Below are 144,179 nucleotides of genomic sequence, written 5' to 3'. Positions count from 1 at the left end.
TTGCAAACCGTCCACCATTCATTTCTATCTGACTTCCTTGTATTCAGATATGAAGTATAATAAACTTGTTGAGCTTGTGATGCTAATATGAATGGTTCATATATTCCAAACCTTGATTTATGATTCACCTCCACAATGTTTGAGGCTTTGTCGACTCTTGCTGTTGTGGGATCAAACCAATGACACTTGAATAAAGTTACCTGTTATTTAAGCCTAAGTAAGTCAACTCCATTATTTTTTCTATAACACTGTAGTAGTCAAGTTTATTTTCACCGTAACTGCTATCCTTGACACACACGCCACTATTCATCATTGACTTATTTACACTGTAGTTTTTTGTATGGAATCGATAACCATTTACGATGTATCTGTTGTAACATTGCACAACTTTGGTCGAACTATTTTGTAAATCACATATTCCTTGGTCATTAACATCACCATGGCAGACCTACATGCATAAACAATGACTATAAACATGACCATCTAAGTAACATATTGTTGTTTACATAGAAAGAATGCATGTCATCGTCCTTACCAACTCTTTCAACCATGCTACAAACTTATTTTCATGTTTTTTTTGTAATTCTGAATCAGTGAGATGAGAAAGTTCTCTTCGTAAATCCAGATCAAATCATCTGTACTTAACAAATAATTATATTACTGAACCATGTATGTAGAGAACTTAGTGTAACCTATTATGTATACTTACTCGATGTAGGGGTTGATCTCTGAATAGTTAAAAAGGATATAGATTTGTGTTGCATCTTGCTCTCGATCTTCCAAGAGTCTTGACCAGCAACTGCCAAAGGCATTCTCAAGTGGTTTAAATATATATAGTTTGTTAGCCACAATAACTTGGAGGAAGGTTGTATGGGGTGACAAATACTGGCCAACACGAGTATGGGGTTGATCTACCCCCAAATGGATTAAATTCATCTGTACATAAATTGAGCCTAACATTTCTCACTTCCGTTGCAAAGGTCGATCAAAGTGCTTCCAAGCTTCTGCATCAACAGGATGCATGATCTTGTCTTCATCATGTCGAACTTTATTTGCATGTCATCTCATGTGTGTAGTTGTCCTCAAAGACATATACAATCGTTGCAATCTAGGGGTGAGAGGGAAGTAGCGGAGCGACTTGTATGGCACTTCGTTTGACCTCATGCTACCATTGTTCATTGTCTTTGATTTGAATCGAGGATGCCCACATGACAGACATGATCTGCTATTTTATTGATCTTTGAAATACAATATACAGTTATTTGAATAAGCATCTATTTTTTGATACCCCATACCTAAAGCGTTGACCATAACCTTCGTACGTAGAAATTTCTCACAAAACCCTTCTTGTATAGGTGATATCTAACGTCATGAGGTTCTACAAATCGATTGTTCTTATAGATCGTGCAAGGGCCCCTGATCCGACCTTTTGATCAACTGTACTGACACTTGCCATTGCAAATTTAATAAAATTGTCAACACCATCCATATATTCAAGCGATTCTTTCTTGTCAACTATCATATGGTACATCCATTCACGGTTTGCAGTTATTTTGTCTTATGATGTTACAGATATTATCTGAACTAGTTAAAAGATAATCGTAAGAATGCTATGATGAAAAAATATCTAATTTATCATATATTTATGGTGAATGTAATGATTTGATATATATATATATATATATATATGATGTCATTTAATCACAAGAACTATGATGCATGCATTGATAACTTAATATTTTCATGTACAAAACCATTCATTTGAAGCATGTTTGAAGCATCAATAACTTATCATTCATTTTCATATGCAAACTCATTCATAACACGATACATTCATTTGAAGCATGTTTTCATAATACAATTTCACATGGACGGCATAATCAAATTAAAAATAACTTCATGCAAGCATGAATACAGTCACATCAAACATTGTAATACATTCTAATCATTCATATCAAAATAATGTCCAACATGTACCTGCAGAAAATACACTCTAATATCCCGCTAACTACAACCATGACTAGTATGGTCTCTGAACTACAAAAATAAGATAACTATTCTCATATATTCAAATCATGCTCATCATGATTTTTGAACTCCATCAAAGTAGTCTTAGATATCCACAACTAAGTGAGTGTGTGAATAGAAAAGTGTTGCATTCAAGAAATTAAATAACCTGTGATGCGCTTGCATCACTTAGTCACCACGAGTATTTACTCGATTTACATTGCTTTTGCCTTTGTATTTTTTTCTTATTTCTTTTTGCATTGCATTTTTAACCGCATGCGATGCTTAGCACTAAAACATCGCGTAATTAGCTCAGCTATGTACCTGCAAAGCACAAATATACAAAATAATACAATACAAAATAATCTACTCCTTCGCATCCTGTAAGACAAGGAGGGGGTTCGACCCTCTTTGGCAAGAAAAGAACAGGGAGGGGGTCGAGCCCCTCCCTCACATCCCGTAAGACAGGGAGACAGGGAGAGGGCTCCACCCCTCCCCAGCGAAAAAAAGAACATAGAGGGGGGCAAACCCCTCCCTCTTATTCTATAAGACAGAGAGACAGGGAGAGGGCTTGACTCCTCCCTAGCAAAAATAGAACAGGGAGGGGGTCAAGCCCCTCCCTCGCATTCCGTAAGACAGGGAGACAGGGAGGGGGCTCGGTCCCTCCCTAGCAAAAAAAGAATAGGGAGGGGGCTGAGCCCCTCCCTCGCATCCTGTAAGACCGAGAGACAGGGAGGGGGCTCGACCCCTCCCTGGCGAAAAAGGAAACGGAGGGAAAGAAAGGGGTTCACCGATCGACGAAAAAGGAAAGAGAGAGGGGAGTCAGGGGTTACCTAAAAGGAGCCGACGTTGGTGTCGGCAGACGAGAGAGACCAGAGTCGGGAGAGGAAGACAGGGTGAGGTCGGAAGGGAGTTGCCGGACGGGGCTTGCCGGCAAGAAAAATGATGAGAGCGAAAGAGAGGGGAGCGGAGGTGAGAGAGAGACTGAGTCAAAGGGGGAGGTTGACCGGCGGTGGGCGACAAGCGATGGACGACAGGCGACTAACGATGGGCGATGGGTGGCGAGTGACGGGTGACGGGCGAGGGATGAAACAGAAAAGGAAAGAAAGGAGCTCGCATTAGGGTTTTACGGGGGAAATTAGCGACAAATTTTTTTTTGTTGCGAATCTGTTGCTAATTAGCGACATAAAATTTCTATCGCTTATCTGTCACTAAGTTGTGACAGAGTTTGAGACGAGATTTTTTTATCGTGAATCTGTCGCTAATTAGCGACAGATTCATGACAGAATTTTTTTCATCGCTAATTCTGCAAATAATTCGAATGTTAGCGACAGCTAATTTTCTCTAGCTAATCCATCACAAATTTACGATAAAAAAAATCCCTCACAAATTTCTGTCACTAATTAGAGTTTTTCTTATAGTGAGACAACAGTAGGGAGGCAAAGCCTATGCCAATCGAAGAAACAAAGTGGACAGGAGGCGAAGGGGCTCCGTCCCTTGCCGACTAAAAGAACCAAGGACAGGAGGCTCCGCTCCCTACCGACCGAATGAAAACAAAGAAGGAACAGGGGAGGGGCCGAACCCCTTCTTCATAACCCAAGCAACAGAGAGGGGGTCTCGGCCTCTCCCTTACGAAGAAGGAGAAACGGGAGGGGGATGAGCCCCTCCCTCAAAACCCAAGAAAAAGAAGACAGAGATGGAACTTGACCCCTCCCTGATGAAAAAGAAGGAATGGGTGGGGCAAGGGCCTTGCCCCTGTATGCCGGAAACACCCAGGCAGTAGGGGCAAAGCCCCTGCCGGCCGAAAGGAATAAGGTAGGGACACAAACCCTCTGTTGAAAACTGTCACAGGTGGCAGAGGGTGTCTCCCCTACCGACCTGTAGAAAAAACTGGCAGGGGCTTTAGCCATTGTCGGCCGGCCATGGTTTGCCAAAAAAGAACGACAGGCCCCTGTCGGTCGACAGAAAAGAAAGAGAAGGAGAAGAAAGTAGAAGAAGACACAGAAGAAAGAGAGAGGGGGTGAGAGGTTATCTAAAAAGGGGTCTGCGAGAGGGAGAGCACCGACGTCAGGTGCAGGCAACAAGCGAGGTGAGTGAGGGTTTGACTATGAGAGTCAAACGAGGGAAAGGGTTCGGGGGTCCAATCGAAGAGGGGGTGCCCGACGGTCGGTGGTCGTCGGTGGCAGCAGGGAAGAAGGAGACATTGGTGGTGTTCGGAGGGGTGGTCAGCGGCTTCGGTCACTGGCATCTGCTCAAAGGATGGGAGGCGACAGAGGTGGAATGAGCGAGGGAGGAGAAAGGGAGGTGGATCGGTGGAAGATGGGAGAGAGAGAGTAGGAGGAGAGAGAATTTTGTGCCCTAGATGGGCCATTTTACATCGCAAAGTTGCGACGAAGTTTGAGACAGAATATTTTCATTGCTAATCTATCGCTAATTAGTGACAGGTTTTGAGATAAAAAAAATTTGTCGCTAATTTCATAACTAATTCTAAATTTAGGAATGACTAGTTTTCTCTAGCTAATCCATCGCAAATTTATGATGAATTATTTTCGTCGCTAATTAATGTTTTTCTTGTAGTGAATGGCATGTGTAAATACTTATGTAAGCATGCCATGCATGCGATGTACAGGTTGGCAAAACCTCTATTGATTCCCTTTTATCATTCTAAAAGACGTCTATGACAATGGCACGCGTGCATACTTGTGTGAGTATACCATGCATCCATGTTAATTTTCAATGTTGGAAATAGTCCTCCACCTCTCTCAAATTTCCTTTTAGTTTCCAGCAAAATAATGGAAGAAATACAATATTTAACTCTATTTATAACCGTTGGATCTTAACTGATCCAATGGTTGTAATCAGGTGCTCTGGGAGCACCCTATATATATATATATATATATATATATATATATATATATATAGAGAGAGAGAGAGAGAGAGAGAGAGAGAGAGAGAGAGAGAGAGATTGGCTCTTTCTTACATGGTTTATTAATAATTGGAAAGCAAATAAATAATAAAACGCAAGTTGTATAAAGATGAATCAGTAATGCAAAATATTAAAACATTGTTACCATGTGGCCAAGTTGGTATGAAATGAACAGTTCTTTGATGACATGTTTCGCATTTCACAATAATCGCATCTTAGGCATAATGGATATAATTATTGGTATGAGAGCACCACCACCATTCTACAAGTATCCAACCTACAAAAATAGGCTTAGCAACCGATAATGAAATGAGACCCACCTCCCAATTTAAAATGTTGACCTTATTGACCTGGTCAAGTTTTTGTTTTTCCTTTTAAACTATGTAGCAAAAAAAATATGTACCTTGAAGCCAATGCGTTGACTTCATGGCACCACTGGGTCTGGCTGGCAACTTCCATTTGCTTTCATCTGGCTCTTGTTTATCCCATGTAGTCTATAATAATTGAAATTGTTTTCAAAACCCTTATTGCAATTGTTTCAGATATGATTAGGGCTGGTAAATGAACCGAGCAGCTCGAGGCTCAGCTTGGTTTGGTTTGGCTTGCCTGAAACTCCTTAGTGATCTTCAAGTTGGTTCTATGAGCCAAGTCATGAGTAGCTCCTATAATGTATCAAAAGGTTGAGCAAGAACAATGGGTGTTCATCTTAGTTTGACTCATTTAGGCTTATGTAGATGACCTTATACAGGATTTATGTTATCATACATTTTAAAAAATAACTATGGTATTTCATTTGATTGGATGGGTATCCTTGCAACCAATAGGCAGAGGTTCCATTCTCACTATGACATAAAAAAATGTAAATTTTTATTTAATGAGCTAGCCTGTGGCTCGGGTTATCTGGCTCGTGCTTATATGAGCCGAGCTCGAATAATCCATGTTCAGTTTCTTGGGCTCATTTACCAGCCTAACATGTGACGATTCAAGACATTGTTTCTATGATTTAATATTTTTATCAAATGGTCGCTTGAATAGCATTTAAAATGGAACTGTTTTTTTTTATAAGAAAGCTGAGGCTAATTAGGCAAACCCCTACCAGTTACAAGCCAAAAAATAATAACAAATCTGATAACAAGGGAAACCACTCAGGTGGTTTGTCCTTACAAATCCTATGTACACCAATGATTCCTAATTGAACCAACCTTCTAGCAAGAAAATTGTTTGTTTTAGGAATCCAAACACAGTTACAACTTGCAAACTTTTTGCAATGCTTCAATACATGCTTTGCTGCTTGAAAAAACTTAACTGACGTAAAGACTAGCTTAATGGCATATAGAACATCTTTTCATGAAGATTCCACAATAATTCTAGAGTGTTGAGGTATGTTGTTTAGAATTTCTTTCCAACCAGGCCACTCTCTAGGATAGGCGTCCTTGTTTCTAACTATCCATCCCATCATATGAAACCAGTCAGCATGGTTCCAAATTGTGAATTCGATGATCTATCTTCGAATACATGTGCTGAAAATGGAATCATTGGTGTACCATGATCTCTTACTGCATTGATAACTAATGAGATCACTTTATCTTCCTGAATTATAGCATTCTGTACCATGATCATGTGTCTGATTTCCCACAATTTCTTGACAACTACCTGAAAGGAAATAATCCAACTATGTTAGATATACTTATTATGAAGTGGTGGAATCTTACCCCAATAAAATAATGATGCACTGAGATTGTGTCTAGGATAACACCAAACATCAAATTGATAACATGCTTTCAAATTTCTTTAGCCACTTGACATTCCAAAAATATATGATTAACAGTTCCTAAATTTTTGAAGCAAAAACAATACTGACTAGGAAGATTGTACCCAAAGCTTTGCAATATTCTCTGAGTTAATAAACGATCTGAGACTGTCAATCTCAAAACTATAGCAGATCGTGGACTGTGGGATTTCACACATGAGTTTGCTCAAAGAAAAATTATTCACATGCTCATAAATTAAACCCCATGCAACTTTAGAACTAAAGGAAGAGGTACCTGTCCCGATGGGGTGGTCTTCATTGCAATTTAATATAGCACGATCAATAATGGATTACTCGAATTGTTTAGGTAGCTGCAAATCATAAGCAGATATATAAAGCATAACATTACTGTATTCATTAATTTGCTGGAGGGTCAAACGTTGAAGACTTTTATAAATATTTTTTATGATTTTATCTTTCAATAAGCTAATGAGTAAAAAAATGCCCGACCCAGGGGTCAAACCAGAACTCAATAGTTTCACCATTCCCTACCTGCCACATAGCTTCTTGTTCTATGACAGAAACTCCATCTTTCAAACTTTTCTAACCCCAAGATCCTCGTGATTTATTCAAATCAAACCATATAGACTCTGATCTCAAATATTTAATGTGTACGAGTTCACTCCATGGGGTGATTGCTTTAGCTCCAATATTCCATTCCATTTTAACCAGAAAGGCTACGTTCATCTCTCCAAGGCATCTTAGTGCAAACCCTCTTTCATCGTATGGTTTAAAAACCATTTTTCCATCAAACCCTCTTTCATCGTATGGTTTAAAAACCATTTTCCAACACAAAGGATGTACATGATTCTGTAATGAATGTTCACACCAGAGAAAATGCCTAATTATCAACTCTAATTTATGGATAACTACTTTAGGAAGCTTAAAACTCATCATCCAAAATATAGGAAAAGAAGAAAGTACAACTTTAATAAAACAATTCTTCCTGCAAGAGAATGAAAATTAAGGCTTGCAATAAAAAGGATTGATTTTTCAACTGTTTAAAGTCGTAGAGAGAGAGAGAGAGGTCAAGAAAGTAAATGTGTTTTACACCTATCCGGTGATGCTGTAAAAAAAAGATGGTTTGTCATATTTTGCTGTTGCTGATAAATGTGCAGGTGTTTTATTCTCAAATTCTTCTTTTTTCCAATTTTAAGAATGTGTTAAGATGAAGGCGTTGGATCAAACTCCGTTGGCAACGGGTGTCTGTAGCTTTCAGAGGTGTATCACGTAAGGCAGGGTGGTTGTGGGTCCCCCCGGGGTTTTCCTCACTTGGGCGGGGGGGTTCCTCATCATAAGAAAATATTTGTGTTCCTGTGGGAGAAAAATAAAAGTATTTTGATATTTACAACAGGTAATATAATGGCCAAAACAAAGGTGATGTTTCCAAAATATTACTTATTTTGTAATCTCATTTGATAATTATCGCGATATCTATGCAATAAAACAATTCTTTGTGTATATTAGTTATATTTTTTACCTATTTATAGGTCTTTTACATATTTTTTCCATTATATATAAGCTGATATTTTCCTGAAAAAACAGAATTTTTAAATATTAATGCAAGATTTTCCCTCCCAGATTTGTCCAAGACTTGTGACCTTGACCTTCATATATATATATAAAGGAGTTGAATTTTTTTCTGCAATTAAAATTTCTCTGGTTTGGTAAAAGTTTTACCATATCTTGACGTGGACTTTCAGTGCAGGCTTCCTTTGTCCCTGAAGTACAGTGCATTTTTTTTTGTCTGAAAACAGAGAATCCTGTTAAATCAGAAAAGACCAAGTTTACAGGAAAAACGCAGAAATTGAACAAGCCCACCTGATGGACAGTATTCCTCTACACTCTAGTGGTTTTAGAGATTGACTTAGCTTTTTCAAAGATGAATCTATTCCATTAGTTGGCAACAGCAATGTCCCAATGTCCCACGCGGCGATTTTCTAAAGAGAGATAGAGACGCAGTGATGCCGACGCCTGCCTCCTTTTGTCAGCCCCCAGAATCACACCCTCCCATGTGCTGAATCCGGCTGTTTCTCGCCGGAAAACATCAGAACTCGCCGGATAACCCAATGACCCACATTAGTTTAGTCTATTCACTTCTCATAGAGATAGTTGACATTAACCACCAACCAATGGTTGCATGAAAACTAGACCAAAATGGAAACACGAACTTCTTTGTCACCAAACATTTTTTGCAGATTCAACTTCACCGTAAGTTGTTCGGGGTTGCAGGAGGTGGGTCTCCCTGCCCGTAAAATGGGGTTCAGCAGTATTAACTCTTGAGGCGGCTGATTTTTTGGAAAGTAATTTTATAATTTTACCTTAAATTCCTTGTTGTACAGTACTGATAAACTACTTGTAAAACTTGTACTCGTATTTAATAAGGCATCTTCCCATGCATTGTGCATCCTAATCAATAAAAGAAGAAGTCTCGTGTGATCATGAACATAAGCAGTTTTCACCAAGCTACATAACATCTTTATTTTCGTGTGATTGTTTTTTTGTGTTTTTTGTTGTGCTTGATTCTTCGATCCATCGGTAGGTCAAAGGTACCAAAGAACTATCAATGTAATGTTGGTACGTAAGGATAACTAGAAAGGACAATAATGGGTGGTTTAGAAGCAGGGAGGTGGGTTTGCAGAGAATATCACAAATTTAGGTGGGTCAATAGATCGATCGATGAGGTTGTACATTTGTTTATTTGAAACATGTCAGCCAATTGCCAAAAGTACCCCCAACTACAGACTCCAATACCCAAATCACCCATTTACCAAAGAATGCGCTTACTTCTGGTTTCATGCTTGTAGTCACTTCATCACTGTGCAATGCTTGATGCAGGTGAAGACGTAATATGAAGACTCAGTAGGTGATATGCATGGGCATAACTAGAGATGTGAAATTATAAGTGGCAACAATGCTCCACAATCTTTTTTCGATTGGCACCCACTTCTTACTCTAATATCTAGAGTTTGTTGCTCAAGGTGGCATAGGACAATGGGTAGTTTGGGTTTTAAAACTCTGCCAAGCATATGGTTGAACAGATTAAATAGTTTGCTTGAGTTTCTTGGAGCAATGAAAGACCAGAAAATGTTCCAAGATTTTTAATTCCTTAATGCATCATAAACAGTATTTAAAAGAGTTGGTTCATTTCATTTCAAGCGAGCCTAGGTGCCACATGGTCTAAGAACCTTGATGCTATATGCTTCTTATTGAAGCAACGCCTCTCTCTCTCTCTCTCCCTCTTCTGACCCCTCCCAAGTCCCAATAGCACAGTTCTATATATAATAAAACCATCGTTCTCTCTCTCTCTCTTCTGACCCCCAATAGCACAGTTCTATATATAATAAAACCATCGTTCTCTCTCTCTTCTGACCCCCAATAGCACAGTTCTATATATAATACAACCATCATTTCCTCTCTCTCTCTCTCTCTCTCTCTCTCTTCTGACCCCCAATAGCACAGTTCTATATATAATACAACCATCATTTCCTCTCTCTCTCCACATTCCACAGTAGCACGAGTGTATATATAATCTAACCATCATTTGCTCTCTCTTAAAAGATGGAAGATGATTTCAGCCACGGGCGGGCTTCCGGAACCAAAACGGCAATGCTTGGCACATGCAAAGACTCGCACACGATCACAAAGCTGAGACAGGGAGAAGCCAAGGTCCCATCCCCAACCATCAGAGTCATTCACGTATTTACACCAGAGATCATCAAAACAGACGCTGCCAATTTCAGAGAACTGGTTCAGAAGCTCACCGGCAAGCCGATGGGCAGTTCGAAGATGACGCACAAAGCCGCTAAGAAGCAACAATCATATGTTAAACCCGAAGATGCAACAGCAGAAGCAGAAGCAGCACCTCCTGTTAAGGACATAATCAAAGAGATGTCATGGCGGCTTGATGATTCAATCTACGACAATGGCCTTGGTGACATAGACAGCATCCTAGCCGGCCTCATAGAAACTGGTGCTTCTGATGTTTCTGAATTTCCATTGTTTCCTTTAGACACAAACCACAGTATGTTCTAAATGGCTTAGAGTTTATAACACCAAGTACCTGAGGTTTCATAGAGAAAAAGTTATGGCTCCTATGTCAAAAGAGATAAAATGTTTGGCTCTAGCGATTCAATAGGTTGTCTAAAAAAAAATTAGTGATTCAATAGGTTGGTGGGATTCATGAAACTGGTGTTTGTAGTGCTTTCAGATCTCCTAACAGGAAAAAATGGTTGTTTAATTTCGTTTTTTTTTTCTCTTTATTGATTTCAGGAGTGGTTGGAGATGTTTAACATGTTGACATGCTAATCAGAACTTTTTCCTTATTGTCCCTTTTGCTTGACATGGGGAGTCTATTATATATTATGGTACTTAGTGTGCAATTCTTAACATAGTTTTCCAGGACTAAACAAATTTGATTTTAGAAATTTGTAGCATTGAAGGTTTGATAAAGGCTGCAACATTAAGAGTTATAGCATATTTGTGGCTACCTCCTAATTAAATTTGGAATATTATTGCAGCTTTCTTTTTGGCTGGTTACCAGTTACCAAACTCGGTTTTGGCTCTTGTGTGCATTTGTTTCTTTTCTCTTGAACTAAGAGCCTTTGCTAAAAAGGGCTCTGCACGTCAGCTTAAGGCATTCAATTGAGGACTCTGAGTTTGATACATGAGGTGTGCATCCCTTGCCACAATGTCAAAGCCAACAGGAAACTGTCTCCGGTGGGCGAGGGAAAGTACTCATGGAGTTTTACACTACATACCAATGTTGTGAGTATCGTTGTGAATCGCATCGTATTGGCTAAAAATTGATTCGAAATGGAACTGATTCTGTTTGTTTTTTAAAAAATGTTAAAAAATTATTAAAGATATTTTTTAATATGATTTTAATATTATATTGACATGTGTCAGCTGCTGATTAAAAATCGGCCGATCCAGTTGGATTCACCATTCCCTGAATCGTTTTAAAAATGGATTCAGAGCCAAATCCGATTCTGACAACATTGCTACAGACACCTGAACAGGACTACGGCCAACATGGCACCTCTATGCCCATAACGGTTTCTCCTTATTAAAAAACAAAAACAAAACTTCCTTGTTTTGGAAGATGAATAGTTAATAAGTTGTATTTATTTGCGTTGGTACTTGTTAGCTTATGATGGTAATAACTATCTGTGACATGATTTTTTTGCTCAGGGAAAAACTAGATGAAACAGAAAATGATGGCACTTTACGAGTAATTTAACATGTTTTTCAAAAAACTTTATTATTTTTTATATTCTTCTCGTGTCTAAAATCATAAATAGCCAGCTTTGAAATGTTCTTTTTACCCTTTGCATGCGCAAAATTCACAAAATTTTGTAAAATGTTACTTCGTTCATCGGGTACCACATACTCAATCTTAAAATGAGGTTCACATATTTTTTTGCGGACTTCACGAAATTCACATGATAATATTTGAAAAAAATTTGTCAAACTCAAATAAAATGAGAAAGTCTGCATATATTTTATGTGGACTCGAGAGAGTCAACATATATTTTATGCAAACTTTTTCAAGTTCACCTATATTTTAGGTTGACTTCCTTAAGTCTGCATGTTTAAGAGGAACGGTCTATCTTTCAATGTTTCTCTTCAACCGTTCATTAGATTAAAATGATCTTGGTGACACTAGAAAGCTAATGTCCCAATCTCTTTCTTTTTTTTTTGTACAAATGGCCAGAAAATAACATAGAATAGACAAAAAGCGCAACCACTTTTGTTCATCCTTTATTTTAGGAATGCTATCAGGGTTGTATCTCAGTGTTTTTTTGTCATTTTTAGTGAAGCATGTATCGTTGGAAAGGTATTTTTGTTTTGTTTTTTCTGTATTTTTTTTAAAATTCTTCATTTTGGGGGTTGAAATGTCCTCTAAAAGATATATTCTTCGGTTGTTCGAGTCTGCAGATCATGTTTTTATTTTAGTTTTGAAACTCCAAAACAAGAATCTTAGAAGGGTTTTCAGTTATGAATCAAAACATGAAAGTTATAACCTTATGTCTCAGCTTTGCAACGACTATAAAAACATATTATTTTTATATCTGATTGAAAAGATACAGACATGATAAGAGAGATTGTTCTGCAAAAAACAGTCACATATTTGGGAGGAAGTTCGCGAAGGGTAAAGGGATCTTTTTAAATCCAAATATTTGCAATTAATTTGAATATGGGGAGAATATAAAAAATTATAAGGTTTTTAGAAAAATGTGTTAAATTTGCGGTACGGCCATTTTCCATATTTGAAATATGGCCGAGTTTGTGGTAGAATATAGTAATTGCTGAATATTCTAGATTGGGCTTATGTACAGGGGAGCTTATTAAAAATTATATAACATTCAGATTAGTCATACTGAATTTGATCGTACCTCCTAATTTTTGAATTTTAATGAAGCCTTCTTTTGTACTTAGCAATCAGCCCCAGATGTTTAACTTACCTATTTCAATTTATTTAATGAAGGTCCCATATATTGGGGAACCTGGTTCTTGTTTTTTTATTTTGCATTTGTGCACCGTCTTATTTTGGGAAATTAGTGTTACAATTTATTTTTGTAAATTGTTGGTTACCTACATTGCTGAAAAAGGAAAGCTATAGAGATGTGAAAGATTTTTTTCCTTTTTTTTATAATAAATGAGAAAGAAATAGTTAACAAACAATAAACTGGGGCAGTTGAATTTAAAAAAAAGGACACTTTTTTTTAATAACACAAAACAAAACCCCCCATCACCGACTGCACATTAGCTGGCCTTTGGCTGGTAAAACCCTTGAGCTGCCCACCAGAAATTATACCCAGCTTTGACCTTTCGGCAACCGTGGATTTCAAACTTGTGACATCCTGTCAACTTGGTGACATTCACAAGTAGCCCCTATCAGAGAGCGAAATCCTTGTGTGCTGAAAAGAGGACACTCTTTCCCATCAAATCTAAATCAAGCTGCAATGTGAGATTGTTTCTGGTTGGTTTAGTGACTACGATAGCCTAAGATATAAGCCTGATGGTTTGAACTAGCCCTCTTCTTTACTGTTATAGACCATAGTTTGGGATCAAATCTAGGTCAATCCAGATCTACATCCATACTCACTGTTAGCATCATCTCACCATGCCGTCCCTTATATATAAGGCAAATCTTATGAGTTTTATTCCCCCCGTTCCCTATTTAAAGCTAAAATAGGAATTATGCCAATCTGATCCACATCCCTGCTACAGTTGCATCATCCACAGACTTATGTTAGGTGTAATTCCCTTCTATGTGATCTGCAGTGAAATCACACTTAGATGAAAAAAATGATATTTAGAGCCTAAAAATTTACAAATATTTTGGACAGTTGATTTTTTGAACCTTATAAAAACCCACACGTGTCAAAATTGAACACTTCAATAGCTGATCCCTATAAAATCAAGTACATAGATCATAGATCACATCTGTACGGTCAGAATTTAAAAATAAAATGAAAAATTGCTGAAAACCCTATTTAGCCTGGTTAATTCTACACGATAGGGTACAGACAGACAGCTTCCTTAAGAAGGTGGGTTTTCAGTATCCGAGTAAGTGTGTCCTTTGTCAAGCGGCGGAAGAATCCACCTACCGTCTATTTTGGGCCTGCCCAATCTTTGTGGTATCAACCTGAAGTAATCGTGAGACAGGAATCCTTCGCGCTCGACCTTCTGTGGAGTCCACTGCAGATTCGCAGTTGTAAGCGGTGGCGGCTGATTTGGAGAACTTGGCTTCTTACTTCTTGGTGAGCTGTATGGATGACTCGCAACAATGCGATCTTCTATCAAATTTTGGTTGCTTTCAATAAGCTCGTCCATTGCATCTTGGCCGATGTGTACGCAATTTTGTGCCTCTCTTCACATGTTATCCACCCCCTTCAGCTGACTTCTCTTCCTCAAGACTCTGGCTGATCTCTGTGTTCTTCTATTTTTATGTTTTGCCTTCATGCTTTCGGCCCCTTTTTTTGGGGTCTGTTATTTTTTGTTTTCGTGGGCTCAACTTTTTGTTGATCCCATGCGTAATGTTGATCTCTCTCTCTCTCTCTCTCTCTCTCTCTCTCTCTCTCTCTATATATATATATATATATATATATATATATATATATATATATATATATATATATATATATATATATATATATATAAAGCACTGCTGAAAGGAGTGAGGATCAGTCCAGCAAACCCTACACAAATGCCATTAGTGGTGCCATTCATTGAAGCCGGTGGATCCAAGGCACTTCATACCTCACTCTGTGATGACATTCACAATTCCGCATGCACCACAAACCTAGTTGGACTCACTTGCCCTAACGATGAGCAGTTATGCATGGTACCCTGGGCAGTAATTAGTATATGGTACCCTAGCTTGATACTACATATAAGACTGGTTTTGGCTCAGATTTGCTAAAATCTCAGAAGCACAACGCCAAAACTGAACATGGGACAGAAAGGAAATTGGATATCCAACCGAAACCTGGCTCACCGGATGGACGATTGTTTTTTCCGTGACAATAGAACATGGGAAACAAACTAATCAGGTCCAAGGCAGCTTGGTCAGCCCACTAGATTACTTTCCAAGACTAACTTGACCCATTCCAGACTTAACTAAAAAGTAATAGCATGGTGCCCACAAGGGCCTCACCTTCTTGGCAAAGGGCGACCTTGGCTTGTTCCCTGACATGGGATGATCACGGTTAGAACCCTACGAGGGCGTCCCTTACTGCAAGATTGAAGGTGGGTGTACTCCCCAATAGGTAAGGGGGCCTCAAGGGTTTTACCAACTAGAGGCCTGATAATGTACAGTTTGATAATGGAGGGGGACTTCATTGGGTTTACTGCATATCATCCTAAACCCAATCAAGAATCAAAAGGTAGGATTTAGTCATCCTGCCATGGATGGCACCCACAAAACCAACAATATGGAGACTTCTTGGATGATGCATTCAAGGTTTTGGAAATTCTGTTTATGCTCTTGATGGATAGGATCAACATATGTTGCAAAATGGATGGCTATGATCCCTCCACGTTGCAGGTTGTGGACGGCAGCCACGGCGCCTTTGGACAGGCTACCAACCAAGGCACTTAAAACATGAGCCTCTCTCCCCATTGCCTGTGGACTCAGGTTGCTCTGGAACCTGGATCAGTTTTGTTTTGTTTCTTCTTTTTATAAGAAACCTGGATCAGTTGGATCATATAACAATGATATTTTTTTGTGATAGAATCTAGCCAGATTAGCAAATATAGCTAATCCAATCTTAAACCGATCACAAGATTAAAGGTGTTAATATTAAAACATATTTGTACTATTAGATAAGAATGTAGAGGGTGTCCTCCAGTTGATATCAATCTTGATAAATTTAGAAAAAAGAAAACGTAGAGGATTTGTTTTCATAGCAGCACAAAGTGCATCTTGATAGAATTGCATACCTTAGAAAACTAAAACACAAAAGTGAAAAGAGCTTTTACTAGTGCTATACAAAAGAAAATACTGCACTGGTATTTGAATCTTATATGAGTAAAAGAAGTCTGAACTTGACTGGATCTTGCATAATTAATCGAACTCCATAAACTTGTAGATTTAACATGCGCGTGCACACACATACAGAGTGGGACAGCTAGATAGGTAGAATCACCCAACATAACCACAATCTCTCTCTCTCTCTAAACAAATGTAGTTTAAAGTATTTTTTATTAATTAAATCCATAACCATGTTTATCATTTATCATTTTTTATCTACTAAAATTTGTGCTTTAAACCGAAACAATCCAGAAATTTTGATTTTTTTTCATCAACGAATTTTAGTGTGATATGAGGGATTGGTTTTTGTAGCTATAAAAGCACATCTAAACATGAAAAGTACCATATAGGACCTTATCAGAGAGAGAAAGAGACAGTAAATAAACTTACACAACCATTAGCGGGCATTAACAAATACTCACCACAAATTTATATTACTCAAATTATAATTGACATTTTTTATTTTAAAGCCTATTATAAAAACTACGTGAATGCCAAGAATATTATGATTTCGGTTACACGTGTACAGTTACAAGGTATGCAAAGAATTAACAGAAAAAAAACTCATTTGGGAGAAAGTACTACAATACGCAACAGCTCATGTTCGGCTTGACTTCATAGTTAGGTAAGTATTTTTCACACACACGTGTCTGTATGTAGAGAGAGAGAGTACCTTAACGTGTCTGTATGTAGAGAGAGAGTACAGGTATTTTTGGTTTAATTTAAACATGTAGACGTGTTTATCATTATTTATTTACTGAAAAAATATGCTTTAGGTCAAATCAATTTAACCAGAAAATTCGATTTCTTCACCATCAAGTTTTACTGCTACATAAACCATTGATTACTATTGCTCTAAAAACAGCTTAAACATGGAAAGTACATCTAAAATTTTGCTTGACTGTATATTTCACTTTTTGAATAGTGACAAGAAGGCATCAAGGTGAAGGTGGATACGGCCTCATAGATCAGATTTTTTTTTGTTTGAAAGGCAAGCTGGGGTTAGGCAGACCCTTACCAGATATCCCTTAAGCCCCATGTGCCAGACGGACTCGGACATGGGCCTTCAGCTTGGCACAGGACCCCTGCTTACCACATGGGATACCACCTCCGGGGCATAGCGACAAAAGTTAAAAACGGCAAAATCTCGGCAGGCAAAAAACCTATGGAGATTTTGAAAATTTTCAGAAATCTCAAGTTTTTTTCGGCAAAATCTCAGGAATAAAAAATAAATTTAAAAATACAAAAATAATTTTTATAAGAAAATATAAATAAAATACATTTAAAAATAAAAATCTTGGAGGTTTTTATGATAAATATCTTTTAAAAATGTAATTATCGCAATATTTGTCACGGTTCAAAAATCTCATGAGAAATTGTCGTTTTAAACTTTCAAGCAATTTCTCGTGATATATCAGTGATATTTTTATAAAAATCTCGATACTTGTCACAGAGCTCGGGGGTACTTTGTTCAAGAAGACCTACAAGTAATAATATAACAACAACTACTACTACGCCTTCATCCCAAAACAATTGGGGTCGGCGATATGAATCAACAAAGAAAATCATTCTGGGTCTTCCACGTGAATCCTTCTCCTCCAATCATTTCTATCCAATGTCATGTCCTCGGTGAGGTTCAAAGCATTAATATCCTTTCCTATCATCTCCATCCAAGTCTTCCTAGGCCTACCCCGACCTCTTTTAACTAATATATTTTCCCATTTCTCCATCCTTCTAACTGGAGCATCATTAGGCCTTTGTCGAATATGTCCAAACCACTGTAAACGATTCTCTTTCATCTTATTTTCAATGGGTGCAACGCCTACCTTCTTACGTATCTCCTCGTTCCGAATCTTATCTTTTATTGTATTTCCACACATCCATCTAAGCATACACATCTCAACTACATTCATTTTTTGAATATGATGTCTCTTGGCAGCCCAACATTCTGTACCATATAGTAAAGCGGGCCTAATAGTCGCCCTATAAAACTTTTTCTTCAACCGCAATGGCATTTTACGATCGCACGATACTCCAGTTGCACTTTTTCATTTCATTCACCCAACCTTTATCCTATGATTTACATCTCCATCAATTTATCCATACTTTTGAATGATAGATCCCAAATATTTGAAACAATCATCCACAAGTATTTCTTGCTCACCAAGCTTCACTACACTCTCATCACTACTTTGTTGCTTACTAAACCGACATTCCATATATTCTGTCTTACTCTTACTCAACTTAAAACCTCTTGCTTCCAATGTCTGTTTCCATAATTCTAACTTAGCATTAACCCCACCTCTAGACTCATCAATCAAAACAATATCAAACAACATACACCACGACACATTTTCTTGAATTGATCTCATAAGCTCATCCATCACTATAGAAAATAGGAAAGGGCTTAAAGCAGATCCTTGATGTAACTCAACCGTTATAGGAAAATTGATTGTCACCCCTCCACAAGTGCGGACATTAGTTACTACTCCTTCATACATATCCTTAATTATACTAATGTACTTGAGAGAAACACCTTTCTTCATCATTGTCCACCAGAGAACGTTCCTAGGTACTCTATCGTAAGCCTTCTCCAAATCAATAAAAACCATATGCAAATCTTTGTTCCTCTCTCTATTTCTCTCAATAAGTTGTCTAAGAAGATGTATAGCTTCCATAGTAGATCTTCCAGGCATAAAACCAAATTGATTCTCCGATATCATGACAACCTTTCTCAACCTAGACTCAATCACCCTCTCCCAAAGTTTCATAGTATGACTCATGAGTTTTATACCACGATAGTTTGTGCAATCTTGTATATCACCCTTATTCTTATATAGAGGCACCAAAGTACTCTTCCTTCACTCATTAGGCATCTTATTTGTCCGCCAAATCTTGTTAAAAAGATTTGTCAACAATTCTAAACCTTTCTCTCCCAAGCATTTCCAAGCCTCGATAGGTATACCATCTGGGCCAACTGCCCTTCTTGATTTCATTTTCTTCAAAGCCTCTACAATTTCTTTCTTTTGAATCTTGCGCATGAAGTCACGATTCATCTCATGAAAAGGAATGGAAAAGTCTCCAAGATCCTGAGCATGACTTTCATTAAATAGCTTATCAAAATAATCTTTCCATCTCTCCTTAATCTCCTCATCTTTGACTAAAACCCTTTGTGTTTCACCTTTGATACATCGAACCATACCCAGATCCCTCGATTTCCTATCTCTCATCTTTGCAAGCCTATAAATATCCTTCTCGCCCTCTTTGGTATCCAACTTGTCATAAACCTCCTTATATACCTTATCCCTCACGTTCTGAACTACTTTTTTAGCTTCTTTCTTTGTTATCATATACTTCTTCAAATTCTCATTATCACGACTCTTACTTAGATTTCTATAACACTCTCTTTTAACCTTAATAGCTAATTTGACATCCTCATTCCACCACGATGTATCATTACCTAGCGGTGCACCGCCTTTAGACTCACCCATTACCTCCTTAGCCACCTTTCTCATGCCACCCGTTATCTTATTCCACATTGATTCTGAATCCTCCTCATGACACCAATGAGCTTCCTTAACTACCTGCTCTACAAACATTCCTTGTTTAGCTCCTTTCAGTGCCCACCACTTAATTCTAGGATCTATCCTATGTCTATCCCTTTTGTGGCATTGTCTAATTCTAAGATCTAAAATTAAGACTCTATGTTGTGTAGCTACACTTTCTCCCGGTATAACCTTACAATCAATGCAACAACCCCTATCTCTCTTTCTAAGTAGGAAAAAAACTATCTGACTCGTATTAACCCCACTTTTAAATGTTACTAGGTGAGACTCTCTCTTCTTAAACCAAGTGTTTGCTAAGATCATATCATAGGACAAACCAAAATCTAAAATCCTTTCTCTACTTTCGTTTCTTTCTCCTATACCATAGCCTCCATGGATACTCTCAAATCCATCCCTACTAATGCCTACATGTCATTAAGGTCACCGCCGATGAAAAGCCTTTCTCCATAAGATATCCCTTGTACTACTCCATCTAAATCTTCCCAAAATTGACACTTAATAGAATCATCTAAACCTACTTGAGGTGCATAAACACTAATAATATTAATAATCTCTGAACCTAATACTAATTTAATAAGTAAAATTCTGTCACCCTTCCTACGGACCTCAACTACATTATCTATAAACTCACGACTCATAACAATCCCTACTCCATTCCTATTCCTATTTATTCTTGTATACCAAATCTTATATCTCCAAGGTTCTATCACTTTTGCCTTCTCGCCTACCCATTTGGTCTCTTGTAGACATAAAATATCAATATTTTTTCTACACATAACATCTACTAACTCTACCAACTTACCAGTTAAAGACCCTATGTTCCAAGTGGCTAACCTAATTTTATGGTCATGGACTAACTTCTTTACCCCCACCCGTCCAACAAAGTAAGGGAACCCTTGCCTATTTGACACCACACTGACGCCCGCCGGTGTGACGCGTCGCTTTCGGGCAACGACCTAGCAACCCTTGCCCATTTATCACTGCCTCCAGGCTTATAGAGTACAGTGTGTCGCTCAGTAGGGAACGCCCCAACGAAATTCTCATATTGGTTCATATTCATAAGGTATGACTAAGTTTTTATGATGGTTGTCACTGACCTACCCCAACCCTCCTCCTTTATCCGGGCTTGGGACTGGCAGTGTATAACTAAAGAGTTATACACAGGCGGAGTTCTACAAGTAATAATATAAATTTCTAAAATGCTACCAATTTGGGGTAGCTTGGTTATTTATGTTACTTTATCACTTAAAATACCAAAAGGCAGATCAAGCTACCAATGACTGGATCTCTATAAACGAATGTCATTCTATGGCATCATAAATCAGCTCTCTCTCTCTCTCTCTCTCTCTCTCTCTCTCTCTCTCTCTCTCTCTCTCTCTCTCTCTCTCTCTCTCTCACACACACACACACACACACACACACAAAAGCCAACCTGGTAAGAGCAAATATGGGCCAGCGAGGGCCAACCTGCTCTTGGCAGGGATTAGGTGTAATACCTATGCCTGAGTGATTGATCCAGGCGCAACTTGTATGCCACTTAGCGAACAGGTTAGGATTCCCACAATGTTGGCAGAAAACCTAGTCATCCCCATTTGGCCTGATCTCTGATCATCCCCATACCAGGTTTATACAGGTTGTCGCCCAAACTCGGCTCTGCTCATTCGAACCAAGAACATATCATATGATCTGCCAAATCATGATGGGAGAACGCTCTAACATCCCCACCATCCATTGCTGTGATCAACAGCCACTGTCATAGCTACCAATGATGATGTCATCAGCACCTTTATGGTGGGCCTGGTCTCTTCACAGAGCGAGAATTTCCTAACCATGATTAGGCTGATCAACTGATCTGCTCTCCATTTGAACCAGCATCTCTCCCACTAAGACAACCTTGCTGCTCTATTGAAACTTAATTTCTTCAGTTAAAAAAATGCCAATTGCCCAGGCAAGGATTGCTCAACCTTATTTATCTTGGGATGATTACAAGCATTACAACAAAACCAGCATGAAAAACAATACTAGCTCTCGTATTCAGGGGAAGAATCAAGAGACGACGAAGCAGAATCTCCTTCTAATCTTGAAAGAACATCAGGTACTCCAGCAGTATCCCGTATTATCTGCAAGCAATTAAAAAAATGATGCGTTCATTTAGATCTAAAAAATTAGTTCAGCAACATGCAACAACTGATTTGATAAATTTGTGAGTTTGACAAAGTTAAAATTCAACATCATCTTCAGTATCCAGTTCCATTAAGGCATTAAAAAGTACAGGATTTTAACTGTTTCTGGTGGTAATTATTGGCATTTGTCATCTTCACTTGCAAATTATGTGTGACCATGTATTCCTTGATCCCATTCAGAAGAATCTCCTACTGAAATCACTGAATATAAAAACTTGAATTCTTTATTCCATCATGAGGAAGTGCCCACAACGCCAGTAAAACTAAGAAGAATGCAATCAGGATGGACCCTGATCTAAACAAGGAAAAAGATAAGAATAAGAATATGGCGTGTAATCAAGTTCAAGCATCTCATCCTCCATCTGTGACCTCAAAGTTAAATTTTGGGAAATGGTTACAGCTCCTGGTGTAGTTCATGCAGTTCATCTCATTATCCTATGGCCTTTGACTGCTTAGGAACAAGTTCAACCATATTGTGCTTTGTTAACAAGCATCTTAACTATTTAATCTTTTGAAAGCAAATAGTTTGTGCATATAGATGATTTCATTATGTAAAAAGTTTTTCTCAAAGGCACAAATCTGCAAATTTGTTGGGTATGATGATGAATATGCTCCAGATATGTTTTTCATGAAAATAAATAGGAACAGCAATACAGCATGCTGTAATGATGTGCAGAATTTCCAATCTATTTCACCCTCCCGGCCATCAACTCTGTGGAAAGTTATAACATAGTCGATGCAGCAGTTCAAAAAAGAAACAACTCTTGCAGTACAAAAAATGACTTCCCTGCATTTTCAATTTATTTCCATAAGTATACAGCAGAAGACATGAAGTGTTCAACTGGGGGCCCTGACCAGCAAGATGCAGTCCTACGCTTAAATATAGTCTGAGAGTCATGTAGAACAAAAAGCACATGCCCATTAATAGCTATATAGTGCAGGAAAGCAAGCATCTTCATCAAGTTTTCCATTAGATAATGCTGCTATGTCCTGTCATGCAAAATTCATGTCTCATGATAATATGCAATATTTATTTATTTCAAAATATCAACATAACATCATAATATTCTTAGTATGTCATGAGCATTGTATCTAAGCCTTAGAGCATGTAAAGGACACGTGGGAAGATATTTCACCCGATAACTTTACAGTAAAGGACTATGCAGAATAAAATCTTTCCCATTAATAAGTCGCTTCCTCATTTTAGTGATGACCAGCATGTATTCAACTGTTCATCTCAGTTACAAAGGAAAGACAATATTGGTGAATTGATGAAAATGCATGTAATTTGTCAGTTCATCAAGATTTAATATGAACCAAGACATGAGCTCATTGAAAAATTGCAAGCCTACAACCTATATTAAAACTAGAAATAGCATCATATTCTCAAAGATTAGTAATTTACACAATATTTTTTAAGGGAAACACAACTTACTAGTATTTCTTCATCTAAGTATGATATCATAAACATTCGCTGGAAAGTCCCACCTGAAACACATACTAGTATAGTCAGTTACAAAATAATAACCAGCAGTAATTAGTCATGATTCCTATATTTCTTTGAAGGGAAAGTATCAAATGACCCCTATATTTAAACAAAGTTGGGAATTATAAAATGCTTTGAAGCATGAATTTGTGCAACAAGGAACAAAAGCAAAAAGGGAAAGAAGTAAAAAAGAAATTTACAGATATTAGTACAGTAACAAGCATGAAACAGATCTTAACAAATTCTTTTGGAGAAATACACTATGTCCATTAGGCTACAAAATTTCATGGTAGATACCATTTTATTGATTTAGAATAAGGAAACAAGAAAACCAACCTACAAGTACAGATATACAGGATACTTTCAATATCATATAGTGGAATAGAGAGAGGAATTTGACAGTTCTTCCTTTTCATGATCAACAGTATCTGATTAAAAAAGATAGGTCAGGATTATCAGATGGTAGTGACTCATTACGATCTGAATGTAGGTGACCCTGCAAGATTCAACAGTGTGTTCAACAGTATTTTCTACGAAAGCTGACCAGAACTTGGCCAGAGATCATTGGAGAAGGGAACAATTTGATAGTGGAAAATGACTCTGATCAAGTGGAGACTTACGAAGAGGATAACACAAAAACACATCTTCATTCCAGCGAATAGGTTTGTGGAGATGATCAAACTCTACTAATGAACTCTGATCACAGGGTTTTCCAGTTCTTCCTTTCATAAAATAATGGACCTTAAATTCATCTTTGATAACCTAATATAATGCATTTATCCTTCTCAACAGGAAGAAATGGCCTTTTTTTTATTAAACTCTCTAGTGAAGATGATGTGTCTGATCATGAGAAGGGGTGGTTGGAAGGCTGTTGACAAAACTCTTATCATAAACAAATGGAAGCCTGTTCAGCCATGGAATTTGGATGCCCTTGGCACAATTCATGTTTGGATTAGATTGCCAGACTTGTCTTCAGGACAATGGACTGACGAGTTTCTTCTCAGGGGTGGCCCATTATCTTAACAGCAGGCCATTGGAAGTTGATGCTCACACTAGAGGAATATCTCGGGATGTATTTGCCAAAATTGTATGGAAGCATCCACCAAGTTTGTGCTGATTAGAGAAATTGAGTTCCAAATTGAACATGGTTATCTCTTCAAGAGATCAGCTCAGTATGAAACCATTATTCCTTCTGCATGTGCTATGGCTCCACATACCGCTGAGATGGATCTTCGCAAAGGAGATCTGTAAAGAATAGAAGTCTTAGTTAAGCATATTTCAGTCATTGTTTAAGTCTTTGTCTAATGTGTAACATTTTATGTTGCAGGGACATTTTTGTCCATGATAAAATATACAATACCTACAAATTATATAGGACATGTCAACCCTAAGTCTTATGAAATGTTCCCCTTTGCTAAGGAGGAAAATAGGTCGGATCCAAGATGGGGGGTTTGCAATTTTTGGCTGTTCCAGATTCTATTTTGATCTGAATATACATGTATTTAGCTGTTCCGGATCCAAACCATTTGCATCCCTACCATTTGCTGCTCATCTTCCTCTCCTTTTCTTCTGTTCATTCTACATTTCTTCTTCTTCCTCTTTGTCCTTTCTCCTTTATTCTTGCAGGTCATAGAACTCAAGGAAATTTGTCTTGATATCAAAGCAGGTTGAGAATAAGACCCTGTCAAAAGATTGACGGATGTTGCTTGGCAATTTCAGGTTCTCGTCAATATTTTGTTTCAGATCTCTTTTTTTCTTCACTCTTATATTTTGCTAAATATCTCTCCTTATTCCTTTCACTCAAAACTTATCTTTCCTCCATTCCTTTATAGCAGCACATTCATATAAGGGAGGGATAAAAGATCCTGTAATCATCTATTTCTACCATAGAACACAGTCACTCTAAAATACAGCTTATTTAGAAGCCAGAGGTTCATAATGAATTATTGCCAAGTGACTCATCCTTTACGTAAATAAAAATAACTGGAAGCAAGATGATAAAGGTTGTTCTTCTAATAAAGACACCAGATCAATGACATGAAACAGGTGCAGATTTTGTGGACGGCCCATATTTAGAAGTCAATAAGGTGTCAAGAGTAGTTTAAGCAAACTCAAAACCCAAATCATGACCTGCAAGCAAAAAGATGAGGTCCATTGAAGAAAAAAGATAAGTAAATAAACTCAAATATGTGACAGATCAAAAATAAAAAAATAATGAAGGAAAGGTGGATATGCAACAATAGACTAGCTACTTTTATTCAAAGTTTTCAAACTGAAAATGAAAATGAAAACAAATTAAATAAAGAACGAGCAAAGAACATGGTAATTGGGCAAAGTACAGAAACATGTTTATGATCCAATAAATTAAATTTGTGTTGAGTGATGAGCACAACTGATAATTGATTCTTATAATCAATAAAAGATCCTAAAAGGTTAAGCATGCAATCATATCTTAGGAACCAGTTATGCTTTCAAGTCTTAAAGGACAAAAAAAAACGCAATTCATCTAGGAAAAAAGGCATCAGGAATCTCACTTAATGGGATTGTAAGTCCATCGGCCATGACATCCCTTACAGGAAGGGGCAATTGTTGAAGTGCACCAACTGCTTGTCCATATACCCCCTTAAGCTGCTCTGGCAGTGCCTCTTCCTGAAAGGATGGCCTTTCAATTACACATTCAACATATTCTTCATTCAACCGCAGTGGCCCCTCCACAGTCAGTTTAGTGGTCAGAACAAACTTTGTTTCGATCTGCATGTGAAAAGCACAATTCCATCTAAAATGGTTCTTGCTTCAATTTTCCATCTCAATAAATGTTGCTGAAACTATGCAATGGTGCAAAAACTTTAAAATGGTGGTCATGAAATAAAACAAATGAAGGATTGACTTGAGATATTTGAGATGCTAGTCATAGCCATAGTCCAGATATATCTCAAATATATGATGTTGCATGTCATTGTTCAGATATATAGGCCTTCACAGGAGAAAAGGCAGGGATTTCATTTATTCAAAGTTAATCCTCCTGCCATAAAGTTAAGATCTTATTATCCAACTTCCAAGTCAAACCAAGGACTTAAAATGTACCAACAGGATTTTCAAAAATGTCATCATTTCAGGGGCTGTTTTGTAATTTGAGCTAGATGAAACACAACTAACATTAATACAAGGTCTTTAATCTTATACACACATACACTATATATATATATATATTTATCTATTTATCTATTTATTATTTTATATAAGCCTATCTTTGAGAAGCTAGGTTATTGCACTCTCTAGTAGTCAATCAGTCCCCTGTAAATGTGTTTGACATGGTACCTATAGTGAAAAACATGGTTTGGACTTTGGATCTAATAGTTATAAAGTAAAAAAATTATTTTTCTTGTCAAATTTTGATGCACTGCGGACCATAGATTTTTAGATGTCCTTTAGAACTTGTCCACATATCAAAACATCTCAATCTCCCAGAAAAAGCTAAATCACACGAAAAAAGACTATAGAGATCATAGCTGTACAATCAGATCCACAAAATATTCTCTAATAGTTATACCTTCGACAACTACGCCTTCATCCCAAAACAATTGGGGTCGGTGACATGCACTGTAGGCCATAGATTTTTAGATTTCCTTTAGAACTTGTCCACATGTCAATGTTAAAATGTAATGTTCTTTATATATATATATATATATATATATATATATATATATATATATATATATATATATAGAGAGAGAGAGAGAGAGAGAAAGAGAGACATTTACATATATATATATAGAGAGAGAGAGAGAGAGACATTTACATATATATATATATAAAGGAGGGTTGCGGTAGGCCTCTGACAGCCAGCATAAAAACTTAGTCATACCCTATGAATATGAACCAATATGAGAATTTCGTTGGGGCGTTCCCTACTGAGCGACGCGCTGTACTCTATAGGCCCGGAGGCAGTGATAAATGGGAAAGGGTTGCTAGGTCGTCGTCCGGAAGCGACGCGTCATACCGGCGCCCGGGTGTGGTGTCAAATAGGCAAGGGTTCCCTCACTTTGTTGGACGGGTGGGGGTAAAGAAGTTAGTCCAAGACCCTTGGAACATAGGATCTTTAACTGGTAAGTTGGTAGAGATATTAGATGTTATGTGTAGGAGAAAGATTGATATTTTATATTTACAAGAGACCAAATGGGTAGGTAAGAAAGCAAAAGTGATAGAACCTTGGAGATATAAGATTTGGTATACAGGAATAAATAAGAATAGGAATGGAGTAGGGATTGTTATGAGTCATGAGTTTATAGATAATGTAGTTGAGGTCCGTAGGAAGGGTGATAGGATTTTCCTTATTAAATTAGTATTAGGTTCGGAGATTATTAATATTATTAGTGTTTATGCACCTCAAGTAGGTTTAGATGATTCCATTAAGAATCAATTTTGGGAAGATTTAGATGGAGTAGTACAAGGGATATCTTATGGAGAAAGGCTTTTCATCGACGGTGACCTTAATGGGCATGTAGGCATTAGTAGGGATGGATTTGAGAGTATCCATGGAGGCTATGGTATAGGAGAAAGAAACGAAAGTGGAGAAAAGATTTTAGATTTTGGTTTGTCCTATGATATGATCTTAGCAAACACTTGGTTTAGGAAGAGAGAGTCTCACCTAGTAACATTTAAAAGTGGGGTTAATATGAGTCAGATAGATTTTTTCCTACTTAGAAAGAAAGATAGGGGTTGTTGCATCGATTGTAAGGTTATACCGGGAGAAAGTGTAGCTATACAACATAAAGTCTTAATTTTAGATCTTAGAATTAGACAATGTCACAAAAGGGATAGACATAGGATAGATCCTAGAATTAAGTGGTGGGCACTGAAAGGAGCTAAACAAGGAATGTTTGTAGAGCAAGTAGTTAAGGAAGCTTATTGGTGTCATGAGGAGGATTCAGAATCAATGTGGAATAAGATAGCGGGTGGCATGAGAAAGGTGGCTAAGGAGGTATTGGGTGAGTCTAAAGGCGGTGCACCGCTAGGTAAGGATACATCGTGGTGGAATGAGGATGTCAAGTTAGCTATTAAGATTAAAAGAGAGTGTTATAGAAATCTAAGTAAGAGTCGTGATAATGAGAATTTGAAGAAATATATGATAGCAAAGAAAGAAGCTAAAAAAGTAGTTCGGAACGCGAGGGATAAGGTATATAAAGAGGTTTATGACAAGTTGGATACCAAAGAGGGCGAGAAGGATATTTATAGGCTTGCAAAGATGAGAGATAGAAAATCGAGGGATCTGGGTATGGTTAGATGTATCAAAGATGAAACGCAAAGGGTTTTAGTCAAAGATAAGGAGATTAAGGAGAGATGGAAAGATTATTTTGATAAGTTATTTAATGAAAGTCATGCTCAAGATCTTGGAGACTTGTTCATTCCTTTTCATGAGATGAATCGTGACTTCATGCGCAAGATTCAAAAGAAAGAAATTGCAGAGACTTTGAAGAAAATGAAATCAAGTAGGGCAGTTAGCCCAGATGGTATACCTATCGAGGCTTGGAAATGCTTGGGAGAGAAAGGTTTAGAATGGTTGACAAATCTTTTTAACAAGATTTGGCGGACAAATAAGATGCCTAATGAGTGGAGGAAGAGTACTTTGGTGCCTCTATATAAGAATAAGGGTGATATACAAGATTGCACAAACTATCATGGTATAAAACTCATGAGTCATACTATTAAACTTTGGGAGAGGGTGATTGAGTCTAGGTTGAGGAAGATTGTCATGATATCGGAGAATCAATTTGGTTTTATGCCTGAAAGATCAACTATGGAAGCTATACATCTTCTTAGACAACTTATTGAGAGCAATAGAGAGAGGAACAAAGATTTGCATATGGTTTTTATTGATTTGGAGAAGGCATACGATAGAGTACCTAGGGACCTTCTCTGGTAGACAATGATGAAGAAAGGTGTTTCTCTCAGTACATTAGTATAATTAAGGATATGTATGAGGAGTAGTAACCAATGTCCGCACTTGTGGAGGGGTGACTGTAATGAAATATGCGGAAAAGTAAAGAGTGCTCTAAGCACTTACAACATCCACTAATGAACAAACAACAAGGGCTAATACCCAATCCCAAAGGAGACAACACAACATAAAAATATAAATGCCTCTTATTGAAAGAGAGAGAACTCTCAAGAGTGAAAAATACAAGAGGGGTTCACCCCTATTTATACACAAAAGGAGGAGGGAAGGAGTGGCCATATGGCGTTAAAAGAAGAGCCACCTAGGGGCTCCCATGGAGTCGTTGGGAGCCCCCAACGGTCACAAATGTGACCGTTGGGGGCCCCATCGACTCCATGGTGGGGCCCCTATTAGGTGGACAAAAAACCAAAAAATAAAAGATAAAAAATAAAAAAAGAAATATATAAAAAGAAAGAAAAGAAACAAGTACCCCTATCGGGTACTTGTGAAATGACTAAAATACCCCTATCGGGTATTTTAGATTATACAAATATATATGTATATAAATATATACATATATATGAATTACATATATTTTAACACCCTCCCTCAAGCTTTACGGGGATATAACCGAAAGCTTGTTAAGGAGAAACAAAAAACGAGGAGCTGCAAGAGCCTTAGTGAAGAAGTCCGCCAACTGGTACTCTGATGTGACGTAAGGTAGTGCTATGGTTCCTCTTAGGTATTCATCACGAACGTAATGGCAGTCCATCTCAATATGCTTAGTACGCTCATGGAAGGTGTGATTGCTTGCAATATAGATTGCGCTTTTGTTGTCGCAACACAGCTTCGAAGGAGTAGAGATAACAATGCCCATATCACTGAGGAGGCTTCTTAGCCACACAAGTTCCATGGTTGTAGTGACCATAGCACGATATTCTGCTTCCGTTGAGGACAAGGATACTTTGTGTTGCTTCTTGCATCTCCAAGAAATCATAGAGTCACCTAAGAAAACACAAAATCCTGTAGTTGAGACTCGGTCATTGGGATTTCCTCCCCAATCTGCATCAGTATAAGCAATTAAATCAAGGGACGAGGCAGAGGAAAGAAAAACTCCCTTAGTTATGGTATTTTTGATATATCTGACGATCCTTAAGACTGCACTCATGTGCACAGTTGTAGGTGCATGTTGAAATTGACTGACAGAGTGAACGGCATGAGCAATGTCTGGCCGTGTGATGGATAAGTAGGTTAGAGACCCAACAAGTTGCCGGTAGGGAGTAGGATCCTCGAGAGGTGTTCCATCTTCCAACCTTAATTTTGCATTGATGACTTCTGGGGTTTCTGTCTTCTTATCGTCGGAAATACCAGATTTGGAACAGATGTCAGCAACAAGTTTCATCTGAGAGAGAATGTACCCTCGAGGAGAGTACGCCACTTCAATTCCTAAAAAATATCTTAAGAATCCAAGGTCAGACATATCAAAATTTTCTTTCAAAACCTTTTTAATATCATTAATGCCTTTCTCATCACTTCCTGTGATGATCATATCATCAACATAAAGTAGTAAAATAACTACTGAAGACCCTGCACTTTTCACAAACAAAGCAGTGTCAGTATAACATGAACGAAAATTCAAACTTGTCATTACATTACTAAATCTATCATGCCAAGCCTTTGGGGCTTGTTTTAAACCATATAATGCCTTTTTAAGATACATACTCCTGGTGGGGGATCCATGTAAACTTCTTCATTTAATTCGCCATTTAGAAATGCATTCTTAACATCGAGTTGATAGATAGGCCATTTTTTCACTGACGCAATAGCAATAAGAGTCCTAACACTAGTCATTCTAGCAACAGGTGCGAAGGTTTCTTCATAATCTATACCATATTCCTGAGCATATCCTTTAGCTACTAATCGTGCTTTATAACGTTCTAATGAACCATCACTCTTGGTTTTAATTTTGAAGACCCATCTACATCCTATTGATTTCTTTCCAGTGGGTAACGAAGTTATTTCCCAAGTTTTTGCTTTTTCAAGGGCACTAAGCTCTAAGTTCATGGCTTCAACCCATTGGGGAATATTTTTGGCCTCATTATAGTGTGAAGGTTCATGAAATGAATGCAATGCAATTAGACATGCTTTATATCTAGGAGTTAGGGACTCATAGGAAACAAACCTATTAGGAGGGTTGGAGATCCGACTGGATCTCCTTAAAGATGTTTCTTCAATGTTGGATCCTTGAGAGTATTTTTCTAAGGCACTTATTTGAGTTTGTTGACCACGCCTAACATATGTTTGGATTGGTCTATTATTCTCATCTATAGCATTATCAAGAGAAATTTCCTCTAGGTCATTCAAAGACTCATTAGAGATTTCCTCTTCTTGAGGAGTCTCATCTTCTTGAGATAGAAGATCAAATAAAAAAGTATATTCACTTTCGTCAATATCTTTAGTTTTCACAAAACCATTCTCATTTTCCAAAAATGTTACATCTTTGGATACATAGAGTTTGTTATTTTTCAAGTCAAAACATCTAAAACCCTTTTGATTTTCTCCATAACCCAAGAAAACGCATTCAATAGCTTTAGGAGATAATTTGTCCCGTTTATGAGTAAGGACAAAACATTTGCATCCAAAAACTCTTAATCTATTGAAGTCTGGTGTTCTTTCAAATAGTTTTTCGTATGGAGATGTATTGTGTAAGGATGAAGATATCATTCTATTTATTAAGTTGAGGTTAAGGCCGCTTCGGCCCAAAAATTCTTTGGAATTTCTTTGGAAATAAGGAGTGTCCTAGTGGTTTCCATGATGTCTATGCTTTCTTTCGGCCAAGCCGTTTTGTTGGGGAGTCCTAGGACACGATCTTTGATGACAAATTCCATTTACTTCTAAATAGTTTTGAAATTCATTTGATAAATATTCTCCACCCGAATCGGATCTAAGAGTAGAGATATTACTTGAAAATTGAATTTTAACTATCATATGAAATTTTTTGAAAAACTCAAAGACTTCGGATTTTAAATTGAGAAAGTAAATCCATACATACCTAGTGTAGTCATCGATGAAAGTGACATAATAGGAGTATCCTCCTTTAGACATGACGGGGGAAGGACCCCAAACATCCGAATGGACTAACTCAAAAGGTCTTTTGGACACAAAAGTTCAGTTTGGAAAAAGAGTAGATTTCATTTTGCCAAAAATACAATTCTTGCAAACAAAATGTTTCTCATTACAAAATTTCTTTCCAAATGGAAAGGAGTACATTTTTGAGAAACTTGGATGTCCAAGTCTTTGATGCCAAGTATCAATATTTTTATCTTGGACATGGTTACAAAAAGAGTTAATGGGGAGTTTCAAGTTGCTCATGTAATAGAGATCTCCCCTTCTATGGCCTTGCCCAATCAGCTTCCCGGACCGGAGATCCTGTATAGAGCAATCCTTAGTTGAGAAGGAGATTTTACATCCATGATCGCATATTTGAGCAACAGAGAGAAGATTTAAATTAAGTTGAGGTACAACTCTCACGTTTGGCACAAAGAAGTCTTTTGAAAAGTTTAAAGTTCCAAAACTTTTTACTTGTAAAGATGTACCATCGGCAGTTAAAACATAGGAGTTTTTATAATTATTACATAAATCGGAAAGCTCATTTTCAAGGGGGGTCATATGAAAGGAAGCTCCAGAGTCAAGGATCCAAGACGACATACCTGGAGGAGAGGAGGAAGCTACGGCGGCACCCGAAGTTGATGGAATCTTGAGTAGAGTTTGTAGTGCCTCCGATAGTTGAGCAAGAGAAAAAGAGTCCGTTCCTTTGATTGCTTCCTCTTTCTTTTGAGTAGCTTCTTCAACGGAAGCAACTTTATTTTTTGGTGCTTCATTCAACTTAGGGCAATTAGGTCTTATATGACCCGGTTCTTGACAATGATGGCAAATGGCTTTTCTATAGTTGCCATTATAGTTATTTTGCCTTCCAAAATGTGGAGGTTTGTAGGTTTTCATATGGTTGCCGGGTTTAGATACGGCCAAGACATCATTTCCTCCTTTAATCATGCCAAGACGGGTTTCTTCTTGGCATATTTCGGCAATGGCATCTTCCAAAGGAAGAGGCTTTGATCTATGTAGGAGGGAGGATCTAACTTGTTCATACTCGGGCCTAAGCCCATGTAACAATTGGAAAAAGTGTTCTTTTTCCATTTGTTCTCTCCTTAATTCCACATCTATACTAGAAACCCATTTTGGTTCTAGCAAGAATAACTCATCTCATAGAGGGCCAAGAGTGCTAAAGTAGTCCCTAACACTCATTTCTCCTTGTTTGATAGTCCGGATTTTTTCTTGAAGAAAGAATTGACGAGCAAGGTCTTTTTGGGTAAACATACCTTTCATGAAGAACCATGCTTCATTTGCCATCCGAAATTTGGCAATGTTGGCGCAAATCTTAAGCTCCACATTGTTCATGAACCAAGCAAGAATCTTGGCATGCTTACTTTCCCAATCTTCTATTTTAGATTGGTGATCTTCAATGGCCTTCATGCGGGCATCTCCTTCAAGAGCTTTTTCTTGATCGTCTTCCATCTTAGTTAGTTGGAGTTGTGGTTTCGGAATGGTGCCCATAACGTATCCCCAAAGCTTTTTCCCTTTGAGGTTGTTTTCCATGGCGGCGGCCCACATCATGTAGTTGGATCCATTGAGCTTGAAGGAGAGATCAATCTTTTGTTCTCCTTCCATAATAATCACACTTAAAAGGATAAAAGAAGAAAGAAACAACAAGAAACAAATATAGCTACACAACTAGCTATATTAAGAAGAAGAGCATACACAAGGCTCTGATACCATGTAATGAAATATGCGGAAAAGTAAAGAGTGCTCTAAGCACTTACAACATCCACTAATGAACAAACAACAAGGGCTAATACCCAATCCCAAAGGAGACAACACAACATAAAAATATAAATGCCTCTTATTGAAAGAGAGAGAACTCTCAAGAGTGAAAAATACAAGAGGGGTTCACCCCTATTTATACACAAAAGGAGGAGGGAAGAAGTGGCCATATGGCCTTAAAAGAAGAGCCACCTAGGGGCTCCCATGGAGTCGTTGGGAGTGTGACCGTTGGGGGCCCCATCGACTCCATGGTGGGGCCCCTATTAGGTGGACAAAAAACCAAAAAATAAAAGATAAAAAATAAAAAAAGAAATATATAAAAAGAAAGAAAAGAAACAAGTACCCCTATCGGGTACTTGTGAAATGACTAAAATACCCCTATCGGGTATTTTAGATTATACAAATATATATGTATATAAATATATACATATATATGAATTACATATATTTTAACAGTGACAACCAATTTTCCTATAACGGTTGGGTTACATCAAGGATTTGCTTTAAGCCCTTTTCTGTTTGTTATAGTGATGTATTAACTTACGAGATCAATTCAAGAAAATGTGTCGTGGTGTATGTTGTTTGCTGATGATATTGTTTTGATTGATGAGTCTAGAGCTGGGGTTAATGCTAAGTTAGAATTATGGAGACAGACATTGGAAGCAAGAGGTTTTAAGTTGAGTAAGACAAAATACATGGAATGTCGGTTTAGTAAGCTACGAAGTAGTGATGGGAGTGTAGTGAAGCTTGGTGAGCAATCAATACCGGTGGATGATTGTTTCAAATATTTGGGATCCATCATTCAAAAGTATGGAGAAATTGATGGAGATGTAAATCATAGGATAAAGGTTGGGTGGATGAAATGGAAAAGTGCAACTGGAGTATTGTGTGATTGTAGAATGTCATTGCGGTTGAAGGGAAAGTTTTATAGGATGACTATTAGGCCTGCTTTACTATATGGTACGGAATGTTGGGCTGCCAAGATACATTATATTCAAAAAATGAGTGTAGCTGAGATGGATGTGTGGAAATACAATAAAAGATAAGATTCGGAACGAAGAGATACGTAAGAAGGTAGGCGCTGCACCCATTGAAGATAAGATGAGAGAGAATCGTTTACGGTGGTTTGGACATATTCGGCGAAGGCCTAATGATGCTCCAGTTAGAAGGATGGAGAAATGAGAAAATATATTAGTTAAAAGAGGTCGGGGTAGGCCTAGGAAGACATGGATGGAGGTGATAGGAAAGGATATGAATGCTTTGAACCTCACCGAGGACATGGCATTGGATAGAAATGAATGGAGGAGAAGGATTCATGTGGAAGACCCAAAATGAATTTCTTTTTTGGTTCATATCGCTGACCCCAATTGTTTTGGGATGAAGGCATAGTTGTTGTTGTATATGTATCTATCTAAGTATATATATATATAAATATATATTTAAAACCCGATAAGGGTATTTCAATCATTTCCCATTTTGCGCATATTCTCATTTGAGAATATGATTGTATTTTCCCTTTTTATTTTTAGTTTTAGTTTTTCTTTTTCTTTTTCTTTTTTGTCAATGATGCCCCCCCCAACACACACACACACTCCTCCAACATGTATATATAGGGGTGATCCCCTTCAAGCTTTTTGTAAAACCCCTTTGGGATTCCATATATTGAAATTCATATTTTTTTCATGCCCTTGTGCATGTGTATCCGTGCCTTTGTGCACTTGTGAGAGTTCTCCTTGTGCCTTTGTGCACACTTCTTGTTTTTAAATTTGTGTTTACACACAAATTCTCTTTTTTATAGAGATTTTTACATGGTATCAGAGCAAGGTTGTTTGGAGAAAGAAAACCTTGTGGTTCTTCACAATATTGAGTGCCTTGAAAAGTGTGCCTTCAACTTTTTGGTGATTGGTGTGAAGACTCTTCTCCATCCAATATTTTAGAAGATTACTACAACAAGTAAGATTTTAAATCTTATTGTGGTACATATCATTTTCTCGCATCTTACCTCTCTTATGGGTGAAAAAGACTCTCATTTATCTCTTGGCTTTAAGCTTAATGGCTTCAATTATCACGTATGGGCCGGAAATATGGGAGCTCATATTAAAGGAAAAGAGCTTTGGGGTTATGTTCAAGGCTCGATTCCAGAACAGGAGTCTAAAACCACTTTAGTTGAAAGAGGGGAAATCAAAATTCTTGAGGGAGATGAAAGAACCAAGGCGCTTAAAGAATATAGCAAAAAACATGAGTGAGAAATGAAGAACTTCAAAATCTTGTCATGGATCTTCTCCCCCGTTGAGACAAGAATCAACGTCAATATTATAAAGTTCAAAAAGGCATCTCAAGCATGGGAGTATCTTGAAAAGATGTACACTTCTAGGGACTTGTCCCATAAGTATTATCTCCAAAAGAGGGTGTTAACTCTTCTTCAAGGAGAAATGACTATAAGGGAATATTTTGCCAAACTCTCTTCCATTTGGGATGAGCTTGATATGCTCGAACCAAAGTTGAGTGGAGAAACCATAGAGCTTCGTCATAAACAATTAGAAGAAGATCGATTTTTTATTTTTTTGAATGGGCTAAGGCCCGAGTTTGAGCAAATTAGAAGAAGAAAATGTACTCTTCTATCCTCTTTCACCTCTCCCTCTCTTGAAGACGTTATTACAAAATTAAGTGGAGAGGAAACTCGTATGAGCATTAGCAAGCAAAATCCAAGTGTTCTTGCAATGTCTACAAATCAAGAAGAGTGTGATGGGGCGAATGTCGTTTCTAGGCCAGGGAACAACTTGAGGACATATAAACCTCCTCATTTTAAAAATCAAAATCAAGGATGCAATGGTGGACAAGGCAGAAGAAGGGACTATAGCAAAATTGTGTGTCATTTTAGCAAGGAACTGGGTCACATCAAATCGGTTTGTCTCAAATGAAAGAAATTATTGGCTATGACAACCACATCTCAACCATAAAAAGAAGAAAGTACATCTACTTCCACAAATGGAGTTCTCTCTCTAAATCAAATTATGGAAGTTCTTCAACCTCTTCTTAAGGGAGCCATTTCCAGTGCCGCCGTATCTACTCCTTCCCCTCCAGGTAAAACTTCTTAGCTTTTAGACTCGGGTGCTTCATTTCATATGTCTCCAAACATTTCTTCTCTTTCCGAATATTCTAAAAATTTGTCACCATCTTTTGTTTCAACCGCGGATGGAACTTCTCTTGAAATTAAGGGGATTGAAAACTTTGAAACCCAAAATTTTTTTATTCCCAAAATTAGATTTATACCAAAATTAAATTTGAACTTACTTTTCGTATCTCAACTCTTGAACCTTGGATGTGACATTCAATTCTCATCAAATAAGTGTTTAATACAGGATCATCGGTCTGGGAAGTTGATTGGGGAAGGCTCTAGGAAGGGAGACTTGTACCATGTGGACTCTCTTCAAATTCCTAAAACTCCATTTTGTAATGTGTCCCAATATAAAGACATAAATGTTTGGCACAAAAGGCTTGGTCATCCTAACATCACCAAGTTATCCTATTTGCATTTTATTAAAAAACTTTATAAAAGTACTTTCTCTTGTAATGATTGCATTCTTGAAAAAATGAAAATCATGCCTTTTGAACAAAGATCTATGTTTACCACCAAACCCTTTGAAATTGTTCATTCGGATGTCTGGGGACCGGCACCCGTCATATCCAATGGAGGCTTTGCCTATTATGTGATTTTTCTCGATATTGTTGGATATATTCTCTTAAACATAAGCATGAAGTCTTTTCATTATTTCTTTGGGAGGAATTTTCACCAAGGAATGTTGATCCCTCTACACTTGGCTTTTGTGGGACAATCAATTTCTTCCTATCTTCTTCTCTCTAAAGTAGGGCATAGATGGATCCAAGAGATAACAACTCACGTCCCATAACAATAGATTTGATGTGTTCATACTCATTAAAGTCCATGAAGAAGCTCAAACACTCCTCCTCCAATTCTTGATGCCTTTCCTTTTGACAATGTGAACACTTCACCTTGTCATAGAGACTTAACTCCTCCCAAAGGCTCCTCAATTCATTATAATAATCATTCAATGTTCCCCTTCCTTGCTTGCATCTATGGATCCTATCCAATATATCACACTTACTTGCAATGTTAGTCTTTCTTGAGTATGCATCAAGTACCGCATCCCACAGCTCCTTGGATGTATCAAAATTCATAAATGTTTCTCCTATAGTAGGATCCATTGATTGTAGCAGTCATGCCATAACTAGGTAATTTTCACTTTCCCAATCAGCATAGTTGGAATCACTCTCACTAGGTTTAATAATATTACCATTGATGTACCCAAGTTGTTTCCGTGCTCCAATGGCTATCTTCACGAACCGCGACCAAGCTTCAAAATTCCTTCCATCAAACCGAACATTAGTAATTTGGAAACTAGAATTTTCACTAGCATGAAATACACCAGCACTTGTTTATTTCAGTTCATTAGGATTTCCTCCCGGTGAGCCCATGGACTTATCTTTATCAATATCAGCCATTTTTTCCAAACTTCTACAGATTTTGCCTTTGTTTATCACCAACTAGCACTTACACAGGTGTTTGAAAAAACCCCTACCTGAGTTTAGGGTTTTCTTTCATGCCCTAACTTCAAATATCCAACAACTAAGGCTGTTGCCCCTTCTAACTTATGTCAAAACTTTCAAATATCATCACCAAAACACCATGGACCAGGCCCAAACTATTTCTTCAGCCTTTACCCACTCTAACAAAATTAACCCAACCTCCAAAATAGCCTGCATACCTTCAGATATCCAGAAATCGAAGAACCAGAAATTATATAGGTGGCGGCAGAAAAAATATTGGAAAAACTAGAAATAATACCAGATCTCCAAAAAACTGGTAAAAATCTCCATTAATCTTCTAAAATGTTGTTCTTTTGAATGCCTTAAGACCCAAACTTGAGTAGCCTTTGCACTGTTCATGTATGACCTAACCAGCTGACATCATCCATACCCAGACCGAGCCACTTCTACTGCTGTTCAGAGTCCAGACATGGCTCTGATACCGTGTTTGGAACTCAGCAGGTACACTATTGTTATTTTCCTGCACTATTTGGTCAAAGGATTAAGGGCATGTTTGTGTGCCACGGAAACAGGGGGCGTTCCACGAAAATGCACGAAGCACAAAGCATTTTTGCGGATCCCACCATGGCTACGCAAACACTGCTCTCTCTTTCCCCACGGAAAGAGAGTGTCATTTTCAATGTGATCCCCGCCCCCCTTCCACAGAAAGCTTTTCCATTGCAGAGGGTCCAATTCTGTTTCAGCGGAAGAAGACTCTGCAGAAACCCTTGAGTGGAGTCTTCTTCCGCTGCACACAAACGCCCCTTAAGAGAAAATAAAGGAAGAAAAGAGAGAAATGAGGGAAGTAATAGAAGAAGAGAAGAGAGAAGAAGAAAGCTGACGCAAAAGAGGAATAGAGAGCACGACTTTCCCTCTCTCCTTTTCTATTTACTTTATGGATGGGTAAAATACCCCCCCTTTACAAAGTATATCTTCAGTCTATGTACAAGCATGGTCAGACAAAAAAAAAGTATAAGAATGAAGACACGAATAGACCCCTATTTTATAACATGAATGAATGATGATGATATATTCCTTCTTGTATTATTGACCAATATCAACAAGGCAAAGTTTCACTACGATCATCGGATTCACAATTAGAATCATTCTGCCAGATAAATTACCGAGTTCAAAATTTTCAGACTTGCAGTAGCTTTGGCATAATTATCCTTGATCAGAACATCTAATCCCAAGAATGTCGCAATAGGCAAAGGAAATCTCCTGAAAAATCCATGAGTGCATTAGCACAACAACCAGAAAATTATGCTAATGTGTACAATCAACACCTATCATCCAATCACCAACATGCATTTGGCAACTAAGAGCTCATTCATTTAAGACAACCACACTACAAGAAAGCAATTTGTTAAAGAATTATATTTATATATATAATTTATTTATTTTTTATAAACAGACAAGAAAACTATTAACATATAACATGGTTAAAGCAAGGTTACCGGAAGCGCCATAGGATATGGGGAGCGCGCTTCCCCGAAGCGCAAAATGTGGCGCTTCCGAAGCATGTTGTGAAGCATCAAAAAAATTGGGAAGAGCGCTTCCCAATTTAGGGGAAGCTCTCTTTCCCCTCGCTTCCTCTTCTTTTTTCATTTTTTTTGTGTGTTTTCATTTTTGTTTTTCCTTTTTTTCTTTTTTTTCGCTTCTCCCTCACTTCCTAGGTTACTTCCGGATCGCTTCCTACGTCGCTTTCGGTTCGTTTCTCTTTTCGCTTCTAAGATGATTCCTGGTTCGCTTCTAAGTCGTCCTGCGCTTCCCGCTTCCTAAAATTTTGAAAGTGCCTCGCTTCCCCGACTGGCAACTCTGGGTTAAAGCACCAGTGCCTAGATAAAATCAAACAGAAAATGCACTACAAAATGAATTGATTCTTGAAATATTCTATTAAGTCTATAGAGTCTGGGAAGTATGCCATGAACTTGTTACTATGATTACATAATGAAAAAGAAATCTATCTAAAAATTATTTTATATAAGTCTATGTCACATGGGTACGAGTATGGGTTTGGGTACAACACGGCAAGTTTGAAAATTGTGGGTATGGGGACACGGCTATATATATATATATATATATATATATATATATATATATATATATATATATATATATATATATATATATATATATATATGTGTGTGTTTAAATGAAAGAAAAAAATAATAACATTTTAAATGTAAAAGAGGAAGAAGATGTAAAATGAAAAGAAAGAAGGGGTAAAATGAATTTTTTTAAAAAATAGGAGGGTGTTTTAAAAATATAAGTGTGTGCATGTTTGGGAAAATATAAAAGGGAAGGGGTACTTTAACCCCCATTCCCACCGCCTCTATCTCTCTAGAGATACGAAGAAGAATGAAGGAGGAGGAGGAGGACCCCATACAAGGTAGGTGCCCCCTTTACCCCCCCCCCCCCCCTCTCGTTTCCCCCTCCCCCAGCCCTTTAGTTTACCTCTCTCTCTCTCTCTCTCTCTCTCTCTCTCTCTCTCTCTCTCTCTCTCTCTCTCTCTCTCTCTTCCCCCTTTTCCCACCCAGGTCAACACCCAAAAAACAATAGTGTTTGGGTCAGGCCAGGATTGGATCCGACCCGGTGGGAGTCGGTGCGTACCCGCACCGCGTCCGGTACCCGTGTCCTGCCATGTCAACACGGGTACGGCAGCCACAATGGAGTGTCAGTGTGACATTGATATAAGTATTAAGAGTTTCCACCAAAGATTCTTTTGCCAACATAACTTCATGGATTCATTGGCCAAACAGGAAAACTTTTCAAACCTAAATGTGCATAAATAAATTTGTAAGCAAAACAAACAGACAAATCATGCATGTGTGAATGCATGCATGCACATGCATACATTTATTCATCTGTTTAGTTAGTTAGCTACTTAGTTATTATGTTACCTAGAAACTTCTACCAGCCAGTCATGACTGTGCCTAACACTAAGAAGCACCAATACTTCTGGAGCTCCAGTTTTTAATTCAAATATTCTTTATAATTGTACCTTCAGGCTTTCTCCAGAATACAATTTATTTTGTTAGCTTGTAGAAAATCACAAGCAGCTTGATGACTTCATATAAGCTATTTCCTCATGGTTATATTTGAATCATCTAAGATAATGGAGGTAGATGCTAGTATTTTATAGACTGTAGGGCTGTCAAAGGGTCAGGTTCGTATTGGTACTTTACCCAACCAAACCCGAATATCTGTGTATGTGCATAAAATTAAAAATGTTGTCCTGAATATTAGTTGGGTTACCCCAAACCTGACCAAAGTAACAAGTGGGTCAGGTTTGAGCTACATTTTTTTCCAGATACCTGAGCTGATCCAGCTGACTGAGAATTTGCGGTCTACGTAAAAAATATATATACAGTAATAGAATATATTTCAAATGCTCTTTAAGTTATATTGGTCAAGTTTGCACTTCCATTGTCTCAATCCAATATAATCTGAACTCGACTGCTTGTTACTTGGGTGAGTTCAGGTGCACCCTGCTGGATTAGATACCCAACCTATTGATAGTCTTAATCGATTGTTGCACTCATTCATTGCAATAATATTCAACCACTCTCATTTTTTATGTGTTCATGCACTCATGCATATGTATAGCCATGTCCAATAATCTAGCTTTTTGAGCCTCAACATGTCCAGCACTCCACATCCATGTTCAATGCCGACAACATGCATTTGTGTCTAAGTGACATAGCTTAGTTATTAAGTAAAGCAAGAAGAGATGGCCCTTATTATGCTTACTCAGACAAAAGCCTTGCAGCAAATAATCCAGGCGTACCAGCTCCAAACCACTGAAAATTCCATCGCCCTTCTAGAAAGGGTGACCTGCACTAATAATGCCAATGTTATCATCATGGTAAACATAGTGAAGCTAAACCATTTCTAAAGTAAACTTAGGGCACGTTTGCAACATCATGTGATTATTGGATTTTCTCAAGATCCTGTGATTTTGAATCACAAGCAAACAACTTTCTCAAGTTTACTGAAACATAAAAAGGTGATCTCTTGAATCCTGTGATTCTTGGTCACAAGGTTGACCTTGTGACCAAAAATCACAGCTTTAATAGTAAACTCCACAACCCAATGCTACCCTCATTAAAAAAATTAAATTGCCTTTAAAATGAAATTTTGATTTCTTATACTGTTAAAATTATGAGGAAACCCTCACGTTGTAGGCCGAGGAGTAGGATTGAGCCGCTCAAGACTAGTAATTCTTTCATTTACATCAATGCGTTGTACATCTGTTGTCTTTCCACTAACCAAGGAGTCCAAGCCACCAGAATCTTTAAACTGAAATAACTCAAATAAATTTGCAAGCAATGAGCAAAACCATAATAATAACAGCTGTAGTCTGTAGATAAAGGTTGCTGAGAAGTGATAAGATACGATATTGAAAAGAAAATGAATATAAAAGCAGTATACAAAAAAGAAGTATGGTCTGCTTGAACGTTATCTTTTACATTTTACTTTTAGGGTTTTGAAAGCAAAAACAGATGCATACTCTCAAATCTGAAAGATCAACAGCACAAGCAACCACATTTTTTCACCAATGGCAAATCATACGGCATAAAAATTTGCTGTGGCTACCAAATTGAGTAAGTAAACTGGTTTCATGCTAAGAGAATATGCTCAACTTGTATAGGCTTGTTAAATATTAATAAATATATTATAGATACATTTTGCATTATAGAGTGTGGTGTATGATAAATGACTGAAGTATTTGGCTTGCAAACAATAGTTCCACAGTTCAAATCTTGTTGTTTTTAGCTTTGAAACAATGTAAATATCTCACAAACATGTGAATTCAAGCTCAGTTTAATAGGTCTAGAGTTCAAATCGTATTACTCCCAACTTTGATTTTTTTTTTTTTGTAAATATGCTAGCACAAGCTCAAGCACACCATGAGCTTGAACTCAATGATGCTCACCACAAGAATGAGCCAAGCTTGCACACCTCAAGCTCGGCTTATTCAGCTTGTTTATCAGCCCTACATGTTGCTACTAATAGAAGAGAAAGGTGTGCTGCTATTCAATCAAAAGCAAAGGTAAGAAACATCCATAGAGGTTTAAAGAATTTGCAAAGAGAAGGAATTGCTTTTTATTCATTGGAAATAAAGAAGGAATCTTCCTCTATGGAATCAAAACAGAATTTCCTACTTTTAACGGTTGGATCAAGTGAAGCCCAAAAACTGTCAGCTAGGCGAGGTGAAGTCAAAAGCTGCATTCACTCCATGAAGGACAAAGGATGGCTCTAAAATTGGGACAGTTTTTCCTTTACAGCCTCATTCAAGCTATCTGACCTCTACAACACAGAGGGTCAATATTCAATACCTCTTCAAGTTCCATCAAGTGTGCAATGAAGTGTTTTTTATCATTATCCCACCTAACAAGTCTAAAGGCAACTTCGTCAAGCTGACTTCTTCCTAAGCCATTTATCTAACTAACCGTTAATCCCAAGCACCTCGCTATCGTCAACATTCCTACCAGACCTGTTTATGGGGTGAACACCTGCTATTTCATAACCATTGGGAAGTCTCCACAGTTAACATGATGTTGTACCAATGCCTTACTACTACTTAGTGATCAACAGTAGCCAAGCTATTTCAAAACCAATAGGAAATCCCCATTGCTGATGCAACTTTGTACTAATGCTTTTTATTAGGGAGGTTTGCTAGCCTTCCTTTCAGAACCTTTGGTAATGTCATGGCTTTTCAGGCCTTTGTGTACCTGAGTTTGATGTTGAAACTTCATGCCTCATTTTGCTTGCTTACATGGCAAAAATCTTTCCTTCACCTTTGGAAGAAGGGAAAGGGGAAGCTTGCTTTCAGTGCAATAAAATGGATAGCTTTAGCAGTGCATTAGCACATGCTATTCGTTCAATGTAAAGAAAAACTTTGGTGCCTCACCTAGGTGTTTAGGGGCCTGGTACCTAATGCTTTTACTACATAGACACTTGCTAAGTCCACCAAGGTTAGTTGTTAAACACTCTTGCTATCCTGTTCTACACCATTCCTATCATTTCCGCTGGGCCAAGTTCATTTTTCTTTTCTTTTTTCATCTAACAAATAGCAACCTTTGGGAAGGACATGGAAAATAGAAAAATTGAGTGAATAGGCAAGCTAGAGATAAATGCTTCAATTAAGGCCAACCAATAAACAAGTTATTTTTTGCCCTCCAAGAGGCAATATTTGATGTACAATGGACACAAGAACATCTCTAACAAAAACAGATGCATTGAGCTTGTGTGAAGTTGTACATGTTTGCATCTAAACATACAAGTCAGGTCCCATTTACAGAGCATTTGTCCCAACCGATGTTAAGCCCACGTCAATGAAGAGCATCTAAGTCATCCATACTTGGTCTTCCATATTTGTTGGGCAGAAGCCTCTCAAAGATGTGGGTTTTAGTAGAAAATTGAAGATTCATAAGAAGATCAACCTCAAGAAGTGGACAACAATGAAACACAAAAGGGAAAACAAAAAAAACGGATGTTTGGGCATTGGATATATTGAGGCAAAGTATATGCTTAACTAGAAAGTAGAAAGAGAAAAAAAATACAATAACATATAAATCTGAAGATTAGAAGTTTCCAACAAAACCATTCACTCGTACAAAACAAAAAAACAAAAGAATAGTTCTGGTCCAAACTACACCAATATTTCACCAAAAACCCTGTATACAAGGGTAACAAGGAGGAAATCAAATTGAACCATAATAATGTTTTTCCATATCAACAATAAACAGGATCTCAGTGGGGAGCCTCTTCGACTTGTCAAATGGGTTTCATGAGGAAATGACAAGTAGGAATCTGGCATCTCATCAAGGAAGTTCTCTGTTTGAGAGAGATTGCATGTAGGACCTATATCCAATACTCCACTCACACTATGGTGGCGATACTTCTTGGAATTATGTTGCACAACGATAACGATGAAACATATGCTTTGTTGATACGATTCACGCATAAGTTCTTAGTTAGTTTTCAAGACCAGCTAAAATTTTTACCATCTTGTTACAGTGACACACCACCTACCTAGAGTAAACCATATACATATTCAGATGCAGCAAAACAAGACTGAAATGAACAAAAGATGGAAAATTTAAACGGTTAAAAGCTCAATTCTCACCTCGTCCCTTGCACCTTTCCCTTACAAACTCCCAAAATTCCAACAAGTGGAGGAAAAACTAGTGCAAGTTGAATGGAAGAAAGTATTAACCAGAAAAACAAAAAAAAAACTTACGGCCAAGAGAAGGGATTCTTTAGCAGAAAGCCTCTCCATCTCCTTGGCGTAGGCGGCCGACGCCCCGATCGACGTCTGCTCTGCTGTTGCCCTCACGCCTCTGAACCTGCAATGCCTCTTGCTCCTACTCCGGGGAGAAACCCCATTTGGGAAGCTCCCCCCATTTTCCATTCTTTCACGGGAAGGGCTCACTCGCCTCCACACGCATCCGAATGCAGGAATCAGGTCCAGAACGGCAGCCATCTAGAGCGAGAGAGAGAGGAAATTTGGTTGCGGTGATGTTTTGGACAAGCTGTTTTCACAGTGGGAAGGGAAGCAATAGTTGGTGGACATGTTGCTCTTATCTCTTTTTTCAGGATGGCTCTGCCTGTCCAGGCAGCATAAAACTTTTTGGGTCTACTTCTTTCTTCAAAAAGTCGTCACGCTTTTTCTTGCGCAAAAGTGGTAACGTTCATGAGATTTGAACCTAGACCAACTTCCTAACAGCCTAGGTAGTTTTGTTTTTATAAGCAATCTGGGTTAGGCAGACCCCACCAATTATAAAACCATACCAATCGGATTTGAACATGCAACGTCCCAACACAAGGTGACGTGCACAAACTGCTCCTACCAAACAACCGGAGCCCCCGCTAGTGTTGGTACTAGGTTGGGCATACTTGGTGTTGATGAACTGAACAGTGAAGGTACATTTTAGGGGAAAATTCAATTAGTAATTTCATATATTCGCTTCACTTTTTTGCATTTTCTTATATGAGTTTCTAGTTTTCTGAAACCTGTAAGAGACCTGCATTTATTATTGTCTATTAACTATTTCAAACCAAACTACAGAATCAAATGTTCTAAACATTTACCATTTTCTTTCTTATAAGGATAAATGATTATTTTTCGATTTCGAAAGAATGGGAATGTCTACCTGGGGTCCTTATTCGATGGTTTTCAGGAAATCTGAACACCATATCAAGAATTTCGAAAAAGTGATAGCCATTTCTGGAATAAAGTACAGAAGGTTGGCCTCTAAATGAACATTTCCCTGGTTTTTTTTTAACAGAAAAGAAATTTATTTATATGGCAAATGGAGGCGCGAGAGATCGCAAAGATACAGCTGTAAAGGAGCAAGCAAAGGGGTTGGTAACAGTGGTTATGTGGGTGAAATAAATTCATACCCAATCCAAGAAAATATCTGAACCAAAAAGAGGATGCAGAGTAGAAAACGTCATGTTGAATTGTTTGCTGGACGGAAGCAATGGTTGTGCCAACTCCATTGAAAATGCAAAAGTTTCTTTCATTCCAAATCCTCCACCAAGCTTATTGTTTGTTTGATGTGTGACCGAAGGGTTGCTGGTAGAGAGAGATGGAGAGGGCCAAATGGCCGATCGGAAAGTTGGGAAGTTTTTGCATCCAGAAATTGCTTCGACAAAACCGACGGCATTTGGGGTTGCATTGAGAGCGACAAGTTGGAATTTGGACTCACTATTGTGGATGCAGCCTCAAAAAGCTTGATCAACAGCCAAATACGGGTGATCTGAGTTAGTGATCAGAGCCGAACAACATGGAGTCATCTACAAATTGAACAGTTAGAAAAAACCATTCAAGTTGGGGAGTCGAAGGCCTTCAAGGAACCTGACATCAACCGCCAATCTAAATTAATCATTCCCCGGCCAGATTGAATAGCACGATAGGGGATAATGTTAGAATAAAGGACCGGTAGAATGCCACTTATCCGAAGCGGCCATTGTCGATCTGAACGATGCTTCATTAGAAGTGGGTTGTCGGCATTCTCCTCAGCCAATCGACGTGTTCGATGAGCCCAAACCATCAAGTCGAGAGGTGAACAAGACCCTTGAAACCCAGAGATTGAGAAAAATCTATATCACGTAGCCCTTGTCACACTTTTGTGGTGATTTATATAGTGGGAGATCATGTAGTGGGAGGTCTACATTGATGGACAGTTATATAACCTTTTCACATTCACATAACTGTTTTGCAACCATAACCACCAAATAATTGAAAAACCCTTATGCTTTCTTTTGATATGTCCTTGTCAATATGGGTCACATCCGGTTGAATCAAATCCAAAGTGAACACATAACTACCCTGCAACCATAACCTCCAAAAAATTAAAAAATCCTTACATTTTTCTTTGATGTGCCCGTGTCAATATAGGTCACATCTAGTTGGATTTGATCTAAAGTCTAACATTTTTCCACTTCACCCATTGACACAGAAAAACTCATTATCAAGGTTCTTTATTGTTATCTTGATTCAAGTTTCATGTGGGTTCACATGTTATATTGTATCACAATAATGAATAATACAAGTTATAGAGATCAACATCTCTAGATGAGATATCATATTTTCATGTATTATAATATTATTTATTCTAAGTGTTTAGCATGTTAAGAGTACCTTTATGAACATGTTAATCTTTAACCTATTCTTTTTTGTTCTTTTAATATTATTATTTTGTTATTCTCTTAAAAAATGAGACTCTTTATACAGAATTCAACAATGCATAAAAACATAAAGAGTCAATTTAGTTTCAGAAATGTGATCACATAAAATTATAATATATTGTCATACATCACAAGGAATCAAATAAATTCATCCTTATTACATGTTGAGAATACAATCTCTTGCTAGCCCTTTAATAAGAGGATCTACAATCAATTTTTTTGTATTAATTGCATCAATACACATTAAATGATTATCAGTTCTTTTTTTAACGATAAAGTATTTTAACTCCATATGTTTATACGAAGTGGAGCTCTTATTATTAGAGAAAGACACAATTGCTTCATTATTACAAAAGATCTTCAGTGACCTCTCAATAGAGTCCACAATGCCAAGATCCAAAATAAATTTTTTATCAATATGACCTAAGACAAAGTCTCGTATAAAGCAATAAATTCTGTCTATATGGTGCTAAACTTCTTGGCCTGTAACCCGCTCAAAGATTTCCAACTGTTTCACCTTTCTTTGATTTTTTTGCTTTGCGCAATCTTACAATTTTTTTCACTAAAATCCAAGGATTTTCAAGTTGGTATTTTTGGAGTGTTACAACCTGAATGTATATGCATGTGTATATTGTGCATATACATATGAAATACCTAAATGTGTATGAGTATATTATGTTGCATATATGAAAAAAAAAACTGATTGTGTAGGTATTATATTGTGTATATACCCAAGAAAAACCTGGATATATATATGCATGTATTATGCTAGGTATATACACAGGAAATACCTGAGTTTATATGCATGTACTATTTGATGCATGTGCATAGAAAAAACCTCAATTAATATGCATGTATTGTGCTATATTTTTATACATTGAAAAATCTAAAGTTTTATGCAAGTAATTAAACCTATGCTATGGATAGGTGCATGTTAATGATAGATGCATGTTAATGATATGTGTATGCTAATATTATGAACTGCATAATGGCATGTGCATGATAATAAAAAATGCAATATAATGATGTATGCATGATAATTACATATGCATGCTAAGAAATGGACATTGTAATAATATGCCTATGCTAATGGTAAGGCAGCATGGCTGTGACATGCACATGAGAATTTAATATACCATGCTATTGATAGGTGAAACATGTTAATGACATGACAATAATATGTTGCATGTGGCTTGGTATATATATACCTGTTATAAAAAATTGTGCATGTACAAGTGTTGGCTACTGAGTGAGTATGTGGTTCAAAAGAACTAGTGTGGTTCTATATATGCATGAGTTATGCGGTGTGACATGTGATGTGATTGTGCTATAAGGCATGAATGATATGCATGCAGATGGGTTTGTTCAGTACTGGGCAAGTGGTTGAAATAAATTAGTAGGGTGCTACAAGTGCACCTAAATATAAAATTGATATACATGCACACTTGACTTAATTAAATGCTTGACTTGTTTAAAGACACTAGAACACATTGAATGTGTTAACCTAAATGAGCTAATAGAATTATGAAACTATCGTGAGTGTGTAATATGAGGCTCATGCCACTAAGGCAATGTGGTAAGTAACCCTGGAAGGGTACTTAGGCTATTGAGCTATGGGTGTCAGATTATTTGGGCATGTATGAGGTAATGCAATAAACCCTCTAATAATAATAATCGATAAACCATTCAGACTCGGGCTTACCTTGAAGATGGTAGGTGGTACAAAACTTTGTTGGACCTTTGTGTTATGATTCAAGTGGCAATGACTCGGTTGGTTCCCAGTCCTTGGAGTTAAGAGCCGAACTATTAATTTTTCCTAGGTGATATATTCACGTTCTTATGTAGAAGTTAATGATGCATCTTGTTTTGGTTTAACCTTTAAGGGTTTCTCTCAGTTATTACACTGACTCCTTTGAATTTTAGTTTTAGTTAGTCATTCATGTTATTTAAAATACATAGCATAATAAACCTTGCATAGTCTCTTATGTTATGATTGTTTTGGCTTGTGAGTACCGACAAGAGGATAAATAGATAAACAAAATATTATACTTGAGCAGATTTACTTTATATTAAATTTGTATTGAAATATGTACTGATGTTGTAAATACTATTTTGTGGGTATTTACATGTTCTGAATTATTGTTGCATGAATCTAATTGACATATTTTGTTCACTTAATTGCATCATAATATGGAATTGCTTTACATGTGTTCTAAAAGATGTTTGATCAATCATTGTTATTGTGAACCTATTAAGACTCATTGAAGTTTGACTCACGTATATTATATATTTTTAGGTCAAGAGTAAGCTGATTAGAGTGGTTGCAGGATGTTGCGGATGGTGCCAAGAACCACTAATTTTATGTTCCAGGGATATTGCTTTGAACATTTAAATTTTATTAAGACTCATTTTGTAAATGATTTATTTATTTGGCAAATGATTTAATTTGGTTTATGAAATAATAGTGTTAGTTGAATATCTATAACCCGCTGAAAATTCTAACAGAAACCAAAACTAATGTTTTCGTTGTGTTTCCTTCTTTTTTTAAATGGCTTTATTTTCGAGTTAAAATTTTGGAGCATTACACTCCTCCCCCTCTCCCTGCTAGGTGACTTGTTCGAAGGAGGACCTTACAAAGCCTACTTGGATATGAAATATGATGTCAAATCTTCTTTATTGTGATAAATAGACCACCACCATTTCGACAACAAAGCCCATTTCTCAGTGAAAAGGGAGAGATACCCAGTTTGCCTCGCTTGGTTGGTCGAGCTATCCGAGACTAAGTCACCAAAGCAATTTTTTGAGTGGTCATTGTCACCCTCAATAGAAAAGAACGAATATGCTTTTCAATTTTTGTCGGCATCTTGTAGACAAACATGAAGTGGGAGGGAATAGCCAAAAGCACCGATTTGATTAGAGTGAGCCTACCTGGTCTTGCTTCTCCACGACTACAATCAAGACTCAATTTTATCCAGAACCGATGACCAATGGGGAGCTTGAATCAATCAGTTGTCAAGGGGGAGCCCAAGGTAGGAGGTAGGGCGCTTACCCACCTGACATCCAAATAGGTGTGAGGCAGTAGCGGTGATGGCTGAAAATGAAAACCTCGCTTTTGAGTTCATTTACTTTGAGACTAAGAGATCATACCAAACACCTTGAGGATGTAGAGAATCCTCAACATTTGTTCAATGGAGGCTTTGTTGAATAAGATGAAGTCATTGGTAAATTGCAGGAGAGAAAAATCAAAGCCGAAGGATGCCAAGTAGGTAAAACTAATCCCCGCGGCTAATCGAAGTAAGGCAACCAAACCCTTAGCTACCACGTCGAAGAGCAATGGTGAGAGCGAGTAGCCCTGCTGAAGCACCCTATGTAAGTCAAAAACTTGTCCTGATTCATCATTGAGACTGAAAATTGATGAAGCTGATTTGACCAATTCCCTAACCCACTTGCACCAACATACTTCAAAGCCCATGTTTTGCAAAGAATCCATTAAGTGCCACAAGACTAAGTCTAAAGCTTTACTAATGTCCAACCTTAGCATAAAGTATGGTTTTTGATAAACAAAGATGTTGTGGATGGCCTCTTATGCGAACACCATGCAGTTATGCACCATCTTCTTCTTGATGAATGCCTGCTGCAAAGTGCTTATGATGTCTGATATAACGCCCAACATCATGTTTGCCAGGACCTTCGAAAGAATGAGATAGGGCGCCCCGAGGATGGAGATGGGCCTAAAGGAGAAAATGTTGACCATGTCAGGTACCTTTGGGATCAGCACTATCTCGAATCACCCAAACACCTTAAGCATATTTGCATAGTGGTAGAGATCAATGAAGAACAGATAGAGGTCCTACTGCACAACCTCCCAGAACCGTAAGAAGAAATCTATTGGGAACCCGTCGATGCCTGGTGACTTGAGGCATGAGAGTTGTCCAATTGCCTCATGTATTTCAGTACACTGGAAGGGGGCTACCAGCAATGATGCCTGCATTGGAGTGAGCCTACGATATATAGATTCTGAAATAGAACCTCTCTAAGCGGCAAGTGTGGCGAAAAGGTGGCTGAAGTAAGAGGAGACAGTAGGCAGTAGGCAGCTACCTTCAACCACTTCACTCTCAATCTGAATGAAGTCATGCCAATTGTACCTCTTCCTATCAGAAGTGTATCGATGGAAGAAACGAGTGTTGGCATCTCCATCTTTGAACCAGAGGACACACGAGTGTGATGCCACTTCTGCTCCTCCTGGATTCGTCATTCCTTGATGAAAGCAATCAGCTCCTTTTCTCGAGTGGAGGCCCCAAGATATGAAAAGGTGTCCATGATCCAAGATAGATCTCAGGTGTGTGCTGCCCCCAAAATTGTGAATCTCGTCCAGAATCGTGTTTGTGAGGAGAACTATGTCCAACTTGCGGGGACAAGAGTCAGAACGCTTATTGGACCAAGAGAAGGGGTCGCCCCCCAAAGGGAGATCGATGAGGTCATTCTGATCAATAAATCTTCTGAAAATATCAGTGTCCCGCCTGCTGATGGGCTTGTTGGAATCAAACATGTACAATACCACATTGAAATCCCCGGCTAGAATGCATGGGTGCGGCGATGAGTGAATGACTGCTTTCAACTCCGGCCAAAACAAGGGTTTTGCGAGCACTAGTTACAGGGTCGTAAACAACAACAGAAACAACTTTTTTATCACTAAAAATTGCTCCTCGAATTGGGAGAGCATCCTTAAGTCATGATAATGAATTTAATGTGTTACACTGATTCACAACACACTATTTTTGTGTTTGTTCCACATCAAAGGCATACTGATAGGCTTATCCTGCAATACTGATAGGCTTATCCTACAATACAAATAGTAACTTCATTTTTTTTTGAAATATAAGCTTTGAGTCCAAAAATATACCTTGCCTTTTATATGCTTCAGTGTTAGTCGCCTAGTTTTTGTATATGAGTAGATGGAGCTCCATCATATATTTTTTGACTGACTTAGACCTTGATAAAACAATATATATTGCTTGTAGATCGGCTATGTATAATTAAGAGGAACAAACTTCTCACACATGCACCTACACATCATCTCTCATGTCTGAATCAATAGCAAATCCTAGTTAGCTCGATACTACTTTAGCTTTGCTCCCCATGCTTGTGTTAAGCTTAGCAATCTAGTAGACACTAATATTGCATTATGCTTGGAGCTCAAATGAATCTGGATCTCTTGCAGCAATTCATGCCCATTTTGGTCCTTGGTCGAATTAGAATCTAGCTTTGATATTAGTTTTGATGCAACCTTGTATGGGATTGTTATCAACTACTATCATGAAAATCTAAGAAAATAAACTGCATAAATTCAAATAAGTACAAACCATATTTATAAGAGAAAACAAAACCCTAAGCTAAAATGGATCTTGGATAGATTCAATGTCCAATAGTAACTCAAAACAAATAAATAATAATAACAACAAATATAATAAATTAGATTGAAATGAATCCTGGATCTTTACTGGCCCTCCATCTTCTTAATGTTTATTCTTCTTTTCAATGGACCTCCTTGGATCTAGCTTTGTGGGTGCACAACAGTCCACAATGAGTCATCGCAGCTACCGCTAGGAAATGAGATGAGTCGCACATACGTGGCTCAACTCATGTTTGGCTCATAGAGGGCTCGTTTGAACTCATGAAATAGGCTCGATAAGCTCTATCATGAACAACCAATGTTCACCTAGGCTGGGCTTGTATAGGCTTGTTTATTGATAATAAATGTATTTTACATATATTTTTATATTATAGAATGAAAATGCTTGAAGTGTTTACCCTACAAGCAATAAGTTCAGAGTTCAAATCTTATTGCTTACAAGTTTGAAACATATTTATTTTGTAATTGAGCTGGTTTGAGCTTGGCTTGATAAGTTTAGGGTTCAAATTCCATTGTTTTCAACTTTTAGAAAATATTATGTTTTTGTTTTTCGTAAATGAGATTCCTCGTGCTTGGCATTTCATGAGCTCAAGCTTGGCTCAGCTCGACACAAGAAACGAGCCAATTTTGAACATTGTCTATTTGGTTTGTTAAGCTCATTTACCAGCCCTAATCTCAGCTAGGCTGACAAAGGATCAGATCTTCACCATGACCCAGATGATTTTTTACTCTAGTCAGACTCAGGTGTTGGTACCATGTTTGAATCTAGGTTCAATTGGACAAACTATAAGAAAAACCAAACACGAGGACAACATAAACATAAAATGACTGGTACTATCCACGAAATTTGGCACATTCATGCAAATACCTACTAATTCACCAAAATTCTTTGCTATCATAAAATGTCAATTCTTGAATTTTCTTGAACCATTTTACCCTTGGCAGGTGTTTTGCACGGACCCACGACATTCACACCATGATAATGTGAATCTCCTACCCAAAGTGGATTCACACTTTTGCGAGGAATACCAGTGGATGATTGGAGGTCAATGAGTCTTTAGTGTGCATCTATCTTGTGAGATTCACAACTTGTTTTAGCATACTTGAGGATATTTGCGTCTATTAGTCATGGATGCTGGTATTTAATAAGTGGTTAGCAGAGTCATTTGATCATTCTGAATTCACTCACTTGTTCATAGGAGGTCAACAACTATTAAACATATAGCTGAAGAGATGCACATCTATTAGTCTCTAATGTGATGATATTTCATAAGAGGTTAGCAGATTCATTGGATCATTTTCAATTCACTCGCTCATTCACAGGAGGTCATCAACTATTAAACACGTAGCTGAAGAGATGTGCATCTATTAGTCTCAAAGATTTGCATGTATTTGTTTCAAATGTGATGTTATATATACACTAACCCTTAGACAAAAACATTAATCATTCGAACTTTGAACTTTCACAATTGCCTAAGGTTTTGTTGCGTGGTGGGTTTGTGGTCCAAATCCCTAGCCAATTACAGGTGTTAATTTTCCCAATCCCTATCGTTCATCTTGTAGGCAGGTTCACCAACATTTCTGTGTGGCATTCGTCCATCTTTCAACACTCCGATAGCATATTGTCGATGAGTTTTTGTCCGATAAGCATATCGTCCACATAGTTTTTTGAACATATTATGTTTTAATTGAATGCTAATCATTGTTTCATGAGTTGCTTCTTTCTCAATGATGCCCTTTGACCTAGATTTGTGAACTTTCATCTTCCAGTCAAACACATGGGATTCACTCTACTGGCTACTAGATCCTTTTCACAATACGATTCTTAGGCTCTCCTAGCCCTTCTATCTATTTTTGTCTCTTCATGCTTCAATCTTTTTTGGATCTCTCTTAGTTTTTCTTAATTTTCTCTATATTCTATCTTGCCTACACTAGCACATCCCTTTCTTTGGATCAGAGTTTGGAATATGAGGTCCTAGAGATTCGTCTTCGGGTGGAATCATTCGTGCTAGAGTTGTTTGTCTCGTCTCCCACGTGAAGACCTTTACGTGACCAATGATATCAATGTGAGTTGGATTCTGGGATCACTAGAGCTTTTTATTTTCTTAGGTTGTCTTTAGGCTCATTAAGGACATCAATGCAGGTCCTTTCTTCAGGATCCCTAACAAATATGATGTTTTGCATCATATGAGGCGGCATCTCGTATGTAGATTTTTTTAAAAGTTGTTCCTCGAGGATGGATAGGGATTTGAGTTTTCGGCTTCTAGACTAAGTATTCATTATACTTCAAATAATGGTTCACACAGAAAACTAAACAAGTAATAATAGATTTTTAAAACAACTGATTATCTTATTTCTTCTTAGAATTTTCTTTCGGGTCCACCACTGATATATCCAAGCTATTGATAAGTGAATTATAGGGTATTGGTGGGGGATCTTAAGATCCAAATGATGTGACACAAGATTTTTTCAAAATTCTCAATAAGAGAAGGACTCTATTTCTAAAAGAGGGGGATATAAAAATGAAGAGCACATAATCAGATGAACCAAGGTCTCAAGTAAAATCCTATTTTGATGGAGGTTGTATTTTCATACATTTTAAATGACATGATTTGTCTCAAGTAAGTGTTTCTATGAACGTGAGAAAACCTAAACCTAATATTTATGCATGCACCTAATGCAAACCCATATTCGGGCTTCAAGAAAGAATTAAGAAGCTAAACACTAAGGACCAAGTTTAAATAGGATGATATTATCTTTAAAAATAAACAAAAAATATGACATTTGGATTTCAGAGCATGGAAATACGCTATTCAGAATGCAGAACAATTTTTTTTTGGAGATTTTTTACCAAGAAAAATGTTTTTTAAATTTTTCTCTCAAAATATTAGAAAGTTTTTAGGATGTCATCTTTCAAAAGAGACTGATTTTGTCAACTTTTGACATTAGAGCAGAGAGAAATGCTTCCCAGAATAGAAGTTGTCTTACAACCTTACTTGCTACTGAATGAAAAACAGAAAGTTTTTAGGTAATTTTGACCTAGAAAATTTTATTTTATGGAAAATCTCAAAAAATACAAAATGAATAAAAATGAATTATCTTTCATAAGAAACAAAAATCACATGATTTTGACATCGAAACTGAAAGATGCCCTTCTCAGAATACAAACTATCCAGAAATTTTTGTTCCAAAACAAGAACATAAACCAAAAATCTCCTAAATAATGAATTTCTAAACTATGAAAGATGAAAAAATATGGGGTCCCATTGTGATCGTAAAAAACTGTTAACAAAAATTTTGTAGCTAAAGAATAAGACTTATTTTGATTCGCAAACATTTTTCCAAATTCTTTTAAAAGATGTGAGACGCCTGTTTCAAGCTTTGGTTCTCCTTCTCCACGAGAAGGTAAAGCAAAAATAGGTTTTCGATCTCTGTAGTTTAAAGCTCACCGTCAAGATAGATAGATATGCAATAAAAGATTAAATGCTTACGAAAACTCACAAAACAAATTAAATATAGAAGTTAAAACAAATGAATAACAAGCAAATCAATAAAAAAATCACATTTTTTAATCTTTAGGGGTCCACTTAGTTCTTTTAGACTTCATCTGGCTTTTCTCTATTTACAACACCTTCGTGTAGGGTACGATAATTTGAGATAAAGGGGTAGAGTGAGGGTAAGGTTATGGCTTGTTCTCTCTGAGGCCAACACTTAGGTAGGGAATTTTTGGATCATCCTAACTCTAGGGGTCAACTTCTATTTTTATAAAAATCCTGGATAAGATACAGATCAAGAGTTTTCTAGATTTGAATCCAACCCAAATGAATCTATGTTTATCTCAATGGGAGAATAAGGTTTATCCATGAAGAGTCTTACACGAAATGTTGAACTGAGACTCGCCTCTTTCTCAGGCTTATCCATTTAGCCCACAAATCAGATGACAAAGCAAGTTGGATGTTCGGGAATGGGACGACAAAGATGAGTACCATCCCAGGTGGGCCGAAAAACTCGATTGTTGTCCCATTGTGGGATGACACTCTAAGATTGTCGTCCTGCACCCACGTAAGACCCTTTAAGTTTTTTTTTTGAGAGGTTCTTTCTCCAAACTCGAGGGCTTATTGTGTTTAGAGCTTTGTGAAAATTTTGGGTGTCTACAATATCCGATCACATCCAATCCGTTTGCAGCTTTATACCGAATTTAATTAATCAAATTTGGACTCGGGTGGGACGTCGGGTTGGGTCTGACCCGTTGAAACCCCTAGGTTTGGTCATTGCTAAAACAATCATAGGTCACACTCATATGAGCTAAATCGATTAGAGGAAGTAGTAGACTTACCAATGGGGGCTCCACTTGTATGGTAGGAACAGCTAGTGCACGTCACGTTGTGTTGAGACGTTGCAGGTTCAAAACCCAATGGTACAGTTGTATAACTGGTAGGGGTCTGCCTAACCCCAACTTGCCTTTCAACAGAAAGAAAGTAGTAGACTTCTGTTTTTGCAGTGATTGTTCGTGTCATCGTGTGGTGACTGTCGAACTTAATTGCTAAAGACACACCTAACTTGTGCTCTGTTAATCAAACCTGTGTTTTTGTCATTTCACTTGGTTTATCACAAACTCAAGCTGAACTTTAAGGATAAAGTTACTATTTTACCTCCAAACTTCCTTTTTTAGAGCAAAATGGTAATTGCAAGATACATCTAAACGCAACTTTAATGGAAGTAAGCTCTGTTTTTTTTTAATTAGCTATGAAAAAATTCAGGTGTATTTTAATAATTTCAGAACTTTGGTGCATTTTTTATTTTCACTAATAGTCTAGGTGCGTTTTTGAAAAATTTCAAAAGAAAATTTACATATGAGAAGTTCTCATATGAAAAATGTTCATTTATTTGTGTGAATGTAAAAATCAAATTGAAATAGAGACAGCAAGTAGCTTATATGAAAAATTTCTCCATCTCAAGAGATGGATCATAGAAAAAACTTAAACTTTTAGAAAAAAATTGTAAGAAAATCTTCTTTATTTTGAAACAAACTATACTTTTTGTTTTCCATTCACATTTCTCCTACCATTTTCCCACTTTCAGATCCGCCCATAGCATCTGTCATATATCAACTAATATTTATATGATATGCAAATTTAGTTGGTTCAATCTTGCAATGCTTGGAGCTAGATTTCAGTCCACATTTTTACTGGAGTAACGTGTCATAGTGAGAATAAATTTCCTGCTTTTCATAACTTTAATGGCTGCTTTAGTAGGTTTAATCTCTCTCTCTCTCTCTCTCTCTAGAACAGCATGTGCATTCAACTAACAGCCACACTGACATTATCTTATCAAAACGATTTTCTGTTTTTAGGAATCTCAAGATATGTGTATTATCTATCTTTCTTGACTCGATAGAATGGACACTCATTCACATGTCAATGTGGTGGATGACGTTCGTTGTCAGACGCCACAAACTCACCTAACATAACATGCAGGGATGTCAATGAATTGTATTTTATTCGATATGATTTAGTTGCATTTGGTAAGCCAAAACCACCTAGGTGGTATCCCATGTGGTAAGCGGGGTCATGTGCCAAGCTGAAGGCCTAGGTTCGAATCCCTCTGCTACATGGGGCTTAAGAGAGATATGGTAGGAGTCTGTCTAACCTCAGTTTGCCTATAAAAAAAAAAAACATATATGTATTTATTTTTATACTCCTAGAAACCACCCCAGGCCCAGAGACCATGTCGCGCTGGCTCAGCCTGTCGTATGTATGGTTGCTGTCTTGTCAATGTAAAACTCGAGGTAGCGGGTAATGCCCATGAGATTTGAACCTAAACTGTCTGTAAAATGGCCTAGGCCCCAACCCACTAGGCTAAACCCCTTGGGTCTAAGCCAAAACCATATCCCATATAGTTAAGTCGCATTTGGTAAGCCAAAATCATATCCCATTATAATATGATGCAGATATGGTTTTGACTTTTTGCATCCGAATTCAACAAATATCTGAATTTGATGGATATTCAAATCCGGATATATGTAAAAAAAAGTGGATTTGGTATTAGCTTTTCACCATTCTAATCCATTCCGATTTGTCAAATGTGGTATTTGCCACATCCAACCAGAATCCAAACTGTTTACATCCCTAATAGCATGCAATCCTTTTTACACATGCACCTCCATGAATATAAGAAGCTTTGGTTTGGGTCAAACATCCAATCAAATCTGAATCCATTTAGTTGGAATCAACAAAGAATATAACATTCTATTAATGAGAAATGTATAGCTTTTAGACCATTTATCTCCCGGACCATATCATACCCCTAATTTGTATGGGCTTTTTACTTAATATAAACTCAGAGATGTGATCTTCATGCTTTATTTATTTGAAACATGCATTCATATAAACTTTCTCATGTTTAGATATGCTTTTAACTCGAAAAAAAAAAAACAGATCATATTATAATAATAACTTGATTAATTAAAGATCAAGAATTATTGTTAAATTGATTCGATCCAAAACATGATCTTTAGTGAATAAGTAATGATAAACACATCTATAAGTTTGGATTAAATGAAAAACACATGCAAGTACAAGTATGTTTTTTTAAAAAGGCCTGAGACTGATTGGGAGATAAATGATCTTCTCTCAGTTAATAATCAGATTCTTTGGTTTAGATTTGTGTATTTGAATCCAAATCCAACTAACATCCTAGTCTAACTACATTTAAAAGGCATATATGATGGAGCTAATCTGATTGTGATTAGGTGGTAGCTTTTTCTTTTCGAATCTAAATTTGAGTCGAATTCGATTATTATGTAAGGTTGAATTTGCCTATATTTAAGCCCGATCTAACCTATTTATACATCTAATCTTTGTAGAAAATCTTGGGTTGGTTGCTGTCAAGAGAATGGCCATCCTCCTTTTTTAAAAGGATGTCACAGAAGGTCGTGAGTACGGTCATATTGTATAGATATTATATTGGAAAATTTTCATTTAAGGGACAACCTTTTACCTTTAATTTCAAATATGCTCACGCGTTTTTAAAATTTAAAATATGCTCTCAACTTTCCGGAAAACTGTCTGACCGGACTTCATATTAACATCCATCGCATAGTGACAAACGTTTTTTTCAGCAAAATCTTATTTTTCAAAAACTTGCAAGAAATTGAATTTTTTTTATAAATCTCACATTTTTTCGGCAAAATCTTGGTAATAAAAAAATAAATTAAAGAATATAAAAAATATTTTTATAAGAAAATATTAATAAAAATTATTTTAAAAAAATACATGGTTTTTTCACGATAAATAGCCATTTAAAACATAATTTAAAGGACAACAATAAATGCAGGCTTAACAGTTTCCAAGAAAAGTTTGGCCCATATTTAGAAATTCGAAAACTTGTTGTTCATATTTGAAATTAAGGGCAACAACTTGGCCCTAAAAATTTAGTGCCAACTAAGTTATTGTCAGTGAAATAAAAGAAGAAAATGCTAAGATTGAAAATAGGTCAAACGTACCTTTTTCATCCGTATCTGAAACATACGAACTGGGTTTGATCAGGGCCAGGTCTGGCCTCATATCCATTTTGACTCTATCTCACCTGCCACGGTCGACTCCATTCTAGAGAGAGAGAGAGAGAGAGAACCGATTCTGCAATTCGCCAAATTCGAAATTTTCCGTATCTCCGATTTCTCTCAGACGACGGACAAGGGAGTAGAAGAGAAAAGAGAGCAACCCAACTGTGGTTCTTCTCATCCCGATTCATCCGGTAAATATGTGAATGATTTTCTGGGTTTTTTCTGCATATTTTGAATACTCATGGTTGACTTGTCCTTCGAGAAATCTGTGTTCGTTCGAGGTTAATTTTCGGAAGAAAAGATTACTTTTTCCTTTTTCCTTTTTCTTTCTTCTTTTTTTGGTGATTGCTGAGGTTGGGAAAGCGACCAACAATCGAATTTGTGGTCTGATGGTATTATTGAGCTGTAATTTCGTTTTCCTTTTCATTTTTCCAATAAAATTTCAGTGAGAGAAATGCGAGGATGGTGGTTTCGGAATCTCAGCCATCGTGTGCGACCGTGGGGTTCGAATCGCGGTGTGTTCGGTGATGATTCTGTGAGTTATCCTGATATGCTAATTTGTGTTTGAGAAGTAGCTGCTGCTATCTACTTGTATTCATTCGTTTTCGTGCCTTTCTATTTTTTGATTCTTTCTCGAAGCGTAAAAAATAGAAATGGGATCTGCTTGAATCGTGGTTATTGCTGTCCTTTTATACCAATGTCCATTTGTGTTTTTTTTTAAATTGATATAGAACATGAATTCAGTTTGAGAAATTGGAGAATCTATGATTTTCCTTATGGAGAAGTTTGAAGCTTTTGCATTAATATGATGTATTGATCTCCTGGTGATTCTACTTTTTAGCTCTGTATTTCATGTTGGGGATTGAATAATGTTCATAGTGAATTTGGATATAGCAGCTCACAGAATTATAACTCACTGTAGTATGAGACAATTAAATCAAAGGCAGATCTTGATTAGCTCTAAGGCTCTGTTTGGGAGCTGCTGTTGGGAGGGGCGATGACAGGGGTGACCAAATCGGCGGATTTGGCAACAATGTCCTCGCAAGGACGATGTGGAAATCCCCTGATTTTTAATGCGGCCTCCCCTCTCAATGCCGCTCTCAATATGTCTCCCCTTCTGAAGCGGTGTTCCCAATCGATGGTGATGATGGGGATTTCATGAGTCCCCCATCGCTGCTCTTAGTCTTAACTACCTCTCCCGAACAGAGCCTAAAAGGAGGTGCATAAAAAGAGAGCAAATAAAAGACACCGTATCCTGCCAAATCTAGCCAAAACACAAGAAACTCTCTCTCTCTCTCTCTGTGATTTCTAAGTTGGAAAAATATCCATAAGCCTTTTTTACTAAAAGTTCCAATGTTAATAGGCTAGAGAGTACAAACGGTTGAAAGACGCTCATCTCAAAGCCTCTTTAAATCTTCTCCTTTCAAAGGAATCCTAGAAGAAAGCTTTCATCTAAAGGAATAAGAGATAACAGGTTTAGAATCAAGATCACAAAGCGTGAGTCCCTTTGTTCTTCATAATCTTTTCTCCATTTATTCCTTTAGGGGGTGTTTGGGTGCACCCACTTACCCAGATAAACAGGATAAGCTGGTACCCAGATAAACAGGATAAGCTGGGAAATCACATTGTCATCTATAATAGAAGATCCCACCTTATCCTGTTCATCTGGATAAGTGTTGCATCCAAATACCACCTTAAGATAGGTGGGCTGGATTGTTAACTAAGGAGTAATGAGTAATCCCGTTCATTCTTTAAATTTGATGTGTTGGAGATGAAAAACCATTGCTCTATTCATCTTTTGCTTTTCTAGTGCATGTGGGACCCTCATGCCTACAGGACTGCATGTTAAGGAAAAAAAATGTTGGATATGGGTCAGTTTTGGGTTAGTCTATGTTGGCATCCATCTGAGGGGCAACAATGAATATAGTTTGGTTATTAGATATATTAACTAGACATTTCTTCCTGCCAGCCAGCTAGCTGTGGATGATGAAAAGCCAAGCACTGAAATGGGAAAAATTCACAAACAAAGTTTGTGTTCAGCATTTGGTAACATTGATATATCACCATTGTTGGATACTTCAGTTTTAGTTTGAGTGTGCAAATCTTTTGTAAATGTAGGTTCATGCATTCATTTTTCAAATCTGAGCATGCTTTTATGGTTCATTTGCTTAATTCTATCTAAAGTTGCAAGCATCTTGATGACTTTTGGCTATGTTTTCATGGTTTTATTTTGAATCAACAAAGAAAGAACAATGAATGAAGGATTGGTGTCTGTTAACTTTTAATCTCAATCATTATGTTAATAAATTTACACCCCCTCTTTTTGTAGTTTACTGTTGAAACCTATGTCACATGGGTGCGACACGGGTGCGGAGCAATTTCAAAATTTTTGGACACGGGGACACGGCTATATATATATATATAACAATAATAAGACTCGGTCAAAGTTGTGCCCATTAGGGGACACGGCTATATATATATATATAACAATAATAAGACTCGGCTATATATATATTTTAAAAAAATATATAAAAAGATCATTTTTTTTTTAGTTTTTATACGTCTTTTGTCCTAAAAAATGGACAAAAATAGACTCGGTCAAAGTTGACCTAGTCCAAAATGTGGACGGACTCGGCCCTGGTTCGTTGACCGAGTCCGACACTTTTGTGTCCGCCCCGTGTCCGAAGCCGCACCCGTGTTCGGGTGTGTCGACGCGGGTGCGTCGACCTTATAGCCGAGTCCGTGTGACTTAGGTTGAAACATGATTTGTTTCATGTTCAAGCATGTGTTACCATCTCTTTTTGTAGCCTGAAGTTCAAACATGTCTTGCAAGAAACAATGACATTAGCTACAAAACAAAACCATAATTACAAATCAAACAATTATGAAGTATGAACTATATAAAATATCGAACATCCAATAGTCAAGACAATATGGTATAAATGGCATGCATATGTCACAAGATACAAGGTTGTGTCATATTTATACACATAATACACTCCTGAATTGGGTTTTAGGTGTATCACATTGCTTTAATTGATAGATACAATATGTATCATAGCTTATTATACGATACACTATGATACTTACAACATAGGTTGCAGCAGATGTGAGACTTGTTTCACTCAAAGGTAAATGGGGGCAAAGACCTCTTCTATTTATTTTCATAGAATAACAGTTTAAAACCTTGAAAGGTATTATATAACATAACCAAATGCAAAATTTATTATAACACATGTTGCTACAAATGAATATGACACTAAAGTCCACATATTACATAACTTACACTATTAGATGGATGATCAGAAACAATAACCAACCAATATCAAATGTGCAATCAGAAATTATCAAAATATCCTTTTGGTCTAACATGCCTGTTAAGCTGCACAAGTTTATCACGTAGATATAGCCTTCTAGAGTGTTCACTTGCTCCTCATAGTCTTTCATAAAGATACCAGCAGTTTGATCCAGAGTTACCGGAAGCTTCTTAGTTAAGTGAGAAGCGTGCTTCCCAGAAAATCGCTTCGAAAACACGATACTTCTCGCTTCCAAAACTTCATGGAAATCTTGATTCCCCCATGCTTCTTCTATGCTTCCTATGTGCTTTTTTGACATTTCCTTTCATGTTTTTCATGTGCTCCCCCTCACGCTTCCGCTCACTTCCCATGTGCTTTCTCTAAATTGGTAACCATCATTGTTAGATTTTAACAAAAATATAATTCTTTTAATGAAAATCATGAAATATAAAAACAATGAATTTTATTTTAGTTTTTATTTGTTTCTTATTTGATTCATATTTAGTTCTCATATTACTTCCTTTTTTATTTTTGTTTCACTTTCAAATTGATACTTCGCTTCTCGCTTCTTGTAAATTTTAAAATGCCTCGCTTCTCGCTTCTACTTCCCATATCGTTTCATGCTTCTGCTTTCTAGTCTGACAACCTTGGTTTGATCTTTTGTTCCTATGAACCTTTCATTTCAATTTGATTTTTTTTCTCATGAAGTGGTAATCAATTTAATCACGAAATATAGAATTAACCACCAACAATAAAACACTATTATTATTGCAATATACAATCAAAGTGCGACTCTTCTTTCTGAAGATATTATCAATCTTTTAATCCATGTAATTCCAGAAATTATTCCTGCAAGTGCTTTGTACTCCACCTCAGTGATAAACCTTGCCACCCTTGTCTGTTTCCTAGCTCTCTATGATAATAAAATTCTCTCTTGGAAAATACAATATTATATAGATTTTCTTTCAACAGGATAACCAGCCCAATTTGCATATGAATTCAATCACTGACTGTGTCATATTTTTGACTTGGATAATTTTTTTTTAATAAACTAAGCAATGGCGAATACTTTTTATACCTCAAAATCCTGTTCAAAGTTGAACTCCTTTAATTATAATGTCACATATAACAATTCAGTGATCATAACTTATGGATTCAAACAAATGTATGAGGGTTTGCCATCAAAATTTTAACAAACAAGGAAAACATATTTGTCATTTTTAAAATAGGTCAATACCAATAGACAAAGCTGAAAAAGGGAACACTGGAGCAAAAAAAAAAAAAAGAAACAAAAACTTGAAGGGTCAAACAAGGAGAAGAGAGAGAATTTGGATGACCATAACCCACCATCATGAATCTTCTAGTGACCTTTCCTAGAAGAGGAGGAAGATTGGTTAGGTAATGTGTAGTTGTCATGAAATGGGTGACAGAAGAAATCATCCAGATGGCAACAACTAAAGGGATGAAAGCAGTGTCACCAAGCACAGCTTGTTGTACTTTAACGATGGCCTATCAAATGGCATGATGAATGCTATAGCTGGATGGTTTGAGTCACATGATCATGGCCCTCTGCTTGTTTGTGAAAATCAAGGAAAAAGCACTATTGGTAAAGTCTCATGCAGTTTTTTTTTTGGGTGTGTGTGTGTATAAGAGTAGAAAAAATCTGGTGGTAATTGTAAATATTGAAAGATAATGTGGTAACTGTAGATAGCTAAAAGGTCAGGCAGGTTAACATGGTCTACATGTAATCTGCAGTCATTGGTCTGCTTAAGCTTGTGCATATTGTATATGATTAAGCTATTGAACTTAGAATTGATTTAGCTGTTTATTTCCTACACTTGACCAGCATCCTGCGTGGCATGAGTTCCATAAATAAGTCCATTCATATACAAGTACGATATGCCCTGCAAATTTGAAAACTTGATTCTATTAGTTTATTCTTCCTGCGTGTTATCCACAATTTTTTGATTGTTAATTGTCTCACAACAGATTAATGTGTATACCTTCAACATATTCATGCCCAAAGTAAGTCCCTCTGTTTCACCTGGAGGCAGTCAGATCCCACATTTTATTCATGATGAATCTCAATTAAGGATGTATGCAAGATCTTGTGCAAACCTGTCAGATGAGGCTGCTAAGAAAGATTGTCCTGTCACAGATATGTTGATTGATTCATTTGGAAGAATGCATACTTATTTGAGGATTTCTTTAACTGAGAGGTGCAATCTTAGGTGTCAATATTGTATGCCAGCTGAAGGTGTCGAGCTTACACCTAAACCTGAAATTCTAACAACAAATGAGATTGTTAGGCTTGCAAATATCTTTGTCAGTTCTGGTGTGGATAAAATTCGCCTGACAGGTGGGGAGCCAACCATAAGGCCAGATCTTGAGGACATATGCCTACAATTATCTAGCTTGAAGGGTTTAAAATCTTTGGCCATGACTACTAATGGTATTGCTCTTGCGAGGAAGCTTCCAAAATTAAAAGAATCTGGATTGAGTTCTGTAAATATTAGTTTGGATACGTTAGTTCCTGCGAAGTTTGAGTTCATGACCCGCCGGAAAGGACATGAAAGAGTTTTGGAGTCAATTGAAACTGCCATAGGTCTTGGATACAATCCTGTCAAGGTAAGCATTCATTTTACTATTCTTTCCTTTTTTTGTTTGTTTATGGACTGTACTCTGTGCTGCTGATTCCCTTGTTCAGCATTCTCTCAAACATTTTTGTTGGATTTTGATACTTCCATCATTTTCATATCCATCTTCTATATATCGCTTGCTTCATTTATTTATTCCTTTCTGGTTGCAATCACAGTTGTGTTATTTTATTGGTTTTTCTTGCTTCCACACTTTGCAATACCCACTATGTGGATTTCTTCCATTGAACACAGGACATCTTTTGACATGAGTAGAATGTGAAAATTCAGGTAAATTGTGTTATTATGCGTGGAATTAATGATGATGAGATATGTGATTTTGTGGAGATGACAAGGGAGAAACCTGTAAACATTCGTTTTATTGAGTTCATGCCTTTTGATGGAAACGTGTGGAACGTAAAAAAGCTTGTACCTTATGCAGAAATGTTGGATAGAGTGGTAAGGTAGAACACTGGCAGAATCTCTATTGTTGTCTTATGACTGTCCTTACACTTATTTATCCTTCATGATTTCTCTAAGATTTTTTTGAGCAGGAAAATCGATTTGGCAGGTTGAAGCGCTTGCATGGTCACCACTCTGATACTGCCAAAATTTTTAAAGTTGATAGTTTTTGTGGAACAGTCTCTTTTATAACATCAATGACAGAGCATTTTTGTGCTGGATGCAATAGATTGCGCATTCTGGCTGATGGAAACTTCAAAGTTTGCCTTTTTGGTCCTTCAGAGGTATCTAATTGGCTCATTTTACATAAAAAAAAATCCATAGTTTTTTTCCTCCTCTTTTGGAGTTTAGGGCAGCTGTTACAATTGTTAAGGATGCAATTTCTTGCCATGCAAACATGCATCAGTTGGATGTCTCTCTTGTTAGAATACGTTAATATGTATTATATAGCAGGGGTATATTTGTCCATGTTTACATGTACTTTATTATTGTATTTAGGGCAGTTGTGTAAATTCGCTATTCAAGCAGTTATATTAAAAGGAGGGACATCCCTAGAGGAATACGACCTCTATTGTTTCCTATCTTCTTTTCTTCCTCTCTTTCTTCTTCTCTAACACAGGGCACACACTCCAAGACTGCAGATTTCACATGGTATCAGAGCAGGTCCAGGTAAGTCCGATCAGTCGTGATTTATTCTGTCCTTATTTTTAAAATCTTTCTCTTCTTCCTCATTCCCTTTTACTTTCCCTCTCTCTTTCTTGCTGTTTCTATCGTTAGTTCTGATCTACTTCTTATTGGGTCAGATCTAACCTGTTACGTCATTTAGATCTACATCTTGCATATAAAAAAAGGGAAGTTTTTTGTTTCATTATTTCTCTTATTTCTTCTCTAAATGAATCCTAAATCGATTTGCGTTATCCCTATTTTGTTAATCACTTTTCTTGATTAGAACCGATCTCTTATATTCAGATCTGTTTCTGCTGTGTCAGATCTATATCAGATATGATCCTTTCCTTCAGATCTGCATCAAGATCTGAATCTGTACCAGATCTGATTCCTCTTGGATTCAAATCATCACCCTTTCTTCCTTTAAGCCAACTGCTATTCTCTCATTCAAAGAGAGAATAACCACTCATTCTCCTTTTCGTGACTGTTAATACTGCTGCCCAAAAAAAAAAGCAGCAGATCTGTGTGCAGGCCTTTGGCTATTCCATGATTTATAGTTCATCAATTTCTTCATTCCTCAACCAACTAGTTTCCGAAAAATGGATGAATTGAATTTCACAACTTGAAAAAAATAAATAATTCCATTCATTTGCAGTCATGACCTGATGGGACACCTTGATGGATCCAAATCTGCACCATTGGAGTTTGTACCTGTGACTAGGGATAAGACAAAAGAAAAGGAAAAGGAAACAACAAAAGATCCCATTACTGAATCTTGAATTTATGTGAAAAATCCAGATTATATCACGTGGTTCAAGAATGATCCGACTGTGGTAGTGTTCATCATGGCTAACTCTTTCTAGACAGGTTCTTCTTCATACTCTGGCAGACTCAAGAGATTTTGAATGTTTTACATAGATGATACAAACAAATATCAACTCCAAAGATGTACCATCTTAAATATGAATTTGGGTCCCTAAAAAGGGGAAGTGAAAGTATTGTTGATTTTCTGGATAAGGTAAAATATGTGGTTGACCAGTTGGCTGCCATTAGAATCCCTGTGGCAGATGAAGATGTGTGTTGCCAGACTCTTCGAGGTCTAGGGGATGACTACAACATGTTCAAGGCAATGTACATGGGGCGTGAATCGAGAGGTAATTTCGATCAGCTTAAATCTATGTTGGAATTTGACGCAAATTTCGGTATATCTACCAAGAAAGAGGATTCTATGCCTCAACATAAGGTGATGGTGGCCTATAACTCTGCTTGTGGACGTGGTAGAGGTAGAAGTTCATATGACAGTAGGTCTGCTAGCATTTTGCCTAATCCTAATGTCACAAATGCAAACAGGAATCACCAAAATTGATGTGTCAGATGTGTGGAAAATGAGTCCATTCATCCTCAAATTGCTATTAGAGATACATTCCATCATATCGGTCTCCAACTGTTACATGCCCTACCCGGTTTCGTCAGCATGCACCCCAAGGCAGCAATATGAACAGCAGAAGAGGCCCTCAGTCAGGAACCTTTAATGCAGGTTTCAACCCTGGATATGCTGGCTATGCTCCCATAAATGCTGGTTCATCTTTAGTGTCAGCTCAAGGACCGGATATGGATGCTTTGAGTGCCTCCTTTTCGCAGATGAGTACTCAGAGTGGCAGCAATACCTAGCCAACAATGCAGAACCAACAACAATCACCTTCAACAAGACCACCTTGGCCGATGAGTTCAAATCAGTCCACATGGACAACACTTTGGCCGATTTTTGTTGATGATTTCACTCGATACACCTAGATCTATTTTTTAAAATCTAAAGACCAAGTGTTACGTGTCTTTCAAAAATTCAAAATTGTTGTTGAAAACCAATTTTCTCATAAAATATTATGCTTCCTTAATAATGGTGGTGGTAAATATGTATATGTGGCATTTTTCAATTACTTAGACGATAATGAGATTAAACGTGAGCTGTTTTGTCTAAGAACGTTTCAACAAAATGGGATTGCTGAGAGAAAACATAGTCATATTTCTAAAACAACCCTCACTCTCATGAAGGAATCCAAAATAAAATTGGGACTATGGTCTGAAGCTTTTCATACTACTATATTTTTTATCAATCACATGCCTCTTACCTCTCTCAATTGAAATTCTCCTTCATGTTGTATGGACAACAACCTGACTACTAAAGTAGATATTTTGTACATATTCATGATTCTATGCGTGACAAATTTTCTCCAAAAGCTCAATTATGTAAATTCGTGGCATATGATGATATATATAAAGGTTATCGATGCTATAACCCACTACAACAAAGCTGGTTGTATCCAGACATGTCACGTTTCATGAATGTGAATTTGATGATAATAATGGTGTCAGCAGCAACATAGGCCTGAAATCGTCCATGTTTTTTTGGCCGACCAGGCCTATTCTCAATGAGATAGCTTCAATAAATAATCAGCCAAAAGATTCAGCAAGAGATAGTAGTGATGTCATTAAAGAAAATTATAACAGATCTGAATCTGATTCAGTTGCTGGTCCAGGATCAGTCAAGAATGTCTTTGAGTATTACCCCAAGGTATATCATAGACGTAAAAGAGCTGAAGTTGGTGAGCACGAGACTCATGATAAATCCCCTCCTTCACCGGAAGATTCTTCTTAAAGTGCAGATATCTCAGGTGACACTTTTCATTTAGATTAGATTAAAAAATCTCAAAGAATAAGGCATCCACTCCAACGATGGGTAAGTTATGAGTCACTTTCAGCTGAATTTCAAACCTTTGCTTTATCCATTTATTTTGGCCAAGAACCAAGATTTTATCGTGAAGCAAAGAATAATTCTAAGTGGATAGAGGCTATGAATGAAGAAATTTCTACACTTTATGAATGTGTAACCGGGGAAGTAGTACCATAAAAACATAATTAGCTGCAGATGGGTTTACAAAATTAAGTATAGAGTGGATGACAACATTGAGAAGTATAAGGCCAAATTAATTGCAAAAGGGTATAATCAAGAATATGGATTGGATTTTGATGAAACATTCAGTCCTGTTGTGAGAATGGATACAATTAGGGTTGTACTTTCTCTTGCGACATCATATGGGTGAAATATTAGCTAGATGGATGTCAAAAATGCATTTCTTCATGGTAACATACATGAAGAAGTTTACATGGAACACCCACCTGGGTTTCCTGAAGGAGGTACTAAAACTATAGTACTTCACTTGAAGAAAGCTATTTATGAACTGAAGCAAGCGTCCTCTGCATGGTTTAAAACCTTTAGTGTTGCAATATGTTCTTTAGAAGTCAGTGTGACTATTCATTATTTATTTACTTTGATGGCTCTCACATCATCATCATACTTGTCTACGTGGATGATCTTATAATTAGTGGCAGCCATCCTGGGTGAATATTTCAGTTTAAATATATGCTCAGCAAAAGATTTCATATGAATAATTTAGGTCTTCTCAGATGCTTCCTTGGAGTGAAAGTTGATCGGTCGAATGACTCCTTGGTTTTGACATAGAGAAAGTATGTTATGAATCTTCTTTCTCGTTTTGGTATGTCAGATTATAAGCCAGTGCCAACTCCCATTGCTGTAAGCATGAAGCTAACCGATGATGATCCAAGAGATTATATTCTTGAAAATCCAAAAAATTCATAAGTCTAGTGCGGGCTCTCAAATATCTTATGTTTACTAGGCCAAACCTAGTATTTGTTGTCAACGAGGTTTCCCGCTTTATGCAATCACCCAAGATCAGCCACATGGAAGCAACTAAGAGGATCCTTAGATATATTAAAGGCACAATACATGATGGACTTATTTACAAGATGCATTCTTTTGGAAGAAAGGCTGCTGACATGAAAATAGTCATGCTGGCATACTCAAATGCGGATTGGGCTAGCGATCCATCCACTAGAAGGTCAGTTACAGGTTATGTTGTTTTTCCGAGATCGCATCTAGTTTCTTGGGCAAGTAGAAAGTAAAAGACTATAGCTCGTTCAAGTACTGAAGCTGAATATAGAGCCATGACAGTCATGACAACAAATTTTTTGTGGACTAGACACCTGTTATTCAACCTCCATCAAAGGCTTTCGAAATCACTCTTATTTTGTGATAACAGAAGTGCTATAGCTATTGTCACCAATCCGGTTCAACATGAAAAAATGAAACATGTGGAGATAGATCAACATTTTGTTAGAAAAAAAGTTAAAAGTCAAGAGATTCATCAATTCTTTTTCAAAGGCGATGATCAAATAAAAGATTTGTTCACCAAACCACTCTTTTCTTTGAGACATTGGTTTTTAAAATGCAAACTGTTCTTGGTTTTTCAATAACCCTGTACACTTTGAGGAGTGTTAGAATATGTTAATATGTATTATAGAGCAGGGGTATATTTGTCCATGTTTACATGTACTTTATTATTGTATTAAGGGCAGTTGTGTAAATTTGCTATTCAATCAGTTATATTAAAAGGAGGGACGTCCCTAGAGGAATACAACCTCTATTGTTTCCTGTCTTCTTTTCTTCCTCTTTCTTTTTCTCTAATGCAGGGCACACACTCCAAGACTGCAGATTTCACATCTCTGTGGTGTGATTATTCATCTTAATTCCATCAATCAAAATTCCTTTCTTTTGCCCATTGTTGTATTGTTTTGCACTGAGATAAAATCAGGCATACATTTCATAAATAGAAGTAGTCATCATTGGCTGTATGTTGAAATCAAAACCAAGGCTATGTGATAAGAGGCAGAACTGGGGCAGCTTGGTTTTTCTGGGTTTAACAGTTTGTTATTACATCAAAACTTGATATCAAAGTGACCTAATTCTGTACACAAACTTGAAATCATTCAGGCATGTTCCTTTCATCTTATGATAAAGACCAAGAGTACTCAAGCATGTACTATAGGATCAACTAGCATTGTTCATTCCACACTCTTAGGATTTGATCTCATCTATGTACGACCTTCAAGCACAGTCTTTATAAATCATAGTTACAAGATCAACTAGCTACTTTTTAACACTCTCTTCCCTGCTTCCGCTTCACGCATTTCTTCCCATATCCGTTTCACTTCCTGGTAACTATGTCATAAACTGCACCCAAAATATAGAGTTGGTGCCATCAAGCTCGATGGGAATCGACTGAATCAAGTCATTTTATCCATATTGAACCAAATAACTCAACTAGAGTGCCAAACCAGACAAACACATCAATAGTTCTCAAACTTCTTAAAACCATGCTGCCACCTCCTAGTTTCTTTCGAAAATGATATGAATACTTCAAAACAGAAACTTGGGTCCCTCTAGCAGCTGTTCTACTTGTAATGAAACAAGCAGAAATACAAAATACAATGTGCTTAAGCACAAATACAAGTCCACTAGGGAACAATACAAAGGGCAAAGTCAATATAAAAACACAAAAGCACAAAAGTGCATACAATGGCTACTAAAGGCCAATCAATAGAACACCAACAACATAAAAAATATCTCTTTATTGTTTAACAAATGCTTAAGAAAAACATTGAGTTGAAGGGAGATAAACACCCCCTATACATACATATTGAATGGCCTTGGGGAGCTCACAAGAGTCATTGGGAGCTCTCAATGATTCTATGGCCTTTTGACCATAGAGCCCCTACATTAAATAAAAGAGACAATATTATAAAATAACAAAAATAATAAAAGAAAAGGACAAATCTGTTCCTAGTCGACAAACACTATTACAAGGGTAAAAATACAAAAAATGCCCTGATGGGCATTGTCTATTACATAAATGTTGATGCAGAGCTGGACTGGGTTCAGTCTACACCGAGTGACCCAGGCAGGGAACCGGGTCTGCAGTTGAGGATTGATGATCGGATCCAGGTGGTGGATCCAGATCGTGGTACCAATGCGCCAGAGTGAGGCACCCCTGTGCCCTTCTCCCAGACGGGCCTGAACCCGAGATCCAGCTTCAACGTGAAGATGACCTGGATCACGTCTTGGGTCCATGACTGGACTCGAGACCCGGGTCCACCAGACAACTTTAAAAAGCACTCTCCTAAGGTTTTGTGGGCAGACAGATTGAAAAACTTTCGTAGGCTGTTGCCTTTCTTTTGTTGGTTTCTTTTCTTTCCTGCAATTTTCCTTTTGGATTTATTCATTTTTGTATTCATTTTTGCTTGTCGTTAATTCCTCTGTCAGACTGTTATCTTATTGTCCGATTGAATTACCTTTTGAATAAAAAACTCTACACCATCATTATCTAGTAAACCTCTTTCTCATCACTGCATACAGCACAATTGTGGAGGTCGTGCTCTCATCTGCCAAAGCCAACGTGAAGGTCGACCATTACGACATCAGTGACTAGCATCGTGAACCGCGACAGGGTCGTGGTATTCTGCGTACTGTACGACTCAGTGGTGTCTTGGTTCTGCTTCACGTGCAACTACAGGTTAATGTGTGCCCTGATTGATTCATCTTACCTGCATATCGCATGACTGGAGCAGTCGTGGTTCTCGTTGATTCTGCATCGAAGCGTCTCGTTGCAGCAATAGTAACGCTGCAGCAACAAATTAATATTTCTCCACTGCATTAAAGTCCCTATTAACGTGAGAATCACAACCTCCCTACATCAAATGTATATATATATATATATATATATATATATATATATATATATATATATATATATATATATATATATATAACACCCTCCCTTAAACTTATAGTTTGATTACTGAAAGTTTGTTAAAGAGGAAAATAAACCGATGTTCAGGAAGAGCTTTAATAAAGAAATCTGCAAGCTGACATTATGAAGTAACATTTAGCAACTCTATAGTTCCTCTCAGGTATTCATCTCATATATAATGACAGTCCATCTCAATGTGCTTTGTTCGCTCATGGAAGGTGTGATTGCTTGCAATATAAATTACACTTTTATTGTCGCAACACATCTTCGAAGGATTGGAGATGATTACATTTATATCTCTGATAAGATTCCTTAGCCATACAAGCTCCATGGTTGTCATAGTCATTACATGATACTCAACTTCAATAGAGAATAATGAGACTTTCTGTTGCTTCTTGGAACTCCAAGAAATTAAAGAATCTCCTAAAAACACACAAGTACCAATTGTTAAGATTCTATAATTAGGGTTGCCTCCTTAATCCACATCAGTATAAGCAATTAAATCTAAAGATGAGGATGAGGATGAGGATAAGAAAAACCCTTTAGTTATGGAGTTTTTAATGTATCTAACAATTCTTAAAACTGCACTCATGTGAACGGTGGTTGGAACATGCTTAAATTGACTTGCTGTATGAATAACATGAGCTATATCTGGTCTGGTGATAGACAGGTAGGTGAGTGATTCAATCAACTGTCTGTAAGGTATAAGATCTTCAAGCAATGTTCCATCTTCTAGCCTCAATTTTGCATTGACAACTTCAGGAGTCTCCACCTTTTTGTCATATGAAATACCTGATTTAACACAGATATTAGCAACACACTTTATTTGTGACAAGATATACCCTCAGGGTGAGTATGCAACTTCAATACCTAGAAAATATATAAAAAAACTTCATCAAACATATCAAAAATTTTCTTTAAAATAGTTTTAATCTTGTTAACTCTGTTTTTGTCATTTACTATGATTATCATATCATCTACACACATCTGAAGAAAAATAATAGTAGTACTTGTATTCTTGACAAAAAGAGAAGTGTTAGTATAACAACATCAATTCTATCATACCAAGCCTTAGGGGCTTTCTTAAGTCCATTCAAAGGCTTTTTTAGTTTAAGAGTTTTACCTCTATCAATATCAAACCCCAGCGGAGGATCCATGTACACTTTTTAATTAAGTCCACAACTGAAAAGGACATTTTTGACATCTAACTGGTAAATTAGCCACTTTTGGATGGAGGCAATGACTATTAGGGTTCTAACACTAGTCATTCTTGCTACTGGTGTCTCTTTATAATCAATTTTATATTCTTGAGCATACACTTTAGCAACTAATTTAGCTTTGTATCTTTCAAGAGTTTTGCCACTTTTAGTTTTGACCTTAAATACCCATATACATCCCATGAGCTTCTTTCTTAAGGGTAGACTAACTACTTCCCAAGTGTTGTCCTTTCTAAGTGCTTCTAATTCTAAATTCATGACTTCAATCTGACGAGGATAATTTTTGACTTCATTATAGTGTGATGACTTATGATGAAAAATTGATTGCTATTAAATAAGCTTTATAGTTTAGAGAAAAGGAGTCATAGGACGCAAACCTATTTGGTGGAACAGAGACTCGGTTGGATTCCTAGGGTTGACTCTTCTATGGGTAATCTTTATGTTGACTCTTCTATGGGTAATCCTTGTGAATAATTTTCAAGAGCACATGGTTGATCTCTTTGCTCACGTCAGGTATAGACTTGTATATTTTTAGAAGGATTCTCAACCACATCATCATTATCATCATGACGTTCATTATTGACATCATTATCTAAAGAGTTATCACAAATAGAAATTTCGTTATGATTTATCTCACAATCGATTGGTTCATAAGACCATGTATTTTCTTTGGTAAAAGATTAAATAAAAAAATATAGTCTACTTCCTCTTTGTTACCTTTTTTATCAAAACCATTCTCATTTTCCAAGAAAGTTACATCCTTAGAGACATATAGTTTGTTGTTTTGAAGATCAAAACACCTATACCCTTTTTTATTTTCTCCATATAAAAAAATACACATTAAATGACTTTTGGAGATAACTTATCAATTTAATGAGTAAGAACAAAGCATTTGCAACCAAAATTACATAATCGCTTGAAATCTGGTGTCATGTTAAATAAATTTTCAAATGAAGAAATATTTTGTAAAGATGATGAAGGCATTCAATTTATTAAATAAGTTGAAGTCAAGACGGCTTCGACCCAAAAGTTTTTAGGAATATCCTTAAGGACAAGTAGGGTTCTAGTAGTTTCTATGATATGCCTATGTTTTCTTTCTGCCAACCCATTTTGTTGACAAATTTCATTTTGTTTTAAATAATTTTAAAAATCTTTTGATATATATTCTTCGACCGAATCAGACCTAAGTATAGAAATATTGCTTTGAAATTGATTTTTAACAATCATGTAAAATTCTTTAAAAAAAAAGAAAATATCTTATTTGAAGTTAAAGAAGTAGATCCATACATATCTAGTGAAGTCATCAATAAATGTAACATAATACGAATAGCCACCTTTAGACATGACCAGGGATGAGCCCAACACATCCGAATGCATTTACTCAAATGGGTTTTTTAGAAATAAAGGTTCTATTTGGAAAGGGGATATATTTCATTTTTTCAAGAATGGGATCTTTGCAAGCAATATCTTTTTTCACTCCAATTTTTTTTCGCTCGTGCGACGTGTGGGATGCACCATCTAACAAGCCCTAAAGGACCAACTAACAAGAGAGTTGGATGTGCCGTCGGCCTTACCTGGCCAAATAAAGCATTGGAAAATGATAATCAAACGCTTTTCTACCTGCCTTGGCAACCTAAAAGTTTGCAAAAGACGAAGCACCGCAGGAATTATATTAAATTTGACCAGGTTAATACAGCCCAAGCTCGATAGCATACGGGCCGCGCAAGCCTGGACCTTTTCCCTCACCCTATCCTCCACTATGTTCCAGTGTCACTCCCACAATACCCCTAAATGCAACGACAAACCCAAATACTTCATTGGTAAGGACCCAACTTGACAACTAAAAATATCTGAGCCCATCCTTTGAAATTCGCTAGATGGGTCATTCAAAACCAACACTTGGCTTTTGCCCTCATTTATGCGCAGTCTCTAAAGCATCTAAGCACCATCCATAAAGTCCATATGTTGTGTTCCATTGCCTCCCCAAATACCAATAAGTCGTCAGCAAATAGGAGATACGAGACTGAGATGCTATGCGAGATCCTACAGCCCTGAAACACTCTAAGAGCTTCGATAGAGGATAACATGACAGAAAGAGCCTCCATCGCAATAATAAATAGAAGCGGTGAAAGAAGATGACCCTGACGCAAACCCCTCAAGGGTTGAAAGATCACCCCATTCTCACCATTAATAGAAACAACCAAGGCAGCAGATAGAAGACCATCGACCCAAGAGATTCATTTTTTCCCAAAACCCATATTGCACATACAATTTAATAAAAAGAACTAGTCTAAGGAATCAAAGGTTTTTTCTAGATTAATCTTTAGAATAAAAGATTTCTTACCAGGGGCTCGGATGGAGTGTATAGCTTCATGTGCCACCACAGACGACTCATGTAATCTGGTATCTATAAGATCTCCATTTGTGTCTTCACCTTTCTTGGATGTGGATTCTCTAACGGAAGCCACCTTGTATTTGAGTTTAGGGCATGCCAGTATGATATGCCCCAGTTCATTGCAATAGTGACAAATAATTTTTCTTGATCTTCCATTGTTTTTTTGCCTCGCAAAATGTGGAAGCTTATATGACCTCATATTGTTACCGGGTCTAGCCACAACCAATACTTCATCTCCTTCTTTAGTCATTCCAAGATGAGTTTCTTCTTTGTATATTTTGGCAAGAGCCTCTTAAAGAGGTATAGCGAAAGATCTATGGATAAAAGAAGATCTAGCTTGTTCAAATTCTGGGCATAGTCCATGAAAAAATTAAAAAAATATTCTTTTTTCATTTGCTCACACCTAAGTTCTACGTTTGCGGTGGCAACCCACTTGGGTTCAAGGAATGCCAACTCATCCGACAAATGGGACAAGACAATAAAGTAGCACCAGACACTCATGTCCCCTTGTTTAGTAGTTCTAATATTCTTTTTCTAGAAATATTATCTTGCAAGGTCTTTTTGGGTATACATACCCTTCATAAAGAACCATTCTCATTTTCCTTTCTAAATTTGATAATGTTGGCACATATCTTAATATCGATATTATTTATGAACCATGTTAGGATTTTACCGTGGTTGCTCTCCCAATCTTCTACCTTCATTTGATGATCACAAATAACTTTAGTTCGTTCTTTTCCTTCAAGAGCCTTTTTTACGCCTCCTTCAAGTTTGGTGAGCTTTAGTAGAGTCTCGAGAGTAGTACCCATCACGTACCCTCAAAACTTCTTTCCTTTGAGGTGGTTCTCCATTGCGGCACACCATATCATATAGTTAGTTCCATTGAGCTTGAAAGAGAGTTCAATCTTTATTTCTTGCTCCATGAAGAGAAAAAAAGAAAGGTAGAAAGATGACCACGATTACACCAACCACAAACACTTGCTCCCTTGATCACCATGTTCTGAGGTCCAAGAACTCAAGAAGCTCTGATACCATGCAATGAAACAAGCGAAAATGCAAAATACAATGTGCTTAATCATAAATACAATTCCACTAAGGGGGCAATACAAAAGGAAAAATCAATACAAAAACACAAAAGTGCATACAATGACTATTAAAGGCCAATCAATAGAACACCAACATAAAAAACATTTCTTTATTGTTTAACAAATGCTTAAGAAAAGCATTGAGTTGAAGAGAGCTAAACACCCCCTATAAATACATATTGAATGGCTTTGGGGAGCTCCCCCCTACATTAAATAACAAAGACAATATTATAAAATAACAAAAATAGTAAAAAACACAAATCTGTCCCTAGTGGACAGACACTATTACAAGGGTAAAAAGACAAAAAATGTCCTTGATGGGCATTGCCTATTACATAACTGTATATATATAGCTATATTTCAACACTACTACCATTGTAGAAATGACTATAAGACAAATAAATCAAGGCAATAAAACATCCAAATTGAAACAGAAATCAAGTTTCTTCAAAGCAGGCCCCGTTTCCCTAATACTGAAAATAGTGAAAAATTCACAACTTCCCCTACAGATCTCGAAATCGAGTGGGGCTTGTTTATGAAATCATGTTCTCAGATGCTTTGACAGCAACTGATACCAATTCAAACCCAACACTCTACTGCCCAGACATCCCACCTGTAGATGATGTTAGCACCCAAATTTGCCCTTCAGGCAAAAAAACCCAACAACCCTATATTTTCACCATGTTCAGTGCAAACTCGACTGATAATCTTTGCCCCAACCTCATAATTTCTCCCTCTAGCACTGATACTGTCTTTATTGAAACCCTAGAGTGAGGGTGTAGGAGGAAACCGATGGATTTCATTCTAGTTTTTCAATGTGTTATACAAGACTTATTTGTGTTTCCTTATTAGGAGTTACCTTATAACAAAAACATTAGAAAAATGCCGAAACTACTCTAACTAAAGTGTTTTTACAGTATGGTACAAAAGAAACATAAATTCCTGTTGCGTCCAGAGACATTGGACTGCACTATTGTTACATCTTGGCTATTATTTTCCACAATGGAATGTCTTTTTGTTCCCCCCCCACAACCCCCCACAAAAAAAAAAGGAAAGAAAGAAAGTTTACGCATTCTAATGTTGTTAAATAGGGATTGATGCAGTGCACTGATGGATTGGTATGATTTTCGTAACTGGTCTAAACAGAAAGAGCATCCTGTTTCTTTCATCTGCTTGGTTAGGTCCATGTCTGGTGACCACCACTGTTACTGGGAAAGCATCCCTAGTGTAAAGTTCTAAAACCAGAACCTCTGTCATATCTGGAGAGTTGCAGTACCCTCTTCTGTTGGTGAAAACTTTTAAGCACTAGTCCAATGGAAAGAACGTCCTGCTTCTTTTTTCATATAACTCCTACCTGATCAGCATTATCAATATGCACTTCATACTGTGTATCTTGGAATTCTAAAATTCTAACATGAAACTATTTGATGTTTGTGTCCTATGCAGTTTATGAATACAAAATGACTGCTGTTTCATTATTTATCTTGCAATAGTTTGCATCTATGATGAACTTGGTAATGAGAAAAATGAGAGTTTTCTAAGTTCTTGTATCAGCAGTCTTCTCTTTGAGCATCTTCTGCAGTTTATATTAATGTTCTGGGATTCACATCACTTTTTGGCATGCGACAAATGTTGACAATAAATTGCATAGGGGTGTCTATTGGATAAATATATCCAACTGGTTCGGGTAGGATGCCAGGGAAGATCTCAAGAGCTTGACATTGGTTGGCTGCTGCTTAAATAAGTTGTAGTTATTTCAACATGTCATTTTAAATATCAAATTTCCATTTTTGTGTTGCAATTTGTGACAGGTAAGTTTAAGAGATCCCCTTCGCAGCGGTGTCGATGATGATGGGTTGAAGGAAATCATTGGGGCAGCGGTATGTGTATTATAAGTTTTATTTTCTCATTATTAGCAAAAAATGAGATGAACTTTCATCTCTTTGTAGTGCTGAAGTCTATTCATGAGTGGTAATGTCATAATATCAGCACCCTCTTATTGTAATCCTGCATAGTGGCAAAGTTGTAGACTTTTGCATTAGTTTTACACTTTGATGTGCATTTGTTATTGTTAGTCCCAATTATTGTTTTTAATCAACCCAATTGGGCAAATCGATATGTTAATGAAATTTAATATTCCATCATGCCACATCAATGGGACTGCGAATGAAGGCTGCTAGTTATTCTTGTTTTTCTTCTGTTATCTTTTTGCTGTAGATTTAGCCCAAGATTTTTGTGGTACCAGATCATCTGATTGTTATGATCTAGTTTTGAGTTTGCATTCTTATCCAACTTGTTTTTTTCCTACTATTCATATTCTCTTTTCTTCTTAACATCTCCATATTCTTTTGGTCTCTTGGTTTAATTCCTGCAATCATATTTTTCAATCTTAGTAATTTCTTCTATTCATTCTCCATGTCTTCTTCCTTTCTGCTTTCTCCATCTTCTTTCGTTCATCACTACCTTTAGAAAAAATTTCTTTATAGTCAATTAATTGGTGGCAGATTTGTAATGCTTGGCTTGTAGTGTTTTTTGTGCTATCCTTTGTGGTGTATGATGTAATCATTGTAATGTTTTTTTTAAGCATTGTTTACTAATACCTAATTAGGGTCACCTCTTTGCGATAGAGGTTGCTACAACAATCCATGCTCAGGAAGTTAGGATGGGTTCATGTTGGGGTGTTTATGTTCAGATGGTTTTGGTCCAGGCCTGTGGGTGTTTATCCTGCATGTGCTAGCTGTTTGACAAAATTTCTCTGGGAGATGTGTTCTCATGGAATGCCGTGGTTGCTGTGTGTTAGTTTTGAGGATATCAACATTGCAAACTAGCTGTTTGAGCAAATGACCAAGAATGATGTGATCTCCTGGATGGTGCTAATTAGTGTTTACAAGTGTACTAACATAATGAGGCCATTGTACTCTTTAAAAAGATGCAGCTTGTGGATGTAGAATGAAATAAGATTACTTTGTTATGTGTTCTCTTTGCATGTGCTCAATTAGGTGCTCTTGAATTGGGTGAATGGGTTCATGGTTGCAATAGACACAAACCATTGGGGATGTTCCATTTAATAATGCTTTGATTGTTTGCATCTTCTGTGATATCTCATAATTTTTCCCTGATTTTTAAAGTCTAAAATATAAATTTTAAATTAGATATCGGATTACGGTTGGCCCCAAAAATGTGTTTTTCAAAAATGACCGACCTCTATTTTTGAGCTTTTTTTGGTTTGAATCGGATTGGACACGCTCCATTTGATCCATGTTAATATGGATCTGGACTCAGTCCAAGATCCATATTGACTAGGATCTGATTCAGGTTAGGATTCATTTGGATATGGATATGGATATGGACTTGGATCCAATCTGGATCCGTATCCACGACAATTTTAAAACAAATTTAAATTTAAAGCTTTAAAAACTACTTTTAAAATAGACTAAGGATAAGGTAGAGTTCTACCTGGCGTAGAACTCTACCCCATGAGAACTTCCAAAAGGGGGCGTCCCCCATGGAATATTCTTTTAGAATATTAACTAAATAAAAAAATATTAAAGATCTAGAAGATAAGGAGGTAGAATTCTCCAGTTAGTAGAACTCTACTCAAATAAAGATCATCTAGAGGGGACGTCACCCCCTCTCTAGAATAATTAAAACAAATATAAAAGAGGGCTAGAGCCTGTCCCTCTCTAGAACTCGTGTTCTAGAGAGAGAGTGAGTTAGAGAGAGAAAGAAAAGAGAGAAAAAAGAAAGAAAAGGGAAAAGAAGAAAAAAAAACATCCATTGATTTTTTTAGTCCATTTCCGATCTTCGATTCAAGGTACCAGTTTCTCTCTCAATTCACACGGGAAGGAATAAGTATAAATTGATTTGGGCATAGGTTTAGAGCGGAAAAAGGAAAATCTGATTTCAAAGCTATATATATATATTGTTGATTATATATATATATATAATGTTTTTCATGATTGTTGATTTCCATCATTCATCTAATCTGAATATATATATGTATGTATTTTATGATTGTCGATTTTTCTTATTCATCCAATCTGAATATATATATATATATATATATTTCATGATTGTCGATTTTCCTTGTTCATGCAATCTGAATATATATTTCAGGTGTGTCGATGTATACTGAATATATATATATATATATATATATATATATATATATATATATATATATATATATATATATATATATTCATATTTGTCGAATTTCGCTTGTTCATGCATACTGAATATATATATGTATATACTTAGATTTGTCGATTTTTTTTCCTCATGCATATATATATATATATATATATATACTCAGGTTTGTCAATTTTCTTGTTTTTGCATCTGAGTATATATGTATATATATATAGATACTTCAGATTTGTCGACTTTCTTGATCATGCATCTGAAAGTATTCATTTATTTTAGATTTGTTGACTTTCTTGATCATGCATCTGAAAGTATTCATGTATTTTAGATTTGTCGACTTTTATTGTTCATGCATATAAAAGTATTCATGTATTTCAGATTTGTCGACTTTTATTGTTCATGCATCTGAAAATCTGCATGTAATTCGGATTTGTCGATTTCATGCTCACGCATATGTGTTCATGAACTTGCTGATTTCTGGCTCATGTTTCTGAAATATACATATGCATTTTAGTGTTGTCGATTATATCATCATGCATTGAAATAAATATATATTTGTATTTCAGCCTGCCGATTATTTCTTGGACTGAGTTTGATTCATGTATGCAGTTGTTAACAGGTTTACTCAGGTTTGGCCGACCCATGTACATGAATCAGATCATGTACATGTATCAGGCTAGCATTTTTAGATGATTATTTTTGCAGGCCGATCCATGTACATGAACTTGATCATGTACATGAATCAGCCAAACTGAATTTAATTCATTTTTGGCCAACTGTTTACTTATTTTTCTGCCCAGCTGAATTTAATGTATGACTAGCCAACCCATGTACATGATTCTGATCATGTACATGGATCAGCTAGCTACTGATATAATTATGTATGACTGACCGACCCATGTACATGATTCTGATCATGTACATGGATCGGCCAACTATTGATATGATCATTTATGTCACATGTCTAGACCAGTTGTTGTTAATACATGTCTGGCCGATCCATGTACATGAACTTGTTCATGTACATGTACATGGATCGGCCCAGCTGATGTTATTGATGACTGGTCGATACATGTACATGAATCAGATCATGTACATGAATCTGACTAGCTGTTGATGATTTCTGATTGGTCGATACATATACATGAATCTGATCATGTACACGAATCTAACTGGTATGTGATATTTTCTAGTGGGTCGATACATGTACACGACCCTGATTATGTACATGAATCTGACCAGCAGTGGTTAAATTACTGCATAGTCGATTCATGTTCATAAAATTGATCATGTGCACGAATCTGATCGGCATTTGAAAATTTTTGTATAACCGATTTATGTACATGAAGATGATCAAGTACATGAATCTGATCGAAATATGTATTTTTTGATTTGATACATAAATCTGATCCTAAACCGATCAGTTTGCAATTGTGCATATCATACGCATGAATTTTGAAAATAATTAGATGTTTGCATGATTGTGATCATATGCATGTTTGATTGATAATATGCATGAAATTGTTCATGAATGGTGTGGTCTGCAAGATTCTATTCGCATGTGTATAAGCTTGGCTTAATATGCAATCTTTTTGTGTTTTGAATGCGTATTGTGAACATGTTTAAAAATTGTGTGTGTACTCATGTTCACTGAAATTTTGCAATTTGCATAAATTACTTGTTGAGATATGTTAATGGTTATGTGTGAACCATTGCGGGCTGTGTAGGCTAGGAGCATGTGTTGCTCCAATGTTGTTGATTTTGTTTATGCATTGCAAAATAATTTCTCGAAATTATTCGTTTTTCAAATTTAATTACATTGTTAAATTATGAGGGCCAAGGACCAAAATTGCTTGTTTTGCATTTGGATTTGTAAAACGGTTCTTTCGTAAAGAACTTGAAATTGATTTGAAATGCAATTAATCTCTTCCTTGATGTCTCTTTAACAGTGTGAGAATCTTGGATGGCGATCATGAGGGACCGTGAGGATACTAAAACTTCGTGTATAATTATGCCACCGAACTCGATGTGTGGTTCACCTCTCGACCACGATTTTAGGGAACTTTCAACTATTTTTCCTGGGGGTGGTGTTGTTGACTCAACTGTAGTTATCGATATACCAAGAAAGTGATGTCAATGGTTGAAAATTTTCATTGATGTCCTAACATTAGGTGAGGATTCCTGATATCGATCGAGGAACAAATGTGGAACTCAGTAAATAAAATATAAATTGTGTGTCAAGCTATGATTGAGAACCTAACTTAAACTTTGAGAATTTGTGCCCGTTTTGAGTATCCACGGGTTTAAGAAAAAATGAAAATTAGATTTGTGTGCATTTAAATAGGGACATTCATGCAAAAACAACTCTGATAAATAACTTAATAAGTTATTCATTCATGTGCATTGAATCATACATATTTTACTGTTCAACATTAGTTCATACGTATTTACATAATTGATTTTGCATGATATTTGGTTGAATACTTGAATGATAAGATAATTGTGGTAAGTTATTGCTTCTGAATTCCTTTGAAATTTATGCAGGAGTTAATTTATGCTATTTTTTTTACTGGTTGGATTTTTAGAGAAATTCGTACGAGGACTTCGGTTCTTACCCGTTTTCTTAAAACTATTTTATAGGCACAAATGCTCAGTGATGTCTAGGACTGGCTAGCTGGATGATACAAAAGACTTGTGACTTGGTGTCTGGGTTCTAACTAGATGGCATGATTTTGATAAAATCAATTTTTATATTCTAGACTTTTTGGCATATTGATTTAATTAATGAAGTTGATTTATCACTTCAAGTTGATTCAATGCATGGAATGGTTTGTAGTTTGGTAATATTAAATCTATAATGTACCCTGAGTCCTTGGGAGGTTTTTCTGTAATTGTTTAAAAAAAAAATCACTATTTTTCGAGGCTTAGTTGGGGTCGTTACATCTTCATCTCAGGATTACGTGATGATATGTCCACCAATGAAGCACAAATTCATAACCTTCATGAGGACAAATACAAGGCACAAGTGCACTCACATATGCCACTAAGGGCTCACACACATAAGCCACAAGGGAACCACAGAGAGATCTCAAGAAAGCACTCGCAACACTTGAAAAATATTATTTTATTAATAGAAATAATGCACAAAGAATGCATTGGATTGCGAAGGGTGCCAATGGCCCATATATATAGAACACAAAGGATACTATCGATTAGGAATAGCTAACGGCCAGTTCCCTTAGGCTAGTACACTTTGTATTGTACGTAGCTTATGACCATTAGAAGCTATGTACACTACAAAGTGAACATAGCTTACGACAAAAGGACATGGTTACATTTATGATCAAAACAAATAGGGAAAAGAAAAAGAAAAAATATATATACAAGAGATTCCTTACAACCTAAGATAAAAAGAAAAAAAATACAATATATATAAAGAGATTAGTTGGTAACCTTGTTCACATGAAAGTATTTTCTGTAAGTACAAAAATAGGGGAACAAAACATGGAAATAATTGGTGGCTAGTGTACAAAAGTAATGAATAACAAACTCATCATTAAAACAAATGCAAACACCATGATTCACATACAAGCTTTAGGTGGGAAAGAAAAAAAGTTTAGCAAGTGTTTGTTGAAAATCCTAAATCAAGTCATGGTACCCACATGAAACCTATAAAAGGACCTTATCTAATTTGCTTTTCCAGTAACATCCCTTACATATATAGCATTCCAAAATCTTCCTTGTGCGTATATATGTCATTTAACCAAGAGAATAATGTTTATGTCAATCAATTTGATGGGAGTTAACCCCATGGATACTTTTTCCATGGTTAATCAAAAGATATGGATCTTCTTGGCAATCACCATAGGACATGTGAATTTGTCTATGGCCCATAAGATGGGGACCAATATGGAAAAAAATGCCACCCCTCACTATTAAGGAGTTAGGAGTCATGTATGCCTACTCTTCTCTTTCTACTATAGCAGTTTCCTCTGCAAGGATTTTCATGGTTTCAGACCCATTAAGCTTAGTAAATCACAATTATCCAAGTTTAGTTTGATCCCAGTCTTTTCTTTGATTCTTGTCATTTTTTTCTTTTCACATGCATATATTCCTTCTTGTTTTCTCGTTTTCCTTTCCACAAGCTATTTACATGAAAAAAAAAGAATTCGGTTTGGATTTTGATTTGGATCAACTCCAAATCCAACTTAAAATGCTGATTTGAATCTGACCCGAATCCAAAAGTGATCCGATTGAACAGATTCGAATCCAATTCGAATTTTACTTAAAAGATCCATATCCGAAAAAACATGTTGGACTCGGATCAGATATCTGACCATATCCAAGCCATTTGCATCCCTACTGCTTTGCAAGTCCTATTTCTCCATTTCTGTCTATCTAGACCTATAACTTTTGTAACCTTAGAATCTTTCATGTCACCTCTATCTGCTTCCTTCCAAGTCTTCAGTGGTCATCTTTTCTTAGTTTTTTCTACTGGTACATTGTCAACCTTTCTCACAGGAGCCGTGAGATGTCTTCGTGTAACATGTCAAAATCATCTTAAATATCATCCACTTATTTTGTTATATATATATATATATGCTACTAACTACTGTCTATTGTATGTAGAATCTACTTGGAAAATCATAGGTGCAAGTTGTATATGTAATGAGATATGTGAAAACACAATACAAGGGCCTCCAAGGGCTTACAATATCATAAACACAAAGTGCACACGCACAAGTCCACTATGGGACAATACAAAAGCCAAGAATGGCTATAATAAGAGAACAAAATATAAAAAATAAAGGTTTTATTGATGAAATGCTTAAGCAAAAGCATTAAAAACAAAGGGGGTCAAACACTCCTATATATACACTTGAAGAAGCCATTGGGGAGCTCCCAATAGAGTCATTGGGGGCTAGCCCCCAACGACTCTATGGTCTAAAGATCATAGAGCCCATGCTCTAATTCTAAAAGACAAAAAAATAATAAAAATAAAAAGTGTAAAAACTGTTCCTAATGAACAATGCCTATTACAAAGGGGAAAATTATCAAAATGCTCCTGACTATAAAAACAATTTACAGACATGTATATGTACATATATATAACCTATTTTTAACAGTATACACCAATTTGACCTCATAGATGTTTTTACCATGGTTTGTTTGCTAGGGATCACACTTTGGATAATCTTTTTTTGATGTAAAACTATGACTTTTTGAGTTTTGAAATTTTGGTACATCGTGGGTGGTTGACTTTTTAAGCCTTTGGAAAACCAACTTACATGTTGAAAAACATGATCTGAAACCCATTTTCTACTGAAAAAAACTATACATATCACATCTATAAGGTTATATTACAAAAAAAAGTAGAAAAAAGTGAAAAAATGGTGATGTTCTACGTTTTCTACTAGCTTGCATGTACAAAATGACTGCAGTGAATATATATATATATATATTAGGAAACATGCTACAATTATTGTTATTCCCTTACATTTGATTTTACCTGCATCTTTTACCATTGTGACAAATTAAAATAATCATGACTCTTACAGGCTGCTACCACACACCATAGGACTATGGAAAGTGATTGAAATGCCCTTACAGGCTACATTTATCTCTTCTGAACATGAATAAAGAACAATCAACTTGATTATGATAAAACTTGCGAAATAGTACTTTAGAAACTTTCAAACCAATAGTGCGAGCTTATTTCAATTATACACTGCTTTCTTTAATTCATAAACCTTAAGTACAGGATCTCCATTATAATTAGCAGGCTGCTCCATGTGAACTTCATTGAGGTTCCCATGTAAGAAGTGTGTTGAGATTAAGAGGTTTAAGTTTAAGTTTTCTTAAACATAGGTTATTTTGATATTTCTTGTTTAATAAGGGACTTGTATATAATTTGTTAGTTTGGCCTCTCTCTATTTAACATAGAGATTAGCCCTAATGAAAGTGAACGAGTCTCTCAACCGACATCTTCTCTCTCTCTCTCTCTCTCTCTCTTTCTCTCTCCTGCCTCGGTTCTCGTGTTCCTTCGTCCAGTCGCTACATGGTATCAGAGCTGCTGGATCTCTGGAGCCTGATTACGTAAACAGGTGTGGTCAAATTTTTTTTATTGTTCTATCCATTGAAGTGCATAGATCTGATCACATATCTAATGACTGACTAAAGTCAGGACATAGATATGTAATCAGATCTACAGATCGATGAGAGTGTTGCATCTGGATCGACTACAGCATGGTTGGGTGTTACGGCAGAGTGGTTATTTTTATTGTCATGCCGAGAAAAAAAAATTAAATTTATTCTTCGTGGAAGTTGTGGTGAATATTCTGTTTCGTAGTTGCTGAAATCTGATCAGAAAAAAGAAAGTCGTGTTTGACGTGTTGACGTTGTTCTGCTTTGCTTGAATTTAAATCTGATCATGTACCAGGGAGTCGTGATTGACGTGTTCTGTTTTTTTTTTAATATATGTTTATGATCTGATTGAGAAAGGTGATATATGGCTTGAAACAAAGTCCGCATGCATGGTTTCAAAAGTTGTTTGAAGTAATGTCAAATTTTGGCTTTAATAGGTCGGCGGCAGATCATACATTATTTATCAAGAAAACTAACTCAGGCATAGTTGTGATGGTGGTATATGTGGATGACATCATTCTTACAGGAGATGATGTGAAAGATATTAAAGCTACAAAGGCTCATCTTCAAAAACACTTTGTTACAAAAGACCTTGGTTTACTTAGATATTTTCTGGGTATAGAAGTTGCCAGGAGCCGTGAAGAAATGGTTTTGTCTCAACGGAAGTATGTTCTTGACTTATTAAAGGAAACTGGAATGTTGGGAGCTAAACCAACAAATATTCCCATGGACCATAAAGTTCAGTTGTTTGAAGAAGGGTCGAAACCGGTTGATAGCAAAAGCTATCGCTCTCTAGTAGGGAAGCTACTATATGTAACTGTGACCAGGCTTGACATTGCTTTAGCAGTAAGCAAAGTTAGCCAATTTATGGACAAACCAACTGAGGTACACTGGGATGCAACTATAATGATTCTTAGGTATTTAAAATCCTCTCCTGGAAAAGGGTTATTATTCAAGAAAGGTGGAACCCTGAAGATAGTGGCTTACTCTGATGCTGATTATGCAGGATCTATAGTGGATAGAAAATCTACCACAGGACTCTGTTGTTTTTGGGAGATAACCTAATTTCATAGAGAAGTAAGAAGCAAAATGTGGTTGCTAGGTCGAGTGCAGAATCAGAACATAGGGCTATGGCCCAAACAACTGCTGAATTAATGTGGGTTCGTACTGCTCTAAATGATCTTTAGGTGAAGGTTTCCTCTCCTATGACCATGATGTGTGATAACAAGGCTGCCATATATATAGCGAACAATCCGGTCTTTCATGAGAGGACAAAGCATATTGAGGTTGATTGCCACTATGTAAGAGATATGATTCAAGTTGGTTATATCACTACCAAATATCTAAAGTCGGCGGACCAAGTTGCAGATATGTTTACTAAGCCTCTTGCTAGACCAAATTTCTCAAAATGCTGTGACAAGCTGAGCATGATTGATATCTATGCTCCAGCTTGAGGGGGAGTGTTGAGATTAAGAGGTTTAAGTTTAAGTTTTCTTAAACATATGTTTAACAAGGGACTTGTATGTAATTTGTTAGTTTGGCCTCTCTCTATTTAACATAGAGATTAGCCCTAATGAAAGTGAACGAGTCTCTCAGCCGACATCTTTTCTCTCTCTCTCTCTCTCCTGCCTCGGTTCTCGTGTTCCTTCGTTGTACCGCCCCAAAATTTCAAACTTGTAGACTTTTGAAAATACTAGAAAACCTTTTTTCATTTTTCAGAGTTTTTATTGTAAAGAATCAGCAGAAACAATTTTTTTTGAAAAGAAAGGCAAGTTGACAACTTTGGGTGCGTTAGCACAAAAAACCATCATCAACAAAAACAATTTAACAAGACAATTAGTGAACCATATATATTAAAGATAATCTTTCAGTTTGTATAAAATTAGGGTTTCCTCTTAAACAAAAATTCAAAACCAAAATAGGTAACCAGGACGAAGACTGCAAGCAGAAAAAGTGAGACCTCAAGCCATTTTGCATCGCGCCATCGACCGTCTGGTAACCTAATCATCACCTGCGCCCATAAAATGTGCAGTTTCACGAAAAACTAGTAGGTGCACAAGTAAGACAACATGGAACAAAATTAAGCAATGCATGTCATTCTAATCATGATAAGTAATTGATTACGCAAGAAAATAAGCTAACTCTAGCATGAGCAATTGATTATACAAACAATAATCAGTTAACCATCACAAGATATAAGCAGTTCATTAACACAGATAAACAATTAATTAACACAAGATATAAGCATAAGCAATCAACAGTTCATCAACTCAAGATGCACAACTAATCAATATTGTGAACATGATAACTTTGTTTCGATATTAGCTTGACTTGTGGGTACGCACAAACACGAAACATAAAAACAACTGAGACTGATCCGAGGGTTTATTATGTCATGTATTTTCAATACCTCGGATAGCTAGCTGAGTCCGCTCCTAAGAGGACGGTCGGTGACAAGAGAGGATTCCCCAAAGGCATTCGTGGCAACGGATGCATCCTACTTCTGCAGAAGTCCATGGGATCTATCTGTTAAAATGTAAAACTGTACATATATGTATATATAATAATATTATATTATATATATATATATAAATACATTTTTCATTTCTTTCTTTTCTGTAATTTTTTTCCTTTATTTTTATTTTTTGTCTTTATGTCATTTAGTTCAGTTTGAACTAGAATCACTGTTGCTAGTCAAGTCCTGTCCAGACTTGACTAGCAATAGAGCTGTTGGACTGACACATTCCAACAGCTCTATTGAGTCCTCTTTCAGCTGTGTATATAAAGGGGTGCAACCCCTCTTGTATTTCATTCCAATGCTTCTTAAGCAATTGGTTTTTCATATCAATAAAGAATACATTTTTATTTTTATTTTCTTTCCAGTTATACCCTTTTTAAGGGTTATGCTTTAGTGTCATTCTTGACACTTTCCCTTGTTAATCTAAGCTCGTGTTTCGAAGATCCCCATTTCATTTCATGGTATCAGAGCCGCGGAAGTACTAAATCTTGAGGAAAAGCTGCCTCCGTTTCCGTGCCCGTTTGCAAAAGTGTTTGCCACTTGAAGAGAAGTGTTTTATCACTTCATTGGAGAAGATTTCACATCTTGTTGTATTGTTTTTTTTTTTTTTTTTTTCATTTTCCTTCTTGTTTCTCTTCTATCCCTATTCTTTCTCTCCTTGTAATCGATGGATGACAATGATAAAGTTACCATCATGCCTATGAAACTAAGCGATACGAACTATGTAACATGGGCTTCAATCATGAAGCACCATATATGGGAAAAAGGCTTATGGGGGATTGTGGATGGTTCCGATTCGGAACCTAAGCTATCTCTTACTAAAAAGGAGGGAGATAAAGAGGTCCCTCTATCGGAAGAAGAGAAAATCAAGGCTATTGCCTCATACGAGAAGAAATGGAAAGAATAGAGAATATCTCATGCGAAGATAATGTCATGACTTATCAATAGCGTTGACATTAAAAAATGCTCAAGTCTTGCCAAATTTGATCATGCCGATAAGGCATGGGAATACCTTAAGAATATGTATTCCCTTAAAGATATTGCACACGTGTGCAACCTCCAAGAAAAAGTTCGAATGATGACACAAGGAGACAAAACTATTCGTGAATATTACAATGGGTTGTCCGAACTTTGGGAAGAACTTTCCCTTTTAGAACCAAAGTGGCATTGTGCCGAAGACATCGAGCTTCGTCAGAAACAACTCGATGCTGAACATTTTTACCAGTTTATCACTGGATTAAGGCCGAAATTTGAAACCACTAAATCGGACCTACTTCACGGGGGAAAAATTCCTTCTATTGTTGAAACTATTGAAGAGTTAACAATGGAAGAAAATCGTCTCCGGAAAGGTTCTTTAAAAATTGAAGATGATTCCGTTTTAGTCGTGTCTAGACCAGGGAATCATGTTCGATCATATAGGCCTCCTCACTTTAACTGACAAAATGGTGACTATGATAAGAAGAAAGTTATTTGTCATCACTGTCATGAACCGGGACACTACAGGCCACAATGACCCAAACTTAAGGAGCTGAGAGAAAAAAGAGCTGCAATTGCTGGATCGGAGCCTAAAGATCAGGATGCACCAGTTTCCCTGACCCAACTAATGGAGATTCTTCAACCTCTCATCAAAGGTGCCTCTTCCTCATCTGAAGCTTCAACCGGTGCAGCAACCTCATCTTTTTCTGATCTAGGTAAAATTTCTTGGCTTCTTGACTCTGGTGCATCTTTTCATATGACCCCAAATAATCAAAGTCTATCCAAATGTGTTAAAAATAAAACAAGTGTGTCAAAGGTCTTTACTGTTGATGGGACTTCTCTTGAAATAGAAGGAATAGGAAATTTTGAAAAAATTTATAAAACAATTTTTTTTATTCCAGAAATTAGACATGTTCCCAAATTAAATTTAAATCTTTTATCTGTATCTCAAATTTCTGATTATGGGTGTAATATTTCTTTTTCTTCTCATGGTTGTTGGGTACAGGATCGCCAGTCAGGCAAGCTGATTGGGGAAGGCCATAAAGAAGGACTCTATTACATGGATTTTTTGGAAATGCCGAAGAAAGCTTTTTGTTATAATATTCAAAAAATAGAGTTGGAACTGTGGCATAAGAGACTTGGTCACCCACATATAGCCAAAATCCAACATTTTCCAAATCTAGGGAAATTTTGTAACTCTGAATCATTTGATTGTAAAGATTGTATTCTCGGCAAAATGAAAAGATTACCATTTCAGAACAGAACCTTTTTTTCTTCAAGACCACTTGAATTAATACACGCGGATGTTTGGGGTCCTGCACCAGTAATTTCTAAAGGAGGATTTGTTTACTATGTTATTTTTGTCGATGATTTCTCCCGACATACGTGGATGTACTTTCTCAAACATAAGTCTGAAGTATTTTCATACTTTCAAACTTTTCATAATATGGTTAAAAACAAGTTTCAAAATGATATTACTATTTTTCGCACAGATTCAGGGGGAGAGTTTTTATCCACAAATTTTCAAAATTATCTTAAATTGCATGGCATCACACATCAAAGATCTTGTCCTTATACACCTCAACAAAATGGATTGGCAGAACAAAAACATCGCCATATTATAGAAACCACTAGGACTTTATTAATAGCAAATCAAGTCCCAAAAGACTTTTGGGCAGAAGCTGCCTTAACTGCCACCTATCTCATTAATAGGATGCCATCTTCTTCGTTACAAAATATCACTCCCATTGAAAAACTTATGAACATTTCTCCAGACTACTCTAGACTAAGAATATTTGGGTGCAAATGTTTCATATTTACTGACAAAAATGATAAACTTTCCCCTCGTGCGATTCCCTGTGCCTTTTTAGGATATGCTGAAAACCAGAAAGGTTATAGATGTTTTGACTTCAAAAATAATAAACTATGTGTCTAGAAATGTTTCCTTTCTTGAAAAGGAGAGCTTCTTTGATTTTAGAAAATTAAAAGACGTCACTGAGTACTCCTTTTTGCTAGATCTAACATCAACATCTGATGAATATGACCTTGACTGTAACTTTGATGATGATCAAAGAATTATTGATCTTAATGTTGAAATGAAGAAGTTCATAGAGATACTAGTATTCAATATTCCAGGCGACAAGAGTTTAATCCTCCATGTGCACTTGAGAAATATTCTAACATTCCAACTAGACAATCATCCCGAATCTCGAGGCCTCCAAGAAAGTTTGTATCATACGAGTCTTTCTCACCCACCTATAGGGCAGTTATTGCATTAATTCACTCATATGAAGAACCATCCACATATTTTCAAGCAAAAAATGATATCAAATGGATGGAAGCCATGAAAGCTGAATTAGATGCACTTGAAAAGGCTTCTACATGGAATATTCAAGATCTTCCTCCAGGGAAGAAAACTATAGGATGTCAATGGGTTTATAAAATTAAAACCAAGAGTGATGGTACTCTTGAAAGATATAAAGCCCGTTTAGTAGCCAAAGGTTATGCCCAAGAATATGAGATTGATTATGAAGAAACCTTTGCTCCGGTGGCTCGTATGACTACTGTCCGAACCTTAATTGCCTTAGCTTCTATCAAAAAATGGTCTATTTTTCAAATGGATGTCAAAAATGCTTTTTTAAATGGAAAGCTAGTTGAAGAAGTATATATGAAACTCCCTCCTGGTCTAAGTATTCCTAAGGGTAAAGTCCTTCGCTTAGAAAAAACTCTTTATGGACTTAAACAAGCACCAAAAGCTTGGTATGATAGGTTTAGTCGTGTTATGATTGATATTGGTTTTCAATTCTGTTTAACTGACACTGCTTTGTTTATTAAGAATTCTGATGCAGGGATCATTGTGCTTCTTCTCTATGTGGATGATATGATCATCACCGGAAGCGATAAACAGGGAGTTAAAACAATCAAAACACTTCTTAAATCTCTTTTTGAAATGACTGGTTTGGGCTTGTTGAGATATTTTTTAGGCATTGAAGTTGCTTATTCTCCTAGAGGATATTTATTATCTCAGACTAAATTTGCTTTTGATATTGTTTTCAGGTCTGGTATTACTGATGATAAGAAAGTTGACACTCCAGAAGTTGTTAATGTTAAAATGAAGATTGACGATGGAGAACTTCTTGCAGACCCTACTCCTTACAGACAGCTTGTCGGGGCACTTTCCTATCTATCCATTACCCGACCAGATATAACACATGTTGTTCATACAACAAGTCAATTTCAACATGCTCCTACTTCTGTTCATATGGGAGCAGTCATGCGTATTATCAGATACATTAAGTCCTCTCTTTCACGAGGACTTTTCTTATCTTCTTCCTCTTCTCTTGATTTAATTGCATTTACTGATGCTAATTGGGGAGGTGATCCCAATAACAGGCACTCAACCACTGGCTTTTGTGTCTTTTTAGGGGAATCATTGATCTCGTGGAGGTGTAAAAAGCAGCAGAAGGTATCTCTCTCATCCACCGAAGCTGAATACAGAGCCATGGCAACCACGACCATGGATGGCTCCGACGACTGCTTGCTGACATGGGAGCTGAAGCAACAAAGGCTTCACAAATGTGTTGTGACAACAAAAGTGCGATCTACATTGCCAGTAACAGAACATTCCACGAACGCACCAAACACATCGAAATGGATTGTCACTACGTCAGAGAGGAATATCTACACGGGATAATTGATCTGCCATATGTCACTTCAGAATATCAGTTACCAGACTTCTTTACAAAGCCTCTCGCTGCTCCCCGATTTCACTTTCTCTTAGACAAACTTTTGCTCATTGTACCGTAAGTTTGAGGGGAAGTGTTAAAATGTAAAACTGTACATATATGTATATATAATAATATTATATATATATATATAAATACATTTTTTATTTCTTTCTTTTATGTAATTTTTTTCCTTTATTTTTATTTTTTGTCTTTATGTCATCTAGTTCAGTTTGAACTAGAATGACTGTTGCTAGTCAAGTCCTGTCTAGACTTGACTAGCAATAGAGCTGTTGGACTGACACAGTCCAACAGCTCTTAATAGAGCTGTTGGACTGACACATTCCAACAGCTCTAAATAGAGCTGTTGGACTGTGTCCAACAACTCTATTGAGTCATCTTTCAGCTGTGTATATAAAGGGGTGCAGCCCCTCTTGTATTTCATTCCAATGCTTCTTAAGCAATTGGTTTTTCATATCAATAAAGAATATATTTTTATTTTTATTTTCTTTCCAGTTATACCCTTTTTAAGGGTTATGCTTTAGTGTCATTCTTGACACTTGCCCTTGTTAATCTAAGCTCGTGTTTCGAAGATCCCCATTTCATTTCACTACCACCTAGTGTTAAATATGTATATGTAAATGAATATATTTCTGTACTGTATTGTACCACTTGTACAGCATATTGTACTGTATTGTACAATACTGTACTGTATTGTACTGTATTGTACAACATACTGTACTGTATTGTACTACTGTACCGTATTGTACTGTATTGTACAACATACTGTACTGTATTGTACTATTGTACTGTATTGTACAACATACTGTACTGTATTGTACTATTGTACTGTATTGTACCACTCGTACAACATATAAATATCAATGGAAAGGGGAGAAGACATTACGCCCAACATTTTTTTCTCTCTTCCCTCTTACCTCTCTCTCTATCACATGGTATCAAAGCCAAGGGCGTGGTAATCACGATCATCTGGAAGGCCCCTAAGGACCTTGACGTGCGTTTTTGGGCGTTCTCAAGGAAAGTTTTTTTTTTCATCTTTTCTCTGTTGTTTCTCCGTTGAATCACTATATTTCGACGTCGTTTCTTCATTTCCTCATATCGTGCATCTTTTCCTTCTTACATATTCTGTTATCCCCAATTTTATCAACCCTAATTTCTGTTTTCCCCAAATTTGGGAACCCTCATTTCTCAAAAGTGCCTCTTTTCGCAAACTTCTTGTGATTTCTTATCTATTTCTTGCAATATAGTTGATAAATCGTACATTCTGCACGATTAACTAAAAAAAAATCGTGATTTCCAAAACTAAAAAATTTCTGTCTGTACGGTTCTGTCCGTACAACCTACGAATTTCTGTCGTGCTGTTTGATTCATCTTTGATCTTCTTCCTTATGGATTCTAAAATCAGCCCCGGATTTCTTTCTCAACTTGTTTCTCACAAATTAACTCATGATAACTACTTACTTTGGAAACGCCAAATTCTGCCGTTTATCCGAAGTCATGGTCTTTCCGGGCATCTGGATGGGGGATCACCCGCCCCACCTATGACTATTACGCAAGAGGTAACTGGTAATGATGGGAAGGTGAGTTGCATTGCTATTCCAAATCCTGCGTATGATGTTTGGTTTCAGAAGGACCAATCTGTGGTTGCCTATTTGACTGCCACGTTATCTGATCGTATATTACAAACTATCTCTGACCATTTTACTGCTGCAGAACTATGGAGACATCTTGCTCACTCTTATTCACAGGTTTCTGAATCACGTGCACTTCAACTGAAATGACAGTTCCAATCTATGCGAAAGGGAACTAAGACCATTACTGAATTTCTAGGGGATATCAAAATTATCATTGATCAGTTGGCTGCTATTGGATATCCTGTTTCTGACAGAGATGTTGTTCAACAGGTATTGGGAAGCCTTGGGCCCCAATATCGTATGTTTTGCACTGCATTACAGGTTGCCTCTACACTTCCATGCTTTGAGGATTTACAGGCCAAACTCCTACAGTATGAAGTTAGTTTGACTCAAGATCATCTTATTGATGATCCTCATCCTGTCATGTTTACATCTGGGTCTACCTCATTTCGTCCACCTGCTGCTCATATGGGCCGTGGAGGACTCCTTCCTACTCCTACTGCTCCACCTGCCACTAGAGGTACCCGTGTCCCTACTTGCTTCCATTGCAACAAGCGTGGCCATGTGAAAGCAGATTGTTGGCACAACCCACAGAATCGCAACAAGGCAGGGAGGCCAGGACCAAGAGCTGGACAGATGAATGTTAGACAGTTTCAGGGGCAGCCGCAGGAAAATTTTCGAGCACATCAGGGTACTGATCAGGAACAGAGTGCAGGGTTGCCACATGATGTGCAACAAATTCTGATGACTGCATTTAACAACATGAATTTGCGTCAGAATGATGATGGAGTTTGGTATATTGATTCTGGAGCAGCCGCACATGTTACTTCTGATGCAGGTAAACATTCCAACATGGTTCCTTATATTGGCACTGGCACTATTGTCACGGGAGATGGTTCCCACCACCCTATTTCTCATACTGGAAATGCATCTCTCTCTTTGTCACAATCTACACTACCATTGAAAAATGTCTTACTCACTCCTGCCATTGAGAAAAACATTTTATCTGTTTCTAAATTGGTTGATGAAACAAATTCATCCATGGAATTTACTCCGTCTTCTGTTTGTCTTAAGGACCTTCGAACCAAGAAGATGCTCGCTAAGGGTGAACGACGCGGAAACATGTACGTCTTCGAAGCAGCCCCCGGGACTTTGAAGACGTCATCTACCGTGTCTCCATCTTTTCCTGCTTATTTGAGTCAGTCTTCTTCTGTTATGCAATGTAATAAGCCAGTTTCTTGGCATCGTCGGTTAGGTCATTGTAGTCAAGGGTTCCTTGACAAATTGTCTTCTCAGGGTTTTATTCCCAAAGTCAAATTAGATCATAAGTGTCCTAGTTGTAATGTCTGCAAGAGTCATGTACTTCCCTTTCAAAGTATCAATAAAAGAGCTTCCAAGCCATTTGAAATTATTCACTCTGATGTTTGGGGCCCAGCTCCTGTTTCATCTCTATCTGGCTCTCGTTATTATGTGTTATTTCTTGACTCTTTCACTCGTTACACTTGGATTTACTTTATGAAATCTAAATCTGAAGTGTTCAAACTTTTCAAACAATTCCATGCTCTTGTTCAGAACCTTTTCAATTCAAATATCACTTATTTCCAGTGTGATGGTGGTGGAGAATACATATCTCATGATTTTAGTGAATATTTAAAGGACCATGGCATCACACGTAACTCCTCTTGTCCTTACACTCCACAACAGAATGGAGTAGCAGAACGTAAGCATCGGCATATTGTTGAAACCGCGTTAAGTATGATGCACAATATTGATATTTCTTTCTCTCTTTGGACTGAGGCCTTTCACACTGCAGTGCATATCATTAACAGGTTGCCTATGGAATTATTAGGAGATCAGTCTCCTTATTATTTGCTTCACGGTTCTCACCCTTCTTATGATGATTTGCATGCTTTCGGATGCATTTGTTATGTCCATGTGGATCATTCTTTACGTAACAAGTTTCAGGACAGAGCAGTTCAGTGCAGATTTCTGGGATATGCCGATGGGTATAAAGGATATAGATGTTATGATCCTATTTTGGGTAAGATTAAGGTGTCTAGAAATGTTGTTTTTGATGATGACCATTTCAGCACTTGTGATACTTCTCAGGTATATGAGCAAACTACTTATGATCCATGGCTTTGTGATACTTTGCTATATGACTCTATCAGAGATCCTGTTGTTGATGAACCAATTCAGTTTGAAGCAGACAACTCCATCATCTAGGATGCACCTTCACGGTTTTCAGGTTTGGTTTATGCCCGTCGAGGAGCCCCTTCAACTCCATCTCACGAGGCTCCCCCTCTTCGACGATCCACACGTGAAAGGCATCCTATCCATCGTTGGGTTAGTTACAACAATTTTTCTCTTGACTTTCAGTTGTTTCTAACCAATGTGGCCAAAGAGAAAGAGCCGTCTACTTTCCATCAGGCAGCCCATTCTCGAGCTTGGGTTGAAGCTATGAACGAAGAAATGGCAGCACTTCATGAATGTCATACATGGGATATTGTTCCTCGACCTGTTGATAGAAATGTTGTTGGTTCCAAATGGGTTTACAAGATCAAGCGTAAACCAGATGGTAGCATTGAAAGATATAAAGCTCGCCTTGTTGCACGCGGATTCACACAACAATATGGGCAAGATTATGAGGAAACTTTTAGCCCTGTTGTCAAAATTGGCACCATTCGTGTGATCCTCACTTTGGCACTTCAGCATGGTTGGTCTCTTAGCCAGTTGGATGTCAAGAATGCGTTCCTACATGGGGAGTTGAAGGAAGAGGTGTATATGGAGCAACCTCCTGGATATAGTGAACATGATGCGGCTACATGGGTTTGTAAATTGAGAAGGTCTCTTTATGGTTTAAAACAGGCATCTCGGTCTTGGTTTGAGAGTTTCTCCATGGAAATTCAGCAGCATGGCTTTTCTAAGAGTATACTTGATCATTCTTTATTTATGTATAAGAATGATCATGTTACTACTTGAGTTCTTATATATGTTGATGACATCATTATCACTGGGAGTGATGATGCACATATTGCCTTGGTCAAGTCTTTACTCATGGCCAAATTCAAGATGAAGGACTTAGGCCCATTGCGATACTTCTTGGGAGTTGAAGTCGATAGACAAGATGATCGACTCACTCTAAGTCAACACAAGTATACTCTTGACATTCTTCACACCACTGGTATGATTAATTGTAAACCTCTCAGCACCCCATCTGTCTTAAATCATAAGTTTAGTGCAAAAGAAGGCCAATTATATCATGATTCCACTTTATATCGCCGCATTGTTGGTATGTTGCAATATCTTACATTTACAAGACCTGACATTGCTTATGCTGTAAATCAAGCATCTCAGTTTATGCATGCTCCCACTGATTGTCATATGGAATGTATTAAGCGTATTCTCAGATATCTGAAAGGGACTATTGGAGATGGATTGCTCTATCACAAAGATGAAAGCTTCACTACAGGACACCGTTTACTTACATATTGTGATGCAGATTGGGGTGGGGACCCTGATGAGCGTAGGTCGGTTTCAGGATATTGTGTTTTTATTGGCCCAAATATTGTCACTTGGAGTAGTAAGAAACAAAAGGCCATTGCTAAATCCAGCACTGAGGCAGAGTACAGGGCAATGGCAGCAGGGACAACTGATGTCACTTGGGTACGGCATCTTCTTCAAGAGTTGAATGAACCTATCTCTTCCTCTCTGCTTTTATGTGATAATCAAAGTGCCATTAATATTTCTTTTAACCCTATTCATCATTGTCGCACGAAGCACATTGAGATTGATCAGCATTTTGTTAGACAAAAGATTGAAACAGAAGAAATTGAGGCTTCGTATGTCAGATCAGAAGACCAAGTAGCAGACATCTTCACCAAAGGATTGGTTAGTCATCAATTTTGGTTACTTAAGGGCAAGTTGAGCATGATTGAAGATCATCCTCAACTTGAGGGAGGCTGTTAAATATGTATATGTAAATGAATATATTTCTGTACTGTATTGTACCACTTGTACAACATACTGTACTGTATTGTACAATACTGTACTGTATTGTACAGCATACTGTACTGTATTGTACTACTGTACTGTATTGTACTGTATTGTACTGTATTGTACAACATACTGTACTGTATTGTACTATTGTACTGTATTGTACTGTATTGTACAACATACTGTACTGTATTGTACTATTGTACTGTATTGTACCACTCGTACAACATATAAATATCAATGGAAAGGGGAGAAGACATTACGCCCAACATTTTTTTCTCTCTTCCCTCTTACCTCTCTCTCTATCACACCTAGGATAATTTCTGATAGTCCCGTCCCCTAACTATGATGACTGGGTACACCGAGTCATTTGCCCGAGTGATTGTTAATAACCTGTCCATCAGAGTTTTTATACCAATCCATCCTCACCCTTGACGGAAATAAGAGGCGAATGGGCGCATCAGGAGTTATTTAACTGATGCCCCATTCTACATGTTCTTGTCTTTCGACTCAACTCGAGTATATTGCTTGTGAAGATGAATCATCACCATTTATGTGATTCCAACAAAGTTTTCATCGCACATTTTAAGGTTACCACATACCTCTCATCCTGCTCATCGTAGTACAAACAATACCGTACCTGTCTAAAAGTACGGCTACGATGAGAGGGGTATGGGTTTCTCAAAAGAATACCCAACACAAAGACATGATATAAATAACTCATTTTGACATGTTTAGTCTTTTGAAACAGAAATACAACATCCATGATATAACATCGCCATGAATCTGAAACACTTCTCCCAAATGCACTAACTTGGGGAAGTCTAGTTGCACATTTCGCAACTCACAATACTTTCAAGTTTTGCTTTGCAAGACTGCGTACTCGAGAAGCCGGAATCCGTGCAAGGAATCCTCTTCTCGAGGTTGTAGCATCCATACACAAATTCACTTCTTTTCCAAAAAGAGCGAAAAATGGTATGCGCTCTTGCGCGCCCTGCAAGGATTGTATTTATGTAATCACATGTATCAAAATGCAAGCCTGTGCACTAAAGCGCAATGGCAAAGTAAAGACAGAAGCAGTAAATGTAAAAGCAAAAGCCTGCGCACTAAAGCGTGGTGGCAAAGTAAAGACAGGAACAGTAAATGCGAAAACAAAAGCCTGTGCACTAAAACGCGGCGGCAAAGTAAAGACAGGAACAGTAAATGCGAAAGCAAAGCCTGTGCACTGAAGCGCGATGGTAAAGTAAGGACAGAAATAGCAAATACGAAAGCAAAGCCTGTGCACTGAAGCACGACGACAAAGTAAAGACAAAAAGCAGTAAATGACAGGAAGGAAAAAGACAAGGATCGCGAAATCACGTCCTTGAGTTAAAAGCGTACGTATATACATATACATATACATATACATATACATATACATATACATATACATATACATATACATATACATATATACATGTTTTTGTCCATTTTTCCATTTTAATTTTAGTTGCTTAATTTTAGTTCGTCCATTGTCCTTTGCGCAACTTTCTCCTACCTTGGGGAGTCTTAGGGTTGCGAACACCTTTGAATGTAAGTGACGAAGGACTCGGGCCTCGGGGCACGAGTAGGATCCATTGTGCGAGTTGCGAAAGGAAAAACGTGAATACACATACAAATGCTCGAAAAGAAACAAATGCTCGAAAACTCCGAACAGGGAGAAAGAGGGGACTGAGCTCACTCGGACAAGTGAGCTCGCTAGGCCCCTAACTTGAAACATAAAGGGGTCGACCACCAAGCCGAGCCCGGCCCGGCCCCGCCTGCAAGCACAAAGGGGCGAGAGTGGGCTCGGTTGTCTGGCCGAGCCCAACTGAGTCCCGAAAACGAAAAAAGGGGTGGGGGCGGGCTCGACTGTCAAGCCAGACCGAACCCTAGCCCGAAAGCAATAAGGGGGGGGGGCAAGGGTGGGCTCGACTGTCAGGTCGAGCCTGATCTTGGCCGGCAATAGAAAAGGGGCGTGGGGTGGGCTCAGCGATCAGGCCGAGCCCAACCTCGGCCCGACAAGGGAAGACAAGGAGGGAGGCAGGGGCTATGCCCTTGCTTGCCGGAAAACACAGAGGCAGGGGCAAGGCCCCTGCCTGACAAAAAGGAGGTGGCGGAGGCAGTGGCCTACTGGAGAAATAGAGAGGCAGGGGCAAAGCCCCTGCCCGCCGAAAAACTCAGAGAGGCAGGGGCAAGGCCCCTGCCTACTGATAAACCAAAAGGCGGCAAAGGCGTCGCCCCTGCCCACCGGCCGAAAAGCCAAGGAGGCAGGGACGATGCCCTTGCCTGTTGGCCGGAAAAAATGGAAGAAGGTGAAGAAGATGAAGACAACAAGAGGGAGGGGGGGGGTTTACTTGGAAGAAGACCGGAAAGGGGGAAAAACCCACGGTCGTCGACGTCGAGGTGGCCGCGGCAAGCAAAGGACACAAGGGAGAGGGAGAGGCGAGCCGGGGGAGACGCCGCTGGTCTGGGTTTTGCTGGCGAGGGCTCCGACGTCTGAGGGAGGGAGAGAGTAATCGAGAGAGAGAGAGAGCAGGGAGGATTCAGTGCAGGGGGTCCGGCCGCGGGTAGCCGGAGGACGAGGAGCGAGAAAAGCGCGGGGGGAGCGAGGTCGCAGGGAGAGAAGGCAAGCGAAGGTGGGAGAGGGGAGCGGCGTCGTGGGGGGGAGGGTTTCCTCTTCTACGAAAGAGGAAACCCTCCCTGCATGTCTATTTAAAGGCATGCAAGGGGGTGACCCGGGTATGGATCTGGGTCGGATACAGATCTGACCCGGGTCCGAATATTTTTTTTCCGTAAAAGGCACGGGCCTTACAAGAAGTCATTCTTTACATCAATTTGTTCAATTTCCCAACCGTTACAAATAACTAATGAGAGCACAATTTAAAGAGTTCTTGCAGCATGAGATTAGAAGTGTCATTATTATAATCCAATCCATACTCATGGTGTATGCCCTTCTGCTACTAGCCTCACTATGTACCTTTTAATGCTACTATCAGATTTTTATTTGATATGATAAAGCCTACATGAACCCTCTCACATTTTAATCAAAGGGTCTAACTTTCATGTTCCACATTTGTATAATGCAACAATTTCTTCATTCATGGCTTCAATCCATTTAGTGTTATCCTTAGTCGCTATAAAATCATGATATATGAAAATATACTAAATATGATGCTAAGATTCTAAATTGAATTGCAAAATTCTCATAGCTACCAAAACACTATATAGGATACTACGACTTTAATAATCATGTTTGGGTGGTTGATTTGAAACAATTTTCACTTTCAATTGCATTCTCTTGATCATCTGCACTACTGTTTCTCCTTTCCTCACATATTTCAGTGTTGCTAGCCAATGCGTATTGCATATACACGAGCAATATCACTTTGGCTGATTTTCTATTTCAACATTGCTTGGAGAAGATGAAATATTATTTGGAAATGAACTATTATCTGGCACTGAGCCTGTCTTAGCTCCATGTTCAGAAGAACCATTAATAGGTTCAGCTATATTTTCTAGCAGAAATTGCTCAGCCTAAATGTGTTTCGTTGCCTTAACCTTTGACTCACAAACTTGCTTTCATAAACAATAACATGACGCAAAAGCAAATGGTTGCACAAATATGGACACTTCCACACAAGGTGAAATTATCACAAGTAGAGCCATCCACATGAACATAACACACAAAGCCAAGTGCTTTAATGAAAGTGTAATCTGTATTTCTGGAGATTTTTATTTTTTAAGTTTTGAAGGCATATGTATAAAAGACTTCTGGCCAAGGATCTTTTCTAGCCCACTCACATTGCAATTTATTTCCTTCTACATTTTTTTCCCTTCTATCAGGTGAAAAGAAAGAAATCTGCTCATGCTGGAATGCTCGATCTTGCAAAGACAACAAACAGACCGATGATACATATTGGTGGGTGAAGCTTGGTAAGTGTAAATTAATTTAATGAGAAGTTCCATTAGGAAAGGTTGGACAACATAGTTATTTCCTTATTAGAATATAGAATTTGAATGGCATTGCATCATCTTACCAGTCTTTTGAGCTTCTTCCTATGTCACATGGGTATGGGTACGAGTACAGGTACGGAGGGTACGAGTACAGGTACGGAGGGTACGACACGGCAATTTCAAAAAATGCGGGTATGGGGACATGGCTATATATATATATTAAATATCACATAAATACAAAATAAATTCAAAATAAGCTGAATATAATCTAAATATACATGCTATATCTAAAATATATATTATATACTGAAAATATAATTATAAATTGAATACAAACTTGTATGTACGGTGGGTAAAATGGTGTGTCCAGGTGTCGACGTGGGTTGACACAGGGGACACACATGTTGACACAGGTACAGGGCAAATTGGAGTGTCCGTGTGACATAGGCTTCTTCAGATTAGATGTATGAACCACACATGATAGTTTTGCCAGTCATAGATCTTTAAATTCAAGTGCTATTGTTACTTTTGAGTATTTATTTTTCAATATCAGTATTGTTTTTGTTAGTATTCCTTATTGCGACTTGTTTGTCTGTGATTCAGTCGGAGAATTGTTGTGAATTGTAGTCTTGATTGTGGATGCAGAAATTGAAGAGAAAGACATAATATTAGGAGAGCATAGAGAAAATGTTAAAAGTTTTCATGCCAAGAGTGTAGATGCCATGTTTTCAGCAAAATGTTTTGCTATGTGCCTTCAACTGAACTAATGAATCTTTTTCTTAGGAAGAAGATATTGCATTGAGGTTTACTTTCTTCTTTAGTATAACAGCAACACATGAAGAAACATGTGATAATATGCTTGTTGCACTATGTTGATGAGTATAATGATGGATGAAACAAACACACACACACACATAAAATATGCATGGAGACACACTGCATTATCTTGCTTGTCATACCTGTCATTGTCAATCTATGAGATCAGCTGGCAACAATTGCACTTTGGAATGGTGACTCTTTTTTGAAATCCAGAAGGCATTCTATCTCATATGTTCCCATGGACCCCAATACATTTCTTCATGTAATTATTGTCATTAAATTTCTGAAATATGATGCTCATAAATTTGGCAAAGGAAATTATTTTCAGTCCTCAAAAAAGAAATAAGTGACACAATTTTTTGATCTTTGCATCTCTTTCTGGCTCTGGTAAGTCACTCAATATGTTGAAAAATTTTCATATCATCAAAATTTCAGTTGCTTGTGGAAAACTAGATTTTTTTGGGTATAATATACAGGGTTATTCCCATTTTTATTTATCTGTTTTTAAATTATGGAAGCTTATAATGCTTGCAAGGTATCTGGCTGAGGTCTCACGACCTTAATATGGGATTACTAGAAGCTTTGGCTCAAGTTGATCAGACTCAATGAATTTCCTGGTTGCAAGATTTGTAATGTTTCTTTCCTACCTTTAAATGAATTGGTGCATCTATGGCCTTACTATTCAAATTCCAGTGTGTGTGCATTCATGTGTGTGTGTATAGATTCTTCACACACACGTGGTTGTGTGTGTGTGTATAGATTCTTCACACACACGTGGTTGTGTGTGTGTATAGGTATGTGCCTTCATGTATGTGTGTGGGGGTGCATCCGTGTGCACACGCTTACCTGCTTGCACGTCTGGGTGTGTGTGTGTGTGTGTGCACATGTGCATGTGTATTTGTGCATGAACACGTGTGGGTGTGTATGGGAACATGTTTGAGTGTGTGTGCAGGTGTGTGTGGGCACATGCATGCATCGAGCATGTGTGTTTCTGTGCATGTGCGAGTGGGGGTCTCTTGTGCGTGAATGTTTGTGTGTGTTTGTGTTTGTCTGTGTCTCTCTGTACATGTGTGCACACATGTGTGTTCATGTATGTGTGTGCATGTGTGCGTGTGGGTGTGTGTGGGAGGCACGTGCATGTGTGTGCATGCATGTGGCTGTGTATTTGTCTCTATGCATGCATGTTTGTGTATGTGTGTGCACGTGTGTGTGTGTAGGTTTATGCCCAATGTTGAAAAGACTTGGTCCTAAGCCTGACATATTGGATATTGTTAGGTGTGGGTTGGAAACTTGGGATGGTGTTATTGAAGCCTTAAGAGAGCATGAAGAGACGCATACAATAAAAGGGGAAGGCGCCAACACAAGTAGAAAACTTCATTCGTACTCATGAATGAGAGTGTACCCTCTTATATGGGTTGACCTCTCTAAAGGGTTACAACGGAAAATTAACATGAAGAACCATTTTACAAGTTTACCCCTTACCTATGAGACTATATACAAAAGAATAAAGACTAAGTAAAAGCTAAATTACATATATGTTTCAACACTCCCCTTCAAACTTGGAGAGATGTAATGGAATCATTCCAAGTTTGGAAAGGAAAATATTGAAATGAGTAGGAGCCAAACTTTCGTAAACACATCTGCAATATGACTCTTCGAGCTCACATGATTCAAAGCAATGATTCCATATTCATAGGCCCTTCTTATATAGTGACAATCTATTTCAATGTGTTTGCTCCACTCATGAAATTCTGGATTCCCTACAATATGGATAGCACTAATGTTGTCATAATACAACTGAGTTTTATCTGCACTAGAAATTCCTAACTCATTCAATAGCCATTATATCCAAACTATCTCGGCTGTGACTTAGCCATTGCTCTGTATTCTGCTTCTGCACTAGATAAAGCAACCCTATGTTGTTTCTTGCTTTTCTATGAGATTAAGAAACTTTCTAGAAAAACACAAAGATCAGTAGTAGAAAGCCTATCTCGGGTAGAACCTCCAAAGTCAACATCACAAAAAGCCAGTAGCTCTGTGTCAGGAGTACTCATAAATTGACTGACTGCATAGGTAATGTCTGGTTTGGATATAGTCAAATATATAAGGCTTCCAACTAATTGCCCGTAAATGATTGGATCTTCTAGCTCAACACCATCAATGACTCACATCTTCAAATTTGTTTCCATAGGAGAGGTGTCTCTTTTTTAGTCATCTGCCAATCTTGCCTTCACCAAGTCTGTGACATACTTATGCTGAGACAGAAAGAGGCTCTTTTTAGAGGATGCTATCTCCAACTCAAGAAAATACTTCAAACACAAGTCTTTCATCTCAAACATGTTAGCCAACTTATGTTTAGTCTCCTTCACTTTTTCCATATCATCTCTTGAGTGTATCATATCATCTAAATAAAGAAATAGTACACATTTTCAAGCATAGAAGACGACACAAATAAAGAAGGGTCATGATGACTCTCCTTAAAACCAAGTGATTTTACCGTTGAGCTAAACTTCTCAAACCATGCCCAAGGAGCTTGTTTTAGTCCATATAATGCTTTGCGAAGTCTACAAACCCTACCCTTTGGATCGAGTATCCTTGAGGTAGTTCCATATATACTTCTTCTTTCAGGTCCCCATTCAAGAAAGCATTCTTGACATCTAATTGTCGTAGATTCCACTATCGAATTGCAACCACAACAAGTACTACTAGTTGTCATGTGTTCAATAAGAGCAAAGGTTTCAGCAACATCAATTCCAAACCGCTGACTATAACCCTTAGCTACTAACCTTGCCTTGTATCTTTCAATTAACCCATTATCTTATAGACCCACTTGCTTCCAATAACATTTTTTCTGGTAGAGGTTTTACCAACTCCCATACCTGCATTCTCTCAAGTGCATCCATCTTGTCAGCCATAGCTCTTTGCCACTCCTCTTTGCTCGCTGCATCTGCATAAGACTCAAGCTCAACATAAGAATGGATTAATGCAAAAAATGCACGATGTTGAGGAAAGAAAGACTCATAGGATACAAAACGAGGAGGGGTTGAAGCTCTAACACTTCTACGTACGTGAGAGAGATTAGGAAAAAAAGATGACGATTTAGACAGAACCTTTGGTGATCAGATTCAAGTGACTTGGGAATAGGATCAAAATTGGCCTCTTCTCTTCTCTTCTCTGAGATTGCTCCTTCACTTGATAAAAAGAGATCTCAATAAGATTTTCTTGTCTTCTTGAGTAGGACTGCCTAAACCTACCATCTTTAGACTGAATTTGCTCTCCTTGAACTTTTGCTCTCTCATTAACATTTTCCTTTTTATCAAACAGAATAAAAAAGGACAAGTTAGACTCATTCCTTGTCTCTTCTATATGTTGGCTGAAATATAACACATCTTCATGGAAGACATGCTGAGATATCCATACTCGCTTTCCAATAGGATCATAGCATTTGTAGCCTTTCTGTCCATTTTCAAAACCAAGGAATCAACATTTGACAGTTTTAGGGGACATCTTGTCTCTATATCTGTCAGTTAACAAAACAAAACATACATAACCAAATACTATTATCATAGCATAATTTGGAGCTTGTTTATACAATTTCGAAATGGAGATATACCCTTAAGTACACTTGAGGGCATACGATCTATCTGGTAGATACTTAGCTGAACTGGATATGCTTAGAACACCTTGGGCACTTTCCCTCTAAATAAAAGAGTTCTTGTTGTTTTCAGGATATGTTTATTCTTTCTCTCAGCCACTCCATTTTGTTCAGGAGTGTAGGGACAAGACCTTTGGTGAACTATACCTTTCTCCTCTAAAAACTTTTCAAATACACTACTAATATATTCACCTCTAGAGTCAGTACGAAGGGTCTTGATCTTAATTGCAAATTGATTTTCAATCATAACATAAAAGTCTTTAAATATTTCAAGGTGTTCACTTTTATTTTTCATAAAATATAACCAGTTAAATCTTGTGCAATCATCTATGAAGGTAACAAAATATGATGACCCTCCTTTAGACAAAATAGGAGAAAGAACCCATACATCAGAATGCATTAAATCAAAAAGATTTTCTGATTCTCTATCACTAGATCTGAATGACAAGGCATGACCCTTTGCCAACCTACAACTGTCACAATCTTTGACATGATTTGACACAACTAATTTCAACCGATCAAAACTCTCCGAAAACACTAACTTTTGCAACCTAGAGCTGAAAATATGACCCAGTCTCTAGTGCCACAAAACAGATTCATCTATGATAGAAGCTCCAAATGTGATCCCATGTTGCTTCTGCTCACCCATATCAATCCAGTCCAAGTCTCCTCTCCCATGGCTAACCCCAATCTTCTTCCTTGACAACTGATCCTACATCACACAACCAGAAGAATAGAAAGTAACATTACAATTAAGTTTGGTAATTTGACCAACAGAAACAAGATTCATAGCAAGAGATGGGACATGATAAACTTAAGACAAATTAATTTTACTACCAGGATAAGACTTAAAATTAATAAATCCTACTTTAGATACAAACATAAAGGAACCATTTGCAGTGCGAAAAATACCACTACAAAGCTGACAATTGGTCAACATAGACTTATGAGAGGTCATATGACATGAACTTCCTGTGACTATTAACCAACCAGAAGAAGAACTAGGAGTAACAGAGGAGTGAACTACAATGGACTGAGTAAGAAACTGTAGCTGTTGGATCTATTGCTGCATCTTTTCTAGTAGCTGGAGTTGATCACCACCTAATAATTTTGATCATTTTGGGACTGATAGCCCCACAAACTGAGTATCAATGACAAAATAATCCTTTTTAGCGTGTATACCTTCACTATCCGAGGATGCTGCAAACACGGCACCCTTCTTTTTCTTGAGTATTGGGCAGTAATTTTTCATATGACCAAAATTATTGCAATAGTGACACTGAATGGAGCTCAGGTCACCTCTCCCTCCAAAGTGTAAATCACCTCTTCCACCCAAGTGTCTAGGAATTGCCATGACATGGTCTTCAGAGGAGTAAGTTCCAAGAGACTTCATCTCGGTCTCTTCCGCAATCAACTCTGCTATAACCTTGGTATCTGAAGGCAAATGAGACCGATGCAAGTAAACCACAATGTGATGCTGCAACCAAGGTACAATTCAAGTAGAAACCCTTCTACACAAAGCAATCCCACTTAGGCTACAAGAATACATATACAACATTTCACATCAACACTTCAGCATTTAACAGACTGCCAATACTCATCTCTAGGAACTGCCATGATACCATCAAGCACTCATAGGCACCTATTATGCTGTAAAATAGGCAAAAACAGTCTACCAACACCCAAAACCAGCGACAATGCTTAATACGATCAATCAAAGAGCAAGAGAACCAGTCAAACAAACATTGCACACAAGCTAACAATCACTTAACACCACAAATATTCAACCTACAAGCCCTTAGAGTCGCTGTCCATAAAAATACCACCCAAAAAACAATGACACACATTGATTCTTCTACAAAACTTGAATGAAAATCAACGAAAACACCAAAATATCACTTAAAATTGGTATGCACAACCTTCTGGGCCAAAAACAACCAGAATGCATCAAAATAGAGGGCTCAAACACCATAGGCAGATTTTGGATTCAGAACACTGTTCATCGCCTATTTCAGAAATTCAGAAAAAAATCCACTGAAATCGAAATTTGATCCAATTGCTACAATTTGTGGTTTATATGACTTCTAAAATCAACATCTAGCAAATCCCTAAGTCAAACCACTAAAGTCCTGTAAATCTTACGGACGTCCTTTTGTAGGGCACACAAAACGAGGCAACCTGAAACTCCACCAAGGATGAAGCTTCCTACCACAGATTCACCCTCTCACTGCACCACTTTGATTCCAATATGGATCTGATACCATATTGAAGCCTTAAGAGAACAAGAAGAGAAGCATACAATAAAAGGAAAAGGAGCCAACACAAGTAGAAAACTTCATTCATACTCGGGAATGAGAGTGTGCCCTCTTATATGGGTTGACCTCTCTAAAGGGTTACAAAGGAAAAGTAACATAAAGAGCCATTTTACAAGTTTACCCCTTACCTATGAGACTATATACAAAAGAATAAAGACTAATTAAAAGCTAAGTTACATATATGTTTCAAGTTTCAACAAGTGTCAGCTTGATTCCCACCCTAATCAGACTGAAACTGATTAATCGAAATAGACATAAACATAGTCACCAATATTGTTCTCGGTAATTTCTTAGTAAGGTTTTTCTCGGGAGTTTTTTTTCTTTTCAAAAAGTCATTTTTATTGAAATTTTTTTGGAAGTTTTAAAATTTAAGAAAAATGTAACGAATAATAAAAAAGATAAGAAATAATAGGTTTTAGTATTTTTCTGCAAAAATACAAAGAAAAAATTAGAAAAATTTAAAAATATAAAAGAAATGAAAAAGACACTTAAAATATATAAAAAAGATGGTTTTGAAAATCTCAGGAAAATATCATAATATTATTGCGATATTTTAGGTTGTGGCGATATTTTGAAATTAATGGAAAAATTATCAGGAAAATATATAATGTTGCGCTATTTTCAAAATATTGGCGATATCGGTGACTATGGTCATAAATATAATATCTTCACAAGGTGTTGAAATAGGTGCCTTAAGCTGCCGATGAATCAAGCTGCTCAGTATTGTTAGCATTGTTGTTTATTCTAATGGGTAGTATTCAAATATGTGTTAGAGTGCCGCTACCTACATGTCAACTCATTTCATGTTGATGACCCATTATATAAGCCATTTCTATTGAACTTTTCATTGACTTGAATGAGATCTGTAACAAGTAGTTTTTTTAAATACATACTCATTAGATGTTGCTTGTTAATGAAATTGATTCAGGTTTTGAAACTGCAAGATCTGAAGGGCATAGAACATTTTGAGTACTTGCGGATATTTCATCTAAATGATTCATAATTTGCTTTTTCTTCCAATGATTGAATCAGCTTGTATTTGCTTGCTACATATACATGTAGTTTTACTTTATATGATTGTGCTTATTGTAATTGATGAACTTTTTTCTTGGATGTGACCATGTTTGATGCAGTTCCATCTTGGTATTGTTTTCATGGCTTCACTCTTGCCTACAAGCATGGGAACATCCACAAGCCTTTTGGGTTTGCCTTGGCACAGTCATATCAGTTGAAGAGCTTATTTGTTTGAGACACTGCAAAGATACTCTTTCTCATCCCATGTTGACCTATCCGTGAAGTCTCTGAACTGTGGTACAATATGTTGCTGATTCTCTCCTGTTTTGGCTAACTGGTTCATGTATACTATACTACTTTGTGTAGTTTTAATTTGGTTTTGCTGAACATTTTACTTCAGTGCTAGAGATGTCTTCTAGGTGCCAAATCACCGCAAAGGGAGGTTCTTCTGTGTATCCTGCTTTAACTACATTCATAAGCGTTCATATTGACTCATGTACCATATCATATGATGTTTAACATTTTGACTTATTTGAGATGCTGTATCTGGTGTATGGTGTTACCGTCCCACCTATTTCTCATGGTTACAACTTGTACACGAATTGTTGAATGATAACACATTGTCATTTTCATGATTTAGCACCAGTGTTAGAAAAAGGATTGAAACTTCACAGTTTGGATATTTTATTAGTAGGTTCCTATTAGATTTCAGATATTTACTGAGGGAACCCCAAGGAGAAAGGTGCTTTTTCCCATGAAGGTTTGATTGGTGCTATATCAAGATCATGTTCAGTTCTTTAATCCTGCTGTTCTTCGTATATTTTCCTCGATACCTGTGTGTTATCACCCCTTATTAGCAAAATCTCCGTTGAACTTTCATTAATCTTTTTTGTTGGTAGGCAGGCTGGGGAGTAACCCCGACCTAACCATCCAGGTATCTCATTCGATCCCAACTTTTATCTATCGTGAATTATGAGAATCAAATTCCTCAAGCTGTTGGCAAGTTTTGTGGGTTTTGTTCAAGTCTTGGATCAACTTCCATAGGGATGTCATAGGCCCTAGAAAGTGCAACTGTGTTGTTCCGGTTCTGCATCAATTAATTTGAGATCAAGCGTTCGTGAGGGGAGTTGAGCTATACTGGGGAGGTGCATTTCCTCTGCTACATTTTACTATAAGAAATGACTTTTAGCATATGATGTTACTTTAAGGATTGAAAATATAGCCAAGGACTCTGCACACCTGGCTAGGTGGGTTGACTTAAGGCATTCAAGTTGAAGGACATCACTAATTCGATACCCATGGTGCATCTCCTTTGCCGCTACCGGGTGGTGGGGGAGTACTTGTGGAGTTTTACACCATGGACACCAAAACATAGTTATGATCGATATGGTACCTCTTGCCTGTAATGGGATATCCAAACTGGAATGATGGTTTCTTGATGTAAATTCATTGCCGGATTTACGAAGAAAGTTATCAAACTACAATTATCTCTACCATATATCTAGAAAAATTAAGAAATTATGAAATAAACAAAACTTAATTGAGATTTATCTCTTCTCAAAACTGAATAACCTCTTAGATCTCTCATCTTTTTATAGCTGAGAGTTTTATAATTACAATCAAATTAACTTATTCAGATAACTTTTAAAAAGCTAAAACTTATCCTAACAATATGGATAAGACATAATAATCCAATATCTAAGTGATGTAACTTTTTCAATAAAGCATTTTAAAACAATATTTTCAATAAAAACGTTTGTGCAAACCGTGCATCAAATCATAAAAACTGGCTCGCACGAATGGTGGAGTCCGAGTCGATCTCAGGGAATGAGAAAAATACTTTGTATTCTACAAATACTTAAGCTACCCTTTATTGCCTTGAAAAATAAAAGAATTAATTAACTAAATGAGAGTGCGGTCCTCTGTGGAGGGCTTAAACAAATAAAAAAATAATAATAAGTGCCTTATTACAAACCCAAATTGAATTGAATCAAATAAAATAAAATCCTAAGCTAAAAAGAAAAGAAAATGGTCTTCGGTGCTTTGAGATTCTAGTCTCTTGATTGTCTTCTTCTACTTCTCCTTTACTGATTCTTATGAGCTCCTTGGGGGGCTTGAAGGGCCTTTTGAGAGAACCTTTTGGGGATCACAGAGGGCTCTTTTAGGGTACTTTTGAGGGCTCACCGCACATCTAACCGTTTTCCTGTAAAACAAAAATCACAAAACATAAAGGCGAGAAAGAAAGCTACACAAAAATCTAATGTTAGTTTAAGCAAAAATCATGAAAACAAGAAATTAACTAACATGAAATAACCCACTACATTAAAAGACAAAACAATATAACTAACTATGTAACTAACATAAACTAACATGAATCAAGTTATGAAACAAACTAACTAAAAGACAAATGAGCATAACAAACTAACTAATTAAATATCAACTATGAATTAATTAAAGCCAAACTAAACCGCTATTAAACAAACTACTTATAAGGAAAACGTGAATAACATTAAGATAACTAAGCATAAACTAAATTAATGATTTTACTTAAAGCAAAAAGGGTGACCAACACCAACTTAACCACTACGTCTAACTAATAAAGTCAATCTAGATAACAAGAGACGTTAACTAGTAAGCTATTAACAAAACTAAAATAAATTTAACTATTCTGGCTGTCGTAAAATATTGAATGACCTTGCTAATACACAAATCTAACCTATGGCTAATGCAAAAAACGACAATTGATTCAATCCGAACTAATGTATGAACTAGCTATCTAAAACAAACGTAAAACGAATTCTGATTATACTAACTGATTATAACTATGAATTTAATTTCTCACTATGCAAAACGTTAAAACAAAATACTAACCTATATTGTAAGATGCTTAACTACGATTGATCTAAGGCTTTGGTCACAATGAATGGTTCTGCATGGCTCACGCTGAATCAATTTCTGGCTTTAAAATAACTAACATTAATGTTGTGCTTTCTAAGGCAAAACTTTAACTGAAAATAACATAACAAACTATTATATGATGTAACGCAATTTCAACTAATATGTAAACCGAAAACATGAAATCAATTAAACCAATAGTGCTGAAAATATGATATGATATGCAATGAATCTAAAAAAAAAAGAAATCCTGATATATGCATTCGATGAAAGAAAACAAAACAAGGAATCTAATCTATGCACCTAAACTTAAAAAGAAGAGGGAGAAGAAGCACACCTCGTAGCTGCTTCTGATGGAGTGGTTGAGAAGAAGAAGTGGTTTTTTCACTTATCGCAAATACCTCCCCGACGAAAAAGAAAGAAGATACCGGCAAAAATAGGGGCTAGGAGAAGAAGAAAAGAAGAAGAGAAGAAGAAGAGACGAAAAGAGGAGGAAAACCGATGGAGAGAGAGGGAAAAGAGAGAGGCAGATGAGGGGGGCATGAACTCCAGAGGGGAAAAATGCCCCTCTCCTCTCAAAACCCACTATTTATATTTTTTAATTAGGTTTTTAGAAGATTTTTCAGAAAGAGTCCATATATTTTTTAAATATTTCAAATAACTCTAGTTTTTGAAAGTAATTTTCAAAAACTTAATTAATTTCACAAAAAAGCTCAAAAGGGCTCAAATTGTCATTTGATGAGCGACTATGAAAATCTTTGCAAACAAGCATTTTTAAACGATTATCGCACATGATCATGCATGAAAATGTATGAATTTATGCATAAAAATTATGCATGATCAAATTCTTTCATGCTTATCGTTCGTTAGTCTTCGAATAAACTGAAGCAAAAAGCAAAAATAGCAAACTAACCAAGACAAAGTAACAAAAAAATCATGTGAGTTTTATGAAATAGATTTTTAAAATAATATTTTCAATAAAAATAGTGTGAAAGCCAGACACCAAATAATAAAAACTGGCTCGCACGAGTGGAGGAGTCCGGGTCAATCTCAGGGAACGGGAAAAATACTTTGTATTCCACAGAAAAACTAAACTACTCTTTATTGCCTTAAAAAAATTGATTAACTAAATGAGAGTGCGGCCCTCTGCAGAGGGCTTAAACAAATAAAAATAAAGTGGCTTATTACAAACCCAAATTGAATTGAATAAAATAAAATAAAATAAAAGCCTAAGCTAAAAAAAAAGAAAATGAGCTTCAGTGCTTGAGCTTCTTATCCCTTCTTTGTCCCTCAGTGGTTATGATCTCTTTTTTTTTTCACCAATCTCTTTTCTATTTCTTAAAGGGCTCTTTGAGGGGCTCTGAGGGGCCTTAAGGGCCTTTTGGTGACCTCAGAGGGATCTTTTAGGATACTTTTGAGGGCTCACCACACGTCTAACCGTTTCTCTACAAAACAAAAATCACAAAACACAAAAGCGAGAAAGAAAGCTACACAAAAATCTAATGTTAGTTTAAGCAAAAATCATGAAAACAAGAAATTAACTAACATGAAATAACAGTCTACACTAAAAAACAAAACAATATAACTATGTAACTAACATGAATCAAGTTATGAAACAAACTAACTAAAAGATAAATAAGCATAACAAACTCACTAAAAGACAAATAAGCATAACAAACTAACTAATTAAATATCAACTATAAATTAATTAAAACCAAACTAAACCGTTATTAAACAAACTACTTATAAGGAAAACATTAATAACATTAAGTTAACTAAGCATAAACTAAATTAATGATTTTACTTAAAGCAAAAAGGGTGACCAACACCAACTTAACCACTATGTCTAACTAATAAAGTCAATCTAGATAACAAGAGGCGTTAACTAGTAAGCTATTAACAAAACTAAAATAAATTTAATTATTCTAGCTGTCGTAAAATATTGAATGACCTTCCTATACACAAACCTAACCTACGGCTAATGCAAAAAATGACAATTGATTCAATCTGAACTAATGTATGAACTAGCTATCTAAAACAAATGTAAAACAAATTCTGATTATACTAACTGATTATAACTATGAATTTAATTGCTCACTATGCAAAACGTTAAAAAAAATACTAACCTATAATGTAAGACACTTAACTATAACTGATCTAAGGCTTTGGTCACAGTGAATGGTTCCTTACGGCTCACGCTGAATCAGTTTCTGGCCTTAAAATAACTAACATTAATGCTGTGCTTTCTAAGGCAAAACTTTAACTGAAAATAACATAACAAACTATTATATGATGTAACACAATTTCAACTAATATGTAAACCGAAAACATGAAATCAATTAAACCAATAGTGTTGAAAATATGATATGATATGCAATGAATCTAAAAGAAAAGAAATCATGAAATATGCATCCGATGAATGAAAACAAAACAAGAAATCTAATCTATGCACCTAAACATAAAGAGAAGAGGGAGAAGAAGCACACCTCACAGCTGCTTCTGATGGAGTGGTTGAGAAGAAGAAGTGGCTTTTTCACTTGTCGCAAATACCTCCCTGACGAAAAAGAAAGAAGATACTGACGAAGATAGGGGCTAGGAGAAGAAGAGAAGAAGAGAAGAAAAAGAAGAGACGAAAAGAGGAGGAAAACCGGTGCAGAGAGAGGGAAAAGAGAGAGAAGAGAGAGAGGTAGAGGAGGGGGGCGTGAACTCAAGAGGGGAAAAATGCCCCTCTCCTCTCAAAACCCACTATTTATACTTTTTAATTAGGTTTTTAGAAGATTTTTCAGAAAGAGTCTATATATTTTTCAAATATTTCAAACAACTCTATTTTCTGAAAGTATTTTCCAAAAACTTAATTAATTTCAGAAAAAGGCTCAAATATGGTTCAAATTGCTCAAATTGTCATTTGATGAGAGACTATGAAAACCTTTGCAAACAAGCATTTTTAAATGATTATCGCACATGATCATGCATGAAAATATATGAATTTATACATAAAAAGTATGCATGATTACTAAGCACAAAGATTAAAAATAAAATCTAAAAATCTAAAATCTAAAATCTAAAATCTAAAATCTAAAATGGATCCAAACTGATCTTTTATTAACTCGAGTCTTCTGCTCTGCTCTTGCATTATTCTCCTCGAGTTGAAAGGACTTACCCTCAAGTCTAAAAATGATTGTACTGTACGGGTAATTTGTTGTGATTCTCTAAAAACCTTACAATTTTTCATATTCTCTTGATGTCCAAAATCTCAAATATTTGACATCGTTAGGACCTTTTTACCTTTCGTAACTGTAAATTTAGGCATTTGTGATAAAATTATACCGCTCATCGAATATGTCCAACACCCACTTAAATTCAGAATTGTAGGTTTTTTTATGTGAATTTAGATCTCATGAACTTGCATAAATTTATTTGCGAAATCTCAGTGAAACCGAAACCACCAAAATTGTAAATATCATACTTTTTTGCATATAATAAATATTTTTGCATGAAAATATTTGAGAAACATATCTCGCAAACAACATACTTTCGTATATATCCTAAAAACACATAAATTTATATGTGAAATTCCATTTATAGGGAACCAACAAAATTGCAAATATGCTACTTACATATTTGCAAATTTTTTATTATATGTGATTTTTCTTAATGGTTATGATTTTATCAATTCATGCATATACTCATTTTTGTCCTAGGATTTCTTCTTTTCATTTGTGCCTGCAAAGAACTTCTAACCCTTGCGGCGATTTCAGCATTCCGAGGAGGTCACGGTATCATCTTTGTGATTGACTTCACTTACAGTTTCGAAAGGTGAGTTCCATACAATATATACCTGCATATCCCCATGTGCTTTTCCTAAGAGGTTGCGGTATCATCCTTATAATCGACTTCCGTTTAGGGTTTACTATGTTTACGTTTTTTTCATAAAATTATATATTGTTGTACTTCAAGTTATCTGATTTCATTAATATTTGTTTTTCTTGTGTTGGTGTAATAAGGCTAGGGTTCACTGTGTACAAGCATTAAAAGGGCTAAAGTACACTATCATGGTTGTTATAGGCAGTCATTGATGGTGTCTGAAAGGATTAAAGTATACTACCGTAGGTCTTAATACACTAATTGAAAATCTATAGTGGTCTTCAAAAATATTACCTTTAACGAATTTATGACTTTGATGTCTCGTAAAACCAGATATGTTGATTTGACCCTTTGGTATAGTTATTCTCTAAACAACTAAGAAATATGGATAGATGTTGAGGATGATAATGATGTAGAATCAATCTTATTTACTGGTGATGTTTACTTGAAATTATTCAAAGTTAATGAAGGAGTAGTTGATGTTAATCATGTGAAAAATGTGCATCTATCTCAGGCACCATCTATCGATCTGAGTACTTTGACGATTATCCAACTGTTCCAAACAATAGACGATATTAATGTTGTACTTGATCAACAGATCATTGCAAAGGACGTGGAACTACATAGGCAAATCAGTGTCAGTGATCTTCATCGTAGTAATTTGAATGACATGCAACCTCTTTGGACATACGGAAAGAAAGTCTCAGGTAGTGTCCCCCCATTGACTTTGGCCCGGGCCTAAGTGAAAATGAAGGGGTATGCTAGGATTTGCAAAGAGCAGCACCTTACAATCCTGAGGTGCCAGTAGATACCAGAGGAGATTGCTATGATAGTTACTATATCTGTATCGAAGAGATGCGACAAAGTGTTAACAGATCAGCTGCTCTGGCAATGTAGCATTCCGACCTTTAGGCAGCTTTTAGATTCCATACGTGACTAGGGGAACCAGCTGGGCTGGACCAAACTGGTAGGGGAGGAATGCTACCTTCTGAAGGCTGCCTGTACAGTCTACATTACGTTCTAGAAGCGGCCTAGACCGGCTACAAAAGTTTGGTTTTCTTCCAACATATGTATCCTGTGTAAACGGGACATGACAACACACCACCTATTTTTTGATTGCTATATTGCTCATGACGTTTGATTGAGAACGATCCTGTCTGGACACTGCTGGCCGGGTCTGGAGGTGTCCTGGACAAGCGGAGGTCTTGTTCCAGGTGCTTTGTTCATTTTTTTCCAGTTTTTTATTTTTTTATGGTTTTTGTCCCAGGTGTTCCGGACACCACTAGGGGGGGGGGGGGGGCTCTGCGGTACACTTCAAAAGTGTCCCTCATGTCCGCTATTTACGTCAGGTGCAAACAGCAACAACTGCACAATCAAATGCCCCCTTAAGGTACTAAATTGATCACAGTTAAGAAATGCACCCTAGATTAACTAGTTTAGTTTCTAATAATGTTTTGCTTATTAACCATTGTATCATTCGATAACTAGTTGTTCCAATAATGTTTTGCTTATTAAACATTGTGTCTACACTAAGGTGGGTGGAGGCTCACTTAAAAAATCAATGTTTCTAGATATTAGTTTTAGGCTTTGTATAAGTGAAAGTTAAAATTTAAGTGGGATCTTGATGAACTGCTCCAACATGGGATTATTCTCATTCGTCATTCAGCCTCTATCTTATTATATAGATTACATGCATAAGAGTATGTAATGGTGTATAAGAAATCCATAAGTTTTAGAAAATATGTACTAAAAAAAACTATAAGAACAGGTTATCATTTATCTATCAAACCCAGTTATATAATTTGCTTTTTACAGGAAGAAATGTCCCATAAAACGTGTTGCCTTTTAGTGGAACTGTAGTTCTTAGGTCAAGAGATCATTATTCTTTTTTTTTTGAAAGAAAGATGATTCATTAATGCACTAGCATGAGAAGAATACAGAAAGATGTAGGGGTGATGAGGCATCACATCCACCACTAGTACAATAAAATGAACAGTGCAAAACAGATCATAAACAAATTTCAGGAAGAACCAGTTGAAGGCAGCAATGTACATGATGGTTCTTCTCTTCCCGATCCAGTCCATGTGCTGTCCCGGCCATTTACGAGTCGCCCTGTTAGAGATTTCCCATATGATATGTTCTAGCAAGACCACCTGATCACAAAGAGAGCCTCTGAAAATACTTCGATTCCTTTTCTGCCATATATGTATCCAAGCTGTAAGATTTCCAAACTCTCCAAACGATTTTCTGTCGTACACCTCTTACGTCTAAGGGACTCGCAATAAGAGCCCTAGGGAAAACATCACACTAACATTTCTCGTATGTACCGACACTCCCAAAACCAAAGCAGGTTATATGTTCCCCCCCCCCGAACAGGGCCGGTACTGAGATCTCATGTTCGGGGCTTCCAAATAGCGCCACGTATACGATCGAGACTGGCATGGTTCCCGATGACAGTCCGCATCATACTGCATCGTAATTTGGTGCCTCAACAAAGACTTAAGTACCCTTTACCGCCATTCGGTTCATCTTCCTCGAACGAACATAAATGCCCTCCTTCTAGAAAACTGAACCGTCGGTTCGTGAAAAGAACAAAACTGCCCTCCATCGTTATCGCGCCAAAACGTTCCGCAGTTCATCTTCCTCGAACGGACATAAATGCCCTCCTTCTAGAAAACTGAACCGTCGGTTCGTGAAAAGGACAAAACTGCCCTCCATCGTTATCGCGCCAAAACGTTCCGCAGAGTTTGCGTATGTAGCAAGCATTATGTTGTAGGATTCAAATAGTTCAAAACAATCCATTCTCGCTCTAAGCACTCTACCGGAGATTCTTTGCTTTCATCTGGAGTCGTCGAAGCATCCATTCCCTTTGTTCCAGAGCATCTATTTTCGTCTTACCACTGCTTACTCTACAGTTGGAATATCCAAATTTTCATCGTTTCGGTGAGTTTCGTTTAAGGTTTCTTTCTTCAATCTGAACTTTGCTTCTTATACAACGATTTGTTTCTTATGAACCCAAATATTTTGACGATTTCTAATCATGATGATCGTGTAATGTGTTGTGCAGGTTAACAATGTCTGTCCCTCATCAGATTAGAGATATCTCGTCGTTCTATGGGTTGTCTATTAGAGAAGTGATCCGCCAGTCCCATCTATATAAGGTTTTTGAAAGATACCAAAATATACTTAAGATTGAGAACGATGAAGACGGGGAAAAAGCCTTGGAATCGTATTATGCGGAGGATTATCCATCAGATATCGAGGCTGCGGACCAAAGGAAGAACTCTGAAGAACGGAAGATGCAGAACAAGGATGACGAAAAGAAGGCAAAGGCAAGAAATATTGCTGAGAATTTGAAAAGAAGGCTGAGGATTGACGCACTGGCGAGGGAACAGATGAAGAAGAATGCGGAGGAGTGGGAAATTAATGTTAGCAATATGCTGGCCGAGGCTAAGGCGGAATCTCAGAGGAGAATATTGGAGCGTAGAGCAATGCGAGACAAGGCAAGTCTAATAAAGGAGGAGGAGGATAGGCGAAGGCAAATGAATAAGGAGGAGGAAGAGAAGGAACAAAATATTCCTCAGTATGAGGAAGAAAAGGAAAGGCGAATGAGGGAGAAGGAGTTTGAGGAAGCTAAGGAAATGCAAAGGCAGGAGAAGGAGAATGAGGAAAAGAAGGAAAGGCAACTGAAGGAGGAGGAGGAAGAAAAGGAAAGAGAAAGGAAGAAGCAGGAGGAAGAATTGCAGGAAAGAAGGAAACAAGAATTGGAAGAGATAGAAAGGCGGTGGAAGGAGGAGGATGAAGAAAAGGAAAAGGAAAGGAAGAAGCAACAGGAGGAAGTGCAGGAAAGGGAAAGGAAGAAGCTGGAGGAAGACGCGAAAAGGGATAGAGAAAGGAAGCAGAAGGATGAGGAGAAAAAAGAGAGAGAAAGGAAGGAGAAGGAGGAGGAGGCGAAAAAGGAGAGAGAAAGGATGCAGGAGGCGAAAAAGTGGAGAGAAAGGATGCAGGAGCAGAAAAGGGAGACAAAAAGGAAGCAGAGGAAGGAAGAGGAGAAAAGGGAGAGAGAAAGGAAGGAGAAGAAGGAGGAGAATAGGGAGAGAGAAAGGAAACAGAAGAAGTAGGAGGGGAAAAGGGAGAGAGAAATGAAGGAGAAGGAGGATGAGAAAAGGAATGATAGAGAAAGGATGGAGAAGGAGGCCGAGAAAAGGAAGGTGAGAGAAAGTCATGCGATGGTGGAGCCGGTAGAGATGGAGATTGAAAGTCAATTGGTGGCAGTGGACTCACCAGAAAGTCCCAGGTTGGAGGGAGAACAGGAGAAAATAGCGACCAAGGTAAATGTATCCGTTTTCTGTGAACATTTAATAACATGTTTAGCGATTTTGGTATAACGATTACTGTGTTAGGTATTAATATGTATAGCGATTACTGTGATAGTCTATCTGCAACCAATATTATTTATAGCAGTTAGTAGAATAGTATTTATAAGTACAATTGGAACTAAATTACAATTGGTAGGAATAATATGTTATTTTGTGTTACAGGGAGTTCACAGGAGAACTAGAGCATCAGGTGAAAAGCTCGGAGGTCGGTGTCAATGGCCTGTAGTTCTGTCGTGGTATGGTCAGCTGAGTGCATATCAGAAGGACCGATTATGAAATATGCACTTCGGTGGCCTTTTGGACCAGCAATATTTTGAAACTTGCTGGAATACCATGACCCACCTGGTAAATAAATGGAATGATAAGACGAACACATTCCAGTTTGATTCTTTTGAGATCACCATGACTCTAGAAGATGTGGCGAGGATCACTGGCCTTAAGTGCGATGGCAGTGCTGTCCTGTTACGGCATTCAAAGTATAACGCAAGGGAGAAATGCACGGCCCTGTTAGGAATGTCGATGGACGAATGGAGTCAATGTATTTCTGGTGGAATAAAATCCACATTAATGAAGGTCTCATTTTTTCGTAATAAATAGGAAGGCCACTCCGCTACTTGTGCATCTGAAATAGCTGACCAAGAGTTGCGCGACTTCCTTCTATATTTTTTTGGTCTTACATTATTTTCCGATTGTTCTGGTTCGAGAATAAGTTCCATGTGGCTGCAGTACCTGGCAGACTTAGACGAAGTCGACAACTATGCCTGGGGTGCCGCTATGCTCGCACACTTGTACAGTCAACTCCACCGTGCGAGTAACGGTACGAAAACAGTTGGTGAATTTTGGCCATTTGTTCAGGTATTTGTTGATTACATACTTAGTAATTGTAGAACAATCTCATTTCAGGTTGTGGTGTTACTAATAATATTGTTTTTGTTAGGCCTGGGCGTTGGAACATATTATCCCATTGCGTCATCGTTGTGGCCCTCCAATTTGTGGTTTTCCAAAGATCGGTCGTTGGGCTAGAATAAACGTCACAGTTTATAATGCTAAGTCCATTTTAGATGGGCTGCAACTAAATGAGGTAAACGTTTTAAAATTATTTACAATCGCGTCAGCATTTACCATTGAGTATTATAAATCGTTGTAATGTTCAGCATTCTTAAGTATCCATCGCTGCAGGATTGTCTTCCGTAGTACATATCGTTGTTGCCATATCATGCGTAAATAAATGTTAATATATTTATCATTCGTTATTAAAAAGAATTACCAATGTACAGGTTTTGTGGAGACCTTATGGAGATGAGGAGGACGATGACGAAGACGTTGTTGCGGAGGCTGCTAGATTGTCTTACCGCGATTTGTGGCTATTCTGCAATTTTGAAGTCGAGTTGCAGCAAGGTAGTCGAGTTCTTCTACAATCTGGCTTGGGGCAGTCTATCCCAAATAAGCCTTTAGAAGTGAGAAGGAAGATAAATAGTTGTGGGGGCAGGAACGTGAATTGGGCTGATCGCTACAGGGACGAATTATTAAATTGGAACTCAGGTGGTTTGATCCCTTCTATTTTGAATCCACTTGAAGGACGACAATTTGATCCCTTCTATTTCGAAAGGTATTGGGAACCAATGCGGCGAAATCTGAAGATTGAAAAAATTGTGAACCCATGCCTCCCAACTGCCCCTTCTCATGTTGCAGCCCAGCCTCTACAACCAAAACATCGTCTCTCTCCGGTTACTATGACTGGTCCCTCAGTAACAAAGCGCGAGGAAGAACGAACACTTGCACTAAAAGAGAACATTGTCTCTGCTGCAAGGTTCGAAGTTATGAAGAGGGAGAATAAGAAATTAAGGGCAGAAGTAAGCACTATGGGGATTCAATTGAACTCAGTGGTAGAGATGATGACCAGTTTTCTTAATAAAGGTATCGCAACGAAGCTGCCACCCAGGATAGACAGTGCACAAATAAAAAGTGAGAGACAAGTCTATGATATTTCATCTGATTCGTCAAGTGCCTCGGAATAAATCGTAGTTTTTCATTTTTATCACGCTAGGTTATTGTTGTAATTGTATAATGAGTTGTAGTAACGTGACATTGTTTTATTGTTTAATTCTTTATTATTACATCTTTTCGTCTGTGGATCTCGGTAATAAATAAACTTTAATCGAAAATAGATGTTTGTTCAAAAATCGTGACATTGTCTAACCTATCTGGCATCGCTAAGATATATCATTTTTGTTTAGCAATCGCTGTATTTGTCTCCGCCTCGAAAGAACATCGCATTAAGGATTAGCGATATAAGCCGTGAACACTAATTTAACTAGTTCTGACGGAGTAAATGTTAACAGTCAATAGCGCTAAGAAAAGGGTTTGTCGTTGCATGAATATATGAATGTATCCATATACGATAATCAATAGAATAATCGTGAAAGATTATTCATACCTAAAAGCTTGTTATAATGCGACCGACAAACGAGGGTTTTTTTATTATTTAAAATTGAATAATTAAATTTCCGGGGTGTTTCCGATAAAGTTCGGCATGTGAGACGACGTATTTATAATTATTTGTATCGAAAAAAGGGCGGTTTGTGGAAAGACGTATTTTAAAATTTTTCGAAAGCAGTCATTAAATTTGGCTGCGGCTATCGAAAATAGGGCGGCATGCCAAAAGACGTATTTTTATTTATTAAAAAGGCCATCATTTAATTAGCGGGCTGTTTTTCGAAAATGTCCGGCATGTGAGACGACATATTTTTAATTATGTCTATCGAAAAAAGGGCGGTTTATGGAAAGACGTATTTTTAATTTTTTTGAAAGTAATCATTTAATTTGGCGGCGGCTATCGAAAATAGGGCGGCATGCCAAAAGACGTATTTTTATTTATTTAAAACGCAATCATTTAATTAACGGGCTGTTTTCCGAAAATGTCCATAGGTGAGACGACGTATTATTAATTATTTGTATCAAAAAAAGGGCGGTTTGTGGAGATCGGTATTTTTAAATACTTCCAAAGCAAGCATTTAATTTGGCGGCGGGTATCGAAAAAAGGGCGACATGCGAAACGACGTATTTTTATTTATTTAAAACACATTTAATTAGCGGGCTGTTTTCGAAAAAGGGAGGGACGTTAAAGGACTTTACCTTTGTATTTGACTGAGGACGGCGTTTCCGTATCTGCGTTGTAAAGGTGCCATCGATATCTCCGTCCAGGCATGGCGCCGAAGAAGGGGACAATCGGAGCAGTACAACTAGCCATGGCGTCCAAGAAGACGACTACGGGGCCAATACGACCCGGCACGGCGCCAAAGATGGTGGGAGCAAAACGACCAGGCACGGCGCCAACAGAGAGGACGATGGGAGCAAAACGATCAGGCACAGCGGCAACAGAGAGGACGATGGGAGCAAAACTGCCAGACACGGCGCCGAAGAAGAACACAACCGCATCCACAGTACCAGCATTAGCGCTTAAGACGTATATTTTTTGAAATGCCTAAGCGGTTTAGTCAACATTTGCCTTTTCATGTCGTATTTGGACTATTGTTGTTTACTGTAGACAATAATTTCAATGTCGAATCCTGAATACCACGCTCATGGTGCACACAGTTCAACATTCACAGGCAAGGTTGGACGGCAACGCCCTGACGAGTGCGTAGATGACATCGAGCAGATGCAAGAAGAATTTGCAGTTGGGAACACTATCAGTAATTTTGTAAGTATTTAACCACTATCAATTTCTAGGTCGTTCCGGTTTGTATGTTTTGAAGTTCGTTAATTTGTGCAACCAGACAATGTGTGATTTTGTCCATTACATCCAGAGCAAGCCAACGAGCAATACAGTACGCATTATCAACCTTTATTTCATGGTATGGCTGTTCCGCTGTTGTTTTCTTTGTTTTTATTACGTACTCAAGTTTCTTGATGGTTAAATCTTACTATTTCGTGCAACAGATGTACGTCCGGCGAAAGCCATACAGCATTGGATTCAAAGATGCAGAAACTTGTTGGAACAGCGGTGATGAGTGCCTAGACATTTCGAAATTTGGAAAGGTAAGTGAACAAACCTCTTCTCCAAGGTTTAGTCGTCTTCCTCTCCCTAGCGAGGAGGTCTCAGCACAGACGCCGTTCAGGTGACGGGTGTTCATCTCGTTCCAGTGACGGGTGTTCTACGAAATGTAAATCTTAATCAGAAATAGTTTTGTGTCGTACGCGCATAACCAATGCTGGTAGAAGTTGTTCTTCAGTAATGAAAAATACTGTACGGAGATAGATATTTCTAAAAATCGCTGTATTGCTGAACCTACGTTAAGGTAGTACGCCTAAGGCGATTTCTTGGGACGCGTGTGGATGTACTTTTGGATTTATTTGGGATCGAAAAATTCGGTCCAATCGCATTGATTAATATTTGGAATAGCCCCCACATTGTTTAATTTTATTAATGCGGAGTGCATTTTTACTGAAGATTTGCTTTTGTTTTAATGAAACTAACGTATATACTTGAAAAATGACGGTGGGTGATAGGACGTTTCATTAATATTTGATTGACACAACACACACTTCCACTTTGCTTCGCGATTAAGGAACCGACAAATCGATAATATTCACACCGACAAGTTTTTATGGTGGTAGTAGTTTTTTCATATGCCAGCAATAAAGCGATGTTTAAGCATACAACATTTCATAGCGATGTTGAATATTATCATTTCGAACATTACAAGTTCATTAAAATACATCGCAGTCTCACTCAGCGACTGTCAACCACGCCGGTTGAGCGCACATCTTTTATCAATTGCAAGCCTTTTAGATGCTCGTGAGGCCTCCTTCACTTTCTCCTCCGCAATTAGAAAGGACGTCAATTTTTGGCAGAGTTCTTCGCGGAATCCGGGTATATCAACCTGCAAAAACATATTGTAAGGTAGAAGCAATAGACATGCACTTAATCCCCAATAACAGAGGCAAAGAAATGACTTACATCGTCGAATAAGGGTTCTGCACCATTGTATATTGCTTCAATGTACTTCATTACAAATACCCCGCAATCAACGCCATTATCTTGTAAAGGAGCATTGTATGCCGTGCGATAGATCCACTCGCTAGCATCGACTCCCAAAATGGCTTTGAGGAAACCGATCTGAGAATAATGCGACCGACAGTAAATTCATGACCCCAGTACACGACTTGTTCCTCACATAGATATTGAAACTTACGAGATGGGAAATGTCTAGCCGTAAACCACTGTGAACTTCCAACGAATTGTAACACCATAGTTGTTTTTCGCGTAAATCCATCACGTATAAGACCCAATGCTTTTCAGATTGCCATAGTGTAGGAATCAATATCTGCAAATAGATCGAAAAAATTGATGTTAGCACTTGTTATGCTGTAATATTGCACTGTAGGTTTGTTTGCTTACCTTTTCACTTGAAAAAGGGTCTCTGTAGTGATTACCGTTAACCCAATAAGGTATGCCGTCTTGAAATCCACTAGAGTATGGCAAACGGCGTAAGATAGTCTGCAAACCCAAACATTGCTAACAATAACGACAACATACGAATCAATTGGAATAAATCAATAATGGAAAACAACATAAAATAAAATCGATATACCATGAAATACGGGCTTACGACGCATACAGTCTGGCTTGGTGCGCTGCTTTTAATATAACTGACGAAATCGGATATAGTCTGTTTGCACCAAATATGTTGTTGTTAACGGACGTACACATGTCTTACGTATAGAGACAACTGCTACTAGTTTCATACTAACAAAATTACTGATCATGTTGTATTGTGCGAATTCACTCTGCATTCTGTTGATGTCCTCCTGTAGTGATTGACTAAGTTTTCGCCCAACTTCGTCGGTGGATGTTTGACTGAAATGAATGCGGACATTGCAACGAACGATATGAAATTACATTATACAGTACACAAATCACAAATCGCGAAAAACGGCATGAAACAGACGGATTTTGATGAAAATGTAGACGATGTGTAGACAATATACCCATGATTCGCCATTGTTGATCGTGTAGCTATCATCGTCTGTGTAGGTTTGTATGTATGAAGGAACCGTCTGTTTGATTGTTGCTGGTTCACGAAGTAGAAGACAAACCTAGCTTCTAGTACTCGTGCGACTATTTATGACCTAAAAGATGTACTGCTCAACCAACATGATCAATGAATACTGTACGACAAATCAAACATTTATTGTTATCCGTTTTAACTGAGTAATTCCACTTCATATTCGCTGCATGGCGATTTGTGGTTATCGTTGAATAGCGATTTGTGCAGCAATACTCGACCTTTGTAAAGGGTGTTAGTCAACGCTGATTTGCGGTGTTAAACGATACTAGTATAAATTGATAGTGAACATTTCTCCATAAAAACCCCACGGATCTAAAAAAAAACCCACGGGTTGAACCACATATCTTAAGAAATGAAGTGAGGAAGAGAAAAGACACATTGACTAGCCTTTTATTATTAATATATGGATACAACATTTCACAGGATAACAATAATGATTTCAAAAGGCAATTGGAGGTGTCACAAGAGTCTCGTGTGGGCCATTAATTTAGTTGTTATGCCTCTTTGCATGCCCCGATCTCCACAATGCCAGATTTGTTTTTGCGTTTACAGTCATTTGTCACTGACGAGTTGCGGTCCGTGGTTGGATTTTCTTAAATCGATAGATAGCGATTTTTGGCTTCTGCATGAAGTCGATCGATGACATCATTGTATGGCGATTTGTGGTTATCGAAGATTAGCGATATGTGGGATTGCAACATAGCGATTTGAGGGTATTGTTCGACTGTCGATCTAAGCGCGATGACAATGGTTGTTCAAGTAAGCTTTTTTGGGGCATTGACCAAGGTTGCGCTTCATTTTATGGTCCAAGTAGGCTTTCAACCGCGCAGGTGATAGCATACTTAGATCATAAAATGGAACGCAACCTTGCTCATTGGCCGAAAAAAACATACTTGTACAGCCTTTGTCATCCCGCTTTGATCGACATTCGAACAATACACTCAAATCCCTTCGCTGCGATGCCACATATCGCTAATCAACGATAATCACAAATCGCCATACAGTGATGTCATCGACCGACTTCATGCAAAAGCCAAAAATCGCTATCTATCGATTTAAGAAAATCAAACCACGGACCGCAAGTCGTTAGTGACAAATGACTGTAAACGCAAAAACAAATCCGGCATTGTGGAGATCGAGGCATGCAAAGAGGCATAACAACTAAATTAATGACCCACACGAGACTCCTGTGTCCCATACCTATCTGTCGATTGCATCAGAGCCTGTCATGAAAGAGAAAATATTAGACACTGAATTAAGTTTCACAAGAAATGCATACCTCCTCGCAACATTGATTACATACCAAAAGACTTGTAAAACTGTAGCGATCGTTGCCGGAACTCAGGTCGGGAGGAATGTAGGTTTCAACGTTTGGTGGTACTTCGGTATGGTATTGCTGCATGATGGACATTACACGAGTTAGCTATTTGACAAGCTTATCGCAATGGGAAGCAATGTAATGTTTTACATACCTGTTCATTGCCAGGGCCTTGTTGTTTTTTATTATAGGTAGGTTGTTTCTTAATCCTCTTCTTGCCAACCAATTCTAATGCACCATTTGCCCTCCGACGACTGCGATCAGAGGCAGGTTTTCTTTTGATACCCTTCGCTTCATGAATATGTCCATCATAATCAACAACGTTCACTACTGACTTGTTGAAGATAATGTTTACGCTTCGATGCAACTTCTCAAGAGTGTCAAGCGAAACATGATTTTGACATAGGCTTTTCGATCCCATTATCTTCGTCTGGTATTCATTCGCTGCAACGAACTTAATGTGAATTAACTCCACGTTTTCAAGTAACTCCGTTGCAACTTTTCTCACACATGCATAGCCTTCTTCACTTCTCGATGCCAAATCAGCAACATGCATGAATGACCTACACAGTTGTTGGTAATGAGAGGCTATGTGACACTTCTCGTCAACACCAGATTTACTCGCATTGTCCATAACGAGCATTTCAATCTTCGCGCGTCTGGTCCATCTTCGCATTATGTAAGACTCTGATATTTCTTGTATCTTCTCTTGATTGAGTGCCTTTAATGCATGACAGCATAGAATGCCTTTGAATTCATACATTTTGCACGAACATTCTACCCTTCCGTTGTCAACATTGTACGTGACATGTGCTTCTTGCCTTTCCTGATGCTTTTCACCCTAACAAAAAATATGGTATTTGTGCATATTCTCGGTTTGCACGAGTCCTTCTATTTTGCAATTCAAGACATGCAACACCTCTTTCTTGATCCATTCAAATACAGTTAGTGTATACAGAGCTGCAGGTCGCATCAATATTTCCATGCCAAAAGTTTGAGGTCGTGTATTGAAGCATTTCACGTCTTGTTCAAGCTCATTTTGTCTTAGACCCTCTACAAATAATTCATATTGTTCCATGAAACGAAGCATTGTTAAACATGAATACAGGGTTTTCTTTAGGGTGGCATGCATAGATTTGGCTCTTTGTGTGCTTATCATACCTGCACAAAAGTATTGTCTTCCATATGCCAATGCCCACTTCTCTTTTTCTGCATATAAATTTTGTAACCACAGACAGTCAGTAAGGTCGTATGTCTTAATCATTTTGTCCCAATCCGACTTAAAAGTGACCTCGTCTACGCTATGAAGTACACACCTTGTAAACGTTTTGTCAAACCTTGTATTCTGATTAAATATCTGTCCTATGTTCTTTGCTGCATTTTGAAAGATATGCCACAAACATAGGCGATGATGTGCATCTGGCCACACATGAAGCACTGCAGTCGCAATTGCGTGATCACCATCTGTAAGTACAGTTTCAGGATGCTTCCCGTTCATTGCCTGTGTAAATACTCTGAACAACCACTCAAAGCTTTCCTTGGTCTGGTCATACACAAAAGCACCGCCTAATATACAACTCTGTGCGTGATGGTTCACTCCCACAAACTGCGCAAATGGCCACTGTTCAGTATTAATCTTTACTGTAGTATCAAACACAAGCACATCATTGAAGCATTCATAATCTACTCTAGACTTTGAATCTGCCCAAAACATATTCACAGCATATCCATCTTCGTCCACTTGCATTGCACTAAAGAAACCATGTTCATTGCTTGATTTATTCTGTAAGTAGCGAACCAAACAACATATTTCTCCGTTCTTCATGTTATCTGTCCTCTTCCTTCTCAAGTGGTTTCTTAGATCCAAAGGAGTGAATGGCACATTTTCGCGACCACCATCTATGCGGGTAAACAAATTGTATGTCTTCCTTGGTGCAATGCCGGCGCTATCGGCTATTTCAGCCATTGCAGCATGCGCTACAGTTACTTTACGATGTGACCTTAGCATAGCAGTCATAAATGATACAGATAAATCATGATTATGATCACTGATTAAAGTACGCACGACAAATTTCCCATTCAGATGTCTTCTCAAAACCAATCTCGCCTGACATTCACATCTTGATTCTGGCATGCTCCTTGTTGGATTTCCCATTGATTTCTTCCAACCTTGCTTGGAACAGACATGTCTTTCTAACCAAGACACCCTGTGCATTTTTTGACCAAGAAAACCTTCTCACACTGAAGCCAACTTTTAAGGCATAATCATTGTAAAATTTATATGCATCTTCCTCGTTATTAAACTGCATTCCTTCTACAGGAACATAGTCACGTGTAATTCCATGTACATTCCCAGTTCCTACTATATGAAAATCTACCTCATTATTGAATTGCATTTCTTCTCCTGAAACATTCAAGTGTACTTCCGTGTACATTCCCGGGGCCTACACTTTTATTATGTGCACTGTCATCAAAATCTACCTCATTATTGAATTGCATTTCTTCTCCTGAAACATTCAAGTCAAGTGTACTTGCGTGTACATTCCCGGGGCCTACACTTTTATTATGTGCACTGTCATCAAAATCTACCTCATTATTGAATTGCATTTGTTCTCCTGAAACATTCAAGTCAAGTGTACTTCCGTGTACATTCCCGGGGCCTACACTTTTATTATGTGCACTGTCATGGTAGTCTAACTCATCATTGAATTGCATTTCTTCCGCTGGAACATTCAAGTCAAGAGTGGGTCTAATGCCTGCACCCTTCTTTTCATGTGAATTGTTAGTGCAGATGTTCAATACTTCAGTTGCGTCATAAGTATAGATATTCAATTCTCTAGATCTTTCGATGGATTCAGCTACATCGTCTTTATTACAACCTGATGATAAGCTCAACAATGTTTTAAGCAATATATCAATTTGTGTTTTGCAGCAAAATAGCAAACAAATCGAAATTAACTAACAAAACAGGAGTCTGTTACTAATACAACGGTTTGAGATACAATGCATACGATGAATGAATGTAGGATACCTGATGGGGTAGAGGCCCTTCCTAGCATCTGCAAACAAGCATTCTTGTCAATAGGTCCCAGCGTCTTACAAATATCGATAAGTTTCCAACCTTCGTAAGAACAAGATCTACCTGCAATAACCAGACAATGCCTTAATGGCACATAAGACGACATGCCTTCTTCATCGATCACATGATGAGATGAAAAGCTACTCACGCTGCCTTAATGGCACTGGTTGGAATGTTTGTGCATCATTGTTTTCTTCGATAATGCCTAACAACAACGTCAAATAAAATAAGACAGTGGAATGTTTTGTAAGCAATATATAAATTTGGGTTAGCAAGCGGCATAGCTTTACTACGATTTAATCAGGATGCATATAACAACGGATACCACTAGGGTTAAGCAAGTCAAAGCAACGATTTAATGCATGACAGTATCAAATCAAGTGCAGTTTGATGTTTGCTTATACTGAGCATCGACTTATCGCTTACCATGCCAATAAAATACACATGTCGTACATGTGTGTTGACGATAATGATCTCATAATATCCACGAGGCTCTAAAGCGAGTTCAATAGAAGTCGCTGAGAGAGCAGCGATATGCATGCGAAAATCGCCCCGCCATTCGTGTAACGATGTGTTTCTGCATCCACATGTTTTCAAAGTCTGTGTACAAATATCTTACAAATACATATTACATGAAATATAATATCTTACACAAACGATATGTATGCATAGCGATTTGTAAGATATTGAAAATCGATGCGGCAGTTCAGCATAATAACTTACAAATCGACGATACAAAACCATACTATCTAAAAGGTTGATAAATATATCGCACAATAAATTACAAATCGATAAGGAAGAACTTGAGCATAATAGCAAACAAATCGATATTAACTAACAAAAATGTATCTCACAAAAATGGGAGTCTGTTACTAATACAGCGGTTTGAGATACAATGCATACGATGAATGAATGTAGGATACCTGATGAGGTAGAGGCCCTTCCTAGCATCTGCAAACAAGCATTCTTGTCAATAGGTCCCAGCGTCTTACAAATATCGATAAGTTTCCAACCTTCGTAAGAACAAGATCTACCTACAATAACCAGACAATGCCTTAATGGCACATAAGACGACATGCCTTCTTCATCGATCGCATGATGAGATGAAAAGCTACTCACGCTGCCTTAATGGCACTAGAAAGAATGTTTGTGAATCTTTGCTTTCTACCATGATGCCTAACGGCAGCAAAAATGAAGAGAAGACACTGGAATGTTTTGTAACGCAAGGCAGGCACGAGAAGGCGACAGTGTGTTGTACAATAGGATAAAAAACAAGGCGGAAAGCTAGACTGGAGACGAAGACAAAGTTTTGGTTGATAATGGGAGCAACTGTTACAGCAGATGGCGCAGGAGTTTAATGAATAGGGAACTTCTCCACGTTAACATCAAACTTTCTGGATGGAGGACTTTTTTGTCTTTTTATCGATCCGTCGTTTCACAACTTTTGAATGGAGGATAATTTTGTCATTTCATCGAACCGTCATTTCAGGGCAGGAAAAGCAAGTAAGGGTGATTCAGTCTTTGCAACATCACCAGAGTCCGATGCAAAGTTATGTCAACATACACGGGAATACGAGCCCCATGTGCATGAATACGTGGCGCTCAATCGATCCCCCGAACACAGACGTGGGATTCAGTGAATCATCGGGGGCGAACATACACCACCCTCTCCCCAAAACAGATGCTCCAGCGACTCTTCCGCACATAAGCGTAGCGAGCACCTGCTAGCAAGATGGAAACCACAACGTTTTAGGAGCATTTCCATTATACTTTGCCATGCAATATGAGCCATCCCATAAAAGAACCCCCTTAAAGGGAGTCCACCTCCCCACAACGCATGTTTTGGTAACAATGCGATAGATGGGGTGTCCTGAGCCTTGTATAGAGAGGCCACACTGTATATACCATCGTTCGATAGCATCTGAACGATGGAATCGCCAAGTTTAAATCCTCAAGCAGCGTGGCCCATCCTTTCCAAATCCCGGAACCCTATGTTCATTTGTGGTTCTCGGACCATTGCCACGGCCATCCAAGTAGGTCATACTTTTTGCAGAAAATCACTGCTAACTGCCCCTCTTTTCATGCAGATCTTTCATAGCCATTTTGCTAAGAGGGTTGTGTTGAACCTTTCAAGGTTGTGTATGCTGAGCCTCCCACATCCAATGGTTGCGATAATTGGGACCGATTGACCTTTGCTTTCGAGTTACCGTCAAGCTTTTCATTCCATATGAAATGCTGAAATATGCTATTCAAACGCTTCTCCACTTTTTTTTGGGCAATTTAAAGATCTGGAAAAAGTGAAGTACCACGCATGAGACGTAAAATGTCACCAAGTTGACCCTCTTCACACACGATAAGGAACACGTTGCACACATTCGGGTTTTGTCTTGTACGAAAACCTCCAACCTACTCCAGTAAAGCCCCCTCAACACTCCTAGGTGGTAGACCCAAGTACTTCATAGAGACAGATCCTACCTCGCAATTAGGGGTGGCAATCGGGTCGGGTTGGCGGGTTGGCGTGTCAGCATACCTCAACCCGAACCCGACCCGTTTATTAAACGGGTTGGCTGTGGCAAACACGAACCCGACCCGTTTAATAAACGGGTAACCCGACACGACCCGCCAACCCATTTAATAAATGGGTTGGGTCGGGTAAACAGGTTTTCAGGTTCGCGGGTCAGGTTGGCGGATCGGGTTGGCAGGTAGGCAGGTTGGCGGGTCGGGCAGACGGGTTGGCGGGTTGACCCACCCGCCTAACCCGTTTATTAAACGGGTCAGCCGGGTTGGCGGGTTGGCATACCCCGAACCCGACCTGTTTAATAAACGGGTTACGCGGGTCGACCCGTTTATTAAACGGGTTGGCTTAAGCCCAACCCGAACCCGCCTAAGAGGCGGGTTGGCGGGTCGGGTTGGCGGGTCGTGTCAGAAATTGCCACCCCTACTCGCAATTGAAGATAACCAAAGTTATCCTTTGCCTATATATCACCGGTAGGGTCATTGAAAACCATAACCTAACTTTTACCCCCCATTCATGCGGAGACTTGAGATTTCAGCAAATGTATCTTAGGACCAGCCATAATGCCCACATCACATATTGTCTTCCGTCGCCTCTTCAAACACCAAAAAAATCATCCACAAACAAAAGATGGGAGATGGTGAAACTATTTGAGACTTTACCACCTTTGAATTTACCTTGGGCCTTTATGATACTAAGCATGACTGATAAAGCCTTCATTGCCATGGTGAAGGGAAGTGGTGATAGTGGGTCACCTTGATGAAGACCCCCTTCTCGGTCTAAAAACCTTGTCCTTTCTCTTATTGATATGGAGAGGCTGACCAAGGAGGCGGATAGTAAACCTTCTATCCAAGAGTGTCATTTCTCATCTAATACCATCTTGTCAAGGCAACATAAGAGAAATCTTCAATCAAACGAGTCAAAAGCCTTTTCAAGATCAATTTTCAAAATAAAAAACATCTTGTAACGTCCATAGTTGGGCTTCCCACTCATCAAAGAGCTAGAACTTAGCCACACATCTTTGTTTGTTCCACTAAATGAGCTTTCCTCGTACAAAATTGAGTTTGGAATCGATGGTATACATTTCGGTTTGCATTGAAGTTACTAAAAAACATGGTTACCAGAGAAAAATACACTTTGAAGGATATACGAGATTCTAATATCCTTCAAAGTGCATTTTCCCATGAACTGAAAGTATGCTCTAGAAGTACCTGGCTGACTTCTAGCTTCAAAAGTTATAACTTCCAAAGAAGTCAGCTCTTAGAGATATATAAAAGTTTTTGTTAACCATGTTTTTAGTAACTTCAATGCAAACCTAAATGTATACCATGTATAGTTGATGGTCAAATAGTAGAGATAATTTGGTTGATCTGCATGACTTAACAAGTGCTGCAATGCTTAATAGTGAGTCTAACATTCAGGCATATGTGGTAGATAAATTTTCATTGGATAGGTGCGTTGATACTAGGGTTACCAAAAGCACCATAGAGCATGGAAAAACGTGTTTCAAAAGCGCAAAATATGATGCTTTCGAAATGTACTAGAAAGCTCAAAAAAAAAAAATTGGGAAGCACGCTTCTCCTTCTTTTTTTATTTTTTTTGTGTTTTTTATTTTATTTTTCTTTCTTTTTTCGTTTCTCCTCACTTTCTAGGTTGCTTCCGAGATTATTCCTAATTCGCTTCTAAGTCATCTCGCGCGCTCTGCTTCTTAAAATTTTGAAAGTACCATGCTTTCTCGCTTTCACTTTCCGAATCGCTTCCCGCTCCCGCTTCTCCAGACTGGTAACTATGGTTGATACCAAGATAGCCCAACCTGGCACTTTGAACTACACAATTTACACATTATTTCAAGAACAAACAAGGCAACTATATATTGAGAGAAATGCATGACATCCTTCCCAACTAAAATTAAAAAAAAAAAAAACATTATTCTTAGGTTGAACATTATTCTTGCATAAAGATGACTTGATCAAGTATGTGGCTCTTCTGGCATATGTGCTTCTTCAAGATGAAGTCATCTTTCTGTAACAAAAATATGTCATATACACCTAAATCCCAAAAAAGAAAAAAAAAACACACCTTCAGCTTTAGTTGTGCAACTCTTCAGGTTTACACATATTGTCTGCAAGTGCAAACTTTATTTTTGGACATACCTATGTGGGCTTGCCTACATCTTGACGCATGTATAATCCAAAGGGGGCAAGCATATCAAAGATTGTGCCTGTTTATTCAAGATGCTGGCAAAAAATGCAAAATGTTGCATACATCAGCTTTGAGAAGCTAATGCACAATTTGATCAATGACCTAGCTAGTGCTTGTTTTATGAAAAGGGGTAAAGTTAACTAGAATCGAATAATTGAATATATATAGTAGTTTTTATGGTTTATGACGTGCCACATTATAATAACCACTTAAGTGATGCTTAACTACATACCGTATTTTCTCCCTCTGATTTTCAAATTATGTCGGTATATATATATATATATATATATATATATATATATATATATATAGAAGTATAATGCATGATAACTTCATGATCCTTTTTTAACACTTGATGCAAATTTAAATTTTTTGTTTTGCTTAAACTACTCAAACATCACTATCCAGCCTCTCTCTCTCTCACTCACAACGGTTGACAAGCAAAAAGTCTCTCATGTGAAATTAGTGGTGTCAACGGGTCCAGTTTGCCTGGGCTCGACCTAGACCAAATCCTACAGGGTCCAGTATGGTGATAAATAAGACTCGGCTTTATACCCGAAGATCAGATTAATACATGGATTTGGGTATAGTTTGTGAAATTTTATACCAGACCTGGGCCCAACCCGAGTTCTGATTACAACCCACAAATTTTCAATGTAAAAATAACAAAAAATATTATTTTACCGGGTATAGTTCGGGTATGATTCATTTAGTTCTTATCGGGTCTAGGCATGGTTTCTTTTATAGTAGACCTAATTACATTCGGGTCTGAACCTGATACCATACCCGAAAATCGAGTTCAAATCTGGTTTTACCTGGGTCCGAACCAAACCCGATCCTTTGACACCCATATATGAAATGCTTATATATGTTTTACATGCTTGATTTTATATGGATGAACTCTTGGATCTTTCAATTTCAACACCTGGGTAGGTTTTTATAAGTTTGAAAGTGTATTAAATTTTAATAAATATTCAAGCTAAAATAATCATATTTTTTTTTAGAAAAAATACAATCCTAAGTATTTTTTCTAGCCAATCAGTCGTGACCAACACATCTGCGGAGTCAGATTTGCGAAAAACACCTTGAAAACTTGTGTTAGCTCGCAGCAAGCCATAGATGTATGTACGGAGGAGCGTCAACGGTGCTGTCGATCTTTCGAGCAACGGCTGAGATGGTGGGGCGTGGATCGGACGGTTAGATCTTGTGCTTTGAAACTGGTGGCCTAGGGTTCACTGTAAAGAGATTAGCATACGTGTCCGTTTGGGAGATAGCAATTGGGTATGAGACACGTGTCACCTAGGCAGAAATTTAACTCGCAGAGGAGGACAAGTTGAAATCCGAAGGTATTCCACGTGTCATACAAACGAGGCGTGAGACTTGATTTTATATACTAGGGTTTGTGGGCAGGCGAGGGGTAAAGGGAAGTAGAGAGAGAGAGAGAGAGGGAAAGGTGTGCCCCTTCGTCAGAGACTCTCCCGCTCTCTCTCTCTCCCGCTCTCTCATCTCTCTCATCCTTGTTTGCACTCCACAAGCGGCGACAGGTCACAGGTACGAATCCCATCCTTGACAAAATCTAATCACTTCTCTCTCTGAAGATCTCTGTTTTTTGGGTTCATTTTCTGAGTGGGTGTTGGGTAATGCACTCGTTTATCTGGAAAAGGTGGGATAAGATGGAGAAACGGGTTGTTTTCCGTTAGGCAATTTCCCATCTTTTCCCACTTCTTTTTTTTTTTTCCTTGGTTAGCGGGGGTGAGTTTTTTTTGTTAGATCTAGGTGGCATTACCATGTGGGTGCGGTTGGAATTAATCAACAAACTGTTTCCTGAAAAGTGGGGAGGAGTTGGGGTTCGGAAATGCGATTTACAAATGTCCCAACTTATCCCGGTTTTCCGGATAAATGGGCTTTCGGAAGACCCCCATTGTTGTTACACGAAGATCTCTCTCTCTCTCTCTCTCTCTGAGATGCATGAAAGATGCTTCGGATATCTGGTGGGTATATAATTCTTTTATTTTCCTTTTTTTATTTCCTGAAATTTGGTTGTTACATGTCTTTCCAAGAGCTTTACATCTTGACCATTTTCTTGTTGTTTTAAGGAGATTTAATACCAATATATTTTTATCCTATTGTAAATTTGCTCTTAGTTGCTGCCTACCCAAAAAAACTCATTGTTTTAGAAAAAAATTGTAAAATAATTAAATGGTTTTTGGTTACTGAGATGTTAGATCTACTTATCAGTGGTTTCATTGTTGAGGGTTCGGTTTCCCTTTCTCCATTTTCAGATGCATTTTTAGTGGGATCTTTGGATGCACCCACTTATCCGGAAAACTGGGATAAGTTGAGATATTTCGCTTGGTTGTCCCATAATGCGATATCCCAACTTATCCCTGTTTTCTGGATAAGTGGGTGAATACAAATAGGGTTGGAGAATAGACCCTCCCTCTGTTTTGCAATGGCGAGACCTCAGACCCACTTGTTCTTGTTTTTTTGATGATAAGGTGAAATCTCTGGAGTTGCCATTTTATCTGTTCTCTATTTTTAGAATTTTCAGTTAATGTGCCTCTTTTGCGAAAAATGCAAAAAAAATCGTACTCTTTAATTACAAATTTGCACCTATTTCCCTTTTTTTTCCTTCTGCGTTCATATTTTGTTTGGTTACAGATCTTGTTAGCTCCGTCAATTTTCTCTTAAATTCCTGGCCCTGTCAAGTAGTCCATTTTGTTTGTTCCTTTTCTTCTTACTTTTATAGAATAAATAATAATAATAATATGGCGTAGCTATCAATTTCGCCGCTCCCTATATAAAGCAAAAAGTCCTACTTTTCGTTGTTTTCTTCTGAAAACCACTTAAAAAACTAAAAAGTATGGAAGGC

The 144,179-nt window shown here is 37.4% G+C and overlaps 3 protein-coding genes across 3 annotated transcripts in view; 2 read left to right on the top strand and 1 right to left on the bottom strand.

Moving 5' to 3' along the window:
* Positions 1-21,766: 21,766 nt before the first annotated feature.
* On the bottom strand, positions 21,767-46,566 carry LOC149829015 (putative plastid-lipid-associated protein 13, chloroplastic). The gene is made up of 7 exons (XM_090017867.1): positions 46,193-46,566; positions 43,124-43,245; positions 42,697-42,780; positions 40,068-40,164; positions 26,054-26,270; positions 23,469-23,521; positions 21,767-21,970 (listed from the first exon to the last, which is right to left on the bottom strand). Exons 1-7 carry the CDS (start codon positions 46,433-46,435, stop codon positions 21,872-21,874), a joined length of 915 nt encoding a protein of 304 aa, XP_089873993.1. The 5' UTR covers positions 46,436-46,566; the 3' UTR covers positions 21,767-21,871.
* Positions 46,567-61,659: 15,093 nt separating this feature from the next.
* On the top strand, positions 61,660-115,535 carry CNX2 (cofactor of nitrate reductase and xanthine dehydrogenase 2). Its single transcript, XM_090017866.1, has 8 exons — positions 61,660-61,813; positions 62,069-62,157; positions 66,908-67,546; positions 67,846-68,013; positions 68,109-68,300; positions 81,856-81,924; positions 107,068-107,157; positions 115,101-115,535. The coding sequence occupies exons 2-7, from the start codon at positions 62,077-62,079 to the stop codon at positions 107,149-107,151; spliced, it is 1,233 nt and encodes a 410-aa protein (XP_089873992.1). The 5' UTR covers positions 61,660-61,813; positions 62,069-62,076; the 3' UTR covers positions 107,152-107,157; positions 115,101-115,535.
* A 27,165-nt stretch (positions 115,536-142,700) lies between these two features.
* The window catches only part of LOC149829013 (delta(12)-fatty-acid desaturase FAD2-like), a 5,745-nt gene continuing 4,266 nt past the window's right edge, over positions 142,701-144,179 (top strand). Inside the window, exon 1 of the mRNA XM_090017865.1 lies at positions 142,701-142,858. The gene's annotated coding sequence lies outside the window, so the exon portion shown is untranslated. The remainder of the gene's footprint in view (positions 142,859-144,179) is intronic.

This window comes from Nuphar pumila, chromosome 9 (genome assembly GCF_984573655.1).
Source record: "Nuphar pumila chromosome 9, dmNupPumi1.hap1.1, whole genome shotgun sequence".
Lineage (NCBI taxonomy): Eukaryota > Viridiplantae > Streptophyta > Magnoliopsida > Nymphaeales > Nymphaeaceae > Nuphar > Nuphar pumila.
Note: the sequence above shows the minus strand (reverse complement) of the source record. Positions and strands in the feature narration are given on the sequence as shown.

Bases quoted from the DNA above. Each gene is read 5' to 3' on its own strand.
- LOC149829015 (XM_090017867.1), bottom strand. From the start codon at position 46,435: ATGGCTGCCGTTCTGGACCTGATTCCTGCATTCGGATGCGTGTGGAGG. The intron at 26,271-40,067 runs GTAATTTATCTG...TTTCACATGCAG, and splicing joins GTCTGAAAATTTTGAACTCG to ATCGAAACAAAGTTTGTTCT. The intron at 23,522-26,053 runs GTGAGATTCCTG...TATGTGTTTCAG, and splicing joins TGGACTTACAATCCCATTAA to GTGGGACTTTCCAGCGAATG.
- CNX2 (XM_090017866.1), top strand. From the start codon at position 62,077: ATGCGAGGATGGTGGTTTCGGAATCTCAGCCATCGTGTGCGACCGTGG. The intron at 67,547-67,845 runs GTAAGCATTCAT...GTGAAAATTCAG, and splicing joins TTGGATACAATCCTGTCAAG to GTAAATTGTGTTATTATGCG. The intron at 68,301-81,855 runs GTATCTAATTGG...AATTTGTGACAG, and splicing joins GCCTTTTTGGTCCTTCAGAG to GTAAGTTTAAGAGATCCCCT.